Source organism: Micromys minutus, assembly GCF_963924665.1.
Source record: "Micromys minutus genome assembly, contig: SUPER_22_unloc_2, whole genome shotgun sequence".
Classification (NCBI taxonomy): Eukaryota; Metazoa; Chordata; class Mammalia; order Rodentia; family Muridae; genus Micromys; species Micromys minutus.
This window is the reverse complement of record NW_027667989.1, coordinates 244,307-381,000: the sequence shown is the minus strand read 5'-3', so window position 1 is coordinate 381,000 and position 136,694 is coordinate 244,307. Positions and strand designations below refer to the sequence as shown.

The window sequence follows — 136,694 nt, the reverse complement described above, 5'->3', positions numbered from 1 at the left end:
TAAAAGCTTTGACTTCTGAGATAGTTAATGCAACATCCAGAAGTGTCCAGGGAAGAGCATCCTCTGGGAAGCTGAGACCACAGCAGGTGCTGGTGCTCTGCACTGGATCCCAGCACCTGCTTCATGCAGGACCCTCCGGACCTGTTGTTGCCCTGGGTCTGGGGCTCAGATCTGTTGTGTAGTCTTCTATTTCCAGCTATCCAGTGGTGAAGGAAGAAACCTTGAGGGGTTTGTTTCCCGGACCAGACAAGGAACAGGGACTAACACTGATGGAGCGCCCTGGTTATTTATTCATCACTTCCTGGGCTGGATGCCAGACACTGCTCAGCTCTAGTGGCTTAAAGGGGATCTCAGGAGTTCCTGGGGCCCAACAGGGATGATAGGATAGGAGGGATGGCAGTGTGGTGTAGAGCAAACTGCAGAAGTGGGTGGGTCATGATGCAGCCTGGAAGCCTGAGAGGTCTCTATTCAATGCAGACAGCAGAAACTGGAGAGTTTGCCAGCCTGAAAACTGTCGAGGCAGAGTCTTCGGCGACAGAAGAATTTCCGGTAGATTTTCTTAAGTGCAGATGAAAGAAGTAAAGAAGCCAGAATCTCAGCTGATAATTAAACAGCATATTATGCAGTATGGCCAAGACTTTCAGTGGGACATAAACTGCAATGTGGAGGGGCTATCCAAAATGTGCACAGGTCTAGAGATCCATGCAGCCTCACGAGTTTATTCTAGAATGAAGAGGGCTGGGAAAGAATTCCGGTTGGTCCCATGGCCACCCTACTAGTTGGGAACTACAAGTTGGTAAGCTGTGAAAAGCTGGTTTTCAGGCAACATAGCTTCAATGACTCTGGCCACTTAAGGCAAACTATCCGGTCAGGGCCCTGTAACCCTGTCTTCTGGACATGAATTCATGCAGGGAGATGCTACCATGTGATGCTTGCTTCTGAACTTTGTGTCATTGTATTGGTAGCTGTGACCTCTATCTTATCAGGAATAGCCCAAGGGGAGTGGCATAGAGCACCTGTGCTTGCTTTCTGATGCCTGATTCCCGTGTGAGAACTTCTCCCTTACCTGGTCTTATCTTTCTATCTCCCAGGACCCAGTGGGTATGGTGGGGGTTGCCATATAGAGCCTGGTATAGCAGCAATAACAAAGACTCATGGGAAGTGAGACCAGAAAGTCATTTAATCTGTTTGCCTTAAAGACTTTATCAGCCTTGTGATCTCTCTCTCTCTCTCTTTCTCTTTCTCTCTCTCTCTCTTTCTCTCTCTCTCTCTCTCTCTCTCTCTCTCTCTCTCTCTCTGTGTGTGTGTGTGTGTGTGTGTGTGTGTGTGTGTGTGTATGTATGTATGTATTAGGAGATTATTCTGCCTTGTCACCGGCAAAATTCCTCAGTTAAAAATTCAGAGCGTAGTTACTTTAAAATTGTTAATTTTCATCAACCCAGAATTACCAAGGAGTAACATCTCAGTGAGGGATGGATTGGAAGTATATCTGTCAGACACTGCATTTATTTACAAGTAGATGCTCACGGTGAGCAGTGCTCTTCTCTGACATTGAGTCCTGGATGGTGTATATGTATAAAGAAGTGAGCTGAGCAGTAGGCATGGGATTATTCTTTCTCTGTCTTACTTGTGGCTGTGACTAGCTCCCACAAACACATGGCACCTGGATACACCCCAAAATAAGGGCTGTAGCCTGAACCTGTGAAGTAAAAGAAACCCTTTCTTACCTACATTGCTATGTGATAGTTTATTAGAGTGCTGGGATGAACACAGAACTGTTTCTGAGATTTCTGTTAGGAGTATCCTTGAGAAGTAGCTTTACTATTCAAGTGAGTAAACCTTCAATCAAACAGTTTTAAAATAAAAACACAAACATGAGCTACAAGCAGTCAATACTCCTGGCTTGGACTTCTCTCTTAGAAAGTATCTTTGGCATTTTAATTCTTTCACTCCCTCTGTTAGTAGAGGTTTGGCTTGAGTGTTTATTATTGTGAGACACCTTTACTGATACCCCAGATGACTGGAGACTCTAATTGACTGTTTGCTGGGCATGTGCACACTCTCCTATTTGTCCTACCACATGCAAAGTTATTCTCAATTTTCATTCAATAAAACCCTTTTATTCTCAATTTGTAGTGATGTCAGTGTTTCTCAAACATAACTGAGTTCCTACTAAAATTAGACTGACCTCATACGTTTCACCTTGTCCCTTGGTACACTTCAGGAGATGCTGTTATTGATGAGTCACTCATTAGTTCATCCAGTTATGAGAACAGTCAGTCTGTTTGGAAGGTTGTTCCAGGCAGGAAAATACAGGTCTGTCTGCCAAGGGAGGAAGTTGGGTGAGCTTTGAGTACTGTAAAACAAAACACTGAAGAATGGTCCGTGGCTTTGTATGGCACATAGAGACGAAAAGAGTTTTGCCCGAGTGATTCTTTCTGTCTTGCAGTTCAGTGCATCCTCCTTGGAAAGACTATGCTCTGGGAAGTGGACACATCCCTTCCCTTTGCTTCTCCATTTACAGCACTTTTAAATTTTATTCTCTTTCCTTTGTTTATCTTCCTCACTACACCACAAGCTCCAGACCATCAAAGGCTGCTTTGTCCTTGGAGCCTAGCAGTGTTAAGCACATCCTTCTTCATCTGATGTGTGTATGTGTGCAAGGTTGGTATGGAGACTGATCTCTGAGATCTATACATGCTACCACAGAACCTGCCGCAAGCTATGCCCCTGTCTCAGAGCATATAATCTGAAGAATGAAATGAATGGCACAGTGGTACCCTGGCTTTAGGCAAAAAAAAAAAAAAAAAAAAAAAAAAAAAACAGGATAAAAGGGTCTTCCTTTGATCTCTTTTTAAATTTACTGTGTCTATTTTATTTTTTAAATTTTTTATTAGATATTCTCTGTATTTATATTTCAAATGTTATCCCCTTTCCCCTCAGTCACATCCTGCCTCCCTTCTTATTGCCTCCATGAAGGTGCTCCCTCTCCCAACTACCCTCTCCACCTCAGCACCTTGGCATTCCCCTACATGGGGAAATCGCACCTTTACTGGACCAAAGTCCTCTCCTCCCATTGATGCTAAAGAATGCCATCCTCTGCTACATATGCATCTGGAGCCATGGGTCTCTCCATGTATACTCATTGGTTGGTGTTTTAATCCCTGGGAGCTGTGGTGGGTTTGGTTAGTTGATAATGTTGTTTTACTCATGGAGTCGCAGACCCTTTCAGCTGCTTAAGTCCTTTCTCCAGCTCCTTCATTGGGATCCTCGGGTTCAGACAATGGTTAGCTGAAAGCATCTTCCTCTGTATTAATTTGGATCTGGAAGAGCCTCTGAGGAGGCATCCAGATCAGATTTTTGCTAGTAAACACTACTTGGCATCAGCAATAGTGCATGGGTTTAGTGGCTGCATATGGGTTGGATCTCCAGGTGAGACAGTCTCTGGATGATCTTTTCTCTAATTCCTGCTCCTCTATTTGTTCCTTTATTTCCTTCCATGAGTGTTTTGTTTTCCCTTCTAGGAAGAACTGAGGCATCAACCTTCTGGCCTTTCTTCTCTTTGAGCTTTATAAGTTCTGTGAATTGTATCTTGGTTATTCCGAGCTTTTTGGTCTAGTATCTGCTTATCAGTGATTATGTAACATAAGTGTTCTTTTGTGACTGGGTTACATCACTCAGGATGATAGCTTCTAGTTCCATCCATTTGCCTAGGAATTTCATAAAGTCATTGTTTCTAATAGCTGAGTAGTAATCCATTGTGTAAATGTACCACAATTTCTGTATCCATTCCTCTGTTGAAGGACATCTGGGTTCTTTCCAGTTTCGGCTATTATAAATAAGGCTGCTATGAACATGGTGGAGCATGTGCCCTTGTTAGATGTTGGGGCTTCTTTTGGGTATATGCCCAGGAGTTGTACAACTGGGTCCTCAGGTATTACTATGTTCAATTTTCTGAGGAACTGCCAGACTGATTTCCAGAGTGGTTGTACCAGCTTACAACCCCACCAACAGTGGAGAAGTGTTCCTCTTTCTCCACATCCTCACCAGCATCTGCTGTCATATGAATTTTTGATTTTGTCCATTTTGACTGGTGTGAGGTGGAAACTCAGGGTTATCGTTTGATCTTTCTTAACTTCAGCTCAAAACAGTATTTGAGCCTAAGTTGCATATTCTATTCCCCTGCAACTGTTAGGACTGATGAGTTTGTTACACAAAAGAGACTTGGAACAGGACATCGCACTGTCTAAGCTGCTGCTGTTTACATTGTCAGTGCCATCGTCCTTCTCATGAGAATGAGGAGCTGTGGCACTAACAACCCCAGTTCTACTCCATCACATGCATGCACACACACACACATACACACACACACACACACACACACACACACACACACAAACACGTGTGTGTGTGCCTCTTTTTCAGTGCAGAAAGGCAGTCAGCCTGCAAGATGAGAGTATGTCCCTGAAGTTGCAACTGATTGGGTCATTCTTAATCCAGTTCCCAGACTTGGGTTTTCCAAGGTGAAGGACAAAGCAGAGCTGGGAGAATGCTGCATCTTAGACAGTTACCAAAGAGCAATCTGTTAAATCTTTGCAACAGCAGAGGAGATGGGTGGGCAGAGCAGCCCACCAGGGTGTCTCAGTGATTGAAAGTCTCCATGCTGAGATAGAGGAGAACAGCATAACAACAAATGTCCTGGCACATGGTATTTCACAACTTGCTAAGTCCCATGAGCCTCAGTTTATTCATTGGTAAATGAGGTCAGTGATTGCATTTGTCCAGAGGGGTTGGGTGAGGATTAGAGAGAGTCTTTGGATCATAATCAGCTTGGTGGGTGCTATTTGGTGATTCAGAGATGATGCTCCCTGTTGGGAGAACATCAAGTAACCATCAGGTATTCAGGATATCCTTGTGTATTAGCTGGGGTAGTCTCAGAGTCATATAAACACATTAGCTGAGGATTCAGAAGACCTGTGCCCAAGCTAACCTGTGCTTCTACTAAGCTAAATGATCTTGAACCAACCAGTCTGCCATGTTTTCTTGCTTCAGTCAGGTTTTCTGCTGTTGTAGCAGAAATCCTCAGATTGGATCTTCTGTAAAGAAGAGAAATTTATTTAGCTCACTGTACAGGAGATGGAAAAATTCAGGATCAGACTGTTACATGGGGTGAGAACCTCATGTTACATCACAACATGGTGGATGCCAACACATAACAGAAGGACTCAGGAGCATGGGGTTTAAGCACCTGAACACAAGGCGAGCACATGGGCTGACCTATATCTCCCTGCTCTTTCGATAGATAACTCAGTCCTGCATGAGTGAGAACCCACTCATTCCTCCACCATTAATCCATAAGGACTTTGTCCCAGTGACATAAACATGTTCTCTTAGGCTCTACTGACCAACACTGCCCAGTGAGGAATTACAAGTTTTGGTGGAAAGTGACCATACTTGAACCGTGGCACACCCCATCAGGAAAGTAGCAGGAGGAGGAGTGCCAGAATGTGGGGGTTCTGTACTGCACAGACATCTCCTCCTCTGCCCTCCCCCATTCGGACACAGATAGCTTACAAACACCCACAGACCTGGAGTCCTCCAGCAGACGTCTACCCTGTGTTCAGTATGTGTGGCTTGCTCTGCGTGCCAGATCCTGGGCCAGGCAGTGAGACGGAGATTTGGGGGGGGGGGTCTGGGATTGCAGAAGAAGAAAAGGCGCAGTTACATTGTTATTGGGGACAGTGGGTGCTGGGACAATAATACAAGAATGTTCAGAGTGGTTAGAGGTCTCTGAGAAAGTGGTAATAGAGGTGGGACATGTGTGGCAAGGAGGAAGCTAGGGAAGAGGTTCAGGTGAAATGTCTGGTAGGTGATAGTAAGGTTAAACTCCTACTCTCCTGAAAAGTGTTAATGGCACTGGTGCATTTGTGTCATTGTGATCAATTGCCTCACAGATACTAGAGAGGGAAGAATTGACCCATGGTTTCAGAGCTTTGATTCCATCGCCACAGAGAAGGCAGGGTGGAACCCAGTAGCTCACATCATTGTAGTCAGTAAACAGATCAAAAGAGTGAATTCTGGGACATGACACAGTCCCCAAGGATTTATCTATCCCCTTATGGTAGAAATCCATCAGATAGGCATGTCCTCCAAAACCTCTCAAAACATATCATCTGGAGATCAAACATGCAACATTTAATCTTATGAAGGGTCGTCATTTCAAACCTTATGGATAGGGTTTTATTTACTGGAAATACAAAAACAGGCGGATTGGGAGTGGACTGTGACTAGTCATGGACCTAGTCTTGTCATCTCCAGTGGTTCAGAGGATCTTGAATTCCAAAGTGCACTCAGTGGGGCGTGGAAAAGGTCAAGTGGGGTGAGTGATATGGGGAGACTTAACAGACTGTCAGTTGGGGAGTCACAGAAGCAAACGAAGAATTGCATCTGCTAGAAATGTTGACTGTGGGGTTTAATGAAGCAAATAAATCTGTGTCAGGGTAGTGGTGACTTCGTGTGGGAAAGGAGAGGAAAACATTCAGATCCCCAACCCATATGATTCAATAGGGTCATTACTGAGGTGGAGTTGGGCAGGAGGGGCGTGGCAGGACATGTCGAGCTGCATTTAGAACTGTTTATTGGGATGCTTTTTACCCATGCCATGTCTGCTTTCCCAAGTGTACTTGCCAACATCCTCATTAGGCTAGCACCTGGCTTCTAGGAGCGTTGCAATTGGTCATTTGCCCTGCCCTAGGCAGGGGGCTTTTGGCCAGCAATAGAAGGTATAGGAGGATTGAAGGCCAAGTAGGCACAGTCTGTCTCATCAGGTATGTTCTCTGTGAGTGTGCCTCCATCTGTCTTTCACTTGTCTTTGTTTTTCTCATTCTATGTGTGTCACTTGCTCCCTCTGTCTACATTCTTGTGTCTACCTGTCTCTGTCTCTCTCTCCATATCTACCTATTAGATAGATAGATAGACAGATAGACAGACAGACAGATAGATGGGCAGGCAGATATAAATACAGAAATATATCTTCTCTGTGAGTGTTGAGTGTGTCAGTGTTGACAGACAAACATAGAGACAAAGACATCTACATGGGCCCCATACTATATATGTGTGTTGTCCTTTGGCAGAAGAATCATGCATATTTTCCAGATGACTTGGAATTTCTCATCATTACATTTTTTTCATTCTCAGGATCATTAAAGGAAGCCAGATCCCTTGTTTTTAAGAAGAACGATGCTTGTTTTCTTATTCAGCAGGCTGGAAGGTTCTACCTGGTTTCCACATAGTGATGGTACAGGCATCTCATTGACTATTCTCTGCCTGCTCTCTCCAACTTCACATGTGCTACCAGTCTTGGTACCTTAGTGCTCAGAGCCAAGCCTAGGACCTTTTTCTCAAATCCAGAACCATGGGTGTATTCATAGGACACCATAACAATCAGTTTTAGACCTCATTGTTAACTGTTGAGTAGCACCAGAATCTTTCCAGAGGAGGGAATAATCCCAGAGAGCATAAACAAAATAAATTTCCAATCAGAGTGGGGGAAGCACAATGAAGGACAAGCTCGGGAGGGAAAACAGAGGTGAAAACACCATACAGAATAAAGGGATGGGGCCTCTGTGCCAATGGCCACACTCAATGTGAGCACCTGAGAAGCCAGATTCCAATGGGACAAGGCACCATGGTGTTTTGGAATGATCACGGACCATGGCCTCAGGTCTGCCAGGGCTCAGATACTAGAGCTATGAGGAAGTGGCACTGCTAAATGGTCAGGACTATCAGAGGCCACCAGAGCTCTACAATTGAGATATAGAACTAGAAGATTGGTGATTTAAGTTATGAGCCAGAGCCCATTAAGCTGAGGGACTGTGTTGTATGTGGTCTTTGACTTTTATATCAATAAAATGGAGGTGACAGCATTTCCTGCCCAAGGTTGCTGGGAAATCAAGTCGACTCTTTTGGTCTATCTCAGCAGAACCAGGATTTTAAGCCCAGTAAAGAGGCAACCCCTTTCCCAGCGTAGCCATAATCACTTTTATGATTATCACCACCAGCATCTGGATCACATTATACAGTCATCCCCTGCTCATTCTATTGTTGCTGACAAAAAGAAATTTAAGGAACAAAGTGTTTGCATTGGCACAGAGTGTGGGTGTGCAAACATCACGGCAAACATAGCAGCAGAATGTCAGATTCCATCCGCAGTCAGGAAGCAGCAAGAGATGGAGGCTGGTGCTCAGCTCTCTCCTTTTTACTCAGCCCAGAAGCCCAGCCCAGAGGAGAGTACCACCTACTCTTCCCACTTTAATTAACTCAATCTAGAAAGTCTCTTGAAGAGGCTTGTTTCCAGAACACTTTAAAGCCCATGAAGTTTACAAGGTTAACTGTCGTAGTTGTCAACCTGTGAAAGAGCCATCTATTTTGTTTTGTTTACAGTGATTCTTTAAATGCTGAGCCCTGAGTTTTAATTTCCAGATGGCAGTGCTCTTAACAGGCACCTGTCACATAATAGACCAGCACCTCTCTCTATCTCTCTCTCTCTCTCTCTCTCTCTCTCTCTCTCTCTCTCTCTCTCTCTCTCTCTCTCTCCCCTCCATCCCTACCTCCCTCCCTCCCTCTTTCCCTGTCTCTCTGCCTCTCCCTCTCCCTCCCTCCCTCTCCCCCCCCCCCGTCTCTTTCTCTCTCTTCTGTGGGGCTGACTACTCTGGCATCCCATTCACAGGAGAAAAGCCTCTAGGATTTGAACTCATCAAAAACAGAACACACTTTCATGATGATATGTCTAGGAAGTGGGCTTTACACTCCAAAGGCCCAGGACCTTTGTTAGAATCAGTGAAGCCATTCCTTTGACACATGACCTTTTCACTAGAAAGTTAAGTGTCTGTTAGCTTCAACCCAATATGAACTGTGGGTTGCCTACCTCCCATGAGAAACTTTCTGTACTCACAGTCATCAATATATTGGTGAAGCCCAAGCTATGCTATTTCTACCAATCATTTAACAAGCTAACCAAGGAAAATCAGGGAGAAAAATAATTCCTTTTACTCTTCACTCATGGAGCAGAGGACAGAGTGAGGGACACTATATGATTCTGAAAGTGTTGCTCAGAGGATTGGCCACTAAAAACTGAAGATTGCTATTCCCCCAAGTATGGTGTTTAGTTAACTGAGATGTGAGTCTGTCACCTAGAGAGCTTTCTTTAGTATAATGCATTTAGTCAGCACAGAAAACAGTGGAGGTAGTTAAACTTTGTCTCTGATGATTTTATGTAGATTTACTCGGTCAATGATTATTGCTACTCTACTATGTGGAGACACTGTCCTATGTGCTTAGGTGACACCAGGGGACAGGACACACAGTGGTATCTGATCTTGAGGCACTTGGATTTTTTCGGTACAAGCAGAGACTGCGTGGAGTAAATTGTAGGCAGAATATAGGTGAGACATGCTGTCGTGTTAGAGGAATCCCAAATGCCAGACAGTGGCCACCAGAAGGGAGTCAGTCCTCGAAGAGGGTGGCATTTATAATAACTAAAGGAGAGAAAGACTAAGCTGGGCAGGTGTCTAGAGGAACTCCCTGTTGAGGGAACAGCCAGTGTGCAACAAGCACAAGCAGGAAGATTCAATCTGTGATTCAGTCTTTCCTTATTGGTTAAGAAATGAGGTAGGCTTCACTTATTCCTCATCTAAATGACCCCTGCAGGAGGCCCAGGTGTCAGCTTGCAGAGCACTGTGCCAGTAACCTCAGAAGGGCGTTGTAAAGAGATCTTGTAGGGAATGATGGATCTATTCTGGGTTTTAGTGTTTATGAGAATGTATTAACACTCATAGAACTAGATAACCAGAAAGTCCATTTTCCTCCCTGTTAACTTAAAAGGCAAATATTCTCAAAATCGGTTTTATACCATTTACTTTTGATCTACTTTAGCTCCACAGGTCTGGGTGTTTCTAGATATTGCTAAAGATGAGCTCTTCTGATGCAAATACTGCAGCCCCCACCACAGTGCCTTCAGAACCACTGCTGGACCTTCTAGTGGTTGCTGTCAAAAAGGGAGTTATACTAGTGGTAAACAGATTGCTCATTAATGCCAGGCACTGTTTCCAACACCATAATTCGTCAGTTGTTACTCATAAGAACACCTTGAGGTAGATGCTAGTCTATCATCTGAATTCTGCAAAGAAACCCAAGCACTGTGATTGAGATCGTTTTGCCCAGACGTGAGCAGAATGTAGCAGAGCCCATCAAACCAACCTTCAGGCTAACTGGTTGTGTCAGGCTGTGTCAAAACCAGAGGGTTGGCACTGTGTGATGTTTATTCAGTGTGTTGAGAGAGGCCTGTTCTAAACAACAACCACCATTGGAGTCTGTTCACTGCACCCTGAAGACTAAGCAAGAGGATTGACAAGATAAAGTGAGCAGGAATTTGAATCCTCTTTGGTGGAAAAGAAGTCGAAATATGCGGTTTATTGATGGATCCCAGAATGGGAACCCAGTTCTGTGCTTCTACCTGATTTAATCAAGGAAATGAGACATCTGAGCAGATATTATCTCTCTTCTTCTCTGGGCTGATGCCACCATGAGATGGTTCTTTTCACTCCACAGAGCTCTTCCCAAGTTGATGCAAAATCTGTGACCCTATGATTGTCCCTCTTCGGGCTCTACTGCCAACTTGACCTGTTTTCATCCTCTCAGCACTCCTCCTTCCCACCTCAGAGTGGCAAGGCTGCCAGCCAAAAGGTTTATTTTCCAATCTGCTGTGGCCACTCCTCCCCTCTGGTGGCATGCATGTGGCAGTGTCACTGCTTTTTAACTTGGCAGCCATTAAAGAAAATACTCATCATTTAAACACAAGAACTGTTATATTATGATACTAGAATTCTTGTGACCAAGATGGGGTATAAGTGACTGATGGGCAGGTAGCATATACAATGTGCATACCCTGGACAAATGGGTGGTCATTGCCTTGTATGTGGTGGGTCAGTACAGTGTGAGATTTTACCACACCATGTTAAGCACTGAAAAAGTTAGAGCACATGAATAGTATCTGTCTTAATTAGGGTTTTACTGCTGTGAACAGACACCATGACCAAGGCAAGTCTTATAAGGATGACATCTGATTGGGGCTGGCTAACAGGTTCAAAGGTTCAGTCCTTCATCATAAAGGCAATAAGAAGCATGGCAATATCCAGGCATAGATGTTGTAGGATGATCTTAGAGTTCTACATCTTCATCTGAAGGCTAATAGCAGAAGACTGACATCCAGGCAGCTGGGATGAAGGTCTTATAGACCATGACCACAGTCACACACCTAGTCCAACAGGGCCGCCCTTTCAAATAGTGCCACTCCCTGGGCCAAGCATATGCAAACCATCACAGATTCTTTCTGGAACTTTGAAAGAAGAAGACTTTGGATTATGGTGAATAGTGGATGTCTAAGCACACAAAACAAAGCAAAACAAAAGCAAACAAATAAAACCTGAAACCCTGGGTAAGGGATACCTGGGTAAGGTAACAGTCATATAAAGTCTTTACAGTTGGTGTCTCAGATAAAGCCAGAAAGACTTGATCATGACTCTCTTTCCTATAGACCTTCTGTAGAGTACTGCCACTGTTGCATTACAGTCAAACTCACTTTCAATATGCCTGTTTTTTAACTGGTATTTAATCACTCTCCCTCTCATCTTTCTCTTCAGAAAGTGTATTTTTCCCCAGCAGAACGGACCTTTTCTCTCCCCTTCAGATGTGACAACATCTTTCCTATCATTTACATAAATACTTTCCATTCCTCATGCTTCATCTTAAAGACCCATGGCCTACAGTTAAGTACTCAAGAGATGGCTCAGAGGCTAAGAGAACCGACTTCTCTTCTAGAGTACCAGGATTCAGTTCCCATCACCCACATGCTGGCACACAAACATCCGGAACTATAGTTACTGGGATCTAATACCTTCTTCTGGCCTCTGTAGATACCAGGCCAGCCTATAATGCTCATGTGTACAAGCACAAAACACTCACATGCATAAAATGCAAATAGACAAGTGTTGGTACAGTACAGCAGTAAGGAGAAATGGATACATAGATCCAGAACAGAGCAGTGAGCTCAGGGATAAAGCTGAGCACATACAGGAAAATCACTGTGGAGATGGCTGACTATAGGCATAAAAATGACACTGGAGCCTTGTCTTACATAATATAAAAAACTGAATGAATCAGTATAAAACTGAAAATGAAAACAATTAGAAAGACAGAAAGTGATGGTAATCCATTTTGCATCGGTGATGAGATCTGGAATATGTCTCCTAAATCCAGGGGACATATAAGTCAAAACAAACAAAGTTTACACCAAATTGAAAGAAGCAGTAGCATGAGAGACAGCTTATAGGTTGGTAGAATAATTTACAAATATCTGTCTGATAAAAGGCTATCATCCACAAACATAAGAGAACTCAATTTAACAGAAAACAAATATCTATCCTAAAAATATATCAAGTGCCTGAATAGATACTTCTTGAAATAATGCACACCAAAGATATACAAAGGTAATGGTCATCACAAAGAGATGCAAATGGATGCAATAAAACTCCTCAAACAGGATGGAATAATTATTATACACAAAATGAAAACATGGCCCAGTGGGTAAAGGTGCTTGCTACTTAGTTTGATGACTTGAGTTTGATCCCTGGGAACCACATAGGAGAAGGAGAGAATTGATTTCTGCAAGCTGTTCTCTAACCTCCACAAGCACATTATGAAGTGCACAGAGGTAAATGTAATTTAAAATGATAAAGGTAGAGCCATCAAGAGCATGGAGAATAGAGTCAATGGGAGTATAAATAATATATATATATATATATGAATTAATATAGTTGTTACAGAGAACAGTATAGTATTCTTTGGAAAAAGGGAAATGGAATTACCATTTGGTCCAGCAGTCTCACTTCTGTGCACACATCCAAAGAAATTGAAATCATCAGGACAATGAGCTAGAGAGAGTGGCTCTCCCATGATCATTTCGGCATGATTCACAATACCCAAGGTGTTAAATCAATCTGCCTTCATTGTCAGATCCTGTGGGACTGGTGATGATGAAATTGTATTAGACAATTGAAAAGACGAAAATCCTGTTCCTTGTAATATGTATAAAACTGGAGAATGCTATGTTAGGGCAGATAAGCAGGGTACAGAAGGACACATGACCTCAGTTGGGGCATCTAAGATTAGAAAGCACGGAAGTGTAACATCCAATTCTGGCTACTAGAAGTACAGAGAAGGTGTGGAGAGAAAGCCGGTGACACTGATCAAAGTTGCAACTGAGAATGAGCTTCAGTCGTCCACTGTAGGGACCTCAGGTGTTAAATATTAAACAATAGCATATCTCCTATTATCAATTTGCCAAAGAGGATGTTAATTAAATGTTTGTACCATGTAGAAAATGCTAACTACAGAACACAGTTTTATTTACATAATTTAATCATCCCACAGTGTAAACATATGTTTAAAAAGTCTCACATCACCTTCCAGGTAAAAATCCAGTTATGAAAATGGTCACATCCTCAGGAAGAACTTCCCAGATGTCCTATTTAAAGACACATTACTCTGAGACAAGCCACCTAGACTTCTTTACCATCACATACCTCAAGTCATAGCTACCGGTTCATCTGTTACCAACTCTCACTTGCCAGACCTAAGTCTTACTGGGGCCCATAGTAGTAGGGATTGCATGAATACCCCTGATCATTGTTGGGGTTGACCAGAAGTTTATTAGGAGGCATGCCTCTAGAAACACAAGTTCAAGGTCACCCTGAGCTACTTAGTAAAGCTCTGTCTCAAAATAAAAAGTAAAAAGGGCTTTCCAATAGACAGAAACATTTTTAGGAGGCAAGTCTAATGATAACAGTTGAATTCTTACCAGTGTGATGTTGACCAGAGTTCCCAAAAATGGGGATTGTTATATAAACTGCATAATCTCTTCAGCTCAAATATCTCACAAACTTTTTCATCCAGAAATTGTACAAGAAGAGCACTTCAATTTCAGTAGTGACCAGTAGCTTGTTGGGATTAGGCCCCTTCGCAGATGCTGATCATGAACATTGGACAAACATTTAAATCCAAATACATGATGTTGCTAGAGAGAAACACAAAGCAGAGGAGAGCACACCATGAGGGAGGGGAGTCACTTCACATCTACCCTGGTGAAACAGAAAGCAAGAGACTCCAGCACTAAAGCAGAGGGCTTCTGTAGTAATGGTCTAATTTGTAACCAGTCAGATTATAAACTGGTGTGGGGGGGAGGGTCATCAAGAGATGTTTCAGTTTCTCTCAAGAGGATCAGCCAAGCCTTTGCTCAGACCAGTTCCTCTTTTTCCTCTTGCTGACTGTTGATCAGGGTGGCGCTTGTCATAAGTCACTATGGAGAGAAACAGCACAATGAAGAACCAAACAACAGAAAGTAATTTTAAGCATCTGAATTCTTGTCAAGTGTAATACACCATCATCAATTTGGATCATATTAAACCATGAAGTTGGCCTCAGGGCTACACAGGTGGCTTTGCCAATGAAGTTCTTGCTGTATGAACATGAAGACTTGAGTTGGTGTCTCTGGCACCCAGGTAAAATCCCAGGCACAGCAGTGTGCACTAGTATATCAGAAAGGTGTGGGTTGACCAGAAAACAGTATGGGAGAATTTTCAGAGGTGATAAGAACAACAAAACCCTACCTCACCTTGTCATTGAGCAAAATCAAAGAATTGTAAAGATTTTCTTAATTTTACTCTAGGTAAATTTACAAGGATAAAATATAAACATAGAGCAGAAACATATACTTCGGTTCCATGACTTAAGTAGTCATTGTTCTGGATCTCAAAAAGATAATAAGGTTTTAAAAATTATTCTTGGGTTGATAAGATAGCAAAGGCTCAGCCACTGAAGGCATCTGACACCATGCCTGGAAATGTGAGTTCAGTCTCCAGCCCCACAGACTGGAACTAGGGAATTAGTACATGTGTAGGTGTGTGTGTGTGTGTGTGTGTGTGTGTGTGTGTATCTGAGTGTGTGTGTGTGAGTGTGTGTTTATTAGAGTGTGTGTGTGTGTCAGAGAGAATGTGTGTGTGTGTGTGTGTGAGTGTGTGTGTGTGTGAGTGTGTGTGTATTATAATAACTGGAACACACTCTATCAATAAATAAATGCAATTTAAAAAGCACAAAATGTTTATTTTGCTTAGAAATAAATTGTGTGTGTGTGTGTTTTATTTATCATAACGAAATGACACAGCCTGTTTCGCTTAAACAGCAGGAATTTATTTTGACTCAGTCTAGAAGCTGGCAGCAGAGCATTGCATGTAGGTTTGGCTAAGCCCACCTCCTAGCTTGCAGAAGGTCACCTTTTGCTTGTGTCCTTACGAGGTACAGAGAATGTCTGTTTTAAGAAGAGCTGTACTCCATCCCAGGGTTCCATCAATACCCACCCATCTCCAGCTACCTCCCATAGGCCTTGTCTCTAAATTTCTTTTCACTGGGGTCACATTACACCTGAACTTAAGAGGGGTGCCGGATTTCACAAACTTCAGCATTATACATTCAAGGAAATTTGGAAATTACAAATAAACAAATAAATAAGTGTTGCCAGAATGCATTCACTGCTGTGATTTACTTATAATTCCTTTTGCTTTACTTGTATATGGCTGTACTTATGTCATACATATCATTTTATATTATGATTATTTTTCTTTATTCAGTGCTAGGGATCCAGATCAGAGCTTTCTGCATAATAGGCCCCTCTATTGCTAAGCTTTCTGCCCCAGTCATTTAAAGTCTAATTTAGATATTTGTTTATCCACCTAATTTGGAGAGCATCTCTAGCCTTCTGCTGAGTTACTCAAGCTGGCCTTGGGTACACTAGAGTCCATTAGACCTTCTGCATTCAGTGTAGCTGGGGTTGTTAGCATGTGCCAGCAAGCCCAGTCTTGATTTACCTAATATTACAGCATGAGGCTTCGCTACTCAACATGCTTCATCTGAACTCTGTTTGAATGGACAGCAACAATTCTCCGGGTGACTGCGTCATCCTCTGGCTGAATATTGAATTGTGTTAAATCTATTTAGACATGAAATATTTACCTGTTTCTTGGATTTTTTTTTTTTTAGTATAGAATTCCTGAAAATGGAAGTTGTATGCTGTTAAAGCATATTGCCAAATTACTCTCTAAAAGTGCTCCAGTTTGCACAGCCACGAGCAATGGGCTGGAAGTGTGCTTTATGTATTTGCTTTTAAATGGGAGGTAGTTGGTTCCACTAATGTGCTTGCTGGCTTCTTTTCGACGGGTAAACAGAGTGCTGTGAAGCCCGCTTCTGACCGTGCAGAAGCCCTGGGATTCTCTGACCCCAACTTTCCAGCTCCCTTTAGCTGGCGACCTGCACTTCAAACCTCATCTGCTTGATTTTGTGTGGATGGAGGCTTCCCCTCCATCGTAACCATGAACTTCCTCAGGAGGAGACTGTCTGACAGCAGCTTTGTGGCCAACCTGCCCAATGGCTACATGCCGGACCTGCAACACCAGAGAGCTCCAGGAGCTCCCCAGCATCCCAGGCCACAGAGAGGCAACACCCCCAGCCCCTCGCTGCCTCCTTCTCTTCTCCAGGATCCAGCCTGTTCAGCTCCTTCTCCAGTGCCATGATACAGACCCCACAGGCTCCTTCGGGGCTGATGGAACCACCGACTCCTGTCACACCCGTGGTTCAGAGACCCAGGATCTTGTTGGTCATTGATGAAGCGCACACAGACTGGTAAGCAGCTTCAGGGATAGAATCTGAGTGGGGTTGTCTTCCCTCAGAGAGGAAAGAATAAGAAGCAAATTTCCATTTCCCTTTTTCCAAAGAATTCCATATTGTTCTGTGTAACAACTATATTAATTTATATTTATATATTTTATTTATACTCCCATTGACTCTATTCTCCATGCGCTTGATGGCTCTACATTTCTCATTTTAAATTACATTTACCTCTGTGCACTTCATAATATGCTTGTTGAGGTCAGAGAACACCTTGCAGAAATCAATTCTCTCCTTCTGCTGTGTGGTTCCCAGGGATCAAACTCAACTCATCAAACTAAGTAGCAAGCACCTTTACCCACTGGGCCAAGTTTTCATTTTGCTTATATTCATTATTCCATCCTGTGTGAGGCATTTTATTGCATCCATTTGTGTCTCTTTGTGATGACCATTATCTTCATATATCTTTGGTATGCATTATTTTGAGAAATATCTATTCAGGCACTTTATATATTTTTAGGATATATATTTGTTTTCTGTTGAATTAAGTTCTCTTATGTTTGTGGATGATAGCCTTTTATCAGACAGATATTTGTAAATTATTCTAACAACCCATAAGCTGTCTCTCATGCTACTGCTTCTTTCAATCTGGTGTAAACTTTGTTTGATTTGACTTATATGTCGCCTGGATTTGGGAGACATATTCCAGATCTCATCACCGATGCAAAATGGATTACCTTCTCTTTCTGTCTTTCTACTTGTTTTCATTTTCAGTCTTATACTGATTTATCCAGTTTTTTATATTGTGTAAGACAAGGCTCCAGTGTCATTTTTATGCCTATAGTCAGCCATCTCCACAGTGATTTTCCTGTATGTGCTCAGCTTTATCCCTGAGCTCACTGCTCTGTTCTGGATCTATGTATCCATTTCTCCATTGCTGCTGTACTGTACCAACACTTGTCTATTTGCATTTTATGCATGTGAGTGTTTTGTGCTTGAACACATGAGCATTACAGGCTGGCCTGGTATCTACAGAGGCCAGAAGAAGGTTTTAGATCTCAGCAACTATAGTTCTAGATGATTGGGTGCCAGCATGTGGGTGATGGGAACTGAATCCAGGTCCTCTAGAAGAGAAGTCGGTTCTCTTAGCCTCTGAGCCATCTCTTGAGTACTTAACTGTAGGCCATGGGTCTTTAAGATGAAGCATGAGGAATGGAAAGTATTTATGTAAATGATAGGAAAGATGTTGGCACATCTGAAGGGGAGAGAAAAGGTCCGTTCTGCTGTGGAAAAATACCTTTCTGAAGAGAAAGATGAGAGGAAGAGTGATTAGATACCAGTTAAAAAACAGGCATATTGAACGTGAGTTTGACTGTAATACAACAGTGGCAGTACTCTACAGAAGGTCTATAGGAAAGAGAGTCATGATCAAGTCTTTCTGGCTTTATCTGAGACACGAACTCTAAAGACTTTATATGACTGTTACCTTACCCAGGTATCCCTTACCCAGGGTTTCAGGTTTTTATTTGTTTGATTTTATTTTGCTTTGTTTTGTGTGCTTAGACATACACTATTCACCATAATCCAAAGTCTTCTTCTTTCAAAGTTCCAGAAAGAATCTGTGATGGTTTGCATATACTTGTCCCAGGGAGTGACATTATTATAAGGTGCGGCCCTGTTGGACTAGGTGTTTGACTGTCGTTATGGTCTATAAGACCTTCATCCTAGCTGCCTGGAAGTCAGTCTTCTAGTAGACTTCAGATGAAGATGTAGAACTCTTAGATCCTCCTAATCCATGTCTGCTTGGATGTTGCCATGCTTCTTTCTGCCTTGATGATGAAGGACTGAACCTTTGAACCTGTTAGCCAGCCCCAATCAGATGTCATCCTTATAAGACTTGCCTTGGGCATGGTGTCTGTTCACAGCAGTAAAACCCTAATTAAGACAGATATTCATGTGCTTTAACTTTTTCAGTGCTTTACATGGTGTGGTAAAATCTCACACTGTACTTAAAAGACCTCCGAAGGGAGACCCTCACTCAAATCTCTGGAGAGGTGTGCACCCAGTGAGGCACCCGAGACCAGACTTGCTGCAATCGCATGAGGAAGTTTATTGAAAGTGAAAGAGTGAGATCTCAGGCCAGCATGCTGGGGTCAAGACTCATACACCACACAGGGGTAGAGGAGTTCGACCCCGGCCTGAACTTGTAACAGTCTTATAAAGGCAAAAATCACAAAGGAGGGGGAGGACAGGGGGAATGAGGAAATTCATAAGGGGAAGAATAATACATTTTTTATCAGTACACCCCCAGGCACACCTAGGGCGTTGGAACATTCCACAGAGGTCATCCGGACCTTCTGTGGTATTTTGGGAACTCAAATCTCAAGAAAGTGGGATTTCCTGGGTGGGATTTCCTGGGAGCGGCAGAGGAAATCCCTAGGGCAAGGAATCAGTGTCTTTTGACAACCTTTTACTCTTCATTCCCCTGTTTTTCTTTTTGTAAAAAAGCTCTAATCTTAGAGCGATCCCTCAGCTTCTTGTAATATCTGGTATTGTTGTCTTAGGACCATTACCTGTCCAGCAGTCACCCTTTCTTTTATAAAAGCCAACAGTCTATTGAGGATGCATGGTCCAAAGGTTAGGATTAGCATTAAAATGAGTAAAGGCAGGACCAAAGCAGAGACTAGCTTAGAGAACCAGGGTGACCGGTTAAACCAAATTTTCATACCATCCTTGGTATGTTTCTCTCTTTTTTTTTTTTTATGTTTTCTAGTCTTTCTCTAAGCTTTGCCATAGAATCTCTTATGACACCAGAATGATCTATGTAAAAGCAACATTCTTCTTTTAGGGCAGCACAGAGCCCTCCTTCCTTTAGAAAAAGCAGATCTAATCCCCTCCTGTTCTGTAGCACTACCTCTGATAATGAAGTCAATGACTCTTCTAGTTTGGTTATGGACTGTTCTAATGCTCCCAGGTCCGTGTCCATAGCTGCTCTGAGTTCATTATAATAGTAAGGTTGTTGGATGAGGGCAGCTGCCCCTGTTCCAATTCCTGCTGCCACTCCAAGTCCTAACAAGACAGCTAAGGTCAAAGTAGTGGCAGTTTAAAACAACAAATGCACTATCAAGCAGATTGAACAGGCGGTCCTCAGTTCTCATAGGGAGATAGGAGGGTGTGGTCAAAAGGGGATACGAGTCCTCCTTTGGTGACAGAGTGAGACAAGGAGGTCTCTCAGGCCTGGGTGCAGGGTTATCAAGCACCGAATTGGGGCCTACGGGTCGTGTGGGCGGACTCTCTATCTTTATCTTAATAACAAAAATGAATCTAGGGTCCCCTCTGCCAGTATAGACTCTCCATCCCCAACGGTTTCCTCTTACCCACTGACGATCTTGTTTTCCCTATGGGGTGAAGCTGATATTTAGAGGGTTACAATAACTGTCTTTGCACGGTCCCTGAGGGCTACCGGAGCTTTCAGAGGCACACCCAGTCCTATAAGCCAGGTATTTGGATGGATCTCTTTCCCCTTTCTCTGGCTCCCCTGGCCTACGACCCTATTAGATCCCAAGCGGAGGAAGGGTTCCAGTAGGCTTCTCCCGTGGTCTCACATCCCCATTTACTACAAAAATAGTCTGAGGCCCCTCTCTTCATTTCCCTGGTGTGTCCCTGTCCGGGGCAGACATAGAAGTCTGCTGCCTGAAGGTTGGCTCAGTAAAACTGTCCTGAACACCCCAATGTGATCCCTATGCCATGAGGGACACACTGTTCTTCTGGGGGTGGCTTTTCTAAATTGGTATAACTGGAAAGATCCCAGGCCATAGAGCCGGCTGCTAACTTACAGACATTGGGTGCAAGATCAGGCCACCAAGTCCAAGGGGGGTGCACTGCGGTTGTTGACCACACGACGTCGCCCACTTCATTAAGCACTTCCCAGGTTAATTTTTGAGGGGCATGGGGGTTATTACCCAAGGTTGGGGCTATGACGAAGGCGCAGCTTAAGAGAATTGTCACCAGCTGCCACCGTACCCAAACAGCAATCCCGTTGACCTTGACTGCCGAGGGTGTAGTCAACAGCACCAGGTAGTGTCCCATCCACCGGGGCTCAAGCATGCCAGCGCGATGTCGTCTGACTAGGACTGAGTCTCCGACCTAGAACCCGTGGGGCACCGCGGTGGTTCCTGGAGTGTAGGCTTCTTTGATTCGACTCCAGATCTGTGTTTTAATAACTTCTAAGGCCTTTAAGTGGGCAAATAGAGCAGAGGAGGAGGGGGAGTTAGTGCCAGGATCCAATATCCCGCACGACTCCATTAAGGGGGGCGGTCCCCCATGTAGGATTTCATAAGGGGTAAGGCCGAAACGCCCCGGCGAGTTTCGGACTCTAAGAAGCTCAAAGGGGAGGAGGGTCACCCAGTCTTTACCGCCGGTCTCAATAGCTAATTTAGTAAGGGTCTCTTTTAGAGTTCTATTCATTCTTTCTACCTGTCCTGAGCTCTGGGGTCTGTAAGCACAATGCAATTTCCAATTAGTCCACAATAAACAAGCTAATATTTAACTTACCTGGGCAACACAGATGGCCCATTGTCTGATCCAATTACCTTAGGGGTACCAAACCTAGGGAAGATCTCTTCAGGAATCTTCTTAGCTATGACCAAAGCTGCCATTTCTCTCTTTGTGGGGAGGCTTTTACCCGCCCAGAAAAGGTATCTATAAAGACTAATAGATACTTACATCTATATCTTCTTGGCTCAGTTCTGTAAAATCCACTTCTCAGTAAACCTCAGGTCTATCTTCTCTCCTCCCGGCCTTCTACATACATTTGCTTTCTAACATGGCACACAGTTATCTAGTCAAATCTGGCACAAAAGAATTTGACCTCAAGACAGTCTTTACAAGTTTGTCTACCTCTAGATGAGTCCATTGATGCATTTTCTTCAAGTCCAGTGCTGTACACCAGGTCCTGGATAGGGCAATGAGCTCAACAGGTTATAGGGGTTAAGTACTGTGAGGTGGAGTTCTGCCACCAATTTGTTTAAATCCCAGAGATCTTGAACTGTCCAGCAGTCGTTGGTTCCATGTTTCCGCACCAGTAGGAGAGGAACACCTCAGGATGATGGACACATACGAAGTTGTTGGAGTAACCGAATGATGAGTGTCTTGATCCCGTCTCATGCCTCCTTTTATATGGGGTACTAACGCACCACTAGCCTGGACTTTCAGCTCCATATGGGCAGGGACTGGTTCTTAGCCTCCCTCATTCCTGCAGTCTCCGCCTAGGCCTGTGGATATGCCTGCAGCCACCAGTCCTTTTGATCTGAGGCAGGCTGTTTAGAATTGGTACTTGTCCTACAACTGGATGGTTAGAACCTGCACAGGCTCCCCTTCTGGACCTCTAACCTGTGGTCCATCAGAGTGGAAGTGAATCTGTGCCCCATCTTGGTCAGGAGGTCTCTCCCCAACAGGGTGCAGGGACAGTCTGGCATTACAATGAATAAATGGGATACCCAGCCCACTCCGAGATCCACAGATCTTCGGGTAGTCCATAAATATTTAAAACTTTGGAGCCACATGTCCGGGCCTTCTGTTGCTGGTGTCCCCTTTTTTCTTGTTGGGGCAATTTTTTTGTCTCAGTGGCCTTCTTCTTTATAGTAAGCACATTGACCTTTGTCAAGAGGCTCCCTCCTAGTGCCAGACTTGATTCCTAACTCCCTGGCCCTTCACTACTGTGGCCAAAATCCTAAAAATTCCTTTTTTGTCTACTACCCTCTGGTCCTCTCTTTCCTCTGCCTTCTGCTTCTCTCTTTCTCGCTTCTCTTCCTCAGTCTCCTCCTTATGAAACACTTTCTCTGATTCCTTCACCAAATCCTGCAAGGGTTTTGGAACCCCTCTAGCCACTGTAACTTTCTCTTAATATCTGATGCTGACTGCTGTATGAAGGCCATAGCCACCTCTGCCTGCTGACCCTCAGAAGTTGGGTCAAAGTATAACCCCTGTAAGCTTCCATTAAACATTCAAGAAACACAGACGGCGGTTCAACAGGTCCCTGAAGAACCTCTCTTACCTTAGCCAAATTTGTGGGTCGCCTTGCGGCTCCCTTGAGACCTGCCACTAGAGCCCAGCGTTAGACCTTGAGACGCTCCTTACCTTCTGCAGAGTTGTAATCCTACACAGGGCGGATCAAGGGAAAAGCTGCATCTATAAGATTAGGGAGATTGGTGGGGGTCCCATCTGGTCCTGGAACATTTTTTCTAGCTTCCAGGAGGATCCTCTCCCTCTCTTCCATAGTAAAGAGGACCTGCAAAAGCTGCTGGCAGTTGTCCCAAGTGGGCTGATGAGAAAACATCAGGGACTCAAGGAGTCCTGTCAGGCCCGAGGGGTTCTCTGAAAAAGAGGGGTGGTTATTTTTCCAGTTATACATATCGGCTGAAGAAAACGGCCAATACTGTAGCGGGACTAGTTCTCCCGGAGCTGGGGTGGGTCCATAAGCCTGTAATGATAGGGCAATAGCAGAGCCAAGCCCCGCGCCATTTCCCCCTGGGCTTCGAACCCGGGGGCTTTGGGTCCCGGCCGCTGGTCCTGTTTCAGAGGTCCTCTGGTAGTCAGTGGGAGTCGGCGCCTGTGGGGGACTTGCATGAGAAGCCAGTTGAGGGTATGGGGGTGGAGGGTTGTCGAGGAGAAAAAAACCATTATCAATTTCAGGATAGATCTGCGTGGGGGCCAATGGAGCAGGTGCCAGCTTGTTCGAGGCCACGGGCACCGTTGCCATTTCTGCCCCCGCTGTCCAGGGTCTCACCCAGAATGTCAGGTTTTGGACGAGGTCCTCCCACACGATGATGTATGGGACCTGATCGGGGTGTCCCCCTGAAGCCTGAAAAACAATTCGCTTAACATCGGAGATAAGAGATAGATTAAAAGTTCCCTCCGAAGGCCATCCTACGCAAAAACTTGGCCATTCGGAGGAGCAGAAAGTTTGCCACGGTCCTTTCCTAACTTCAACAGAAAGATTATGGGCCCTTGTCCTAACGTCCGTCCAATGGTTCAAAGTCAGTGTTAGTGGGGTCGTCACAGTCTGGCCCATTTCTAGTTCTGACACACACACACAAAACACTCACAGATACTACAAAACAGAGAGACAAAGTCAGTCGCCGACCTCGAGTCGACCCGAAATCCCGAAAAGAGCCAGATGGCCCAGAATTGGCCCTCTGACACAGATCGTCAAGGAGAAAAACTGATCTCCCGACTTTTCCCGTGGGGGTCCACCAGGCATCCCTGGTCCTCCCCCTGTCCTCCTGGGATGTCTCCCAGGGTGAGCAAACGGTGGACCCTGGACACGTCTATCCCTGTCCACTCCACTCCTCCCTTGGAAGAGCAGACTTGGTTAGAGCGTTTGCTGCGATCGCACCAGACCTCTGAACAAATCACAAACACAGAATCACAATCTGGACAATCCACAAACACAGAATCACAATCTGGACAATCCACAAACAAAGAGTCACAACAGGACAACAAGGAAAGAAAGGAAAGAAAATCCTTACCTCCAAGTAGGTCTAGGGCCCCTAGGTGGTCGCGCAAATCCAGGACGAGCCCCCAAATAAAAGACCTCCGAAGGGAGACCCTCACTCAAATCTCAGGAGAGGCGCGCACCCAGTAAGGCACCGAGACCAGACTTGCTACAATCGCATGAGGAAGTTTATTGAAAGTGAAAGAGTGAAATCTCAGGCCAGCATGCTGGGGTCGAGACTCATACACCACGCAGGGGTAGAGGAGTTCGACCCCGGCCTGAACTTGTAACAGGCTTATAAAGGCAAAAATCACAAAGGAGGGTGAGGACAGGGGGAATGAGGAAATTCATAAGGGGAAGAATCATACATTTTTTATCAGTACACCCCCAGGCACACCTAGGGCGTTGGAACATTCCACAAAGGACATCCGGACCTTCTGTGGTATTTTGGGAACTCAAATCTCAAGAAAGTGGGATTTCCTGGGTGGGATTTCCTGGGAGCGGCAGAGGAAATCCCTAGGGCAATGAATCAGTGTCCTTTGACAACCTTTTACTCTTCATACTGACCCACCACATACAAGACAATGACCACCCATTTGTCCAGGGTATGCACATTGTATATGCTACCTGCCCATCAGTCACTTATACCCCATCTTGGTCACAAGAATTCTAGTATCATAATATAACAGTTCTTGTGTTAAAGTGATGAGTATTTTGTTTAATGGCTGCCAAGTTAAAAAGCAGTGGCACTGCCACATGCATGCCACCAGAGGGCAGGAGTGGCCACAGCAGATTGGAAAATAAACCTTTTGGCTGGCAGCCTTGCCACTCTGAGGTGGGAAGGAGGAATGCTGAGAGGATGAAAACAGGTCAAGTTGGCAGTAGAGCCCGAAGAGGGACAATCATAGGGTCACAGATTTTGCATCAACTTGGGAAGAGCTTGTCGAGTGGGAAGAGCCATCTCATGGTGGCATCAGCCCAGAGAAGAAGGCAGATAATATCTGCTCAGATGTCTTATTTCCTTGCTTAAGATCAGGTAGACGCACAGAACTGGGTTCCCATTCTGGGATCCATCTATAAACCGCATATTTCGACTTCTATTCCCTCAAAGAGGATTCAAATTCCTGCTCACTTTATCTTGTCAATCCTCTTGCTTAGTCTTCAGGGTGCAGTGAACAGACTCCAATGGTGGTTGTTGTTTAGAACAGGCCTCTCTCAACACACTGATTAAAGACAACACAGTGCCAACCCTCTGGTTTTGACACAGCCTGACACAACCAGTTAGCCTGAAGGTTGGGCTGATGGGCTCTGCTACTTTGTGCTCACGTCTGGGCAAAACGATCTCATCTCACAGTACTTGGGTTTATTTGCAGAATTCAGATGATAGTCAAGCATCTACCTCATGGGGTTCTTATGAGTAACAAGTGACAAATTAAGGAGTTGGAAACAGTGCCTGGCATTAACGAGCAATCTGTGTCCCACTAGTATAACTCACTTTTTGACAGCAACCACTAGAAGGTCCAGCAATGGTTCTGAAGGCACTGTGGTGGGGGCTGCTGTATTTGCATCAGAACAGCTCATCTTTAGCAATATCTAGAAACACCCAGACCTGTGGAGCTAAAGTAGATCAAAGTAATTGGTATAAAAGCAATTTTGAAAATATTTGTCTTTTAAGTTAACAGGGAGTAAAATGGACTTTCTGGCTATCTAGTTCTATGAGTGTTAATACATTCTCATAAACACTAAAACCCAGAATAGATCCATCATTCCCTACAAGATCACTTTACAACACCCTTCTGAGGTTACTGGCACAGTGCTCTGCAAGCTGACACCTGGGCCTCCTGCAGGGGTCATTTAGATGAGGAATAAGTGAAGCCTACCTCATTTCTTAACCAACAAGGAAAGACTGAATCACAGATTGAATCTTCCTGCTAGTGCTTGATGCACACTGGCTGTTCCCTTAACAGGGAGTTCCTCTAGACGCCTGCCCAGCTCAGTCTTTCTCTCCTTAAGTTATTATAAATGACACCCTCTCCGGGACTGACTCCCTTCTGGTGGTCACTGTCTGACATTTGGGATTCCTCTAACACGACAGCATGTCTCACCTATATTCTGCCTACAATTTACTCCATGAAGTCTCTGCTTGTACTGAAAAAATCCAAGTGCCTCAAGATCAGATACCACTGTGTGTCCTGTCCCCTGGTGTCCCCTAAACACATAGGACAGTGTCTTCACGTAGTAGAGTAGCAATAATCATTGACCGAGTAAATCTACATAAAATCATCAGAGACAAAGTTTAACTACCTCCACTGTTTTCTGAGCTGACTAAATGCATTATACTGAAGAAAGCTCTCTAGGTGCTGGACTCACATTTCAGTTAACTAAACACCATACTTGGAGGAATACCCATCTTCAGTTTTTAGTGGCCACTCCTCTGAGCAACACATTCAGATTCATATAGTGTCCCTAACTCTGTCCTCTGCTCCATGGGTGAAGACTAAAAGGAATTCTTTTTCTCCCTGATTTTCCTTGGTTAGCTTGTTAAATGATTGCTAGAATTGCATAGCTTGGACTTCACCAATATATTGATGACTGTGAGTACAGAAAGTTTCTCAGGGGAGGTAGGCAACCCACAGTTCGTATTGGATTGGAGCTAACAGACACTTAACTTTCAAGTGAAAAGGTCACGTGTGAAGGGAATGGCTTCCCTGATTCTAACAGATGTCCTGGGCCTTTGGAGTGTAAAGCCCACCTCCTAGACATATCATCATGAAAGTGTGTTCTGTTTTTTGATGAGTTCAAATCCTAGAGGATTTTTTCCTGTGAGTGGAATGCCAGAGTGGTCAGCCCCACAGAAGAGAGAGAGAGAAAGAGAGAGAGAGAGGAAGAGGGAGGAAGGGAGAGAGGAAGGGAGGGAGAGAGAGACAAAGAGACAGAGAGACAAAGAGAGAGAGAGGGAGGGAGGAGGGAGGGAGAGAGGGGGGTGCTGGTCTATTATGTGACAGGTGACTGTTAAGAGCACTGCCATCTGGAAATTAAAACTCAGGGCTCAGCATTTAAAGAATCACTGTAAACAAAAAAAAAAAAAAAAAAAAAAAAAAACAGAAGGCTCTTTCACAGGTTGACAACTACTACAGTTAACCTTGTAAACTTCATGGGCTTTAAAGTGTTCTGGAAACAAGCCTCTTCAAGAGATTATCTAGATTGAGTTAATTAAGGTGGGAAGAGTAGGTGGTACTCTCCACTGGGCTGGGCTTCTAGGCTGAGTAAAAAGGAGAGAGCTGAGCACCAGCCTACATCTCTTGCTGCTTCCTGACTGCGGATGGAATCTGACATTCTACTTCTGCTGCTATGTTTGTCGTGATGTTTGCAAACCCACACTCTGTGCCAATGCAAACAGTTTGTTCCTTAAATTTCTTTTTGTCAGCAACAATAGAAATGAGTAGGGGATGACTGTGTAATGTGATCCAAATGTTGGTGGTGATAATCATAAAAGTGATTATGGCCACACTGGGAATGGGGTTGCCTCTTTACTGGGCTTAAAATCCTGGTTCTGCTGAGATAGACCAAAAGAGTCGACTTGATTTCTCAGCAACCTTGGGTAGGAAATGCTATCACCTCCATTTTATTGATATAAAAGTCAAAGACCAGATACAACACAGTCCCTCAGCTTAATGGGCTCTGGCTCTTAAATTAAATCACCAATCTTCTAGTTCTATATCTCAATTGTAGAACTCTGGTGGCCTCTGATAGTCCTGACCATTTAGCAGTGCCACTTCCTCATACCTCTAGTATCTGAGACCTGGTCGACCTGAGGCCATGGTCCGTGATCATTCCAGAACACCATGGCGCCTTGTCCCATTGGAATCTGGCTTTTCAGGTGCTCACATTGAGTGTGGCCATTGGCACAGAGGCCCCATCCCTTTATTCTGTATGGTGGTTTCACCTCTGTTTGCCCTCCATGGCTTGTCCTTCTCTGTGCTTCCCCCACTCTGATTGGGAATTTATTTTGTTTATGCTCTCTGGGATTATTTCCTCCTCTGGAAAGATGCTGGTGCTACTCAACAGTTACCAATGAGGTCTAAAGCTGATTATTATGGTGTCCTATGAATACTCATTGCTGTGGATTTGAGAAAAAGATCCTGGGCTTGGCTCTGAGCTCTAAGGTACCAAGACTGGTAGCACATGTGGACTTTGAGAGAGCAGGCAGAGAATAGTCAATGAGATGCCTGTATCATCACTATCTGGAAACCAGGTATAAACTTCCAGCCTGCTGAATAAGAAAACAAGCATTCTTCTTAAAAACAAAGGGATCTGGCTTCCTTGAATGTTCCTGAGAATAAAAAGAATATAAGGGTGAGAAATTCCAAGTCATCTGGAAAATATGCATGATTCTTCTGCCAAAGGCAACACACATATATAGTGTGGGGCCCATGTAGATGTCTTTGTCTCTATGTTAGTCTGTCAACATTGACACACTCAACACTCACAGAGAAAATATATTTATGTATTTATATCTGCCTGTCCATCTATCTGTATATCTATCTGTCTGTCTGTCTATCTATCTATCTATCTATCTATCTATCTATCTATCTGTCTATCTAATAGGTAGATATGGAGAGAGAGACAGAGATAGGTAGACACAAAAATGTAGACAGAGGGAGCAGGTGACACACATAGAATGAGAAAAACAAAGACAAGAGAAAGACAGATGGAGGCACACTCACAGGGAACGTACCTGATGAGCCAGACTGTCCCTACTTGGCCTTCAATTCCTCCTATATCTTCTATTGCTGGCCAAAAGCCCCCTGCCTAGGGCAGGGCAAATGAACAATTGGCAATGCTCCTAGAAGCCAGTTGCTAGCCTAATGAGGAATTTGGAAAATACACTTGGGAAAGAAGTCATGGCATGGGTAAAAAGCATCCCAATAAACAGTTCTAAATGCAGCTCCCCATGTCCTGCCATGCCCCTCCTATCCAGCTCCACCTCAGTAATGACCCTATTGAATCACATGGGTCGGCTGTTTGGGGGTCTGAATGTTTTCCTCTCCTTTAGCACACGAAGTCACCACTACCCTAAAATAGATTGATTTATTTGCTTGATTAAACCCCACAGTCATCGTTTCTAGTAGATGCAATTCTTCATTTGCTTCTGTGACTCCCCAACTGACAGTCTGTTAAGTCTCCCCATATCACTAACCCCACTTGACCTTTTCCACGCCCCACTGAGTGCACTTTGGATTTCAAGATCCTCTTGAACCACTGGAGATGACAAGACTAGGTCCATGACTAGTCACAGTCCACTCCCAAACCGCCTATTTTTGTATTTCCAGTAAATAAAACCCCGTTCCATACAGTTTGAAATGAGGACCCTTCATAAGATTAAATGTTGCATGTTTGATCTCCAGATGATGACATGTTTTGAGGTTTTGGAGGACATGCCTATCTGATGGATTTCTACCATAAGGGGATAAATCCTTGGGGACTGTGTCATGTCCTAGAATTTACTCTTTTGATCTGTTTCCTGGCTACAATGATGTGAGCTACTGGGTTCCACCCTGCCTTCTCTATGGCGATGGAATCAAAGTTCTGAAACCATGGGTCAATTCTTCCCTCTCTAGTATCTGTGAGGCAATTGATCACAATGACACAAATGCCCCAGTGCCATTAACACTTATCAGGAGAGTAGGTGTTTAACCTTACTATCACCTACTAGACACTTCACCTAAACCTCTTCCCTAGCTTCCTCCTTGCCACACATGTCCCACCTCTATTACCACTTTCTCAGAGACCTCTAACCACTCTGAACATTCTTGTATTATTGTCCCAGCACCCACTGTCCCCAATAACAATGTAACTGCGCCTTTTCCCCTTCCGCAATCCCAGATCCCGCCCCACCCCCAAATTTCTGTCTCACTGCCTGGCCCAGGATCTGGCACGCAGAGCAAGCCACACATACTGAAAACAGGGTAGATGTCTGCTGGATGACTACAGGTCTGTGGGTGTTTGTAAGCTGTCTGTGTCTACTGGGGAAGGGCAGAGGAGGAGATGTCTGTGCAGTACAGAACCCCCACATTCTGGCCCTCCTCCTCCTGCTACTTTCCTGATGGGGTGTCCCACGGTTCAAGTATGATCACCTTCCACCAAAACTTGTAATTCCTCACTGGGCAGTGTTGGTCAGTAGAGCCTAAGAGAACATGTTTCTGTCACTGAGACAAAGTCCTTATGGATTAATGGTGGAGGAATGAGTGGGTTCTCACTCATGCAGGACTGAGTTATCTTTCAAAAGAGCAGGGTGATATAGGTCAGCCCATGCGCTCGCCTTGTGTTCATGTGCTTAAACACCATGCTCCTGAGTCCTTCTGGTATTTGTTGGCATCCACCATGTTGTGATGTAACATGAGGTTCTCACCCCATGTAACAGTCTGATCCTGAATTTTTTCGTCTCCTGTACAGTGAGCTAAATAAATTTCTCTTCTTTACAGAAGATCCAATCTGAGGATTTCTGCTACAACAGCAGAAAACCTGACTGAAGCAAGAAAACACAGCAGACTGGTTGGTTTAAGATCATTTAGCATAGTAGAAGCACAGGTTAGCTTGGGCACAGGTCTTTTGAATCCTCAGCTAATGTGTTTATATGCCTCTGAGACTACCCTAGCTAATACACAAGGATATCCTGAATACCTGCTGGTTACTTGATGTTCTCCCAACAGGATCATCTCTAAATCACCAAATAGCACCCACCACACTGATTATAATCCAAAGAGAAGCAGCCTCTCTCTAATCCTCACCCAACCCCTCTGGACAAATGCAATCACTGACCTCATTTACCGATGAATAAACTGAGGCTCATGGGACTTAGCAAGTTGTGAAATATCATGTGCCAGGACATTTGTTGTTATGCTGTTCTCCTCTATCTCAGAATGGAGACTTTCAGTCACTGAGACACCCTGGTGGGCTGCTCTGCCCACCCATCTCCTCTGCTGTTGCAAAGATTTAACAGATTGCTCTTTGGTAACTGTCTAAGATGCAGCATTCTCCCAGCTCTGCTTTGTCCTTCACCTTGGAAAGCCCAAGTCTGGGAACTGGATTAAGAATGACCCAATCAGCTGCAAAATTGGGGACACACTCTCATCTTGCAGGCTGACTGCCTTTCTGCACTGAAATAGGCACACACACACAGACACACACACACACACACACACACACACACACACACTGTGTGTATGTGTGCGTGCATGCATGCATGCATGTGATGGAGTAGAACTGGGCTGGTTAGTGCCACAGGCTCCTCATTCTCATGAGAAGGACGATGGCAATGACAATGTAAACAGCAGCAGCTTAGACAGTGCTATGTCCTGTTCCAAGTCTCTTTTGTGTAACAAACTCATCAGTCCTAATAGTTGCAGGGGAATAGAATATGCAACTTAGGCTCAAATACTTTTTTGAGATGAAGTTAAGAAAGATCAAACAATAACGCTGAGATTCCACCTCACACCAGTCAAAATGGATATAATCAAAAATTCACGTGACAGTAGATGCTGGTGAGGATGTGGAGAAGGAGGAATACTTCTCCACTGTTGGGGGGTTGTAAGCTGGTACAACCACTCTGGAAATCAGTCTGGCAGTTCCTCAGAAAATTGAACATAGTACTACTTGAGGACCCAGTTGTACAACTCCTGGGCATATACTCAAAAAAGCCCCAACATCTAACAAGGGCACATGCTCCACCATGTTCATAGCAGCCTTATTTATAATAGCCGAAACTGGAAAGAACCCAGATGTCCTTCAACAGAGGAATGGATACAGAAATTGTGGTACATTTACACAATGGATTACTACTCAGCTATAAGAAACAATGACTTTACGAAATCCCTAGGCAAATCGATGGAACTAGAAGCTATCATCCTGAGTGAGGTAACCTAGTCACAGAAGAACACTTATGGTATGTACTCACTGATAAGCAGATACTAGCCCAAATAGCTCGGAATAACCAAGATACAATTCACAGAACTTATAAAGCTCAAAGAGAAGAATGGTCAGAAGGTTGATGCCCCAGTTCTTCCTAGAAGGGAGAACAGAACACTCATGGAAGAAAATGAAGGAACAAATAAAGAGCAGAAATTGGAGAAAAGATCATCCAGAGACTGTCTCACCTGGAGATCCAACCCATATGCAGCCACTAAACCCATGCACTATTGCTGATGCCAAGTAGTGTTTACTAGCAGAAATCTGATATGGATGCCTCCTCAGAGGCTCTTCCAGAGCCATACTAATACAGAGGAAGATGCTTTCAGCTAACCATTGGACAGAACCCAAGGACCCCAATGAAGGAGTTGGAGAAAGAAATTAAGCAGCTGAAAGGGTCTGTGACTCCATGGGCAAAACAAAATTATCAACTAACCAAACCCACCACAGCTCCCAGGGACTAAAACACCAACCAATGAGTATACATGGAGAGACCCATGGCTCCAGAGGCATATGTAGCAGAGGATGGCATTCTTTGGCATCAATGGGAGGAGAGGACTTTGGTCCAGTAAAGGTGCGATTTCCCAGTGTAGGGGAATGCCAAGGTGCTGAGGTGGAAAGGGTAGTTGGGAGACATAGCACCTTCTTGGAGGCAATGGGAAGGGAGGGGGGATGTGACTGAGGGGAAAGGGGATAACATATGAAATGTAAATACAGAGAATATCCAATAAAAAATTAAAAAAAATAAAATAGACACAGTAAATTTAAAAAGAGATCAAAGGAAGACCTTACTATCTGTTGTTTGCCTAAAGCCAGGGCACCCCAGTGCCTGTGTCTCAATTTCTACCAGGAAGGACATGAGTTAATTGCTCCAGACAACATCGATCCTTTAGCACCCATCCCAGCACAGTAGGAATTTCTCCGATAAGATTTTTACTAAGTAGTTTTTTTTCTATTAGTTTCCCACTTATTTGCTGTCTGATAAACCCAGCCCCTTTCCTCTGTGTTGTCAGTTCTCTGGACATCTCTGTTCTTACGTTTCGATGTTCTAAGGTTCAGGGTCCATTTACCCTTCAGAGTTGATCAAGTTCGCAGTTGAGTGCTTGCGCTGCTGTGATCCACAGCTACAATGTGAGTTGAAAATATCTGAAGGGGAAAATGCAGAGAAGCCAGACCAAGTGCACACCATTCCTCAGCCATGCTGCACACTGCAACACCGCAGGGTATGGGACGCTGCCTCTGTGACCACACACTGCCTGGACCACTGGCTGCAGCAGCCCAGCATCATGGAAAAAGAACACAACACACCCTGCTAGCTTGGAAAAAAAAGAAAGAAAAACATGAAGAAAACCAAAGCACTCTTACAGGAGTGTCATAGTCCCACTTAGAATGAGACAGTCTCAGGTGAACCACAGGAAGATTGCATGAAGTGTCTGTGTGCACTGCATGCCTTAGACGCAGTTTTCCTCTGATAGTCTGTCCTTTGATAGTATACAGTCCCAGTAAATGGCCCAGAGATGACTGACGGCAGTGATCAACCTGCCCAAGGCACTGACTCATGTTGCCTTGACTCCATTGCTATCTCATAACTGTAATGTTGCTACCCTTATGGATAATAATGTAAATATCAGATATGTAGGATGTCTGATATTTGACCCCTGTGAAAGCTCACACCGCTGACAGGGGCAGTGCTGCCCTCCTCTCCAATGCTTCATCATTTTCCTTGCTTTGCAGATAGAAGAAAGGATAGAAGAGGGAGAACTACTTGCCCAGTGGCAATGCCCTAAAGCCAAGAGAGATAGTTTGGCTTCTGACTATAAGCTCCTCCCCTTCCCACTCCACCCTTTGAGCAAATTACCCCATTACCCTGCAAGCTTCTTTTGTATCAGCAAATGAAAGGCCCTCATGAAGACTTCATGCAAGTCTTTCTTAGTCCCAACTGCCAGAGCCAAGCACAGCAAAGACATTAATTTCTCTGCCTTTGTTTATTTTTATTTCTACTAAAACATATTAAATTACTAGTGACATTTACTGAAATTATTTTTAATTGTCCCATTTAGAAAAGGGGGGAGGGCTTAGCTAAGCATTCCCATGAATTCCTAACAAGCAGATGGAAACGGTTCTACCTGCGTGATTTTATGCAGAGGCAGCCACATCTCAGCAGGACTTGTAATTTAACCAATGAAACGTAAGCCACCTCATAGCTCAACCAGGCTGCTGGGATCCAATGTCTAGGTCCTTAGATTTTGTTCAGTTACCTCTTGCTCCTCTACCCTTCCTTGGAAACAGCGCCTCCTGGGGGCCAGAGGAGGAGCTGTCTGAATTTCTTGCCTTACCATGAAGCAGGGAACACTCCTTATAGTTGGAAATATCAATAAGAAAATGTGTAGGGGATTATAAAAGAATAATAATAATGAGTGGAGACATTAAATTAAATCAATATTAAAATATAGGAGTAATATATAGATTAAAATATAGGAGTAAAAATCGCGACTAAAATAAACCGCATTAAAAGCCTTTTCAGTAGGTAAGTTAAAGAACATAGGGGCAAATTTGTGCCCTCTTACTGGGAGCTCACTGTCTCCAGACACCTCCCTTCCTACAAGTGGCTTCCCAGCTCAGACGTGGCTGAGCCTCAGCCAGGTGGGATCTGTGACACCTAAGGGCAAAGGCGATTCCACAGGCAGAGTAGACGGAGCTTTGGAATCCTGGCGTCAGATCTTCCCAGCAGCCCCAGTAGTGTCCCTAATGGACTAGTGGGGGTTTTCCTCAGTGGACGGCCACCTGGCAGCTGTTCCCTGGGCTTCTGCAATAACAGCAGCTCTGAGGCCAGCCCTCGCCAAAACATCCTCCCACCAGCTCTCCTTTACACCCAGTTGGACTTATTTTCTTTTTAAAATGTAGCATTTTATTAATACTGAGAATTAGATGCATGTACAATGTGTTTGATCACATTCATCCTCCATTACTTCTCACAACTCCTGCTAAATCTACCGTTTCCTCTTTACCTCCTCACAACTTCACGTCTTTTTTAATCCACCAACTCCATTGTGTGCTGTTCATATGGGGTCAGAGAGTGTGGTCCACCTCCCAGGGCCTATATCTTTTCTAAAAATACTTGACTCTCCTCCCATAGAAGCCATTAGCTGCCAATAGCTCCTCCATTACGGGTGGAGGCTCCTGAGCTCCTTCCCCTCCATGATAGTTCACTAGCTTCATTTTGGACCAGTCCTTTCAGCTGCTATGAGTTTATGTGTCACTATTGACATGTACAGAAGACACTGTTTAGCTAAATCCATCTTGACCTCTGGCTCTTACAATTTTTCAGTTCCCTCTTCCACAATGGTGCTGAGCATTGTGTGTGTGTGTATGAGTGCAGGGGGTTGATGCTGATGTCCCATTAATAGTTGAGCACCTAATAGGCACTTGTTCCCTGTACTTTGAGCAGTTGTGAGTTTCTATGTCCTAGTTTGAGTTTTACTGCAGTGAACAGACACCATGACCAAGGCAACTCTTATGTGGATGACATTTAATTGGGGCTGGCTTACAGGGTCAGATGTTCAGTCCATTATCGAGGCAGGCATGGTGCAGGTAGCACTGAGAGTTCTACATCTTCATCTGAAGGCTGCTACTGGAAGACTGACTTCCAGGCAGCTAGGACAGGGTTCTTAAAGCCCACACTCACAGTGACACACCTACTCCAATAAGGTCACACCTACTTCAGCAAGTCTATAATTCCTAATAGTGCCACTCTCTGGGCCAAGCATATATAAACCATCACATGCCAGAATGGCTAAGATTATGAAAACACATTCTAGGGAGAATCATACTCTTCTGTCAGGCTCTGGTGGTGGGAGCAGCGTGTAAATCAGTGTAGCCACTGTGGAATCTGTGACAGTTCCTCAAGACCATTAAAAACAGAATCACTACATGACACAGCCATCTAATATCAGAGCATATAACCAAACACATTTATTTCCTGTTGCAGACACACATCCTTGTCTATGTTCATAGGTGATTTTATTCACAACAAATCAAACATGAAAATAGCTGGGATATCCATCAACTAATGAATGATTAAAGAAAATATGGTGCATACACATAACGAAATTTTATTCATCTAGAAAGGAAAATGAAATTTGAAGATAAATGAATGAAACTGGAAAGCTTTATACTAACTGATTTAACTCAGACCAGGAAAGACAAATGTTAAATATTCTTGCTTCACATGTGGATGTTCACACTGACTCCTTAGATTTGTAAGTTTAAACTGGAGTACCTGTACAATCCAGAAAATAAGAAAGGGTTCATTCATTGATGGGAAGAGGGAAAAAAGATCTTAAGGGAGAGGGAATAGTGAAACCTCGGTGATGTGAGAGGGTACTGCATAATTTTTTCCGGGATAAAAACATCCATCTTGGAGAGAAGTTTATTAAGGCACAAAATGCTTTAAATGAAGGTGAACCATTCTTTTCTATAAAAAAAACTTTTTCAGCTCATGAACCAAGCAACTCAAAATTTTCAGGAAGTCCCTAAAATTGACCAGATTACCTGGCCCTTCCTCCTCATACATATATAAGCAATGGGGATTGCTGAGACACTCAGATAAGCCAAGTAGCCTAGAGGAAATTAAACAGAGACCCACCAGGTTGGAAGAAGCAGAGACCAGCAGAGCATGTAAGAGCTGAACTGCTTGAAAGAGACTCTAACCTGCTGAGATTTCAATTAATTTTGTAGTGCACTTCTGCTTTCCAGCTTTCATGAACCATTACCCATGTTGGGTGATATGGTTGTCTTGGGAGTCAATCCTGCTAATGTATATAATGCCAAAACAATCCATTGGTTCACAAAGTTGGACACTGGGATTATCCATACTTTGGTCTGTCATTGCTTCCCTATCAGAGATGGGTATTTGTTCACAATTCCCCAGGGATAGTGACACACAAGGGGACAAAAGGGGTATAATGACAGTGAGGTTTAAGTTGTCTTATTTGCTTGATTTCCATATCCTTTCTCTTAGCATCAGAACTTGCTTAGAGATGAACCCAAAACTTATGATCCTCAAGCCTTGCTTTTATTATTGAAATAGTGTCTGCATTGTGGGGGGAATTACAAATAGCATAAAACAGTGAAGGTCCTCAGTAACTACTTCCTTACTCCCCGAGGTATGGCTCGTGGTCCTCCCTTCTTTCTTCTCATTCTCTGAGGTGTACCCCAGTTCACCCATCACACAACAGGGATAATAATTCTAGGTCATCTCCTGGATTTCAGCAAGAGTTAGATGATCCCATACAAACTACCATTTCCATACAGACAGTGAGTTAGAAACCAGAAGCTACTCTACAGCATGGCTCTGGCACCCTTAGTGAGTAGGAAGGATGATGTGTGAAAAGGAGGTGCTGAGTCTGTCAGGCACTTCATGGAAAGCTGCAAGTGGTACCAGGAAGAGTGTTCTGCCAAGCTCTGCACATGCCAGCCACATGCAGCTAGCTCCTTTGTCATAGCAGGAGGTCTTTCTCTGATGCCCTTATCAAGTTAGACTCTGAATGCACAAGTAACACTTCTGTGGACCTCCTGCTTGGAACATTTTACCTGGGCCAGTCCGTGCTAAAAACTGAGGCGTTGATGAATTGCTACCATTGCTTCAGATCCCTTGCTCATGTTTGAATCTGAAATGTCTCTGTGAGTTTTAAATTAATCTCAGTGGTCAACTTGACTGAATATGAAATCCATTAAAAGACAAGCTGCGGGCACACCTGTGAGGGGTGGTCTGGATCAGCTTGTCTAAAGCAGGAAGACCCACACTAAATATGGGCAGTACCTTCTAACGGCAGTTCAGATAAAAGGAAATCAGAAGGGGAAAGTTCTGCTCTTTGGCTTAATTCTTCACCAGCAAGTTCACTCACCGTGTTTCCAATAGTCGTTGATCTTGTTATTGAGGCTGTCACTATGTCCATCCCTAATTTCCATTTTCTTTGGGATTCCAATGTGGGCTAAAGACCAATGTCTCCTCAAGAATCTTCCAGACCTGAATTACCAGGGTGGGAGTGCTAAAGCATTTCTGAACTGAGGAGCTACATGGTTCTCAGGGTCTCCAGAGTGAGGACAGCCACCGTTGGACTCCCTAGCACATACCATGTAAGCTGCCCTCATAAATGCATCTCTTTCTAATACATATTCATTCCATCAGTTCTGTTCCTCTAGAGAATCCTGATACACTTTCCTGTAGGCTCAGGGTTTGAACGTTTATTTTCCAGCTGGTGTTGCTATTTCAAGTGGCTGGGTAGCCTTTAGGAAGTGGGGCCTGGTTAGCTAATGTAGGTCCCTAGGGGTGGGCTTTGAAAGGTGAGCCCAGTCCTGGTTCTGACCTAGTTCCTGCTGCCTGATCTGCTGCTATGTGCAGCCTCTTCCCATGTGCCCACTGCCATGACAGACTGTAACCCTAGAAAACAATGAGCTGAAAGAAACCTTTAAGCTTTTTCTGGCAGATACTGTGATTTAAAAAAAAAAATACTGTGAACCTGATAGTCACTGTTCAAGAAAACACTGAAACCCAAGTGCTGTTGAAATTGTTCATTTCTATCTAGGGCTTCTATCCTGCCTTTGCCTGAGACTTAATCTCAGGGTCATGGGTTTGAGCTTCCCATTGGATGCCAACATGTTGTCGAATATTTAATCTCAATCCAGGGATTGTAACCCCACCCCCTTTGGTTATACAATTGCCAGATAAAACATACACATGACCTTTAACCTATAAAAAGCCTTTATCACCACTAAAGATAGGTAGATATCTACCCTCTATGTTATTACACTTACCTTCCTCTTGATAACCCTGAGCTATTACTTACTATGCTCCACCTGGGTTGCTCTGAAATGCAATTGGTCAGCCCTCATGGCCATGATTTAAAGGGTCTTACCATGGCATCTTTTCTTTCTGCCTTCCTTTCCTCCCTTTCTTGGTTCTATTCCAACCCCAATGCCAGAAATTTCATGCTCTATTGATTTCAATTCTGCCCAGCTATAGGCTGTGGGTACCCTTATTCACCAATCAAGAATAACTTGGAGGGCAAGGACATGTAGCACCACTTGGATCTACATCTATGTATGGATTCTTTCCTCTCTGGAGTAACCAGGCTTTAGGGGACAGTATTTATCATTACAAAACAAGCAGCTTCAGACCAATCAACCACACCCAAGAGATCTATTGAATACTAAAACATGGGGCTCAGTCTGCAAAGTGCTTCTTGTACAAACAAAAAGACCCAAGTTCAGGTCCCAGGACCTATGTAAAAGTCAGACATAACAGTACACACTACAGTATGTTAGCTGAACCTAATCTGTTAGCTCTACTTTCAGTGAGAGATATTATCTCAAACAGAAAGGTAGGGCTGGAGAGATGGATCAGAGGCTGAACTGGTTGCTTTTCCAGAGGACCCATGTTTCATTTCCAGCACCCATGTCAGACAAGACACCTCTAAATTAGCCACAAAAGATAATGTCTTTCTTTAGCTTCTGTGGGTACAAACTCATACACACATAAATAAATAAACAAATAAATAAATAAATAAATACAAACAAGAAGAAAAATAAACAATTGAAAACAAATAGAACAAAAAACACAAAGAGTTACAGATCATAGCAGAAATTTTATCCAGGATAAAAGATATATAAGATATATAAGATTGGCAAACACACACATGAAAAGATATACAACTCATCTAGCAAAATGTAGGAATTCAAATCATGATGAGATAGCACTGAGCTAGTAGAATGGCCAAAATAATTAATAGTCGTTACCAATGCTGACAAGGATAGAGATTACTTGGAATACTCAGGCCTTGCTAATTGACTGAAAACCAGCACAGCTCCTTTGGGGAAACAGCTAACATTTTCTCACAAACTTACACATAGCCTTAGCACATGTCCTAATAATCCAGAATTCTGTGTTTGCACATAGATGCTCACAGATTTGTGCTATACATATATACAGGTGGTGGTGTCAGTGTGCACAGGTGATTGTATGGAAATGTGCAGGACAGAGGTCAGAGGTTGATGTCACATTACTTCCTATATCTGTCTTCACAGTTTTGTTTGTTTGTTAGAGACATGGTTTCTCACAGTACCCGGAGTTTACCAATTCAGCTAGACTGAAGGGTGAGTAAACTTCAGGGATCTGTATGACCCTCCCCAGCTCCTTTCTATTGCTGGAATTATAGATATATACTGCTTTTCTAAGCTTTTTTTTTTTTTTTTTTTTTTTTTTTTTTTTTTTTTTTTTTTTTGGTAGTCATGCTGATAGTGGTAGAGTTCTGCTAGGAATCCAAACTCAGGTTCTCCTGCTTGCCCAGAACACACTTTACTGAATGAGACATGTCTCTGCATATGACATAATTGTGGAGACAGAACATGGTGATAGAGATCAGTTCTATGGTTGAGAGGTTTCAAAGGTGAGATGTTTGTGAAAATTGCAGGAAGCATGTTGTCATAATAGATGGGACTGTTCAGTATATTTGACATAGACCCTACAGTTCACACACACACACACACACACACACACACACACACAGAGAGAGAGAGAGAGAAAGAGAGAGAGAGAGACAGAGAGAGAGAGAGAGAGAGAGAGAGAGAGAGAGAGAGAGAGATCACAAGGCTGATAAAGTCTTTATGGCAAACAGATTAAATGACTTTCTGGTCTCACTTCCCATGAGTCTTTGTTATTGCTGCTATACCAGGCTCTATATGGCAACCCCCACCATACCCACTGGGTCCTGGGAGATAGAAAGATAAGACCAGGTAAGGGAGAAGTTCTCACACAGGAATCAGGCATCAGAAAGCAAGCACAGGTGCTCTATGCCACTCCCCTCGGGCTATCCCTGATAAGATAGAGGTCACAGCTACCAATACAATGACACAAAGTTCAGAAGCAAGCATCACATGGTAGCATCTCCCTGCATGAATTCATGTCCAGAAGCCAGGGTTACAGGGCCCTGACCGGATAGTTTGCCTTAAGTGGCCAGAGTCATTGCAGCTATGTTGCCTGAAAAACAGCTTTTCACAGCTTACCAACTTGTAGTTCCCAACTAGTAGGGTGGCCATGGGACCAACCGGAATTCTTTCCCAGCCCTCTTCATTCTAGAATAAACTTGTGAGGCTGCATGGATCTCTAAACCTGTGCACATTTTGGCTAGCCCCTCCACCTTGCAGTTTATGTCCTACTGAAAGTCCTGGTCATACTTCGTAGTCTGCTGTTTAATTATCAACTGAGATTCTGGCTTCTTTACTTCTTTCATCTGCACTTAAAGAAATCTACCTGAAATTCTTCTGTCACCGATGGCCCTGCCTCCCCAGTTTTCAGGCTGGCAAACTCTCCAGTTTCTGCTGTCTGCATTGAATAGAGACCACCCAGGCGTCCAGGCTGCATCATGAACCACCCACTTCTGCAGTTTGCTCTACACCACACTGCAATCCCTCCTATCCTGTCATCCTTGTTGGGCCCCAGGAACTCCTGAGCTCCCCTTTAAGCCACTAGAGCTGAGCAGTGTCTGGCATCCAGCCCAGGAAGTCATGAATAAATAACCAGGGTGCTCCATCTGTGTTAGTCCCTGTTCCTTGTCTGGTCCGGGAAACAAACCCTTCAAGGTTTCTTTCTTCACCACTGGATAGCTGGAAATAGAAGACTACACAAGAGATCTGAGCCACAGACCCAGGGCAACAACAGGTCCGGAGGGTCCTGCATGAAGCAGGTGCTGGGATTCAGTGCAGAGCACCAGCACCTGCTGTGGTCTCAGCTTCCCAGAGGATGCTCTTCCCTGGACACTTCTGGATGTTGCATTAAATGACTCAGAAGTCAAAGCTATGAAAGCCTAGGCGCTCCGGAGTTCTGCAGGGACTAACAGCAGCCTGGGACCAGAGGGTGGCACTCCAGGCCCACAGAGCACCTGCATCCCACAGCCATGCAGCATCAACATTCTGCTAACAAAAGAGAAGGAGCTTATGAGGATGTATCACTGTGGGAGGACGAACCAGCAGCTCGGATTCGGGGTAAGTGCTACCTATGGCCAGAAAACCCACCTAGTTCACTTTGATGTGGCTTACCAACCATGCCAGCTAAGGTGGCCCATGTGTACCTCGGACTGGCACCGCCAATTATGGGATCTGCGGAAGTGCTGCAACCTCAGAGCCCTGTTGCTGCTCTGCACAGTGAGAGGGCACCTCCTCTGGGCAGCCTGGTTCCCCAAGCGGGAAAGCCCATTGACTGGGGCAAAAAGGGCCCCACACCTAGACCCGCCCCTCCAGCCCCTCCTACCTCACTGGGTAGGCTTTCCCTCTCCAGCAAGGGAAAGTTGCTATAGCAGGCATGCTTTGCTCTTGCTGCCCTCAAGTGGCCAAAAGAGTGATCTTTCTCCATTCCAGGAGGGTGAGATGTCCCTCAGGGAGTGTCAATAATCAAGCTCAGTATCCTGGAAAGAAATAATCCAAAGAAACTCACCTGACTTCCCTGGTCCTTAGTAGGAGATTCTGAGAGACCAGTGAGCCTGCTGTCAGCAAATGTCACAGGACTACAAGCACAAGAAGCAACAAGGAGCTAAGCTCCTGGCGTGGGGATGGTGCAGGACTTGATTACATACAAGTACACATACAAAGATAATGTCAGCCTGCTGTAAGCTGAGAGGGCTGTGGAGTAAGACGACAAAAGGGATGCCACGACTATGCCAGGACTCTCTACAGAAGAGATTTGTGAGATGTGAATTAAGACAGCAAGGTTAAAGGACATCCAGATTGGAGAACAAGGCAACCTAGAAGCTTAACCAGAACAGACAGGGGGGACACATGGCAGGTCCTTGTCTCTTGTTATATTCTATGCCTCAGGGACATTCAGAAGGTCAAAGCAGATCTCCATCAAAGCTCTTGTCTTCTACGGTTGTTTGTTTGTTTTTTATGAGAGAGGGTTTTTCTATGTAGCTCTGCCTGGCCTAAATTTCTTATGTAGACCAGGCTGGACTCAAATTCATAGAGATCCTCCTGCTTCTGTCTTTTGAATGCTGATTTAAAAGGCATGTGCCACCATTCCACCTCTAACTTCAACATCTAAACCTATAAATATAGTTACTTTAAAAAACACTACTGGTGTTCAAAATAAATAAAAATGCTCGGGATAAAAGGAAGCAGAATTCTTGCCAGGACAGACAATTCTAAAGAACCTTAAATTAAAAAAAATTATTAGATAGTCTCTGTATTTACTTTTGAAATGTTATCCCCTTTGCCCACCCTGCTCCCCTCCCTCCTCTACATGTCCTCACAAAGGCACACTAGCTCCCAAGCACCCTCTCCTCCTCAGTGCCTTGGCTTTCTTCTACATTTGGAAAATGTGCCCTTAATATGCAACTGGAGCCTTGGGCCTCTCAGCGCATGCTCAGTGGTTGGTGTTCTAGTCCATTTGGAGCTGTGAAGAATTTGGTTGGTCAACAATCTTGTTCTTCCCTTGAGGGCACAGCCCTCTCATTTATCTCCCCCCCCCCCGAAGAACCTCACTGGGGTCCCCGTGCTCAGTTTGATGGTTAGCTGTAAGCATACTCAGCTGCATGACTCTGGCAGAGACCCTGAGAATGCACCCCTATCTGGATTCTGTAAGCAAGCATCGCCCAACATGAGCTACAGTGCTTGGGCCTGGAGGCTGCACATGGGGTGCATCTTCAAGTAAGGCAGCCCCTGAAAGATCCTTTTAGCTCTTCCATTTGATCCTGTATCTCTTCCTGTGAGTGTTTTTTTCTCCTTTCTAAGAAGGACTGAGGCTTCCACATTTTGGCCTTCCTTCTTTTTGAGCTTCATAAGGTCTGTATATTGTTTCTTGGGTACTCAGAGCTTTCTGGGGCTAGTATCCAATTATCAGTCTGCATTATATGTGTGTACTTTTTTGACTGGGTTAGCTCACTCACATGATAAATCACATTTGCTTAGGAATTTCGTGAAGTAATACAAAATGGCTGAGAAGCATCCAAAGAAATGCTCAACATCCCTAGTTATCAGGGAAACGCAAATTAAAACAATCCTGAAATTCTACCTCACACCAGTAAGAATGGCTAAGATCAAAAATTCAGATGACAGCAGATGCTGGCGAGGATGTAGAGAAAGAGGAACACTCCTCCACTGTTGGGGGGTTGTAACCTGGTACAACCACTCTGGAAATCAGTTTGCTGGTTCCTCAGAAAACTGGACATAGTAATTTTTTCGACTCAGCTATACCACCCCTTGGCATATACCCAAAGTAGCTCTGATATTTAACAAGGACACATGCTCCCCCATGTTTATAGCAGTCATATTTATAAAAGCCAGAACCTGGAAAGAACCCAGATGTCCTTCAACAGAGGAATGGACACAGAAAGTGTGGTACATTTACACAAGGGATTACTACTCAGCTATTAAAGACAATGACTTTATGAACCTTACATTTATGACGAAAGAAGGAGTGGGACAGAGCTTTAGATGATAAGCCAAGCAAATTACGGCCCAAGTATTCATGTTTTATTGCACGATAAATAAGAAAAGGTAGAGGTTAGATGCAGGAGCTGTAGTGGTTTCCATGGAAACATCAGTGTATGGTGGCCAGTGTTCAGTATACATCATCAAAAAGTTTGCATTCATGATATTCATCTGCCATGCACGGAGTTCAGTGTCACCTAGCACTTTAATCTTCATCTACTAAATCTGAATAATAAAAGGGTCTGCAACAGTCATCACACCAAGAAAAAGCAATCCCTTTTCTCCTACTGTTCTCACCTCAAAGGGTGTTTAAATATGGAGAAAATGTGGAAGACTTCATAAATCACTGGCTTTGGTCTTGTAAGTTGTACAAGATCTTGTGAGGTGAACCATGCCAATTTATTGATTCTGAAACTTTGTCAGCAGTCAAATGAGGACCACGTAAAAGATAGCTTTCTAGAAATGTCAATTACTTTTCCTTCCACATATTTTTAAAAAGAGATTTCCTTATTTTTAGTTATGTGTGTGTAGGCTTGTGAACATGAGTTCCTGCAGAGACCAGAGGAAGAGAATTCCCTGGAGTTGGGTTATAGGCTGTTGTGAACCTGCATATTGGGTGCATGGAACTGAGCTCAGGCCTCTGTTATAGAAGGACAACACACTCAAGCCCTGGACCATATCTCCAGTCCCTGTACCTCAGCATCTTCATGGGGGTAAAATTTCAAGGAGTAACGTCTTGGCAACTCCCCAGGTCAGAACTCTCCATAGTTTCCCCATCTACCATTTACCTCTAGTCTCAGCACAAAATGCTAGTCTAAGTAGCACAAGAAGTATAATTTCGACAGGAGGTTGCTCTGTGTGACAGTGACAGCTGTGGCATTATAAAAGACTAAAAGGTGTACTTCTGACTCATGGGGGTCAGATCCATGGCTCCCATGGTTTTTGCCAATATGTCAAGGCTCATCCTTCTGGTTACCCCTGTACCACACCCTACCATTTTCTGTAGTGAATCTCCATCTCTGCTTGCATCCACTGTCTTGTATTAGTCACCCAACCATTTCTGTTGCTTTGTACCAAGACCTTGATGGATTCAGGAGAAAAGATTGCCTCATACAACAGCAAGTGAACAGTGCAGAACACGGATCTGTTACACATGATAACAGATGTGTGTACACTCCTTCATCATTCCAAAAATATGACGCCCAAAGATGGTGGTAGTATTAGCATTTGAAAATTATATTTGTATTTGAAAAGAACCTAGATATACTGTTCTTAGCAGGACTAAAAAGAAGTGAGCTAGCTCTTTGTATAACGAACTATTCTAGAGAAAAACCTCTTTACTGTAAAGTTTAGATATTGCAAGTATTTCACATTCGATATGTATAGTTTGCTACTGATCAAGATGCGGATAAAGCCTGGTTTCTAACTCGCTACAGGTCAGGAATTCCTTGGGTATATCTCAGCTTTCCTTGTCAGCAAGGGTAGAACTGTTATGTTTTCTATACATAGCAAGATTTTTTAGATGATTGGAAGGCTTAATTTTTCAAAATTTCTTTAATAGCTCTACATGATTGAAGATGCACTATAACATGGCAAAATGGATTAATGGTACCAGGATGAGGTATTATATCTGCATCCTCAGAATTAATGTAAAAGTTCAGGTTTGGTATCACACCTGTAACTCTCGGGCTTGAAAGGCAGGATAAAAGGTAAATTCTGAAGAATATCCAGAAACTAGCCTTTGTGCACCAGAAGAAAACAAAGACCTGGGTCAAACAATGTAGAAGGAGAAGATGAACCAGCATCCGAGTTATCCTGTGAACTCCACATGTCATCTATAACATGCTCATAGTAATATGTGCTCACACAGTTACACATAATTAAAAACAGTCAAATTTCTAAGCATGGAATACAATGCTGTTGAGAACAGGCATCATCCACATTCTGAGGGATTAGTGCTACTTTAGCAGTTGGAGAGATAAAGAACCAAAGAGCTTTGGAGACTATCAAAGATGGTCAGCGGGGAAATAATTTTCAGTTCCATCTACTCCCATGCCTGTTCCACTTGGACAGGTGGTTGCAATTTATTTCCCCTCTGAACCCTAGTAAGGTGAGTGATAGCAAAGAATCTCATAGTGTATGTTTTGTTTCTTGAATAACAGAGTAAAGGCTCTGCAATACTGTGCTTCAGTCTAGGGCTGAGGGGGATTCTGAGCTAGAGACTTGGGGGAGCTTTTTGCTAGCTTTGTGTATTGTGGAGCATTTCTGCTGACACTGCAAAAATTTCCCATGGCAACCAGTAAAATAAGTTTATGAGTTCTTGCATTCTTCCTCAGAGGAGGCAGATGACAGAGGGCGTTGCTCATCATTATGGTGCATGGAAGCTTCAGATGATCGTGTCACACTCACGGCCTAATAAATTTTTCTCCAGGTCTCAGCCAGAATCAGCTCCAGCAAGGTAAATAGGGGAGGGCCCCATCCTGTGGGTCAGGAGATGAAAACACTTTGACAGGAACACAATCCCATGGTTGGCTGTACATTCTAAGCACCTTCCCGATTAAAATTCAAGATGCATGGATTCCTCAATTCCGTTCAACCAACTAAATAAGCAGACAGGGGAGTAGCCAGGATGTCAGCAGCTAGATACTGCATCATAGTTAATCACTTTTCTGTTGCTGTGGAGACATCACAACCGATGAAACTTACAGAAGGAAGAGTTATCTGGGATCCAGTGCCATAGGATTATAGTCCAGGGCCCTCATGGTGGGAAGCATCAGATCAGGAAATCAGACAGTGATGGTGCTAGAGCAGGAGCTGAGGGCTTAAACTATTGGGAGGCAGCCAGTGGTCACTGGGAATGGCATGGTCTTTCTGAACCTAAAAAGACAATCCCCGGGAGTAATCCTGTCTCAGTCGAGGCCATACCTCCTAATCCTTCCTATATAGTACCACTGACAGTTAATTAAGAATTCAAACATGTGAGGTAACAGAAGCCATTCTCATTCCATCTACCACAACCAGTATTATAAAAACAATGTTGATAATCCCTGAGCAAGAGGGTTTATATTCATAGCATGAGGGCTCCCTGTGCAGTCTTGGCCTAAAACCCATTATTTCTCCAGGCTTTGTATCCTTCACCTACAAAATAATGTCATCATGGTGAGTAATTAGCCTTGTCAATTGGACACAACCCAGAATCACCAAAAAAGAGCATCATATCGGTAAGGGACTGACTACATTGGTTGTGCCTGTAAGCATGACTAAAGGGGATTATTTTAATTAAATTAATTCTGTAGGAAGATTCATCTCACTGACGGTAGCAACTTTCTATATACACAGGGTAATGAACTATGTAAGTGGAGAAGTTGAACTGAGCACAAACAATCAGAGAAGCCACTGAGCCTACACACATTCATTTATCTGTTCATGGTTGTGGATGCGGCCTCACCAAATGTCTCAAGGCCTTGCTACTGAGACTTTGCCACAATGATAGACTTCAAGCTAGAATTGTTAGTTAAAACAAACCCTTTGTCTCCCATGTGTCTTTTGCCAAGAGATCTTACCACAGCAATGGAGAAGTCAGTAGGACAGACATCCAACTTACTGTGAAGTGCCTGTCAGGTTCAGGTTCTTTGTATTAGGTGTGTTTTAATTAGAACTAACCTTGAGTCAGGTCCCTAGATGTAATATTTTCTGTTGAATCTATTTTAACTTTTCTCTTACACATTTTAGCTTCTCAGGTTCTTTGGCAGAAAGACACAGCAAACAGGTTATCTTGCTCATATGTCTGCCTTCCATCCTAAAACACACATATAATTGAGTCTGTGTAGGATGCTCTCCATAGGGTTATCTATCATTTCAACCTAGCTCAGTTGCCAGAGGAACATCTGTCATGAGTGAAAATGGGCATTTCTTCCTCATCTGCACTGAGCCCCAGAGGTGCAATGTCATTGCAGCACTGAAACCATCCCATCTTCATGGCATCTCTGTTCTGCTATTTGACATTTAGGCAACTTGAGCAGCTTAGGCAAACCATGGACAACAATAAAATCAAGAAGGGACCTTGTGTTTCCCTGATGATAAGTTTCCCTAGCAGCATCTCACACTAGCAACACGGAACCGTTGTTCAAATCACATCAAAATTTCTACACACAAGGCACATGTTAACCATCTCTATAGCCATGTGACCTTCACATTTTCTCAGCTGCCCTGAGTGGTGCTTATTCCCCTGCCTCATATTGTAGAACAAGAGGCCTGAAGAGACTTACACATTGTTTAAGGTGACACAACTTTTGAGTAAATGACCAGACCCATCAGCACATCATTCCACACCCTTAAGTATCATGCCCTCTGTCAGTTATGCTCTGGATCAACCCCTGTAATGTGTAGTCTCTCCCTGGCAAAGATCCACTGCCTATTTCTTGCCGTTTGGTGGTGAGTCTGTTTTTCATATCCTGTGATTCTTTCCTTCTCAGTGTAGACTAACATTTTCTCTCTGTGATCCTTTTCTTTCTGTGTTTCTCTTCTGAAGCTGAACATGTCCACCTCATAGACATTTTCTGTATAGTTCTGGAACTTTTTATCAAAGCAGTGTTATGCTCATGGGAGCTCACACATCCTGTTGTAGACTTAGGGGTTATGTTTTGGGTTAGGACTATGGGCAGCATGCAAATATTTTTTTTTGAACACAAGCTATGGCAGTTCTGTCATGATTTTCAATATCCATCTGTTTTGGGGCATGTGGCATCATTTAATAAAGAAAATATTTTCTTGGTATCCAATTTGGTAAAGACACATTTGGCATGAGAACCTACCAAGAAATTTTTAAGCACCAAGTAAAATTTGGGCCCATGGCCTCCTGCGAAATGCTTGTATCTCATGATCCATCTATTTGTCTTTAGGAATCTCATTATCTGGCATGTTCCATGATGTCATGAAGAATGGGTGACTGAGGTGAAGGCTTCTCTTGTAGCACTGTTTTAAACCATGTCTGTTCATGACTGGTAGAATGGATGAGTAAGCAATGGCATCTCCATGCATGGGAAATATTATAAAAACTGAAAAATATGTGGATGATTCACATGTACTAATAAGAATTGGTTCATCTTGAACTGTATATGCTAAATTAAAACATGTACAAGAAACTGCTACAAATTCCTATCTTCAAGTAAAGCAAGGAGGAACTTTCTATTTGTGTATTTGCATAGGTGGGTTCAAAAGTGATTAGCTTTATTCTTTAGACTTGTGTTGTTATGAAATTATGTCAATTTTATTGATATAATTAAAGTATTATTCAAATAATCAAGGCGCCATTCTCATGGATTTTCTTAATTAAACATGACAATGAAATATTTACTCTCAGGAACCTGAAAAAGTTTTAAATAGGTGCAATGCAGAAGAAACACTGGGTTAAGAAGCCTCTGTTACCTTGTTTAACTTCCTGGATTCTCCATGGCTTCTCAACAAAATGAGGGGTTTTCTGTCAGATATACAACTCCTAGGAGTTCCTTGAGGTTGATCACCAGGCACTGTAGTGTGTGTGTGTGTGTGTGTGTGTGTGTGTGTGTGCATGTGTGTGTGTCTGTGTATGTGTGAGTGTGCATGTGTGTGTGCATGTGTATGTGTGTGTGTTTGTGTGTGTGTATTGGTGGGAAGAAGAACCTGGGCAGGACAGGAATGGTTTGGGTTTTTGAACCTATGAAACCAACACAAGGTACATAGCTCTTCATCAAGATGCACTTCCTTATTATTCTTTTTTGTATTTTTATTATTTTAATTAAAAAAATTTATTTTAAATCAGAGATAAATGTACAGATTTTAAAAGCATTTTGACATAACTAATATGAATACTTTTTTGTCAGTACTTAATTCTTTTAGAAGTTTGATAGTATGCATTGAAATCTTACTAGTTACCATAAGCATTAAACACATGTAGAACAGAACATAACATGGGAGCAGCAGAGTTTTCTAGCTGTATATAGATTAAACATAATGATTCTTAAATCAAAAATTGTTACAAAGCTAAACTTTTAGCTCTTGAATTATTAATGTTTTAAGGTCCTGGTATACCTCATCTTAAAAGGTGCTTTACACCAATTTTTTTTTCCTAAGAAGGAATGAGGATTTCAATTATGGCCTATGGTTGTTGTTGTTTTTTTTTTTTTTTTTTTTTTTTTTTTTTTTTTTTTTTTTTTTTTTTTTTTCTTTTTTGTTTGTTTGTTGAGATTCATATGGTCTGTGACTTGTTTCTGGGGTATTCAGAACTTTCTGGGCTAGTATCTAATTATTAGTGACTGCATGTTATGTCTGTTCTTTTTTGAACTGGGTTACCTCAGGATAATATTCTCTAGATGAATCCATTTTCCTAGGAGTTTCGTGAAGACATTGTTTCTAATAGCTGAGTGGTATGCCATTGTGTAAATATACCACAACTTTTTATCCATTCATCTAGTGAAGGACATCTGGGTACTTTCTACCTTCTGGCTATTATAAACAGGCTGCTATGAACATGGTGGAGCATGTGTCCTGACTGTATGTTGGAGCGTCTCTGGGATATATGCCCAGTAGTGGAATAACTGGGTCTTCAGGTAGGACTATGACCAATTTTCTGAGGAACCAACAGACTGATTTCCAGACAGGTTGTTTCAGCTTACAACCCCACCAACAGTGGAAGAGTGTTACTCTTTCACCATCATCCTTTCCAGTATCTGCTGTCAGGGGTATGGCCCTACTGTGGGCTGCAGGGGCAAGTCCTTTGTGAGCTCTGCCCAGCCCTCTCAGCACCAAGGTCACTCACAGTGCAATATCGCCAGGCCTATATCCTCTCACTTCTGAATAGAGGCACAGAATATATAGTTGTCATACCAAATTCATAGGACATAGAAGGCCAATATGGTATGGCCTGTAGAAGTCTCACTTGAAATAGTCTGTGAATTTTTCTCATTCATATTTGGTGAATGATGGTGTTTCTGAATATCTTTTAGCAGGTGCCAACTCTGGGGCAGCTGTAAAATTCAGTACATGAGGGATTTTAGTTCATAAGAGATGGGACATTGAACTTTGTGGATCCCTGTGAGGATGTTGTCCTGCAGTTCACCTTGTGTTTTCCCTTGGATGTTTCAGTCCTGCATTGAGAGTAATAGGATTATCATAGGAGGTGAAGGGAGAGGAGGACCTTGGAAAGAGAGGAGGCAAAGGAAATGAGGGGTTAGAATGAGGTCCTGGAGGAGATGGGAGAAAGGTGTAGAACATCAGAACATCAAATAATATGTAGCTAGGGAGGGGGAGTGTTGAGGAATTGGAAATAGCCATTGGAGGGCCTCAGACAACAGGAAAATGAGAGGCTCCTAGGACTCAGTGGGAAGGATTTTAGCCGAAATGTGCAGAGATTATGGAGATAGGACCTTTAGAGAACTCCTGCAGTAGATAGACATGGCCCCCAATCAAGGGATGGGCCACCCATCTCAAATATTTTAACCCAGAAATATTCCTATCCAAAGAAAGCGTAAGGACAAAAAATGGAGCAGAAACTATAGGAAGGGCCATCCAGGGTCTTTCATACCTGTGAATCCATCCTGTCTGCAGACATTAACGTGATGCTGTTGCCTTTAACTAGAGGTGTTTTCTGACAGTGACTGGTTGGGCTGTTCCTTGGAAGGTCTGGAAAGCAATTTAGATGTAGATGCTTGAAGCTAACCTTCAGACTGAAATCAGGGACACCGGTGGGGGAGCTATCAGTAGGACTAGAGCAGGAAAGGGGATTGCAATGGAAGGAAGAACAACATCAGCTGACCAGATGACCCAGTGCTCCCAGAGACTAATTATACTTAAAAGTATCATGGGAAATGAAGTCCCAAGCTAGCAGAGAAAATGGCCGACATATATTCAACATCTCTAAGCATCTGGTGGCCTTTTTATTCTCCCTGTTCTGTCCTCCAAGATTAAAAAATTGATTTCCTGGACATAAGCTTCAAGTGTATCCCCTCTTATCTTTCCATAACTCAGTAAACTAGGAAATCTGCCAGTATAAATCTGGCCTGACTTGACTCTGCCTTATAGGGAAACTTTCACAAAAGCAGACAAAATGGCTCCAGAAAAGGCAGGTGGGTCTAATCTCAGAAAAGGCACAAAGCTGCCTTTTGGTACAGCCTTTTGAAGCCACACAGAAATTGGAACCCAAGCCCGGCATGATTGTGAGAATCATGGGTATGAGTCATCCTCTTACTTCTTGAAAATACATCCCTACCCACTAATCCGTGTTCCATCCATCTAGAGGTTTTTTGGCACTCTGGATATTGATATTGATGTACTACTTGGTAGAGTTGTTTGAGCTCCGAGATCCAACCATGCTCAAGATCAGGAGAGTAAGCAATAATTTCCTATTTCTCTCTATACAGAGACATATAAAGAGGGATTTCAAATAATCCACCCAAATCTTACAGGCCCAAAATATTCCATATGGTTATTGACCTTATACCACGCATTAGATGCCAAACCCAGTTTCCCCAGGCCCAGCAGACAAGAGGATAGAAAACCTATAGTCCAGTTCATCATCAGAGAATGTGATCCTTTCACTCATTTTCTGTTCAAACACAGATTAGAGCCAAGACCCCTCTCAGATGTTTTTCTGAACAAGTGAAGCATTATTTGGGATAAACCACATAAAGAGTCCTGAGCCAAAACTGTGAGTCATACAACTGTTCACAAACTGACAGACACAGGTAATCTCAGGTTCCAGCCTCACATCCATTTCATACTTGAAATATCTTATCAGTACCTACTCTACATGACTTCCTGTCTTGGGAGTTAGAATATCTGTGGTAAAAGTCTGGTATCCCAGTAAAAGAATTCTAATAACTAGGTTTTAAACCTCAGATGTTTTTGGCAAAGCCTTAATATTAAGCATTATTTGGGAAGCTATAGAGAATCCCCTGGTCAGTGAGCGACATTTGGTAGATAGAGGACCTGTGAGAATTCTTTCCATGCCAAGTCAACAAGGGGAGGAACCATAGCAAAAGCTACCAGGTGCACTGTCCCCGTCAATAGTCAGAGGCCCACAGACCTTCTCCTTGACAAACATGTCAGCAGGCAAGTCTTGTGCACATATACCTAGGAGAAGAAGCACTCCATCCTTCCAGGTCTCATGTTGCATGATGTTCAAATAATGGGGCTTGTCTTTTCCACCTGCAGCAGCTAAAGAGATATTCACTAAGAGGTACCATGGCTCCAATACAAGCTGAAAACAAACTGCTATTCCCATCTGGATGAGCTGAGCTACAAGGTCGAGCAGCTAGAACTTAAGTGACATGCCCTGGGGAAGAAGGTAGAATGTATCTTTCCCCCAGAATGCTTCATGGCTAGACAACTTGTCTGCACCCAGTGCAGCATCACAAAGACACTGCCTTATGTCTCCCGATCTAGGTTGAGGGAATTTGATGGCCACAGTTCCTCTGTCCTCTCAAAGAGGCTCTGTCAAGTTAATGTCTGGCAGCAGGCTGGCTAGGCCAAAGTTAACAATACTAGATATGCTGCTATTCCAAAAAAAGTGCCTGATTATTTGAGCATTGTAAATCCATCGCTGTTGCTACAGAGAAAGGCCCACTCAACAAGCAATTACACCCTCTGTAGTGTCAGTGTCATAGGACCAGTCATCCATCTGTCCTATTTCTTGCCTGGTATCTATGGCTTCTCAATCTGAGGTCTATTTTATTATTTCTTTGCTTTTCTCTTTCACACTCATGGTTGTTTTAAACCTTTTGAACAATCTCCAGTTTTCAGGACCTACTTAGATGCTCAAAATGTTTAAACCTTTGAAGATTCATTCCCAAGATCTGAGGCTAACCTCACAATAAAAGCAACATTTTGAGCCCCACAAAAATTCTATTTTGATCTGGACAAACATTTTCCGGGGCCTCATAATCATGGTAAGTATTGGGCATAAAGCCAGGTTAAAGACAAGCCTGGGGAATGGTAAAAATACACTCTTTTTTTGCGGCTTCACTCTCTGGTTTAAAACAAGACAAATACCAAAAAGTCATAGTTGGGAAGCAGAACTCACCATGCAGGAGGGAGGAATGTCAGTGTTACCAAGTGGGGCTAAAACCAGGTACAAGTTTTGTTTTTTCCTGAGCGATATGACTATCCAAAGTTAGTAAGACCCCTGAGAAAAAGGGCAAGTTTAAGTTAGGTGTGTTCTGGGCAAGTATGAGTGGTCTTGCACAAGAAAGCTACTCTTCAAAAGAGAAAAACTGGTCAGTATAGCTGGTTTAGCCTAGTCATAAGGTTCAAAATCATCAGTGGGGTATCTGACTGCAAAACAAGGACAATCTGTTTCAGACAAGTTCTGGAGATTTTCCTGCTAAAAAGAATCATCATATGCATGCTGCCCAGGAAAACTCCCCATGGGGTATGTCAGGTACTGCACAAGAGTGCCTTGTGGCATTCTTTATAGCCATCTGCAAGAGCTCCAATGATAAACCATATTCACAGTTGGAGAGAGTGTGTGCCCTCAGTCAGAGAAAGTGTGGGAGAGGTGGCGCTGCCACCTGTTGCCAATCTAGTGCTGTGGAAAAGAAATAGACACCCTGCTCAGTCCTTGTACCTCACCACCTATGGCAAGGACAAGACTTGATTCTGGTGTGACTAGAGGAAGAGAGCCGCCCCTGCCACTCACTTACTACAGCACTGGGGAGTTCAGGCCCGGGATCGTGCTCGGGAAGTTCATCAGAGCTAGCCCTGTACATAAAGATTGTGTATGAGCAGCCCCCAAGGGTCTTGCTTCTTGTATACTATGCAATAGTAAAGATGAGGGAGAGACCCCTCTCTGCTCATTCATCCACTGACATCTATGGCAGGCAGGAGAGATGGCCCTGTGGTCACTGTCAAGGAACATCCATGTCCTCCTTAACTGCAACACTTGGAACACTGGGACTGGCACCTCACCTAGGCAGTAGGGTAGAGCTCTCCCTCTTTGCAAGGAATACTGCATAGGCACTGCCATTGAAGGGGGCTAGAGCTCACAACACGACAAACTCAGATAATTCTCATGCACAGATCCAGGCATTTGAATTGTCCCACACCAATATCTAGATCATTGGTGAACTACTGTAGTACATGAAGTGGCCAGTTCTACACGTCCAGAACTCCAGGATTTATAAAATATAGATAATCTCCATGACAATAAGATACCAGAGAAGAGTCCCATTGAAATTCCAGTGTTGACAGTGTAGCTGAAATAGCATACAATGCCAAACAGGCATCATAATGAAAATGTGCAGGCAAAAATGTGTGGAGAAAATGGTGACATACTACAGCTTCCACAGAAAAATACTGAACCTGAGATTGGGGAACGTGGGCGAGGGAGAAGAATGGGCCAGGGAGGAATGGAAGATAGGAGGATTGTGGCATGTGGAGGGACATTCACTCACTCACTCACTCACACACTCACACACATGCAAACACACACACACACACACACACACACACACACACACACACACAAAGAGAGAGAGAGACATACACCAAAATATTATAATGTCAACCAGGATAAAGCTCAGAGATCTTTGGGATGAGAGCTAGAAAGACTGTAAATGCCACAGTTGTAGTTAACATCAAGGACACCACCAAGTTGTTAGAAGTAGAAACACACAGTGATGGTTACAGCATGCATGAGAGCTAAGCAAGCTCACCAGGAAGAATCTCATGAATAGGGAACTGAGGACTTGGACAAGAAATCCAATTACAAGGTGAGAAATGGCTGGCACTTGACAGGGGATAGGAAAGGGAAAGTCTTTTCTTTGATGCAATCCCTGAGAGGGCAATGATCCCCAACCCAGACTTCATGACTTAGGTTCATTGGGTAATAAAATATGGACCTGAGAGAAAGACAAGAAGAAACACGATGAGGAGGTAAGGAATGAGGAAAGGAGCATGAGGAGGAACTAACAGGAAGGTGAGGGAGAGGAAGAATATGAATATGAAGAGGAGAAGTATAGGAAAGGGTGCTGAAGAGGAAGACCAAACAACTTGTCAGAGTTGAGTGGTATCAGGTATGTGTCTTCTGTATCCTTTGCCTGAGAGATTGAAACATTCTTTTCTGCAGTGAATTAACCTGGAAGGGAAACAATGCCAAATAGCTCCAGGAAGTTCCTGAAACTGACCAGATTCTTTAGATCTCTTCTTTTCAGGATGTAATCAACCCAAAGCCCTCAGAGTCTCTCTCACACAAAACAAGGAACAAAGACAACTGAAACCAGACCACCTCTTGCCATGCTGCCTGGAAAAAGTTTAAACAAACTGCTACTTGTAACAGGTACTCATCTACCTATTAAGCTACTCTCAGACTGTGAAGTGTGCTCCAAGTTCCCAGCTTTAGTAAGCTTGTAACCCATTCAGGGACTAGCTTTGATGATGATTCTGTCTTTGATTCTCTCTTCCATTGAGTCACCTTCCACTCCATATTCCTTGGAATAATTGTCATTGTATCACAAAGCTAGGCTTTGTGGTATCTATACTATGTTCTTTGTTTCCTATATGCAGTGGGTAGATTTATGTTTTGCTTATTCACAGGGAATGTTTTGAAGGGAACAACACACAGGAGGAATAGAGAATGCTCACTACAGGAAGAGGATTAAACTGAGACCACAAATGCACACTTAAACACACATGTTTTTCACTGTTGATTTAAAGTGGCTAATTTCTGACTCACTCAGGCACAACAGCAAATAATCAATATCTCAGATTTTCAACAGGAAAAGCTTACAATGGGTAGAATACACTGGATTGTTGTTACTGGGCATGGCAAATAGGTGAGTTAAAAGCGGATTCTGATTGCTGAAGTTCAATTCTATGATAACTGGACCTGGGTAGGAGCCTCAGAAAGAAGACAGAGTGAAATAAGCTAATGGAATTGGTTGCTAAACTAAAGAATGGAATGTAAGGATTTAACAAGAGAGGAGAAATTAGTAAAGGCACAGCCCACCAGAAACATATTTGTCATGCTGGGACTGGAATTCAATAACCCCCTCTGGTTATGTCACAAAACAGAGGATGTTGGGTAGGAATGCCAATGCATTTTTGGTAACACTTGGAAGAAGGGGAGATGAATATGTTTGAGACATGCCCTTTGAACTTTTAAATATTAACCAAATTATTGTTTACTAAGAAAACAGAACAATGAATGCTGGTAATGTGGTAGACAACAGGGCCTTAGACACTGGTAATGCTAATGTGAGCTGGTCAAGTGACTGTGTGAATCAGGATGCAGGTTTCTCAGAACACACAGATTGTCAATATGACCTAGCTGTACTACTCTATGGTATATAATGGATGCCAACATAGCACAGAGGTAGGTATTGCATATCATTGCTCACTACACTAGGAAGTATGACACCAAACAATTGAAACCAGACACCCATCTCCAGAGCTGTGGACAAATGAAATATAGTACACATACAAGATGGGATTAGTAGAAGTCATTATCTGGACAATGGAAGCAGTCATGGAAAATCACATTAAGTATATCAAACTAGCCACAGTCCTGAATTCTATATGAACATATTAAGTCATCATACATACATAAAGGTGACGTAATCTTGTGTAATATGTAGACAATGGAACCAATGTGATGGGAAGTGGGTGACAAAGGGAGGTGAGTGAGGTAAAAAAGAAATATACTCCACAATATTCATGTGCAAAACCTTTTCTGAACATTTGTGCGCAAAAGAAATGGTTAAGTTTTTAAGAGCTATCATTGTTCTAATAAAATACCTGAGTTCAGCTCCTAACCAAATGTTGACTAAAGATCCAAGTCATGCATCAGGCCATCCATGAACCCTACATTGTAAGAATTTGAGAGACACCTCAAGAGTGAAAAATACTGTCTGCTCATGCCAACGACCTGGGTTGCAGTATCAGCACACAAGTAGTGACTCACAATCATCAGTGACTCCCGTGTAAAAGAGGAAACTTCATCAGAATAAGTAAAATGGGACTGCTGTTTGATCCATCAATATGAAGCAGGGATACTCAGTCATACAGGCTCATTGCTGCACTGTTTACTATAGCTCAGAAAAGAAATAAGCTAGGAAGATCTCCAACACATGAGTGGGAAGAGGAAATCAGAAACTTGCCCTGTACATTTGTCCCTATTAGTATAAAGTACTTTGTTGTGGCTCTAACCAAGCAAGGAAAGATCTGTATGACAAGAACTTCAAGTGTCTGAAGAAAGAAATTGACGAAGATCTCAGAAGATGAAAAGATCTTCCATGCTCATGGACTGAAAGGATCCACATAATAAAAAGTGCATGATCTTGATACACAAAGAGGCAGGAAGATCCGTGGAATAGTGTTGAAGGTCCAGAAATGAATCCACATACATATAGTCAGTGGATTTTAGAAAAAGGAGTTAAAATCATCCAAAGGAAAGCATTTTCAGTAAATGGTGCTGTTTAACTGAAGGTCAGCATGTAGAAGAATGCAACTATCCTCATCCAAATTTCAAGTTCAAGTGGGTAGAAGACTTACACATAAAGAAGATACACTAAAACTGATAAAAAGAAATTGGGCAAGACCCTGAAACACATGAACATGGGGGAGGATTCCATTAACTGAATACCAATGGCTTATCCTATAAAGTCAAGAATTAAGAAATTGGACCTCATAAAATTGCATCACTTCTGTAAGGCAAAGAATGTCAATAAAACAAAACAGCAATCAACAGATTGGGAAAGGGTCTTCACCAATCCTTCACCCAATCGAGGCTAATATCTAATATATACAAAGAACTCAAGAAATTAGATTTCAGGGAACAAAATAATCCTAGTAGAAATGGGATGCAGAGGTAAACAAAAAATTTTCAACTGAGGAATATAAAATGGCTGAGAAGCACCTAAGGATGATTCAACATTCCTAGTCATCAGGGAAATGCAAATGAAAACAACACTGAGATTCTACTTCACTCCAGTCAGAATAATTAAGATGAAAAAAAAATCAGGTGACAGCAGATGCTAGCAATGATATGGAGAAAGATGAATACTCCATAATTGCTGGTGAAATTTGAAGCTACTACAAGCACTCTGGAAATCCCTCTGGTGGTTCCTCAGAAAATTGGCCATAGTACTACATGAGGATCCAACTATACCACTCCTAGAAATATACCCAAAAGATGCAGAAACGTTTAACAAGATTATGATCTCCACTACAATCACAGAAGCCTTATTTATAATAACCAGAAGGTGGAAAGAACCCAGATGTTATTCAACAGGAATAAAGACAGAAAATATGGTACATTTGCACAATGGAATACTACTCAGCTCTTAAAAACTATGACTACATGAAATTCTTAGGAAAATGGATGGAACTAGAAAACATCATCCTGAGTGAGGTACCCCATTCACAAATGAACATCCATGGTATGTACTCACCAATTAATAAATATTAGTTCAAAAGCTTGGGATACCCAAGAAACAATTCCCATACCATATGAAGCTCAAGAAGAAGAAAGACCAAAATGTGGATCCATCAGTCCCTTTCAGAAGAGAGAAGAAATACTCACAGGAGGAATGACATTGACCAAAAGGGGAGCAGGGCCTGAAGGAAAGGTCACACTGAGACTGCCCCATCTCGAGATCTATCCCATATGCAGCCACCAAAATCAGTCACTATTGTTGAAGTCAAGACATGCTTGATGATAGAAGCCTGATAGGTATGTCTCCAGGGATAAGGATGATTGCAGTTAATCATTGAATTGTACAAGGAGACCCAATGGAGGAATTAGAGAAAGGTTAGAGAAAGGACTGAAGTAGCTGAAGCGATTTACAGCCCCATTAAAAAAAAAAAAAAAAAAAAAAAAAAAAAAAAAAAAAAAAAAAAAACAGTATCAACTAACTAGACCCACCCCCAGAGCTCCCATGTACCAAACAACTAACGAATGAGTACACATGGAGGGATCCATGGATCAAGTGACATATTTAGCATAAGATGGCATTGACTGGCACCAATAGAAGAAGAAGCCCATGGTCCTGTCTGTGAAGGCACCTTTTCGCCAGTGTGGTTGAGGTGGGATTGTGTGATTGGGAGTGGGAGCACTTTTACAGAAGCATGTGAGGGGGTTACAATGAGCCTCCAGGGGACAGGATAAGAGAACAGGGAAAGGGGATAACATTTGTACTGTAAAGACATAAAATATCCAATAAAATTGTCTATGAAGAAAATCGGGATCAATGGTTTGAAAATGTGAAATTCTTATGAAAATGGATGCATCTAGAGAACATCATCCTGAATGAGGTAACCCAGTCACAAAAGAAGTAACATAATATGCAGTCATTGATAATTAGATACTAACCCCAGAAAGCTCTGAACACCCCAGAAAAAACCCACAGAATATATGAAATTCAAGGAAAAAAAAAAGAAGAGGAAAAACTTTTATGCTTAATCTTTACACACCGGGAAAACTTTGACTATTTCCAGGTTACATCTGGTTTTACAGGTACTTTATGCTCATTGTAATTACTAAGATTGTAATGCATCCTATCAAATCTTTAAAAAAAATCAAGTACAGACAAAAATGTATTCTCATACTTTTATGCATAAATGCTTAAAATCTGTACATTTGTCTTTGATTTGTAAAATAAAGTTGTAAAAGAACAGAAAATATGTTCATAATAAAGAAGAGAGTCAGTTACAGAAGGAAAAAACTCACCATATATACATGTGCATATATTTTCAAAGAAAAAAAGAAAGAAAACAGGGTTGGGGAAATGACTATGTGGTTAAGAGCTCTCATTGCTCTTGTGGAAGACCTATGATTGGCTCCTTTGAACATATTGTCTTAGTCAGGGTTTATCACCTGCACAAACATCATGACCAAGAAGCAAGTTGGGGAGGAAGGAGGTTTATTCAGCTTACACTTCCATATCACTGTTCATCACCAAAGGAAGTCAGGACTGGCACTAAAGCAGGTCTTGAGGTCAAGAGTTCTACAAGCACTAATTGATCTTTGTTAGATTTTTCTGTAGGTGAGAGGTAATGTGGACAAGAAGGGGAGTACCCAGGAAAAAGCCATAGGACTGACATGTCCTCCTCTTAACCTGTTTGCTTTCTAGTAGTCAATGTTTCTTTTATTCCTGCCCATTAAGGCAGGAACTTATGTTTTTTCTTTACTTTTTAATTTTTTTTTTAAATTTTCACTTGGCATCAATGAGTGTTTTTCTTGCCTAAATGACGGCAGGCCATTCCAGCCCTTGGTATGTGAGGACAATAGAGGAATGTGTTCATCCACTGGACCTGGAGATTAAAGATGTTGTTAGCCACAATGTAGGGCCTGGAACCACCATGTGAGTCCTGTGAAAGAGCGTCCTGTCTTTCAACTGCATTGTCTTGCTAGCACACCCATATCATCTTATAGGAATAAATTGAAATTCAAGATTAACTTATCGGTTATCTTTGTCCATTTTGATTAAATATATTCTTCCTGCATGGACAAATGCTTGTTCAGTGGATGAAATGTAGCCCCTATGAAAGACCCCCGCTTAGCAACAATAACGCCATTTCTTCAAGGCTGTGCACACAGGGCGGGCCAGGTCATGGACCCAGGTGGCCAAACAAGATACTGATGGGCAGCCAGCTTGCAACAGACAGAGAACAGAAAGCCCCCAAATAAGCCCTATAAGGCAACTGCTCTCAGAGAAGCACAAAGCAGCTATTCTCAGAAAAACTGCAGCCCCAGCTGACACCAGGAGCAGTGTCTTTGGAACCGTGTCCTTAGACTCACTCCTTGACCACACTTAAACTAAAAAATTAGAACGCTGTAACTATGCTTCTGCTTCTGTACCTCACATCTGCCTCACAAGCCCTATGAAAAGAAAACTGTCCCTTTGTCCGGCGCACCAGTCCTCCGATAGGCTGTCGCACACGGACACCCATGTGAGAGCAATAAACCCTCTTGTGACTTGCATCCAGTGGTCTCAGCTGGTTCTTGGGTCCTGGGGTCTCCTCAGGTAAAGGTCCTCTAGATGAGGGTCTTTTACCTAGTTTGCTCCATAGAATCTCATGGGACAGTGTGATTTGTCACCATGCCACACAGATTGGCATAAAATTAAAAATATATAAAGTGCTTATTTACAGAACTTTACACTAAATGTCTATTCCTTTGTTTCCAAAACATTATATTTAGTTCTCCCTCTCGTTCTCTTTCTGTCTCTCTCTGGCTGTGTCTATGACTCTTTTTTAAGCTATTCATGAAAGTGCAGGCAAGAATGACAACCAGTGGAGGGCAGTAGGTCATCCTAAAGCTGGAATGACCAGTGATGATTAATCCTGGGACAGGAGATCTGGAAACCAAAATAAGATCATCTCCACTAACAGAAATGATCTTTCCAGGAGCCCTTTCTCTAGATGGTCCTACCCTGCTTCAAGAGAATCTATTGATGAACAGCACTATACTGTGGAGAGAGTTGTGTCAGGAACTTCTTCACAAAAATAACTATTTAGGCTCTGACTACATACTTCGTACATCTTTAGCATGGGAGGCTGGAGAGAGACATTAAAAAAAAAAAGAGAAAAAAAGAAAGAAAAAAACACTCCCTGAACATTGATGCCCCAAAACAAAGTATTCCACACTCATAAAAGAAACTTTACTGAAGGTCAAAACACACATTGAATCTCACACAATAATACTGGGAGACTTAAATACCTCACTCTCATTAATGTCCAGGACTTTGATACAGAAATTAAACAGAGATACCATGAAACTAAGAGAGGTCATGAACCGAATAGATTTAACAAGTGTCTACAGAACATTTCAACCTAAAACCAAAAGAAATATCTCCCTCTTATCTGGCCATGGTTTCTGTTTAAAAATTGACCATATGATTGGTCACAAAACAAGCCTCAAACAATACAAGTTTATTGAAACAGTCCAGTGCATCCTATGAGATCACCACAGACAAATACTAGATATCAACAATAATGAAAATACCAGAAAAACCCACATATCTATGGAAACGGAACAACTCTCTACTCTGTGGTAAATTGGCCAGAGAAAAAATAATGAAAGAAATTATAGACTTACTGAAATTTAATGAAACTGATGACCCGGCATACCTACACTTATGGGACATAATGAAAACAGGGCTAAGAGGAAAATTAATAGAACTATGTACCTTGGTAAAGAAATCAGAGAGATCTTAAGCTAGCAATTTAACAGCACATCTGAAAACTCTTGAACAAAAGGAAGCTAACACACACAAGAGTAGTAGATGCCAGGAAATAGTCAAACACAGGGCCAGAACCAACCAAATAGCAACAAAGAGAATGAAACAAAGAATCAACAAAACCAAAATCTGTTTCTTTGAGAACAACAAGAGAGATAAATCCCTAGCCTAACTTAAGGACCCAAAGAAGGTATCCAAATTAACAAAATCAGAAATGAAAAGAGTAACACAAGAAACCCAGAAAATTCAAATACATCATCAGATCCTACAACAAAAGTCTGTACTAAACAAAATTGGAAAATCTAGATGAAATATATTATTTTTACGACTGCAAGTTCCAAAGTTAAATCAAGAGCAGATAAGCTATATAAACAGTCCCATATCCCCTAAGGAATAGAAGAAGGTATTAAAAACATCCCAACTCAAAAAGCCCAACAGAGATGGCTTTAGAGCAGAATTCTACCAGTCCTACAAGAAAGACCTAACATCAACACTCCATGTGTTCCATAAAATAGAATTCCAGAAAATAGAATCATTCCTTAAAGTAGAATTAGAAGGAACAATACCTAATTCATTCTATGAAAGCATGATTACTCTGATACCTAAACCACACAAAGACCCAACAAAGGAAGAAAACTTCAGACCAATTCTGATTATGAATGTTGTTCCAATAATACACATTACTATTCTTACAAACTCAATCCAAGAAAACATCTCAAGCACCATTTACCATAATCGATCAATTAGCCCTAATCCTAGGGATGTAAGAGTCATTCAATATATGAAAATATATTAAATTATCCCACTACATACATGAACCAAAGGAAAAAAATTACATGGTTCTCTCCCTAGATGCTGAAAATGCATTTGACAAAATACTGCAGGCATTCATGTTAAAAGTACTAGAAAGACCGAGAATTGAAAGCACAAACTGAAACATAATAAAAGCAACATAGAGCAAAGCAACAGGCAAGATCAAATAACATGGAGAGATACATGAAGCAATCCCAATAAGATGAATGAGAAGTCAACAAGACCCACTCTCCTGTATCTATCCAAAAAGGCCTCAATCTTCTACCTAGAGCAATAAGACAACAAAATGGAATCAAGGGGATACAACTTGTCAAATAAGTAGTCAGGGTATCACTATTTGCCAATGATATGATAGTATAGAAAAACAACTTACAAAAAAAAAAAAAAAACTTCTATTCCTGGACCTAGAAGAGAACTAGCAAATCAAATGACCAGTGACTACAGTGACATCAGCAAAAAGCTATCAGTAATTTGTTCTTCGGTTGGAACTACCTAAGGTGGTCATTTTGAAGGAGTGCATAGTGGGGGTGATTTCTGTTCGGAACCCCAGGTTGTGGTAATACTATTTGGATATGGGTTTTGCTAATCAAGTGGACGAAATTTTATGTGTGGCAAATAAGAAAGCTTTTGAAGACAACCCCCAAACACTGCCTTTTCTCTGAAACTTGACCTCATGGGATTTTAATGTTTTGAAGAAATACACAAAATGTGCACACAAACAGCTGGACCTGATAGGGATGAAGACTCAGGAAGCAGCCATAACTGTGGACACCTGGAGATTAAGTGTCACAGGACAGAGAGGGCAGTGGGGATTGGGGATGTGATCTGAGTGCACAGTGGTCATCTATGGCACACACCCATCTTCTCTGATAAAAAGGAGGAGGTCAAGGAGCTGTTGCCTAACACATTCATAAAGCACGATGTCCAGTCTGTACATGGCTACATTACAAAGAAGCCAAAGGAAATCACACTGAAGGGTGTTTTAATGGCAATTTTCGAGTCTTGGTGGCAACCACTGGTACTGCCTAAGGTAGACATGGTGGTTCAGAGCTGTTCATCAAAGAATGTGGAGTCTTGACGAGGACCAGTGGAGACCCAGAGATACAAGCCTGAGGAGAAGGGGTTCTGACTAGCCAGGGGGCAGAGAAATCTCTGCAGAGAGCACACAGAAAGTGCGCCCCTGCCCTGCCTGATCCAGGGACCAGGAACCCATCATTGGGAAGGAACTCTGGAAGAATATCTAGATGGCAGAGGTAAGCAGGATGGCAGCCATGGTGCTTTCAGGGGACAGCATTGTGGATGCAGGAACTATCAGAAACACAGGCAGGAACAGTGAAGAGGAGGAGGAACTTCAGACAAAGTTCAGAGGAAGAATGGGAGGTTGCAACAAAAGAAACAGATCCCAGAACAAAGGCAAGAAGAAGAGTTTTAGTAAAGTAGTAGAGGCAAGAAGAAACGGTTCCCACTGGGGAGCCCAGGGCCCTTCCTGCTCTGAGTCCCAGTGCTTCCTTCCTGTTTGATCATTGCACTTTGATTGGGCCTCCTTATTTGCAGAGGGAGGCTTCTGAACTGTCCAAGCACTCATCATAAACTGTCTTTATTTTGGAAAGTGATAGGAATAAATAAATTAATCAATAAATATCCTGAAGAGGACTAAACAAGGGCTCTCTTATTGGACCTTCAGTGCACCTCCCAGGTGCTGCTCCTCTAACTGGAGGCTCAAGAGCCTAAAAAGCTGGAGGGTGCAGAGCTGACCAAAGCTCTCTCTCTGGCTGCAGCTTTAAAACACTTCCCTGGTGCAGCAGATGCCCTCTGCAGCCTGTAACTTCTAAACAAGTAAATATCTGTCTTTTGATCTGCTGAAGAAGATGATAGAGGATAGTCTCATTTTCATGAAAGTGGAAATAACCCTGTGGCTCAGAGTGGAAACAGCCACACTGCAGGATAACCCTATCTCCATGGTGAAGTTCATGCTCTGACCTCACAAAGAACCACTGTGATAGAAGAATGAATGTCCTCAGTATAAGACTGTGGACTAGCCTGTGAGTTTTGTCCAGATAGAGCAGGAAGCTGATTTGGGTGACCTGTGGGACTCGTTCAGAGTTGACTAGATTGTTCATTTTCAGGTTGTATTATCTCACAACCTCTGTGCACCAGAGCACAGGGAACAGCCTCATGGACAGCAATTTAAAAACAGAGACTTTGAGAAGTCAGTATAATGTGGGTTTCTTACTTGGCCAGGGTTCATTTGGCACTGTGAAATTGGCCTGGCACCTGAAAACCAAGGCTCTGGTTGCCATCAAAACGGTACAGATTAGCGAGAAGAACATCAGGTGGATCCAGACAGAAAGAGCAATATTGGAGACACTACAACATCCTTACATCATTCGCCTTTTCCAAGTCTTAGAAACAGCAAGTAACATACATTTTATATTGGAATATGTCCCAGGAGGAAACTTATTTGAAATAGTAAGAGACCAAGGCCAACTGTCGGAGGAGGAGGCAAAAAAAACATTTGGACAGATAGTTTCGGGAATAAAATTCTGCCACCAACGAGATATTGTACACGGAGATATCAAGCCGGATAACATAGTAAGAGATGCCAAAGGTAATATCAAAATAATAGACTTTGGCCTAGCCAGGAGATGCAGACCTGGGAGATTAATGAAAGTGCCACGTGGAGCCAGAATATATTTTGCCCCAGAGCTTATATTAAGGGAGCCCTACGAGGGAAAGAAGGCGGATGTGTGGAGTTTGGGCGTGCTGCTCTTTTTTATTACAGCAGGGTTCTTCCCGTTTAGAGGAGAGACCATCAAAGAGATCAGTAAAAATATTTTAACAGGGACCTATGCTGTTCCACGTTTACTCTCTAGACAACTGGAGAACCTGATCCACCAAGTCCTCACGGTTCCCCCAGAGATGAGGCCTTCCATCGAAGAAATTGAAAACCATCCATGGGTGAGGAAGTGCGAAATAACCATCTCGACCAAGATAGACCCAGACTTCAAAATCATTGATATGCTGTGTGACATGGGATACAATGCCATCCAGATTTTGAATTCCCTGCACAAAAAGAAATACGATGCACCAATGGGTGCATATCTAACATTAAAAGCACATGTAGACCTAGGGCATAAGCATGGATCTCCCTCTTCAGCCAAGGCTGTGGATCCCTGTCCTACACCATCCGCATCCCCAACACATACTCTTCCCCTAAAGAGAAGGGCCAGTGAGCCAAACTTTGGCCTCCTCCACATCAGGCCCTCAGGAGAGCAGGGGCCTGTTCCACTGAAACCATCGGGACACAAGTTGGCCAGGAGTGTGTCCCTGCCTCCCATTGCTCTGCATTACCCCTGTAAGCAGAGCAGAGCTTCTAGCAGTGTCCCACATTCAAGAGCAGTGGCTGGCCCATGTGTGTGTAACAACGTATTAGAAATCGAAACACTCCCGACTACTTCACAAGACTCTGAAATTAAAATAACATCTCCCTGTCAGAAGATTGGGCGACTGAAGAAATTTCGTAGGTGGATATGGAATCGCTTCTCCAACATCTGCTGCTTTCCCTGTGCACGAAGGAAAAAATGACAACATCCATTCTCCAAAAAAATGGCTCCCCTGGAAGAGGTAGTGAGAAAAACCCGATGAGAAGGTAAGCATGTTTGCCAGGTGGGGATGCATCTCAGCTCTGAATTTTATTGTCTCTGTTTTATTCATGTCTTCTTATTGGAAAAAAATCAAAAAGATGTATTTTTTGGAGTCTGTCGGGATGACAAGATTTCTTTCTTTCTCTTTTTTATTTGCAATTGATTTTCAGGTCTTTTAAAAAATAAACAAACTTATTTTTTTTAAAAAAAAGATAAATATACAGATTTTCAAAGCATTTGTGCATAAAACTATATGAAAATATTTTTTCAGTACTTAATTGATTTTTATAGGTTTGATAGTACTCTAAATTTACTAGTTATGATGAGCATAAAATACATATAAAATAAATGTAATATGGAAATGTCGAAGTTTTCTTGATATGTAAAGATTAAACATAATGATTTTTAAATACCAAGGATTGCCACAAGGCTGCATTCTTAGCTCTTGAATTATTAATGCTTTAGTGTCTAGAGGTTTACCACACTCTTAGAGGGTGTTATAAGCTTATTTTCAGAAATTATTTCTATCCCAGCTGGATTAAACCCTGATCCTTAACATCTGAGGAAAAAACCTTTTTGGAGAATGCCTAGGTGGGATCTAAGGCAACTGAACTAGCAGTAACCATCAAGTGTCTGTGGGTACAGCCAGGGTGAAAGGGGGCATGTATACCTGTTGTCTGTGGGGAAAATATACAGGAAGAGATAATGCTCGGAGTCCTAGTGCTTGAAATAGTGACAATGGTTGAGGTACAAGGTGGCCATATCAATGTCTTTCTATAATTCAATTGGACAAGCACAGTGTACTAAGCCCTGTGAATTCTCACATTGCTGCTATGTTTCTTACATTGGGTATCAGATGTGGATTCCAAGTTCTTATGTGTATTACATTCCTCAGAGATGAAATGGTTACAATGTCACCTTATTCTCCGCTGTGGCATTCATAGCCTAGGCATACAGCAGCATTCTAGTCTTTCAAACCATCTTGAAACCAGGGCTGACGAGCTTCCAGAGGATCTTCACAGCCAACAGGCTGAAGGCAACAGAACTTCAAACTGACTCTCCCAGCACACTCACCTCTCACATTCTACACTGTCCTTTCCTCCCATCACTTGCCCTGATACCAACAAGAAGAAATGTGCTCCCCATGAGCACAACAAATGCCTGCTCCAGAACACAGAAATGTGAAGCCTCCCGACACAGCAGCATTGTTGCTGGCTTACCTAAGCATTCAGTAAATGTGCTGTCTCAGGCAGCTACTCTGCAGGCCACACCACACTCAAAGTGGCATCTATTCAGATTCCTACACATGTGCACACCTAGGATGCACCTTCATGGTTTCTCACAATAACCAGGTGCCTTAGGTATCACTCTAAAGGTGCAGCAACATTTGAACTAGCCATCCTCCTGAGAGTCAACCCCAGAAGGATTGGGACATTGTATGTAGCTGACAGCAGTGCCATTGGCAGACATAGAAAGTGGGCTTCAGGTGTGAAAAAAAGAAAGTCCAGGCTTCTGTCTGCCTGACAGTGTTAAGAGTCTCGTTGCTGGGCTCAAGAACCACACACTGAGGTTTAGAAAACACAGAAAGACAGAGTGTTCCATGAGGGAGATCACTCAGCCTCTGTGACCTGCTTTCCTGTGGGTTTGATGGGAGTAGTTACACAGCACATCTTTTGCACTTTGCCCAGAGAAGCTGTAAATCTTTTGAATGATCCAAAAAGGCTTCTATTCCTAAGAATCTTGAAGATTTGCATCCTAACCACTGCTATCTTTCTAACACTAAGTCTTCTTCCAGCAGCAGCTGTGCTCCAGGTTCCTCCATCTCTGGCACCCCTGACTGCTCTAGCTGAGGCTTTCTGGGGACATAGGCTCCTTGAGATTGAGATACCTCTGGAGGCCAGTCATACCTACAAAGGGGCATGATTATACTGATCTGGCTATTTTTTTCTCCTTCACCTGCTATCCCATATCTCTGTAGAACAATTCATCTGGGACTTTGTTTTGTTTTGTTTTGTTTTGTTTTTTGAAGACCATACTTCATTGTCTGCTTTTATTTTTCTGTATAAAAACTATACCAGTATGATTCAGAAAGAGAAGAAAACAAATACACTTGACATTTAGTGTAGAAAAAAGTGAGGTACCGGGGGGTAAACCTATAAGGAGAAGTGAGGGATTGTCATTTAAGGCTGAAAATGATCTCTGTAAAAAGCTGGAGGACTCTGCACGGCCTCAGGAGTAGGCAGAGCCTGCCACTTCATCCAGGTCCTCCCACGGAAGTGTCTGGAAACTGAGGCAGGCAGCCCCTCTTCTCACTCCAGTCGCTTTCCTCCTTGTGCAGGTCTTGGTGCTGCAGGGATGCCTCGGAAGGCACAGACTTGCTTCTGTGGGTTAAAGGTCAACTTTTCCAGCAGCAGCTGTCCTCCAGATTCCTCCATGTCTGGCACCCCTGACTGTTCTGGACAAGGCTCTCTCAGGGCAAAGGATCCTTGAGGAAGAGATACCTCTGGAGGCCAGTCTTCTTCTTGAGGATATCAAATAAGTTCAAAGACTTTGCCCAACTGGTCAGCTTCAATTTCCACAGAAGAGAGGCTTCTTTTGAAACATCTCTCTGATGATACAGCCAATGATCCACATGCCTACAGGTGTTGCATAAGTAGACGGCAGAACTTCATGAGCCCAGCACCAGAGGATAACATCCACAGACACGAGGGCCATCTGGAAGCTGAACATTCTGGCTAGGCCAAAGTCAGCCATCTTGACTGTCCCATTACTTATCACTAGAATGTTCTCTGGCTTCGGGTCCAAGTGAACAATGCAGTTTGCATGAATATAATGGAGGCTACTTAGAAACTGGTGCATCAGATCTAAAGGTCTCAAATGGCAAGCATAGTGGCGTTGCTTTGTGCAGGTATGTCCTCATGTCCTGGTATATATGTTCAAATGCTAGGATGAACTTGATGTCCCCATCAGTTCAGGAAGTAGCACAGATATCAGTCAGCCATGCAACACTGGGATGTTCAAAGATCTTCATCATCTTTAACAAGGCTGCCTCATGAACGGTGCTGAGAGAAAGGACTTTCCCAGCTGCTGTTCCATTAGGAACTCTCAAATACTTGAAGGCCACACAGTGGCCACTGTGGGGATCTCAGGCTTAGTGTACCATCCCATAAGCACCAACACCAGACATGGGTACATATCAAATGGTCGCCATTCATGTAGAAGGGGATCTTAAGCTTGGCCAAGGGCAATGAAGGTGTGCTTTTATCTGGGCCTGGGAGCCAGTACCTGAGGCTTTGTACCCAGCTGAGATTTTTTTTTTAATAATGTAGGAAGCTCCCATGAGACTTCTGTGATAAGACTGCCCTCATCTGGAGCTACAATTCAAAAGGTGTTTATCAAAGCCTTTCCCTCTACATTGCTGAAAGAAACAGAGAGAACAGTGGGGTGTGTTTGGCTGTGGGGAAAGGTTTTTAACTTAAAACTCATGCATACAACCATCCTGAGGGAAGTCAAGTATAGTAACTGAAGGTAGAAATTTAGTAACAGAAACAACAATAGAGGCCGTGAAGGGTGCTCTCTATTGGCTTCTTTATGATTTCTGTGTCCTGTTTCCTACTCCCAGCTAAGCTCCAATCCATACTTTCCTAAACACTTACATTCAGTAAATAATGAGGAAAATGTACATCAGGTGGAGTCGAGAAAATAAATAGGGCATAATTTAAAATAAACAATGTATGACTTAAATTTGACCAAATTGTCAGAAAAGTATCCAACCCAGAGGGACAGAGGCAGTCCCTTACTGGCATGCATGCCAGGCACTTCAGGGTGTGAGCTCCTCCTCACTCTTGGAACAATGAAGAACTTGAACTTGTCTCCTTTCACCTTTTAACTCATGCATCTATTAGGAGGCTCAGCCACTTTCCCTCCCCCAATCAATTCTATTCTCCATTTGTTTCAGTTCTAGGACTTGTTGCTGCTGTCTTTATCTGAACATGGTGGTCATTAGAGTCATCCTGAACCAAATTCAGACAGGGAATAGAGGGTCTGGACTCTCTATATCCCAGAGTCAGCATGAGACAAAGACCATTGGCACAACTAAACTCTCCTCTCTCCATCCTAAAGTCCCGGGTGTTCCTTTAGGTTTCAGACACACAACATGCTGACATCCAGTAGTCAATGGACTTGACAATTTTTAGTAGTCACTGGCTGTCTCATGTGCAGTTTTTAGTCATTCTGAAAAAGGTAAAGGGTCCATTGCTTCTCTCATCTCTGAACTTGTCCCAGTTCCCTGTTCTCCTGAGCCCTTTGGCAGTTATCCTAGTTGTAATCTTCCAAGGAAAGTCACATTCAGTAGTATATTCTCAATAGGGATTATCCTGCCACTGTCCAATGTGTCCTGTGTTTAAGTCACCTCACATCCAATGCCTCTCTCTCCTTCAGTGTCTCCTCTGCAGATGATGGTGCTGTGCTACAGAAGCTTGTTCATGTGAGTCCAGGATGGTCATGGATTCCTGACTATGAGGGCTGTGGTTCATTGTTGCTAAGGATCACATCTCAAAATAACAACACTGAACTGGAAATACAAACTGAAATTCTGCTACGTGAGCAAGTTATGCAGAAAATAAGGAAGGATGTTTTACACAGGGACAAGTGTCCAAATGGAATCTATAGTGTTGATCTGGTGCCTGGAAGAGGAACAATGATCAAGTCTCTAATGGGCCACCTCAAAGTCTCCCTGCAGTTCAGAGGAACACCAAGGGCCCAATCTCTGTGGTTGTGATACCAGTGAGGAACATCTCCCAAGCCTTGACACCAGCATCTATAGATAAACAAAGGACTGGATTTCTACACTTTTGTTCTGCATGCTAAAACAGTAAAACAACAGGTATATAAGAAATGACATACAAGAACAGGGCCTCTTTGATAGCTGCCCAAACCATCTGATACACAGTCCTTCAATTCCTGTACCCCAAGAACAAGCAACTCTCATTCTCATAGAACACATAAGCTGGCCCTTGTTTCTCTTCCTTCCCCCATTTGTTCTTTCCATCAAGAGGAAGACATTTCCTTCCTGTGCTGACATGGTATTAGGATATGGTTCCCACAGACAACAGAAGCTCCTGAGAAATCTAATGCTTGTATGAGTGAACCTAGAGATGAAAGTGTGGATGGACATGTTCCCCTTCACTTCAAGCTGCAGTGATGTCACCATCTCACGCAGAAGTCCATGTCTTAGTGGAGTACCCGCTGACAAGGTTTTTCTGCCATTGAAACTCAGGTAATGATTGCTTTGTATCCATAGAGGAGACTTGGCCGTACAATTAGCTCCTGGCACTGAGGAGGCAGAAAGGATGATATACCTGTGACAGTGGAAGGCTGTATGCAAAAATTAATGTGAGGCCAATCTGGAAGCTACATGGTGCATCCCCTGATCTTTTCTTCAGTTTTTCATTGCAAGCTGGTGTTTTCCTAGTGACAGGACTGTTATCTCCCTGACACTCACCCAGCCCTCCTTCTCAGTCTTTAAAATTTGGACAATAGAGAAGGACCTCTACAGATGAGTCAGTGGGTGAAACCCTGACATCTGTCCCTGCATTTCCTAGCACTTCTTTCCTAAGTGTGGGATGTCTGCCAGAGCTAGGCTCTCAGTTCTTGCCTTGCAACCTGTTGAGTCACTTCCTGGACTGTGCCTACTCCAATCTTCCTCTAGCACCATGGAAGCCATTTTCATTTCACAGGTCTGACTTCATTCTTACCCACAAGGAGCAAGGGTGAAGACTGGCTCTGAGATGTGTTCCCAGCTTCTAGACTATTTGAAGTGGTGTGATCTCTTCTTTTGTCAGTTGCCATTCAATAACCAGAGTGAGGTGCAAGGATTTCACTACGTGCTAGATCCCAGGATCATCAGTGTGATACACATGCCTTGTCCGAGGGGCTGACAGATTAACAGAGCCCATTGCATCCAGGAAGATGAAGGTGGTGAGGTAAGTCCATATCAAAAGAGGTAAGAACAGTAATGAAAATGGAGTTAGCATCCTAGTCCTGGTGGTTGGGAAACAGTGTCCCTGAGAAGACAGCTCTGATTGGCTGAGCCTGCAGAGAAAGAAGGCATGAAACTGAGGACATTGAGAGCAACCATGTGGCACTCAGCCATCATGAACACGTGGAACTGAGGAGTGTTTGTGATACTGTGCACACCCTAAAGGGATTTACTCTATTTCATCTCTTGGTGAAATTGTGTTCTCTACACAGATCACAGGCCCTGGGAGAGTTTACTGTCACAACAAGCCAAAAGCATGAACTGTGCACTCCTCTTGTGCTGGTGATGGGAAAGTCAGAAGACGAGGAGGCCATCCTGACAGAGGGAAAATGTAAGGATGCTGTGTTCCTGCATGTGGTTCCGCCTTTTTCACATATTCATGTTGAGCTTCTAAGCAGGTAAGGGTGTAGATAAAAACTGTCACCAGAGGTAAACCTAGACCTTGGCTGTTCATCAGCCTTTGGTTTATTTATTTCCCATGCAGACTCTCAGTCCCCTTGAGCACAACAACTTACTCTCCCTGACTTTATTAACTATGGAAATAAGCGACTGTGTGGTACAGGTAGGTTGAGCTGCCTAAATCACGTATGCTTAGACCTTCTATCAATGCTATCTTTTCAGACATCTCCAGATAAGATCCTGACATTCAGTACAGCATTCAAGGGTCAAGGGGATCCCTGACCAAAGCAACACAGGCTGGAGCCAAATTGCTGATACTCTGCACTAATGTCCTTCCCTGTTTGTTACTGCCAAGGACAGTCTGAACTGAAAGTATGTACCTACTCTCTCAGTGAAGTCACAACCACTTGAAATCTGAATTTGAACTGGCTTTATAGCTAATACTGTTGACCCCAAAATCTAGTTCAATGTCTGAAAATATGAGTTTCCCATTTTCCAACCTGGAACATTCTGTCTCAGGGAAGACAGTGTTTACACGTGAAAGGAGAGACCTGGTGAGGAAGGACAGGTGCCATGTGGCTTTCTCACCATGGCTTCATCTTAACCTACGTCCCAACATTTCTTCATTCCCGGCCCAAGTAAGTAGTATTTCTAGGATGACTAGACCTCTGAAGTGCTGATAGGTCCTGAGGGATCACTGGGTGTCATGCCCCATGAGGAGACTCTTCAGGATCTTCTGTGAAGGCCTACTTCTCTTCATTCTTCAAACAGCATGTGGGATGAATGCTTCTCTTGAACACTTGATGCTCACTTGTCAGTTTGCAGATCACTTACAAAAAGTTTTCTCACTATGATTGTCTTCTAGATTCCAGCTTACTTTTCCATAGATGGTGTTTAGTGTGGTCACACTTGAAACTGACTAATGCAGTGCATTGACCAGCTAGACTTCTCTAATGCCTAGAGGCAGTGCATGATGGAGCCACAGGATAGAGTCATTTCTATTTCTCTCAGATTTTATTATCACTCATCTGCACAGAAAGAATATTCTGGGCTTCCATCCACAGTTTTCTAAATCTTTTCTGAATGGCATTAACCTAGAATTGACCTACATGTCTAGAAACATGGGAACATCCTATAATGTTCTTCCATATTCACAAACTCACTGCTGTCCTCTCCTTCTGAGCACTGAACCTCTGTGGTTATTGCTAGAGAACTTCCTTTGCTCTGCATATACTTTTTCTCTCCAGAGACTCAGTACAGTGTCAGGATGTCAGGAAGCAATGGGCAGAATCATGACTAAGGTACTGGGAACTCTGTCCTTCTCATCCCATTGTATTCCATTCTCTCGCTTCTCTTTTGCAGATCATGGGGCTTTCCCACAAGAAGTTGCCGAATGTGGCTACCTGGCAGGCCAACAAATACCCCTATCTGCCAGACCGGAAGCCACCATCAATGAGTCAAGCAACCTCATCTGCAACATCCCAAACATCTGTAGCATGAAAGTCTGGTAAATGCAGTATGGCCCTCTCCCTTATCTGGTTGCCACCATCAAGTATCAAGTAGCCATTTATTTCAATGTGTAAACCTTGAACTCCTCTACAGATTGGGGTTTGGAAAAGGGTTATGTGCAGATGTTATGGTGGTTCATGTCATTGGTTATTTCTTAAATGTGAGAAATCTGGGTATCCACCAGTTACTGAGTGCTTTCTTTCCTTGTTCTTCACCCGTGTTTCACCAATTATGTTGCTCACTAATTTTATGTCAGTGAAATGGTGGCACAATGTTTGCCTCTCAATATGATTGGTATTTCCTGGCAGGTCATTAGTGGATGGGTTTTAAGTGTCTCTGAAATCTACTCTTTGCTGTAATTCGACATACAGCACACACAGAAAGACGTTTTTCTGATGCTTGACAGAACTCTTTGAGGGAGAGTCTTAGATTATGAGTGGGAATCAGAAAATTGGAGTGAGGCAATATGCACCTGGTCCCACTCCTCATGACTAGGGAGCCACATTTTAATAACTTTGACTGAAAAGTGAACCACCAGATGCCTTCCACTGTTGTCTGTGGATTGCTTTAGAATCATGGAGACTATCTGAAACAAAACCTTTTAGTGCAATTTCCAGGTGACTTGACATGTCCAGATTTTACTGCATTAACTCAGTGAAACCGAGGCATACATACAAAGGGGCTACCTATGTCATATCCACAGTAAACCTCGGAGAGAGATAAATGCATGCATGTAAAATTGCAGGCTTGTGCTCATCTAAAGCTCTTTGCATTTATGTGTTCTGTACCCAAGCCTATGGAAGGCAATGGCAAAGTTGTTGTTTTCTTCCCATATCAAATAAGATAATCAAACAGATCCTCTATAGATATGCTCACAAGAGAACTTCATCTACAGGATTTCTCTGTGAAGATCCCCCCTCCAGGTCACTTCTCCTGCTCTATTGAGAGTTATATGAGCAAAATGTGATCCCAGTGGCAAGTACAGCTCCCAACACTGAGAACTATCAGACTCAACACTAAAGGCATCAGATTCTGATTTTATCTAGACACAAAGACAACATCTTAAACTGTGAACTCCTTGGCCTGCTCAGTTTCTCCCCACATTACACATATCTCTGTTTTCATTCAGCCAAAAGCTCATCACTGGGATGTCTCTACAATGACCTCGACTAATTCTTTCTATACATAGATTAAGATTTCATATCAAGCTTCTTTGCCTCAAGGTTGATCCTTTTGCTATTTTTTTCTGCTAGGTCCTTTTCCAATTATGGAGTCCCTCCTTCCACAAAAGGTAACAAAGTGGTCAGCCTTTCATGCCATTTCTTATTAGTCTGTGCCTCTTTGAGTAGAACCAGTTCAGTATTGCTAGGTATGTATGATGCTTACAGAACTTACCCTAATCTGAACATATTATATGGGCACTGAGAACATCTAACCTTGCTAAGAATTTTAATTGTTTACTTATTTTTCTCACTTAGTTTTCATTGTCTATTCTTTATACTGTGTCTATCTGTCTGTCTGTTTCTCTGTTTCTACATCTATCTGTTATTTCAGTTTGGTTTCTATCTCTACATTTGTTTCTAACTCTCTCTTTTTCTCTTCTGTCTCTTAGCTTTTTTTATTCCTTTTGTCTGTGTGTGTCTTTCTTTCTGTATCACTAAAAATCTCCATTTCTATCTGTTTCTATTTCTTTCTGAATCTTTTCCTCTCTGTGTGTTTGTGTTTGGTGTGTGACTCTGTGTTTCTCTATGTCTGTGTGAATTGGGGGATAGCTTATTTATTTCCAGGGTGGCCTGTGAAGACAGACAATAACTCTACTGCGGTATTTCTCAAACCCTTTATAGGTCACAGGGATTGAACCTTATTGTGAATTCTTGGAAAAGTTTTTCTAAGGGAAGAAAATGAAGAATCTGTGACTGTGCCATTACATGCTGGGGAAATAATTGTGGGAGTCTCGGCCTTCACCCACACCTGTGCTGTTCTTCCTTGGAATCCAGTCAGGACAATGGGGTCTATTATTTCCCACATAATTGTCTTGGTTGTTTATTTCGGAATCCCCACACTCTCAGCTTAGTTCTCTAACATTAAGTCTTACTGGATCTTAGCATTCTACTTTATTTTCCCTGTCCTTTCTGCCTATATTTATTTTATCAGAATTTTCTATGGGTAAAACAGTTCATCTGTAACACTTAAAAATGGGAAATCCAACATCAGGGACACAGAGCCCATACACAAGGTGCTCATATTTAACTACTAGAAATCCAAGCCAGTAAACTTAATCTTGACTCAGTGGTGAAAATGAACTTAAAACTTGAACAGCCCTACAATATTGTAGTTCCTGATGTCAGAGTTCCTAGCTTCACAGTTGAAACTTTTCTATTCCTTTCTAGTTAGTGTCAACAAAACTTCTGCAGAAGCTGGGGATCCAGAAAGCTAGGGGAGGGCGTTTGTGCAGGATGTTGACCCATCATGGGTCATGGTTATGCCTTCCACCTCCACCTTCAACATTAAATATACCTTATCTCCCCAAAGGCCACGCCTGCCTAAGTATCCTGAACTAAGTGAGGAAGATGGAGTGAACGTCAAATGAGTGAAGGTCAAGGTCTGGCTGTTATCACAGAATCTACATTATACTGTGGAAGCTCTGAAAAACGGCCCTGTACTCCATGGGATCTTCATTGGCTGTTGATAAAGAACAACCTCTTAATGGAATAATGTGCCTCTGCCATGATGAAAACCATGTAGACAGTGAGTCTACAGAAGAAAATAGGACTGAAGTCTACCAATAAATAGTTCCAAATCTATCTTCTATGGATCACTAAAACATAAGCACCATGCTACCTCCCTGAAGATGAGTCAAGATGTTGCAGTTAGCGTGGCTTATGACATGAGGTACTCAGAAGCTCACCACAGATCTCAAATACAAATTTAGATTACCCTTCATATGTGATACCCATAAATACAGAAGGGAAACTTATTACAGCCTTCATCTGGTAGATGCAGGTAAGAGGATTACCATAGATAACCTAGATTTCCATGCTCAGACATTGAGACTGCAAACAACTATGAGAGGTAAGGGCACAAAGTAGAGCAGAGTCCTGCATCTCATACCACACATAGCTGATGTTCCGGGGTTCTGTTCTCAGAGGGCATCTTTGGAAAATGTCTATTTCTTGTAAAACTCTCAGGTCTCTGAACCTAGAGCAGAAGCTTTGTTCATACCATATCCTAAAGCAAGTGAGGTTGGAAACATAGATGCACATGACAAGTCCTACCACTCTCACCAAAGCTGCTGTAAGGGATGTTTCTCATACATCTCTATCAAATGCCATCCAGGTATGATTTCTTGCTAGAATAACATCCCAATGATACAAAATTGGCAATATATGGAAGGACAGGATATTTATTGTGTCTTTGTATATGTACCCATCTCTGTACATGACTGAGATCATAAAACTATGTCATTTGAGAAAAAAGAAAGCCGGGTAGAGTAAGGTCTCTCCTGAGGACAACTGCCTTGACAACACAGAATCTCATCAAGGCTCACAGGAAAGACACACATATGAAGACCTGTTTGTCATGAGACAGACTCAAGATCTATCCCCCCCCCCCTTGCTTTCTTTGTTAAACAACTCTCACACTCCAACAAACCTGGCTCAGTATTTCTCACAGACATCACCTTGGCACACCATCTGAATGTCATTCAATTGAAATCTCTCCCTTTGTGTGACATGGAAAGGTCTTAGTCATGTCCAGTGTCATAACAATTCTTGAGTAATCCTGTTTTAATGCACATTTAGACCTGTCAGAGCAGGCTTTGCTCTTGTGTAACCTGGGCAGATGTTGGCCATGTCCACTGTTTCTGCAGCTCTATAATGAGGCAACATCACAATGAGGCCTGTCACAGCAGGCTTTAATGTGAGCCATGTGGGCATCTTTATCACCTCATGTCTCACCCCCAAACTACACAGAGAACTTAAACCATCACTCAATTCTCTATGGTCTATGTGAAGAGCTGACATTTTCAAGAATTTCAGAGGTGAAGATCTTGCCTTGTTCATCTTTATAGAATTTTAGCTATTCAGACCCACATACAGGGAAACCACGACTGGAAGACTTGTGAGCACCATATCCTCTAGAAACATGAAGCAATGGCATTGGGATTCCTCTAAAGTTTCAGTGACCCATACTCTCATAGCAGAGTGTTGTGTTTTTTAAATCTTAGGGAAGAGATGGTCTCTTTTTCCCACAGATATGAGCTGGTTCACTACTGCTCATACTGGGAGATGAGCATGATCAATCATAAGATATTCTACTTCTTCTTTCCCAACATGGAGCCGTAGATCACCTCTCTGATTCTTTCTGCTCTCTTGAAATCCTAGAATACTCTGAATTTAAGATAGAGAGATCATTGGTTTAGAGGCAGATGCTGTTTATGATGCAGAACTGCATCCACTTACTGCATATTCTTGCCAGACACCAAAAATGCTCTCTAGATTCACAAAATGCTATAGTGTTTCTAAGATTTCATAGTCTCTAGGGGGAAGTAAATCTGGCTTGTTATTAACAGTTCTTGTGGAGGATGTCACCTGAAGAGCCATGTGCTTTTATTATTGTCATTGTATGCTTTTACTATTTGTTTGATTCATGTGAACAGCCATGAAGATCAACTTAAAACCCTACCGAAAACATGAATTTAGGAAAGTGTCATTTTTGTTTCCCCAAGGTATTATGACCCCAAGCCCTGCTCTGCTGAGAAATTACCTTATCCCTAAAACTTGCTCTGATTTTTTTGTACTTGCTCACTTGCATCTTGTTCATCTTTCCTAGAGATGTTTCCTTTTGGTTTCTAACAATTTAACTGGTGCATTTATGTGACAGGCTTTCTAATTTTTCTCAGTTGCTTGTTGTGTAGACCGTTTCCCTTGTCTTGTCTGATATACAGTTAACATCATGAGACAGCTTCAAATGTGTGATGCTGAAGATTTTTCTTGAAGTTTGAAGAACTCACTTGGTACTGGGAAGCCTAGACTTTTCTTAGCAAAAGACTATACTTGTGGCTAGACTTCCAGTGTCCAAAGAATTTCACTTCAGGATTTCAGTTTACAAATGACTAAAAGAAAATTCTAATAGCATCTACAATTTCCACAAATATGATAAAGCAGATGCTACTACAATATGTTATGAATAACAATTTTCTTCTAGCTAACTTATCATCTTTTAGGCATTTAGCTTCCTTTTCTGTCATGCATGTTTGCTGCCTCTTACTCTATACCTTGCTCTGTTCTTTGCAGAACCAGCCTTCCCCAACAATCTGGGACATTTCGATTGTATGATGTTGCGATGAGTGGTCTGCTGGCATATCCCCAAAATAGAAGCTGAGTAAGTTGTGGGGTTTTCCTTAGTTTAAGGTACCTGAGAAGAGTAAGGCAGAACATGTATACACGATCTGTAAAAAGTGGTCATGCTTTATCCATACACTGCTCTACTATGGAAGACAGCAAAGAATAAGAACTTGACACTTAGCTTGCTTGCTCCTCATTGAACACTCACATCTTTTCAACTAGCACCATATTGTTTTTTGCTGGTCAAAGGCACAATCTAGTGAATAAGTTTCTCTCTACTTCTTGGTAGATAAGTTAGGAAGCTCAATATATACTGTTTTATCAACCCTGCTGTGTCTCCATTTTAAGCCCTGCTTTTGGTATAACCAGGTCATGTGATCTCTCCAGAGTTCATGCCAATATTTATCATCATAAATGAACATTCCATCAAGCCCTGACCATTCTGGGATTGCAGTGACAACTGTAGGCCCATGTAAGCCAGTTATGGTGGAGGGTAGAGGTCTGTAAGTCTCTGGAGCAATGAGTATCTGCATGTCCATGATGAGTAGATTCCAGAAAACTTTCATCAAGTTGTAGTGAAATGTTCTCCACACTTGCACTATTAAGTAAGTGTTCTTAATGGTTCTTAGACATCCCATTTGCATAAAGGAGGTAAGAAATCTACTTGAAATCTTTTGGGGCATTTAGACCCTCCTTGTGTCTTTAACAACATAGCTGTCTGCAGGACATGTCTGGAGGATGGCATATCTGCAATGTCTCACCATTTCTACATGATGCTTCCCTGACACTAGGAAATGAAAAAAAACACATTCACATTAAAAGTAAGTATCTGTTGTATTAAGTTTTGTCTGTGCTCAGTACAATGGGAACTCATCAGAAGTAAAATTTGTATGTTTTTGCAGCAATGCAGGAAGAATCTTTGGACATCAACTACACCCCAGGATGTGTTATATTTGGGTTCCAGCCTGTTACCTTTTGATTCTCCAAAAAAAAAAAAAAAAAAAAAAAAACAGTCTTTTTCTGGGTTTTCTGAAGTATCTACATGTGAGTCTCTTTGCTTGTGTTCGGTACACAGGTGATGTTTTATGTAACTCGGCATATTATCCCTGAAGCTATGCTTGTGTTTGTCTCTCTCCCTTGAAATAGTCAGGATGTTCACATTCTCTATGGTTCCTTACCCCATTCTTGAAGCTCTCCCACACCTGCTTCCCAGTCATTGTCTGACCACATTAGACTTTTGGTGTGTCCATGAGAACACACCCCTGTCTGGATGTTTCCAATCTTAGACCCATGGTATGGAGGAAAACAAAGGCCTGGAGATTTCATGCTCTTTCCCATTACAGGCTGTGAAGAACAAGAGCATGTAGACAACACCAGAACTTCTGTCACTTTCCGCAGGTCATCTGGGTTGCCTCCTGAGTAGCTTTATGGAAGAAGTCAACTTTTCCCAAAAAAATCCTGACTGACATAGGGCAGACATGACCCACAAGCTCCCATCTCAGTCTCCTTCAGTACTTGTGCATCTCCTTGTCTAACACTTCAGAGATATTCTAATTATTCTGAAATTACAACTAGCTCAGACATTAGCTTAGAGGGAGAAGTATAGATGTGAGTGAGGATTTTCTTATGCACTGGTACAGTTCTAGAAAGTCTAGTGGTGCACAAACTTGTGGGAAAGAGCTGGAACATATCTTCTGCAAGAAAATCATTTTTTCCTCAATTTACAGGAGCTTCTTCATTTTGTTCAGCATATTCAGCCTCTTCATACTGAACCCAAAGTAATAGCTGATGTGGCCAAGCTTAGAAGATGAACTACAGCCAAGAAACCTGGTGACCATAAGAACAAAGCATATCTTTGGGAAATATTTTAAAAGCATTTATGCACAGGATAAAATTGCAGGGACAAAAATCTCATCAGGCATGTAGTATAAAAAGGCTGACAGTCTCAGGTCTGAGGACACCTTCAATTCCTATAAGAGGGAGAATTCTCTTCTCCACAGAAGAAGCCTCTTGAGGATTCTGTAGAAACCAGGCCTCCAACTGTGAAACTTGTGTTTTTTGGATACTACTTTCAGGACTCTTGTGTGCAGGTATCCACACTCCTGCTCTTATACCTCATTTGATAGTACTTTTCCTGTTCTGACATTGGAAGTGTCTTGTGCTGATGGTATCAAACCTGACACATGAGACAGAAATTCTTTTACCCCTTTAAGGGGCTGGAAATGGGCTGTACACACAGTTGATATTAAAAATGCATTTTGTTCTTTGAGCTTGTTGACACTTTTCACACTTGCTTGACTGGGAACAAGGCTCAGAGTGTGATATTTTCAAGATTCACCACAATGAATTTCATAATCTCACACCTAAAATAGGGTAGATACCACACTGGAGTGAATCCAAGGACAAGTTGTCTGACAAGGGAATTTTACAGAATTAATTATAGGCCCTGGATTTAGAAATACTAAACTTACAGAGAATTGTTGGGAGATTCCAAATTTATAAATTAGAGGATACCATTAAAAATGAACCATGTCAGACTTATATAGGCACATTAATGCCTCTTTAACCCATAGTGCTGTGATTGTCATGCTCTCTGTCAACCAAATAAAGTCTCCATCTAGAGAATGACAGTGCATGACAGCAGAGCAGTACATTGAGGGTACTGCAGTGGGTCCAGGAGATACTGCATCACTCCATCCACCACATCTAGGATGAAATCAATAGGAAAATGGGAGGGATTGTGTGAGGGTGAGATCTGTGTGCCAAATGCAGCCTAGGTGTCATATCCCAAGTTTGGAAGAGCACTTCTGCCCCTGTATAGAGGTTCAGTTCCACAGTGTTACCAAGGACAGTACAGTCAATGGCTGCCCCATGAAGGACCTTTACCTGTCTTCTTAAATTATAACAGAACAAAGAATAGATAGCTTGCCAGCACAGGAAGTGGCACAGGGCTGGCACAGGGGGATCTCTGGAAGGGGCAGGACTGGTTAAGTGTACAGGAGAGCTGACAGGACAGGAGAAGTGTAGGGCACACATTGAGATCATGTGCCAGGGAGCATGAGCTATGTAGCCACACAGCTGAATAGATGGGCTTTTGCTCAGACTAAACAGAAATGTGGCATGGCAGACTGAGCCTCCATTGGTACCTATGGTTCCAGCTGCATCTCTCACTTGCAATTCACAAGCATTAGGCAGCTCTGTGATTGGCTGCCAGCATCACGTTCTTCCCTTTGAAGCCAGGGCATGCAAGAATCTATTCTCCTACCTATGAGCTGGACATAGTGTGTCAGGGGAATATCTTAACCTTGGAGTTTCTGCTCTTGGAAGACAAACCTGTCAGTGCAGCAGTCCTATTAAGGATGATACTCTGGGAGTCAACAGTGCCATGCCTCTTACTCAACCATTCTTCCTGGCTATTACATGATTAGTCACTTTTCCTCTGGTGTTGGAGAGCAGCAGGTAGCTAAGCAAGGACCTCAAAGTCATACTAAGTCTACATCCTGATTTCATACCCTGAGAGGTACTAAGATTGACCTGAGACCACCTTGAGAACACACACTTTGGAGTGAGCATGGAGACACACATATAGGAATAAGAGAAAAGACTGAAGCAGCCAAAGGGTTTTGCAACCACATAGAAGAACAAAATCAACCACAGAGGCCCTCATAATCTTTTAGAAACTCAAACACCAAACAATGAGCACATATGCAGGGACTTAAGACTTCAGCCACTTATGCAGCAGACGATGCCCTGTCTGGCAGCCATAGTAGTAGAAGCCTTTGGTCCTGTGTATGCTGATACCCCAGTGTAGGGGAATACTAGGGTGATGAGGTGTGAGTTTGTGGATGGGAATGGGAACATCTTATAGTGGCAGGAGGACTGGAGAAAAAGAAAGGAGGAATGAGGATAACATATGAAATGTAAATATATAAAATATCCAATAAAAAAAATGTGGGCCCTAATGAGAAGAATTGGACAGACAGCAAATTTCTCCTGTGAAGGCCTGCTGTGGGCTTATGGTTGATGTGGGAATGTGGCATCCTAGAGACTCATCTCTGGGGACTTGGCAGCCCTATTGCAGTTCAGGAAAGCTGCAGTAACATCTGCTTTTATCTCATAAAGTAGAGGAAGACTTAGCACAAGTGGAGCAGAAAGCTAGAATTAAATTTGGACACATAGGTGTTCCTTCCACAACAGAAATCATAAATGTCTCTAAGCAAAGATGCCATCAAGCTTTTGGATTCTGTGCCTATCATGGCCACTAGCCATTTCATGCAGTCAGATGAGAAGCTCATTGATGAGAAGGGAGCTGTGAGGCCCGGGAGCTGCTCAGGCCTACATATCAGGGACCACATCTATCAACCATGCTTCCTAATCAACTCATAAGGGTGCTATGTAACCCTGTTCCTGCAGTGCTCCATTGAGATGCCCCCTGTTAGTGATGCTTGGAAAGAAATTAAGGAGAAGCTAGGGAGAGCATTGATGATAAGGGTGACGCGCCTGAAAATAAACTGAGTCCCATTGGATGTCTGCACTGAAGCAGGTGCAGAAATACTGGAGACCTGGCATGATTCTAGATATTGTCAGCTCACTGTTGTGACTCAGCAGTCAGAGCTGGAAGGACACTCTGAAGGAGATCAAGGTGGCAGTGGTCAGGATGGCACCCATGGTGCTTTCATGGGAGAGCAGGCTAGAAGCAGGAACTTCCAGGAACAGGGTCAGGGACAGTGAGGTGGCTGTAAGAACTTTAGGAAACAGCCACCAGGTGGTTGCACGAAAAGAACAAATCCCCAAACAATGGCCAGAAGCTGAGTTTTAGTAAACCCTTTGGTCAGTGGGTAGAGGAAAAAGGGAAATCTTCCCACAGTGGACTCCATGGCACTTCCTGATGTCAATTCCCACAGGACTTCCCTTCTTTTTGATAGTTTCTCTTCCCTGCTTCCTCAGAGAGAGGCTTCTGAACTGTCCAACACACAATCATAAACCGTCTTCATTTTGGAAAGGAATAAGAAATCATTGTACCATTTTCCGACATACTTCTATATTTACGAGGAAAACCAACCATAAATCTGCCAAAACAAACAAACAAACAAACAAGCAAACACCAAGTAGAAGGCTATTGTTGCCCATCCACTGTTTTAAAGAACAAGGGCTCTTCTCAGTCTGCTTAGTGAAAAAGAAAATGACTCACATTGAGAGAAATCAAGACTAGTAGATGGTTTTTGTAAACTTGTCACAAAAGAAGAAAGGACAGAAAAAAAACTCAACAAATAAATTACCTCTACTCTTTGTCCTTTGGTCATATCTATGGGCTCTTTTCCTGACCGTTGATGAGGTAGGTCCTTATAGAACATTGTGGGTAGCAGCAACGTTAAGCAGTGGTTCTTGGTCATATAAGAAGTCAAGCTAAATGAAACCAGAGAGAAAATGCAGATGAGAAAATTTCTTACATGTTTCTTGCCTTCCTTTCTGCTTGACTTTTTACTCAGTGTAGGGTTTTGTGATGCTTTTAAAACTCAACCAACCATTTCTCCCCTAACATGGTTTTGGCCATGTCATTGATCACAGGCATAGTGTACAAACAAGGAAAACAAACAGCTGAATGGCACTCCCTCTGTCCATGAATTCTTGCAGGATATTTGATTAGACACTGAAATCAGAGGTTGTAATATTTCCTGGTAAAACATTTTCCTAGTACTGATATGATTAACCTCTAATACATATCTTTAATCCCAAAAGACAAAGGTAATGTTGTAGAAGGTAGCACTAAGCTTGAAAGTTATATATAGCTGAGTAGCAGAAAAAGTGATGATTCAGAGAAGCATTTGACAGAATAGGATATGACACATTCTCATAAGAATAAAGGGAGGACTACTTAATAGAGAGCAGTGAATAGCTAGAAAAGAAAAGGAATCAGGTTTACTGAGAGATTTAGAGAGATCAGAGAGAACGATGAAGGGGTGAGTTTATGACAAAGTAAGTCTCAGAGGTGAAAAATATTCTAGGCCTTGATAAGATCATATGAAGGGTACAACCTTCTCATACAAGGTTTATGTTACCACAAGGAGGCAGTAAGCCTGAGAGACTACATTTACACTAAGAGAATAAGCAAGAGATTTGCAAGAGAGAAACAACTAAACACCCTAGTCCATTGCTTGATAGGTCCTGTCTCTGAAGAAGAATATGACCAGAACCAGGGTTGGGGAACAAGATAGAGTGTTTGTTCTATTTTGGTCCCTCAGTCTCCACCAGGGCTTATGAGCTGGTTTATGTTTGTCTCAAAGACAGAATGATATCTGGTTCAGAATGAGATCTGTCCCACAAATGGAGGAGTGTCTCAGAAAGTAAGAGACAGAAATAACTGGAGAACCCCCAATGCAGGACAGAGGCTCAAGCAGTTCTCTAGGTGGTATCCTCATATTCCCTGAAAAACTGACTTAATGGCAATCATCTCACAAGTTTACACGGGAGTTCTAAAACTCCATTCTCCTATCTGAAAGGGGTCAACTCAGTGGTTTTGCAAAACGCCCTGTGGTGAAGATGCAGCACAGGAGACTGGAGGGGAGTCCAAGGACACCTCAGTGTTTCTCCGAAGATGAGTATGTTCATTCCAAAGATAATCTAGAAGACTCATTTCATTTCTAGCTTTCAAATCCAATGAGGTCCTTTAATGCACATTAGAAGCAAGACTCTGGACCAGAACAAATAGTTACTGGTTCAGGTTAGAGAGGGCCAAGGTCTCCACATTCCATGGATTTTCTTACTCCAGATCACAGATTCAGAAGCCTGTGAATATAGCTTTGACAAAGCTTATTTGTAGACAGACCCTCCGCATACTCTGTACACACATCACCTGACAATATACAGCTTATGTTCTATTGGCTGAGGCAGGAAATTGAAGGGAGAAACACTAGCAAGTGAGATGAATGAATGAATCCTGGAAAAGAGGCAAGAACACTATTTTGACTCTGAAATCTAGGCAAGTCAGACTCATCAGACTGAGGACAGGTAACCAAAACTGTGTCAGATATTGACTAGAATAAAGAAGTTATATGAGTTATTAACTAATCTGTGAATAAGCAAGTGCTTATAGGATGAACATTTAAGTTATTAAGTCTAAGAGTTGTTATTCTGGAACAATGAGACTGGGTAAAAGCAGTAATCACCAATAGCACTGAATGTGAAGCAAGAATCCAGCCTTAGGGCTTGAGAACTCTTGGATAGAAGTCAGTTTCCTAGAAAAGACGCAGGGAACCAGAAACAGGCATTGGAAAAGGCTGCTCTAAAACAAACAAACAAACATAGTAATAAACTGAAGAGGACAAAATAAGGGTTCTTCTACTGGACCCTCAGTGTACCTCCCAAGAGCTGCTCCTCTAACTGGAGGCTCATGAGCCAAAAGAGCTGGAGGGTGCAGAGCTGACCAAAGCTCTCTCTCTGGCTACAGCTTTAATGCACTTCCCTGGTGCAGCAGAGGAGCTGAGATGCCCGGGCCTGACAGAAACCAGCACTTGCCTGTGACAAGAGCCTGCTTTGGCCCCTAGAAAAAACAACGCAGTGGCATTCTGAGAGCCTGGTCTACCTTCCCAGACTGAGCAGCAGATGCAGGGCAAAGAGAAGCTCTAGCCCAGAAACCTGCAAGGACAGCCTGCTAGACGAAGCACAAAGTTGGAAGATAAATGCCATAGACATGTGCTGGCCCTGGAAGCCTGCAAAGACAGAAAAAAAAATTGAAAACTGTCACTGAGATGTGGTGGCACTGATAAGCCCCAACCTGAAAACAATAAAAAAGACGAACCTGCGTATAAAAAAAATCTTAGAAATAAATAATATAATCATGTCTCCAAGGGAAAGAGAGTATAATGAAATTATTTTTGCATTAAGAAATGGAGAGATCGAGAAGTGCACAGATTACTATCACTGATGGAAGCAGCCTCACTACAGAAGTGGCCCAGCCACCTTTCTTAGCCTAGAGGCATCAGGGACACCCCTGCCCCAGGAGTCACCTCCTTCTGCTCCATTTAGCCTCCCTGCCCTTACCACTGCCTTGTCAGGTTTTCCTGCCTCCTCTTCCCCAGTGACCCTGCCCCTTCCCGAAGGCAACCGCCCCCTTCTTCTACAGCCCAGCGCCCCAAAAAATCCTCCTGACGCAAAGGTGGTTGTAGTGCCTTCTACCTGGTGCCACCCACAGCCTCCGCCTCAGTGCTGGCCCTTCCCAGTGTCCGATGCCATCCAGTATCCATGGCCACAGCCTCCAGACCCTGTGCTGCCAGGAGCCTGTGCAGGGCCCAGGCGCCTGCGCCGCCCTATGAACGCTGGGATTGGGCCCTGCTGCGCCTGCGCTGTAGGCAGTGGCTGTAGGCAGTGTTCTGGAACCCTGTGGCCAGGCCACCCCAAGACCCTGCACACACTCACGGGGCCCAGCCTGCGAGAAGTGCATTTGTGGTTGTGTGCTACTGTGCACCTGGTGTGGAGGCTACACATCCTGGGGCAGTCCATGTGCCAGGCTGAGGACAAAGGAGATACCTGGGCCTCCCTGCACGCTCAGGTATCACCACTTTGAGTGGAGGAGCTACAGGAGCAGCTGCAGTCACTGGCCCAGGCTGACCATGTGCCTGAGGTCAGATGGAGGCTGGGGAGGGTCGGTCACCACATTCTGCGACTTCATGAGAGGCCCAGGAACAAGCAACTGATCCAGTGTTACTGCTTATAAATGCTTGACCCTACTGAACATTCTTTCTTTCCTTCACACCACTCAGCGCTCTGCGTGCTCACCCTGCTGGCTTTCCATATACTCAACCACAGCTGGAGAAGGAACTAAAGGCACACTACCCTGGCCACATTTCCAGAGGGCCCAGTGGTAGGAAGTGGTCATGTTTCACTTGGGATTGCAGGGCTGTCCTCTGTGCAGGTCAGATGCATTGGAGGGTAGATGAGGCACGGGTTGACAGTGGCTCTGAGCAGAGTCCAGTCTGTCTTCGATTTTAAGGGGAACAAAGTAAAGGGTGGCTTTATTTCCTTCTCAAAAGCTTGGCAATGCTGGTGGACCTTGAAAATGAAAAAATAAAAAGAACGGTCATTTTTCTTCTCAAGCATATATGAATGAGATGTTTCTATCATCCTTTCTGATACATCTCTTCTTGTCTTCAGCCAGCTCCTTACACAGTGCCTTCACCCCAGAATCTCTTGACACTTGACTCCAGAATCACACCCCAGCTATGGCTTTTGCTGTCTCTCTCTCTAACTTCCCGGGGTCCCTAGTGTCCATCCTTGCCTTTTTCAGTTAATAATAATAATATATTTAATATAATATTTAATATTTTTATAGTTCATTCGTTATCCCCCTTGTTCTGCGCTCTGTCAGTTCCTCATCCTAATTTTCCTCTCCCATCTCCAAAGTGATATTCTCACCCCTTCCCACACATACAACTCACCAAGCCTCTCCACTCCCTGGGGCCTAAAGTCTCTCACTGAGATCAGACAAGACAGTCCTCTGCTGTGTATATGTTACAGGCCTAGATTATGCTGCCTGGTTGGTGGCTCAGTGTCTGAGAGATCTCAGTGATTAGGTTTTGTTGAGAATCCTGGTATTCCTGTGAAGTCGCTCCCTCCTCAACTTCTTCCATCCTTTCCCTAATTCAACCACAGAGGTCCCAACTTCAGGCTACTGGTTGTGTGTAAGTATCAGCTTCTGTACTAGTCAGCTGTTAGTTGTGCCTCTCAGAGGGCAGCCATGCTAAGCTCCCGTCTGTAAGCACACCATAGCGTCAGCATAGTGTCAGGCCTTGAAACCTCCCCTTGAGATGGATCTTAATTTGGGTCAGTGTTGGGCCACCTTTCCCTCAGTCTCTTCTCCATTTTTGTCACTGCAGTTTTTTTGTTTGTTTGTTTCTTACCTGTGAGCTACTGTGTATTAATAGTGAGTAATGGAATATACTTTCCTGTCCTAGTCTGTAAACATTCAGAACATTGCTCAGCAGGAGAGCATCATGGAGACAAGTGGAGCCCTGCTTGGCCCTGGAAAATGTATGTCAAGGAGTCATTAACAGGCAATGAGGTGGGGTAGCTGGTAGGGAATGGGAGAATCTTCATGGAAGCAAGGAGAGTGGGGAGGGGAATAGGAGAGAGGAAGGGGATAACATTTGAAATGTAAATACATAGAATATCTAAGTAATTGATTTTGAAAAGAAAGAAAAAGAATAATCTCTACCTGATCAAACCCTGATTATGTCTTCTATCCAGAAATTTCTTTTTTTCTTTAAGCAGCAAGACAACCTTGGGGTCTGAACCTCTTTCACTTTATAACTTTCCTTTACATATCTAGTGACCAGCTCTGTTATTTTGCAACTTCCTTTGATCGTCTTTCTCCACTACACATGCACTAGCTTTTTAAAATTCTTTGTGATGTTGTCAGTTAAGTATTCTGACCAATATGGAGCTGAATTTGGAAGACATCAGTCATAATAACTATATTTTTACCACAATTTACCAGTGTGACCTCATTAGCAACAACCTTTTCTTTTCAACTTGTCTCAACATAATGAGGTTATTAATTAAAAAAAGAGGTATAAGTGTTCTTGCTTTCCCTTATTACCATCTGGAGAGAGGGTCGGTCCCTTTGTCACAGTTCCTGATAAATTGCTCTAGGGTGATACATTTAGATCTTTACAAAATGATATTTTCCTTCACTAAAAACTTGTTCTCTTTTAAATATTTTTAGGACCCAATATTGATAACTTTTATGCTGCTGTGCAAAAACACCACAACCAAAAGTGGCTCATAGAAGAAACAGTTCATTCTGACTCATCGTTACAGAGGAATAAAAGTCTGTTATGCAAGAAGTCCATGCAAGGGAGACTTGGCAGTAGGCAGGCCTGATGGTCAGAGAAAGAAGCTAAAAGCTCAATGTTCCATTGAAAGCACGAATTAGAGAGAGAAAACTGGAGATCATGTGAGGCCTTGAACTCACAAAGACCACATGTGTTGACAGACTATGGTTAGCAAGGCCACACCTCCTAAGCCTCCCCAAACATTGCTAACAACTGGGAAACAACTGTTTAAGTATTGAGCCGGTGAGCCTCAATCTCATGAAAAGCACTTCAGTTCCCACAATATTCAAGCATTAATGTGGCCTCACACAGCCTCAGAAGAAGCAGTAGAGGGTAAATGGTCAGATGCATAGTCCCTTAGAGCACACTTTCGAGGGTTTAATCCTGAGCTTTTGCTTGTCGGTACAAGCAGAGACTGCATGGAGTAAATTGTAGGCAGAATATAGGTGAGACATGCTGTTGTGTTAGAGGAATCCCAAATGCCACACAGTGGCCACCAAAAGGGAGCCATTCCCCGAAGAGGGTGGCATTTATAATAACTAAAGGAGAGAAAGACTGAGCTGGGAAGGCATCTAGAGGAAATCCCTGTTCAGGGAACAGCAAGTGTGCATCAAGCACTAGCAGGAAGATTCAATCTGTGATTCAGTCTTTCCTTATTGGTTAAGAAATGAGGTAGGCTTCACTTATTCCTCATCTAAATGACCCCTGCAGGAGGCCCAGGTCTCAGCTTGCAGAGCACTGTGCCAGTAACCTCAGAAGGGTGTGGTAAAGAGATCTTGTAGGGAATGATGGATCTATTCTGGGTTTTAGTGTTTATGAGAATGTATTAACACTCATAGAACTAGATAGCCAGAAAGTCCATTTTATTCCCTGTTAACTTAAAAGACAAATATTTTCAAAATCGCTTTTATACCATTTACTTTTGATCTACTTTAGCTCCACAGGTCTGGGTGTTTCTAGATATTGCTAAAGATGAGCTGTTCTGATGCAAATACTGCAGCCCCCACCACAGTGCCTTCAGAACCACTGCTGGACCTTCTAGTGGTTGCTGTCAAAAAGGGAGTTATACTTGTGGGACACAGATTGCTCGTTAATGCCAGGCACTGTTTCCAACACAATAATTCGTCACTTGTTACTCATAAGAATGCCATGAGGTAGATGCTAGTCTATCATCTGAATTCTGCAAAGAAACCCAAGCACTGTGAGATGAGATTGTTTTGCCCAGACGTGAGCAGAATGTAGCAGAGCCCATCAGACCAACCTTCAGGCTAACTGGTTGTGTCAGGCTGTGTCAAAACCAGAGGGTTGGCACTGTGTGGTCTTTAATCAGTGTGTTGAGAGAGGCCTGTTCTAAACAACAACCACCATTGGAGTCTGTTTGCTGCACCCTGAAGAGTAAGCAAGACGATTGACAAGATAAAGTGAGCAGGAATTTGAATCCTCTTTGGTGGAAAAGAAATCGAACTATGCGGTTTATAGATGGATCCCAGAATGGGAACCCAGTTCTGTGAGTCTACCTGATCTTAAGCAAGGAAATGAGACATCTGAGCAGATATTATCTCTCTTCTTCTCTGGGCTGATGCCACCATGAGATGGTTCTTTTCACTCCACAGAGCTCTTCCCAAGTTGATGCAAAATCTGTGACCCTATGATTGTCCCTCTTCGGGCTCTACTGCCAACTTGACATGTTTTCATCCTCTCAGCACTCCTCCTTCCCACCTCAGAGTGGCAAGGCTGCCAGCCAAAAGGTTTATTTTCCAATCTGCTGTGGCCATTCCTGCCCTCTGGTGGCATGCATGTGGCAGTGTCACTGCTTTTTAACTTGGCAGCCATTAAAGAAAATACTCATCACTTAAACACAAGAACTGTTATTTTATGATACTAGAATTCTTGTGACCAAGATGGGGTATAAGTGACTGATGGGCAGGTAGCATATACAATGTGCATACCCTGGACAAATGGGTGGTCATTGCCTAGTATGTGGTGGGTCAGTACAGTGTGAGATTTTACCACACCATGTAAAGCACTGAAAAAGTTAAAGCACATGAATATCTGTCTTAATTAGGGTTTTACTGCTGTGAACAGACACCATGACCAAGGCAAGTCTTATCGAGATGACATCTGATTGGGGCTCGCTAACAGGTTCAAAGGCTCAGTCCTTCATCATCAAGGCAGAAAGAAGCATGGCAACATCCAGGCAGACATGGTGTAGGAGGATCTAAGAATTCTACATCTTCATCTGAAGGCTGCTCGATGGGAGTATAAATAAAATATATAAATATAAATTAATATAATTGTTACAGAAAACAGTATGGGATTCTTTGGAAAAGGGGAAATGGAATTACCATTTGGTCCAGCAGTCTCACTTCTGTGCACACATCCAAAGAAATTGAAATCATCAGGACAATGAGCTAGAGAGAGTGGCTCTCCCATGATCATTTTGGCATGATTCACAATACCCAAGGTGTTAAATCAATCTGCCTTCATTGTCAGATCCTGTGGGACTGGTGATGATGAAATTATATTAGACAGTTAAAAAGACGAAAATCCTGTTGCTTGTAATAGGAATAAACCTGGAGAATGCTATGTTAAGGCAGATAAGCAGGGTACAGAAGGACACATGACCTCAGTTGGGGCATCTAAGAGTAGAAAGCACAGAAGTGTAACATCCAATTCTGGCTACTAGAAGTACAGAGAAGGTGTGGAGCGAAGGCCGGTGACACGGATCAAAGTTGCAACTGAGAAGAATGAGCTTCAGTCGTCCACTGTAAGGACCTCAGGTGTTAAATATTAAACAATAACATATCTCCTATTATCAAATTGCTGAAGAAGATCTTAAATGTTTGTACCACGTAGAAAATGCTAACTACAGAACACAGTTTTATTTACATAATTGAATCATCCCACAGTGTAAACATATGTTTAAAAAGTCTCAGATCACCTTCCAGGTAAAAATCCAGTTATGAAAAAGGTCTCATCCTCAGGAAGAACTTCCCAGATGTCCTATTTAAAGACACATTACTCTGAGACAAGCCACCTAGACATTTTTACCAGCACATACCTCAAGTCATAGCTACCAGTTCATCTGTTACCAACTCTGACTTGCCAGACCTATGTCTTACTGGGGCCCATAGTAGTAGGGATTGCATGAACACCCCTGATCATTGTTGGGGATGACCAGAAGTTTATTAGGAGGCATGCCTCTAGAAACACAAGTTCAAGGTCACCCTGAGCTACTTAGTAAAGCTCTGTCTCAAAATAAAAAGTAAAAAGGGCTTTGCAACAGACAGAAACATTTTTAGGAGACAAGTCTAATGATAACAGTTGAATTCTTACCAGTGTGATGTTGACCAGAGTTCTCAAAAAAGGAGATTCTTGTATAAACTGCATAATCTCTTCAGCTCAAATATCTCACAAACTTTATCATCCAGAAATTGTACAAGAAGAGCACTTCAATTTCAGTAGTGACCAGTAGCTTGTTGGGATTAGGCCCCTTCGCAGATGCTGATCATGAATATTGGACAAACATTTAAATCCAAATACATGATGTTGCTAGAGAGAAACACAAAGCAGAGGAGAGCACACCATTAGGGAGGGGAGTCACTTCACATCTACCCTGGTGAAACAGAAAGCAAGAGACTCCAGCACTAATGCAGAGGGCTTTGGTTGTAATGGTCTAATTTGTAACCAGTCAGCTTATAAACTGGTGTGGGGGGGAGGGTCATCAAGACATGTTTAAGTTTCTCTCAAGAGGATTAGCCAAGGCTTTGCTCAGACCAGTTCCTCTTTTTCCTTCTTGCTGACAGTTGTTGATCAGGGTGGCGCTTGTCATAAGACACTATGGGGAGAAACAGCACAGTGAGGAACCAGACTCCAAACAACAGAAAGTAATTTTAAGCATCTGTATTCTTGTCAAGTGTAATACACCATCATCAATTTGGATCATATTAAACCATGAAGTTGGCCTCAGGGCTACACAGGTGGCTTTGCCAATGAAGTTCTTGCTGTATGAACATGAAGACCTTAGTTGGTGTCTCTGGCACCAAGGTAAAATCCCAGGCACCGCAGTGTGCACTAGTATATCAGGAAGGTGTGGGTTGACCAGAAAACGGTATGGGAGAATTTTCAGAGGTGATAAGAACAACAAAAACCTACCTCACCTTGTCATTGAGCAAAATCGAAGAATTGTAAAGGTTTTCTTAATTTTACTCTAGGTAAATTTACAAGGATAAAATATAAACATAGAGTGGAACATATACTTCAGTTCCATGACTTAAGTAGACATTGTTCTGGATCTCAAATAGATAATAAGGTTTTAAAAATTATTCTTGGGTTGATAAGATGGCTTAGGCTCAGCCACTAAAGGCATCTGACACCATGCCTGGAAACGTGAGTTCAGTCTCCACCCCACAGAGTGGAATGAGGGAACTGGTACGTGTGTGTGTGTGTGTGTGTGTGTGTGTGTGTGTGTGTGTGTGTGTGTGAATGTGTGTGTGTGAGTGTATGTGAGTGTGTTTGTGAGTGTGTGTGTTTGTGTGTGTGTGAGTGTAGGTGACTGTGTGTAAGTGTGTGTGTATGGGAGTGTGTGTGTGTGTGAGTGTTTGTGTACGTGAGTGTGTGTGAGAGTGTGTGTGTATTGTGATAACTGGAACACAGTCTATCAATAAATAAATGCAATTTAAAAAGCACAAAATGTTTATTTTACTTAGAAAATAAATTGTGTGTGTGTGTGTGTTTTAGTTATCATAACAAAATGACACAGCATGTTTGGCTTAAACAGCAGGAATTTAATTTGATGCAGTCTAGAAGCTGGCAGCAGAGTATTGCATGGGGGTCTGGCTAAGCCCACCTCCTAGCTTGCAGATGGTCACCTTTTGCTTGTGTCCTTACGAGGTAAAGAGAGTGTCTGTCCTAAGAAGAGCTGTACTCCATCCCAGGGTTCCATCAATACTGACCCATCTCCAGCTACCTCCCATAGGCCTTGTCTCTAAATTTCTTCTCACTGGGGTCACATTACACCTGAACTTAAGAGGGGTGTCGGATTTCACAAACTTCAGCATTATACATTCAAGAAAATTTGGAAATTACAAATAAACAAATAAATAAGTGTTGCCAGAATGCATTCACTACTGTGATTTACTTATAATTCCTTTTGTGTAACTTGTATATGGCTGTACTTATGTCATACATATCATTTTATATTATGATTATTTTTCTTTATTCAGTGCTAGGGATCCAGATCAGAGCTTTCTGCATAATAGGCCCCTCTATGCTGAGCTTTCTGCCCCAGTCATTTAAATTTAAATTTAGGCATTTATCCACCTAATTTGGAGAGCATCTCTAGCCTTCTGCTAAGTTATTCAAGGTGGCCTTGGGTTCACTAGAGTCCTGTTAGACCTTCAACTGTTACAGGTTTCTGCCTTCAGTGGAGCTGGGGTTGTTAGCATGTGCCAGCAAGCCCAGTCTTGATTTACCTAATATTACAGCATGAGGCTTCGCTACTCAACATGCTTCATCTGAACTCTGTTTGAATGGACAGAAACAATTCTCCAGGTGACTGCGTCATCCTGTGGCTGAATATTGGATTGTGTTAAATCTATTTAGACATGAAGTATTTACCTGTTGCTTGGATTTTTTTTTTTTTAGTATAGAATTCCTGAAAATGGAAGTTGTATGCTGTTAAAGCATATTGCCAAATTACTCTCTAAAAGTGCTCCAGTTTGCACAGCCACGAGCAATGGGCTGGAAGTGTGCTTTATGTATTTGCTTTTAAATGGGAGGTAGTTGGTTCCACTAATGTGCTTGCTGGCTTCTTTTCGACAGGTAAACAGAGTGCTGTGAAGCCCACTTCTGACAGTGCAGAAGCCCTGGGATTCTCTGACCCCAACTTTCCAGCTCCCTTTAGCTGGAGACCTGCACTTCAAACCTCATCTGCTTGATTTTGTGTGGAAGGAGGCTTCCCCTCCATCTCAACCATGAACTTCCTCAGGAGGCGACTGTCTGACAGCAGCTTTGTGGCCAACTTGCCCAATGGCTACATGCCGGACCTGCAACACCCAGAGAGCTCCAGTAGCTCCCCAGCATCCCCAGCCACAGAGAGGCGACACCCCCAGCCCCTCGCTGCCTCCTTCTCTTCTCCAGGATCCAGCCTGTTCAGCTCCTTCTCCAGTGCCATGATACAGACCCCACAGGCTCCTTCGGAGCTGATGGAACCACCAACTCCTGTCACACCCATGGTTCAGAGACCCAGGATCTTGTTGGTCATAGATGATGCGCACACAGACTGGTAAGCAGCTTCAGGGATAGAATCTGGGTGGGGTTGTCTTCCCTCAGAGAGGAAAGAATAAGAAGCAAATGTTAAAAGGGGCTTATGTATTTTCTGAGGCTAGCTGGGAGCAGGAGGAGTTCATCAAAGACAAGCTGTGTCTCTTGTATTCTAGGGGCCTTATATTGGCAGAGACATCTGCAAATTCCAAGTCTGGCAGTTCTTGAAATAAACAGAGGTCCCAAGTCTGGAAAGTTCCATGAATATGTTATAAATGTCTTAAAGTTTTTGATACAGAAAGCACTTGCTCTCTGTGAGTGTTCTGGAGACAGCAGAGAAATCATACAACCTTTCTGAACAAGCAAAGTTCTTCAGCATGAAATACATTTCACAGTGTTTCCCAAGTTACCCTCTGTGTGTGTGTGTGTGTGTGTGTGTGTGTGTGTGTGTGTGTGTGTGTGTGTACCCTTATGTATCCCAAGATACACCAGTCATCGGATACTGCCCATTCTTACCCTAACTCATGAGAACAGATTACCCACAATTACCTCACACTTCTCCATTGAGCTTGACCTCTGATAGTCCATTGGGAGGGGTTGAGCTGTTTTCTGGCCTCCTCCAGACAGTAAGTTCTGAAACCAGAGGCCTGCAACAGTAGTTATTCAGCAAGTGAATAATCACAGGGGACCAGGTCAAGGACAAGCTGCTAGGCCAGAGCAGGTGAGATGCTCAAGTGTGTCTGCCTCTGGGGAATAAGTCTATACCCCAAGGTTGTGATCCTGAGAGGTGACAAATACTATAAGTCTCAAAAGAAATAACTGAGTTAAGGACATTGGATGCAAATATGGAGACACTGAATCGCTATGACCAGAGAGGAGCTGAACCTGTGCAAAACAGAGTTGTTTTATGTTGGTAGGCAGACTCGTGTGTAAGTATCTCCAGAACTCCAATAACTGGCACATGTCAGCACCCACTTTATCCCTGGAAAATTAGACAGGTTGGCGGGGGGGGGGGGGGCAAGCCTTTGCTTTGAAGTCAAAGCTGCTCATTTATTCAAACTGCATTCCTAATGGTCTCAATGCTTGTTGGGATTCTGTAAACCCCACCCCTCAGTTACCTAGCAACAGCCAGGTAAACCCTAACCCTCAATTACCTGCCAGTAGCCAGGTATGCTCTGCCCCAGTGACCTGACACTATAAAAGGGGCTGCTTGACCCCTCCTCTCTCTCTTGCTCTTGGCTCTCTTGCCCCTCTTGCTCTCCCACCCCTACCCCTCCTCTTCCCCTTTCCTTCCCCCTCCTCTCTCCAGGTGCTCATGGCCGCCTCTACTCTTCTACTTCTCTACTCCTCTTCTCCCTCTCTCTCTGCCTCTACTACCCTCTTAACTCTTCTATGACTTGAATAAACTCTATTCTGTACCATACCCTCACGTGGCTGGTCCCTCAGGGAGAAGAGATTCCTAACATGGGCCCCTCAGAGGCATCCCCTTTTTCCCCAGGCCTTGCCGCACCTCCATGGGCCATATGCCTTCCACTCTCTTCATCCTTCCCCTAACAATGTTAACATGTGTTCAGCTGATTTTGGTGGCAGGCCTTATGAGAAGTGATCTCTTTATTGTCCATTGCTTTATGCCATGAGTTTGAATTCAATCTCAGTTACATAGTCACTATGAAAGTCATGGAGAAGCTACAAAGGGGCATTGACGCCTGCACGCATACTGTGGCAGAGAACTGTGGACGTTTCTCTGTGTCACTGATGACACAACACAATCATAATGACAGCAGAACCTTCCAGGCATTCTTGACTTGAGTCTTCATCCCCAGGACTGTGCAGAAAGGGCGGGGTTCGTCCCATTGTTTCCGGATTCCTGTTGCCATTCCTTCTGCTTAGCCCCTGCTAAGCTGATCTTACAGCTCTGTGTCTGCCCACAGTGCCTGTGGTACCATGACAAGGCACAGTGAACAGGGCTGAGATCCAGCTAGTGGCCCCAGTGAAGTAGCATCTACATTTTTTACTTTGGCCATCAAGCTTCATAGTCCATACAAGTACTTTAATTAAATCCCTATAAATCTTATATAAGTATTTAAATTAAATCTGTATAAATCTTAGGTGCTGCTCCCTTGTGAGGGTTTGGGAGGGGAGATAATTTTGACTTGAGCAGTCAGGCTCTCAGTGTGTTGAAACATCTATCACTTGCTCACACTTTAATTGGGTTTTAAGAACAAGTGTTTGGTTTCTGGTATTCTTTCTGCCCTTTGGTGTGGAAAAAGAAACTGAGGCTCATGTTCTTACCTGAGAGTTGGCTCCATATTCACTGAATGTTTGTGACTGAGAGACTTCCTTCCACAGGTTCATTGACTTCTCCTTTGAACTCTGTTCTTAAATCTTTATGACCTCTCTAACCTCTCAGCTCAGTGACATTTCCAGCTGTCTCCAAATTAATGTTCCCTGGGTGCCTTAGAATTGATCTTGCTGGTTGTGGTGGGGTACAGCTATAATCCTTGCATTTAGGAGGCTGAGTTTGAGAGGACTGTAAGTTCAAAGCCAGCCTTTGCTACATAGGAAGACTGTTTCCAGAACAAACAGCTTGCAGACACCAGAAGATTCTCAGTCCTACCTCTCCAAGCCTCCAAATATGCCTGGCCACAACTACTGAACTTAGCCAGCAGATGGCAGGCGAGCCCCGTGGTCCAGTGCATCCTGGCAGAGCCAGCTGTCCCCAGGTCCTGCTTCTTCCCAGCTCCTCCTCCCTTGTGAGAAGTTCTTGAGAGGAAGATGTGAAAAGAGAAGAAGGCTGCTCCCACAGCCTTTTCCTTCCCCCTTTGAGATGATAATGAATGGGTTTATAGTGTCTGGGCTAAGAGTGACCCTACCTCCCAGCCCCAGGGGCACAATGCTCTCTGCTTCCTGACCCATCTCAGACTCAGCCCTGAGAACTACTGTCTTTGTTTATTGGTCGAGGACCAATCTATCCCACAAGGTTTTCTTGCAAACAGTGTGTTGGTAACACACATCTCTTCTCAGAGTCCAGCTGGTGGGCATTCAAACCTGTGGGTCCAACCAAGTCTACCTGAGTACTGGCCAGACCTCTAGGAAAGGGACCTTATTTTTTCCCTTAATTTTCATCTCAACTAGTCCCAAGTGGCTCCACCCTTGGAGAAAATGACACACCCCCTCACAGCAACCAGTCTCCTTAGGAAAGGGTGGGATCTTGTGGGCAACACCTCTTCTCTCTCTGACACAGTGTGGACAGGTCTATGTGCTCATGGTTACAGTGACAATGCCATATCACTTCATGACAACCTTCCCTGCCCTGACACTCTTAAAACCTGTGTGCCTTGACATGAGGAATAATAAGATGTCCCATTTCCTGATTTATGTTTCTCAATCATTTATTCTCAGCTCTTGGACCAGACATTAATCTTTCTGTTAACCAACATCCTCTGAGGAGAGGGGATAAAAACTGTGCCAGGCTGAGAACAGCCCATGAGTGCAAACATAAATATTTAGGAGGCAGTTTGACAGCCGGTCTTTTGGGAGAAACAATACTGGGGTGTTCTCCTCTTGTGCCTTTTTCAGCCACATGCTTTTGATTTTGATCAGGTTTGCGGTGTTTGCATTTTCTGAGAGTGAACTGAGATCCCAGGCCACCTTTGCTGCAGGCGTTCATGGCTGAACACTTTGAGACATGGCTTGTGCGGGTAAACTTAGCCATGCCACCAGTCTCTAGAGAGCCTCTTGCCACCCTACTGGAGGTCTGGCGAGGTAGCAGGTCTGTCCTCTGGGATGGGATGAAGCAGTCAGTCTTGGGAACCACCAGAGAAAGGGGTAAACAGGTGAGTAGGTTTCCAAGCTCAGTTTTCTTCAGCTTGCTGCCCCGGCAGGAAATGGTTCCCTTGCCTATAGCAGTTTCCCTGGCTTCCAGCTTCCAGTGGGTTTGTTGCCTTGTGTCTGGCTACCTTCCACCCTAGCATCATCTTATCCTCTCTGGAAACAAATCAGCTTCCACCCTTTGATGATGTATCACCAGCCCAAAAGTCATGAGCCTAGAGTCCCCCGGCTCTGTCTGTGTTGTGAGCACTACATCCTGCTTTGCAAACAAGTGGTTCCAAATTGTAACCTCATCTTAGCAACTTCTGTTCCCTGTTCCCCCGAAGACCCTTCCCTACTCTGTTTATCTGGCCAATCTCTGTGCATTCTTACAAACTTGACTAGTTAAAGATGTTGCCACTTCTGGGGAACCACTTCTGAGGACATCTTGTTTCTGGTGCTGGTTGCTACCTCCCTGGTACAGTCGCACGTTGTTCACCACAGCCTTGCGGCTCATCTCAGAGCAGATGGTAACTCACTTTTCCTCAAGTTGCTCACTCATGTCTTGTATTGTGTAGAGTTCAGGACACACTCAGTGCACAGTCTGTGTATGTCATTGTCCATATCCCTGTGTAATCAGAATAGCATTATGAACTTACACGTTGCCTGACCTTAGTAGTCGGTTTGCTATACACACAGTCGAAGGGGTCACAGTCCTGATCCCCATACTGTGAGATCTTAGCTCCTTATCAATATGCTAGAGTTCCTGAAAAGTGAATGGTTAGGATTGTTTTTAAAAGAGAAAGGAAAGGCTGAGAAGGTCCTAAGATCAATCCACAGAAACCACATAAAAATCTGTATGTGGTGGCACACACTTGTAGTCTAGCAGTGTGGAGTTGTAGACCATGAGATCCCGGGACTTAATGACTATCCCCATTCTAGCTGACTTGGCAAGTTCCAGGCTCGGTGAGAGATCTTGTCTCAACAATAATATGAGCAGGAACTGAGGAATGTCACAGAGGTTTACCTCTGCATCCAGAGATGCACACATCCCATACATACACATGAATAACCCCTTGCACATGTACACATGCAAAAGTAAGCAGGGAGATGTGTGGACACACCAACTGGAGCTCCAGTTTTGAATTTCAAAATAATAATAATAAACATTCTGTTCATTAGCAATTGCAAAGACCATAACCAGGTGGAGTAGGGGACCCACCCTGCTTGCAGGTTCTCTGGCATGAGAGGGTCACTGGGGCATGAGGGTTCACACAAGCCTTTGTCCTGGTGGTCCTCTCTCCTCTCAGCTAACTTGTTCTCAAATTGAATGCAGTTCCATCTAACAATGGCCTATCTTATGTCTGCTTACCCCCACCTTGTTTATTTGACAAGCAGCAAGTGTGTGCTTCATCTGAAGTGTCCCCTAGCCACCATGCATGAAGCCTAGAGGCATTCATACCTCATTTGCCTGGCAAGGCACAGTTAATAGTAACCCTGGCTGAGTGCCTGTTGCACATCTAGACTGACAAAGACTGAGATGGGAACCTGTGCCTCCCCCACACACCTGTGGTCCTCCCACTCCTAAATAGTTCCATTGAGCCTCTGGGAATAGAGCAGCACAGACAACAGAGACAGTGTGATGATCTGGAAAATTATGGGCAATGGCAAAGGCGTGAGTGTGACAATGAGGGGGCATGCTTAAATCCCACTTCCTCTCACCCTCACATTCACCCTAACAGAAAAATCACATCGGCTCTGGTGACAGTCACACAGAAGTCACAGGAGACATCAGTGCTCAGCATTGCTCACTTCCCAGCAGACTGAGCAGGGGCTGTTTTCCAGGTAAGGAAGCAGCAGAAGATCCTCGTACCTGCTCAAGGAAGCCACAGTGGCTGAGCTGGGGCAGGGGAACAAGAGCCACCTTCCTACCCAAGCCTCCCATGCTGGGCATGAAGGAGATGCTGGGCAGTTTGGATGGAGCAGTAAAGCAGAGACATACAAGAGTCAGCAAACTCCAAGGACTGACCATGTCCGCATTATTACATGAATAGATTTATAAATGGGCTTCATGTCTTTTCCTGTTGCTGGGATGAAGAACTCTGACAAGAGCAACCTAAGGAGAGATGATTTTTCATGGCCAACAGCTCCACTTTGTCACCTGTTACTCTGGGGGACTGATGGGGGCTGGAACTTAGGGTATGTGGTTACATACATGGAACCCATAGAAAGAGCATGTGTATTGCCACCCAGCTTATTCTCCATTTAAAACAGACCAGGGTTCCTACCCAGGGACCAGTCTCTCCCACAGTGAAGACTGGTCTTCTCATATCAATTCATATAATTAAGGTAACCCCCACAGGCATGACTAGAGGCACACATCCCAGGTGACAATGAACTCTAACAATCTCAAGCAGTTCCCATTGCCAGGCAGTGTGCCAAGTGGTTCCAACACATTCTATAATTTAGGGCTCTTAATTACTGTGTGGGTACCAATATTATTCTTACTTTATAAAGAAGAAAGCTTTGTGACCTAAACCAAAGCAGATGTTCCTGGCATCCTGGGATTCAACAAGGGCATTCGAGGACAAGCCTGGGTGGCACTATGTTCTTGCTACTCCCTCCTCTGCAACTGAAGCTCAGGACCTCCTGTGATGCATGTGAGTAGGCTCTGGCATAGCCACCACACACACACATACACACATACACACATATCCAGCATCTGACACCTGAGAGAATGGTTGCAAAACTCCATTTACACCCTATTGGCCAAGCACAGAAGACCAGTGACCTCACCCTGGAGGGAAATGCCCTACCCCACCCAGGCATCCTCACCCCACCAGACTGTAAAGAAAGGGAGTCCTCGAAGGCATCCAGACACTCGTGACCTCAGACTGGCAAAGTGAGCGTTTGGTAAGAGTTGTTCTTGGACACACAGAGAATATTTTTCCTCTTTTTAAAGCACCAAGGAAGCTGAGACAGAGACTTTTCCATTCTTTCTAGCTGATTTGATATTACAGTTGTCACTTCCACGAACATATGTCAGATGTGGACTTCTATGAGAATGAAATAGAGAAGATTAAGTTCTAGAGAATTCCAGTGTGGTAGGTGGCAGCCCAGAATTAAGGCCCACATTTTACTTTCACCATCTCTGTGTCTTGGTCAGCTTGCTTGTGAGCTTGTAAAGCGGGTGAATGTACTATCTCTGTCCCTCCTCATTAAACTTGGGTTTAATTATGAGAAGTTCCTTTCTCGTCTCTTTCACATGAATTCTTTAGCACATCTGAGTCTTGTGTGCCCAACATTAGCTCCACCTTGTGGCTGTTTCTCCAGTTTAACAACTAGTGTTTTGAGGACGGTGCCTAGCACACCCTAAGACCAATGAACGAGATGGCTATTTCATTAGTGAAGAGTCAGACACCAAAGAGTCTCTGTTTCTTCTGTAGGAAGGGTCAGACTTGAAGGTGCCTTTGGGAGGCTCTCTCAGAAGACACTTGGGTGCTCTGGAGTTTAGGAATATTCCCTGAGACTTTCTTGGTATTCCCAAGGCTCCTTGCTGCCTCCTAGGTGGTAACAGAAAGTAGAAGACTTCCCTAAGTCTTCTACTGAGGGGTCAGACTGCTTCTGACTGTTTGAACGGGAAGACACTTCAGAGTGTCTCCCTGAGGACTTGCAGTGGGCCTAATTGGTCCCATGGTAACCAGTATATTCTGCTTCCATCACCAGCAGGTAGGGGTGGGGAAAGGGTGTGATCTCAGAGTTGGCATCACCGGCAGTGACCCATTGGAAGGCATGCTAGTGACTCGTCTCATTTGTATGACAAGATACCTGATCAGAAGCAAGTTACAGACTCAGACTTTAAAGTTCCTTTCTTGGTGGAGAAAGTATGGCAGGAGTTGTGGAAGGCAGGTGCATTGTGTCAGCATATAGAAGCAGGATGAGATGGGTGCTGGTGCACACTGGCTTTCTCCATTGTAGACCATCTGAGAATCCAGCCCATGGGATGGTGCCACCCAGAGGTTTGTTCCTATGGTGATTCTATAGGCCATCAAACTGATCATAAAGATTACCATCAAAGTGGGTTTGTCGCAGTGACCAAATAAAAACATGGGTTATCAAGTGAGTACCTAGTGAAGGAGCCTAAGGATATACAGTGAGGCATGAGATGGACATATACTACACATTCGTTTACTATTCACTTGAGATCTGAATTTCATTGAGTGTCTAGTATTCCTTCCCCCATCCCCATCCTCAGGGAAGAAGGTAATATGTGAAACAGCAAGAGACCAGCCTCTGAGATGCCTTGCTTTATGTTGGGGGAGTCAGATCAGGTCTCCTGATTGGTCCCATCCTCAGAGCCCAGCTTTCTCTGATTTCACCAGCAGGGAGGGATATAATAAGCCCAGAGCACAGTCCTCAGCCAGACAGTAGATCCCTACTTCCCTTTCAATTATGAGACCTTAGTCAAGCCTAACCTTCCAGCCTCACAGCCTTCCTCTGTAAGGCATGACTACAGACTAACTTTGCAGAAGGACAATGACAGTGGCCTCGGCAAGCTTGGTACATGGCTCAGCCTGACATAATAGACCCTGGGATGGTAATTGTGATTATCAATTAATTGCAGTTACTAATTGATTATGAATATACTAGCCCTGGAAGCCAGGGGGAAGGATGCTGCTTGGCATGCTTCTCAGTTCAGCTGGCTGTGCTGGAGGGCGAGCTTCCAGGAGCCCTGGAGGAGGGGTGTCTAGGTCCTGGCAGTCTGGCAGTCACTCTGAGTTACAGAGAGAGCTCCAAGTCAATCAGCTGGCCTGAGTGTAAATGGAGAAGCTTAAAGCTTAGATGCATAACTCTGCTGTCGACCCCCAGCTCTGGGGAACAACTCATGACCACTGCCACCGTAAGGCCCTCCATTGCATAAAGCAACTCTTGTATGTGGAGAGCTGTAAGGTGCTTCTGGTGAAATGAACAGAGGGGGAGTCTCATAAAAGAAGTATCACCTCCTATTTGCTTTATTTATTAACTCAATCATCCCACCTGACCCCACCTGGGGGAGGGCTTCAGTGCTGGACATTAGCCCTGTACCTCTGCCCTCCTTCCCTGCATTTCTCTCTGCCCTGGTGTCCAGGGAGAGGGGAGGGGCCTAGACATTCCCCATCAACCAGTTCTGTTGCCTGGAGACAGCTCAGTTTTCCCAGGCCCGGCCCCTTTTAACAGGGAGAAAACGTGCACACACAGTGAAGGCCTTGTGTAACACCCAAGCCCCTAGCCCTTTGACTTGAAGAATTTTTCAAATGCTGACCCTTCTTCGTGATGTCTTCGAGGGCTGGTGTCTTTGCAACTTCCTACCCAGCCTCTGTGAGTAGAGAAGGAGGAAGGTGGAGGGAGAGGAAACAGAAAGATTGTTACCACCACCCTGCTCTTGTAGAATCTTTGGGAGAGCTTCACCCTTGGAACCTAGCTAGAAGATACAAGGCAGATAGATGTCTTTGAACAGAAGGGAATATGGATAAATTTTCCCCTGAATCTCTTTCTTTCTGTCTGTCTCTCACTTGCCTGGGCTATGAGATCTCAAAAGTAAAGGACACATTTCATCCCAGAGCACCTGCTTGCTTAGCTATACCACCATGTGGATGCATGGAGATTATGCCTATTGTTGAGTGAACTTGCATGGCACACACACTCACACACATGCACACACACTGTATGGACAGTATCTCTCTCCTGCTTATGTCACACACACTTACCCTAAGTGTTGAATTTTAAACTCTAGATATTCATTCACTGAGGGAACACTGAATACTGGGCAAGTATGGCACAAAACCTAATCCCTGTAAAGGCACCTGTACGTGTGCGGGAAAGAATTCTTAGTGACTCCTCTACATATATCTACAGCCCATAAGCTCCTCTGTCTCCCATCCATTCGCTACTAGAAACATAGGATATAGCCGTGAAGCAAACAGCCCTCATGCTGATGTATAAGTTGTGGATGTGTATCGATGTGTATCCTAACAGCAGGTTCTAGGAGACCATCTGGAGTCTGAGGCCGACAGGCACAGAGGCTTCTCCTGAGAGCTGAATGAAGCAAAACAGAGAGACCAGAGTGATCCCCGTGGCTCCAGAAGAAGAGCCTCAGCCTCTCTTATGACTTTGTGTAGATTCCAAATGCCCCCACCCTTTTTTTTTCCAATATGTAGACAGAGTCCAGGGCACCATGCATTCAACACCTGCACTCTATCAACCGAAGTATAACCAACTGTCTAGGGCACAGTCCCTCCGCATGCTAGCATGCTTCTCTAAACACTTCTTAACCTGAGTCCCCTCACACCCTTGTTCTCCTCCCTGTCTCCCATTCCCTTCTTTGTGAAAACTGGCCAACTGTTCTCTAGGCTCAATGACACTTTGATTTCTTCAGGGCTGCATCTCTGTGCCTGAGATGACTAATGGATAGACATTCCTGGGTTAAGATAACACAAAATATGCAGACATAAGCTGATTATAAGATGTGCTGTAGATACGCATAAGAAATACTGGAGTGGAATTTAGTTTCTTGCACCATTTTCTAGAGCATGAGATCAGGTAGACAGATCACGTCCTCATTTTTCCCCATCTATCACCTGACTAATGTACCAGCACCCCCCCCCCACAGCCAGGTGTTCTGCCTACTGCTTGTCTTGTCTGTGACAGACTCCTGGGCACAGTTGCCACCTGCTTTCTACATCTCCATGGGGTTGAGTTGTTCCTGACTACCCAGTTAGAGACACTTTCTCTGAACTGTAGACCCAATACCAGGCACAGTTGCCTACCTTAGCTGATGTCAACCTACAACCAGCTGGAAATTCCCATCAATGACAGTCTCAAAATTCTGTAAAGCAAATGGGTCACTACTGAGAAAACATGAGTGAAGTTGGCACCAGGTGTATGTGTGTGAGGGGGGCATGATAAGACACCACACTTGACCTCTGACCTTGGGAGGACTTATGGTTCAGAGGGTGGCAAACCTACTCCTTATAAGGTTCAGTGTATAAGTCTCAGGGGGAAGAAGGCCCCTTCACTCACAGCCTTGACAGTTCTGGGGGAAGTGGTGCAAGGAAAAGACAATGTGAAATTAGAAAGAAATGGCAGGCAGGCCTGCACCCCACGTTTCCAGATAGCAGCTACAAAGTCTACCAGCCCTCCTGACAGAGGAAAACAGCAGCCAGCCCCACGAGGCAGTACAGTGTGGCTTCTGATTCCAACATCACAGAACTGAAGGGAAAGAACAGGAGATCTTCTGCCCAGAGCCTGTCACACCCACTCACTTTCCTAGTGATTCTGCCCAGAGCCTGCCACACCCACACTTTCCTAGTGATTCTGCCCAGAGCCTGCCACAGCCACTCACTTTCCTAGTGATTCTGCCCAGAGCCTGCCACACCCACACTTTCCTAGTGATTCTTCCCAGAGCCTGCCACATCCACACACTTTTCTAGTGATTCTGCCTAGAGCATGCCACACCCACACTTTCCTAGTGATACTTCCGAGAGCCTGCCACACCCACACACTTTCCTAGTGATTCTGCCCAGAGCCTGCCACACCCAATCACTTTCCTAGTGATTCTGCCCAGAGCTTGCCACACCCACACTTTCCTAGTGATTCTTCCCAGAGCCTGCCACATCCACACACTTTCCTAGTGATTCTGCCCAGAGCCTGCCACACCCACACACTCTCCTAGTGAATCTGCCCAGAGCCTGACACACCCACACACTCTCCTAGTGATTCTGCCAAGAGACTGCCACATCCACACACATTCTTAGTGTTGTAGTCTGTTAATTTTTCCATGACTATTTCAAAATACCTGGCCAGAACAATGGAAAGGAGGGAGATTCAGTCCATCACAGTGAATAAACTGTGGATTTGAGAGCATACGATAACCAGCCACATTGCATCTAAAACCAGAGAGCAAATGGAGCCGGGTTAATTTTATCAATGGTAATGTATTAATAGGGTGATGGTTTGTACATGCTTGGGCCATGGAGTGGCACGATTTGGAGCAGCTGTGTCACTATGGGTGTGGGAACTTGATGTTGTGTCAAATTGACAATAAAAAACTAACCAGTACAATATCAGAGGACAGCCTCAGCTCTGGTTCCATGTGTGCTGGTCAACTTGTTGAGACAAGATCTCTCAGAGACCAGCTAGACTTGCTGACCCCAGAGATCTCCCTGTCTACACCTCCTAGCACTGGGGTTACAGGCATGCACATCATCGCTGTTTTGTTGATGTTTAATGTGGGTTGTTGGGATTAAACTCAGATCCTCATGCTTATTAGACAGCTCTTGCTAACTGAAGTATCACACCTAAGTCCTAAGTTTACTCTTAAAAAATCCCTAATAGCCTTCTTTATCCCAATATAGAGGTCTGTTCATTTCTTTATTTGTTTTTGATATAGGGTCCTATGTAATTCAGAATGATTTCAAGCTTGCTATGTAGCTAAGGCCAACCTTGAACTCCTGATTCTCCTGCCAAAGACACGTGACTGTTGGAATTACAGCTGTGTGCCACCATGCTGTTTTATAAGGTATTAGGGTATTGATCTCAGGACTCTGCATGCTAAGCTTTGCTCTCTGCCAACTGAGTCTTATTCCAGTCTTAAAGTTGAGTTCTTACTGTTTGCTCTGTAACCCAGTGTGCCAGAGATCTACATTCATCTTCCCACTGAATCTGCAAACCCCTTTTGGGGATTTCAGATGATAAATGTCTCTCCTGTCACTCTTCTCAGACTACAGAGGTTCCAGAAAGAGCATGTGAGCCAGGACTTGTACCAGGTCTGCCTTGTCCCACATCTATTTGCTTAATCCAGTCTTACATGGTTCATTCACACATGCTCAGTTCAGTTCCTCAGTTAACTCATGGTCTCCACTTCCTGATTCTCATCTGAGCTATGTTCGCACTGACACTGGGCAAACTGGTGAATCATTCCAAGCCTCAGCTTCCCAATATACAAATTCAAAATTACATCAGGATCTAGTCTGAGGAATGGATGAAAGAATGACATGGATTCCACAGATTAAACCCTCAGCATGCTGCCTGGTAACTAATGAGCTCTCTAGAAAGAAGCATTAGCTGCTCTCATGACTAAATTTCCCCCAAAGCATTCAGACACTGAACTTAGGGACTCCCACTCTAGTAAATGCTTTCTCTGTTCTCTCACCAACAAAAGCCTTTTTTTTTCCTTTATTGCTTTTTTAATTTGGTTTTTAATTTTTAAGAGAAGATTTTAATGTATAGCTTTGGCTGCCCTGTGACTCCCTATGTAGGCCAGGCTGGGTTTGAACTTGATCCTCCTGCCTCTACCTCCTGATGGCTGTGGCCCTACAGGTAGATGAGCTGTTTGTTGACTGCCCTGTCCTTGGGTCAGGAGGTCAGTAAGAGCTTGTCAGTATTGTAGCACTGTACGGTGATTTCAGTGCAGTTTGAGAATCATACTGTTTGTTCCCCATAGGCTCTGCTCCAGCTTGCTAAAGCAAGAAAGCCACAAGGCTAGCTTTCATTGCTACTGGCAGAGAGCTAGCAAGATAAAGTCACTGTCTTTCTGAAGTCATTATGGGTTACATAGGACGATGTGTGTGTTTGTGTGTGTGTGATACAAAAACAAAGCCAGCAAACAAACAGTAGGATCACATTTACCTCCTGTCTGCACAGCTCCCTCTGCCTTCCTTACCCAGATCCCAGAATGTACCTGTTTGAAACCAGACTGTCTTTTTTTTTTCTCCCCGAGTCAAATCTATCCTCTCCTCATACGTCCCAGCAGATATCATAGATGGCAGAAGAACCAGATGGTTGTGAAAGGTTGTTTATTGTGTGTGCAAAGACATTTACCGCCATCCAGATGGGGAGGAATATAAACCATCTGACTTGGCCCTTCGTTCCCTTGATTCACAGAGAGGCACCTTATAGGTCAGAAGTAGCAGCTTGGAGAAATCTTTGTCAGATGGATCTGGTGTGTCAGCTAGATAGTTCTTGTGATCTGCATTTGCTAAGATATCTAACCCTCTCTCCTCAGGGGAAAAAAAACCTACAAATTTCCATCAGCATTAATGACTCCTTTTTTGCCAAAAGTAATCGTTTGGATCAGACAGCTGACCGCTAGGGTCAAGAGTCATCAGTCACTGGCAATGGCCCCTGCCAGCTGTGAGATGGGACACTGGAAGGATTTTTATGTGTAGTTGAGATGTCCTGAAAGGATGAGGCTCCCTTCTCGGGTCACTGGAAGGCTGCCCATTGTAAGGCACATTCTTTGCAGCCTAGAGGCCGATCGTAACTAGGAGCAGACTGAGGGCTACATCAGGCAGTCACGCAGACTGCACTGCTGCACGGGCCTGCGGCTTGTTCCTGCAGGTTTCCAGTCTTCTCGAAGCCATCCATAGCCCAAGATGCAGTATCACTCTCAAGGAGAAGGAAGAGCCTCAGAAACATTGCCGGAAGTTGATTGCTAACCTGAGCCCTGGAAACCCAGCTTCTCAGGAAGCTGCAACAAGACCACTCAATGTTCAAGGCCAGCTGGGGAAAATTAGAAAGCCCATATTTCAAAATAAAAGGTAGAAATAACCCTGGCAGCATAGTTTAATGGTGGAATACCGTTGAGTGCACCCAAGACCCTAGATGCACTTCCTAACATCTAAAATCGAAACAAACAAAAAGCCACCCTTGGTTCTTGGTATGCTCAGTTCTTAATATAGATAGGTAGGTGTTTTGGAAGATTGGGATGCGGGTCACCCTTTACTGGTAGCAGGTTCTATTTACATGCCTACTATCTTAACAACCCTGTGAGAGAAATAAAATGATCACTCCAGTTTTACAGAGATGAAATTGGAGCACAAAACCTTCACTAGCCTAGCCCAATGTGTGACACAGGAATGTTTCTTCATCCTGGGAAAGCTTCTACAGCTCACCATAGTTCCCAACACTTCTGAATATTTCCCAGACAACAGACACAGGGACAGAGGGTCCGTCATTGTGTCTCTGAAATGAGAACAATTACAGCATTGGGGGGGGGGGGGTTCTTGCTTAAACTTTTAGGCTGACTGTGATAATTAAAACCAGGACCTGTCCTGTTTCTGCTCTTGGAAGCAAGACCATCACTAGCTGTTCTACACATCAAATTCCCTTTTTTAATTTCCTCCTCACTTCTTTAATCCAGGCCACTACTCTGAGGTCTCTGTCATGATGCCCGCATGCTGTTGACTAACAGAACTGATTACTCTCCCACAGCAGATGCCAACAACTGGAAAATGGGCTCTGAGATGGTTCCAGAAACTATTGGCACTCAGAAAGGGAAAAAATTCATTTTCCCAATACATGATTGTACGGTTGAAGCCATGTAGTGTGCTTGTGGGGGTTTTCATTTCACCTTCCTGCACATGTGTGCTCCCATAACAGAGTTTTCTCAGTCTTAGCATAGTCCCTTGTAAATTTGGCTTTTGGTCTTGATCCTGCTTCTGCTCATAAAGGACTTCAGACCCCTATAGCCTCACACAGTGTGGAGCCTGGGACACAGAAGGCTTCAGTCAGTGTCAAGTGTCTATTTGCTCTGTCCTTAGAGATCACAAGAGCAAGGATGGGGGGAAGGGTCCTGCTGTGAGCCAGGCATTAGCACCAGATGCTGGCCAAGAGTGATCTGGCCTTCCTGAGGGGAGAAGTCACTCTTTATTTCACAGGAGAGGAACTCAGAGAATGTGGCTGTCTATGTGCTCACACAGAAGGTGAGGATGAAGTCTGAGCAGTGTCCCAGGTTCCCATCCCCTCTCTCCCCCTACATCTTGTTTTTTCCTTTTTGAGTACTGAGAATCAAACTCAAGCAAGCTACATACCTGGCTCCTGTAGATTCTTTTCTTATACAAAAATGCCTTTGTTCTACACATACACATACATACATACACACACACACACACACACACACACACACAGACAGACAGACACACACATACACACACATACACACATATAAACAAACATACACACATACATACCCCCCCACACATTGCATCATTCTGACTATCAATAGAGTCTACCATATTAGTTACTTTTAAGAAAGTAGCTACTGTAGCAAACTACCTGACAAAAGCAAGCTGAAGAAGAAAAGGTTTATTTGGTACAAAGTTTGTGGGGACAGGGGAGGCAGGAACTTGAGCAGGCTGGTGGCATTGTGTACACAGTCAGCAAGCAGACAGGGATGAATGTCAGTGCTCAGCTTTTTTTCTCTTTTCTGTCCAAACCCTGGACCTCAGTTCATAGGATGGCTATAGTTAACCACCTGTAGTTCTAATCTGGAAACTCACACAGCCATGGACAGAGGCTTGTCTCGTGGATAATTCTAGAACCTGTCAAACTGACAACCAATGTTATCCACCACATCTACTTATCCCACTTTGGTTCGGTCTTGACAAAATAAAAAATGCTGTTCTTTTGTTCACTGAATATTTTCTGAGCACCTACTATACTGTATTGCGGATACTTTCTTAAGCCTTGAGCATCTTCATAAATAGAGACTGGGCTCCTGCCACAGGCATCTGCTGCACTGACAGATACACAGGTAGCAGGGATAAATACCAGTATGAGGGAGTTCAGCTCAAAGGAAGGAAACAGTAAGCCTGGGACTGTGCCATTCTCCCCATTAAATATATGAGAAAACTGAGGCTCAGGCAAAGTTGAAGACTTGCTCAAACCCCAAGGACAAATAATGACTAGGGTTAGAGTTCATTGTGTGCTGATGACATGGTCTGTGTCTTTTGTGCATTGCTTCAGCCCTCTTACCCACTGCCTGACTTGTCTTGCTGTTACCTTTGTTTATTGAAGGAAACCTGAGTCACTGAACTTGAATGTCCCCAGCCTGAGATCAAGATCTGGAAAGTGTCTAAGTCAGGCCTAGGCTTTGGCTGCATGGCTCCAGAGCCTGAGTCTTTCCCCCCTCTGAACTCCAGACTCATTGACCTGCTAGAGTCTATGACTGTCGTTTCTGTAGGAGAGGCTGAGAAAATGCATCATGACAGTATTTGCCCTTCAGAGAGCCCTCATGCTGAAGTGCTGATAATGGAGACTCTGCTGTAGGGATGTGGGAATCCCCGGCAGAAGCCTCTCTCCACAGGAGAGTACTGTGACTCAAGTGCATGTCATCGTGGGCTCCCCAGAGTTGGAGAGGGATGCCCCAGGAATCTAAGGCCTCCAAGTGACAGCAGCATACCAACTGACATTCTTGTGTCTCAAAGGGCCCCTGGGTCCAGGAACCCTGGGAACTTAATGAACAGGCCGGTGGGTTGGCCCATGATGAGTCCAGAATGAGCCCCATGCAACCTCCTCAACACAAGAAGCCAAGCCAAGAGAAAGGGACATGTTATCTTGAAGGCAGGGCCCAGATTATCAACTCAGAGAATGGGTTAGTCTAAACAATCTCCCTCTGAGAAGTTGGAGGGGCAGTGGGGTACAGGTTCCTCCATGTATTTAGAGAAGTCATGACTTGAAATATCTCAATATATCAATACTTCCTGCATCTTTCAAAACTGTAGGAAAGAAGTTAAAGCCTGTATCCTCTAATTTTGTTTTGAGTGGACTTTGAGACAACCCCAGTGAGTTTAACAGTGACATGGGACCCAGCCCTACCAGTAAGTGTTGGAGGGCCAAGCTGTATGTAACTTGGAAAAAGTCTATGCCTTTGTTCTTCTTTTGCAGAGTTACAGAGAACACTCTAAAACATTATCTTTTACTATTTTGTATTATAATTAATTTCTAATTCTGAGTTCAAAACCCTCAAATGCCTAGTATCTTTAACAAGCATATGATAATGGTCTTTCTACCTATATGTATAACTCTTCCTTAAGGCAAATGAGATATGAGTTTCTTGTCTCTTGTAATGAGCTGCTAAGTGGATCTTAATTTAAAAAATTGAAGAGATGCCCCAATTCCTTCTTTGGTTTCATCATAAATGTAAACCTTTAAAGCAACATGTTATTATGTGTGAGGATTCTTGTTCCCAGGTAGGGATGAACTCCCAAATCTCCAAAGACATTTGCCTGTCTCCCAAACACCTGTGTCACAAAACAGGGCTCCCAGGGCTGGTTGTGCCTCTGGTCTCACCTAGACTTCTAAGCTAGCCCTTTTCTCCCAAAGGGTCTGGTCCATATCCAATTCTGCTGATGTTTTGGCTTGCATCAATCCCTGGGGGTAGTGGCTAAGCACAAAAGGTCACAAGATGACATGAATATGTAATTTTACTTTATTTAGATATATATACACTGGTGTACTGGGGGGTTTAGGGTGTGCATACACATATGGGTATACAAGTTAAGAATAGAGGAAAACATAAATGGATGTGGAATATGTTTGGTCTTTGATGTGTGTGTTTGTGATTTTTTTTTTGACAGACCAAATACCTGTTTTTCTATATACACACACTTTGATGTTCTATTGGGTATATTCTTCTAAGTTGAGATCCAATGCATTTTTATTCACTTAGGGGAACATGACCCTAAGAAACTAATTGGACACAGCCCATGCCTTACTCTCCTGTGGAGGCTGTAGATGTTTTACGGGTGTGATTAGAAGCCAAACCTGGAGCCGGAGACACAAAGAAGTAATTTGAGTTGGGTCAAGAGGAATGACAAGAAGTTGGGTATACTAATTTTAGCATCTATGATGGGCAGCAGTTACAAGATTCCTATACCCTCCCCTGGCACATGCTTGGCTGTGTCCTCAACCTTCCACGCTGAGACAGCTGGACAGACACAGACACTCACAGATCTTAGATTGCAGTGAAATCCTGGAGGGCTCTGTTGTCTTAAATAGAGGTGTGGGGTGTGTTTTGGGATGCGAAGTCCAGCAGAGCTGAGGACCGCAGCACTTGTCCTTGGAGGATGCTCAGGGCTAGTACCACGTAAGAGAGCCAGGTTTCGTTCACCCTCAGTGTTGGTGGGAAGAAGTTGTCATCAGCCTCCAAACTAAGCTGTGCTTCCAGTCCAGATACCTTCTGACTCCAGTCCTGAGGACTCATTTCTGCTCCAGCACCTTTGTCATTTAGTTTCTCACGTGCTTCATTCTACTCTTCAAGCCTGTGACTTAGAACTGACTCCTTTTTTTAATGACTTACATAGCAGCAGTATGCAGCACTGAGTGCTAGGCACATTACCATTAAAGCTTATCGGACATGAGTCAGGCACTGATCACACCCACTGGAAAGAGGGGAGGCTGAGCCACACTGAAGATTCAGTGATTCAGTGAGGTGCAAACAGCCATGCCTGGATTTACATGGGTGTTAGAGATTTGAACTCAGGTCCCTGTGCTTCCATGGCAGGCACTTTATCAGCCGCTAATGATATAATTTCGAGGTCAGTTAGAAATGAAAAGCCGCATGATTCTGTATGTTTCCTCAAATCAGGGATGGAGACTGGCAGATGCCTAGAGCTCATTGGTCACTCAGTCTAGCACAATCACTCTGTTGTAGGTGGTTCAGAGAAAAAGAGTGGCTTAGAAAAAAAAAAGATGGAAACCAGGCTGTGGTGGTTCACACCTTTAGCCCCAGCACTTGGATGGCAGAGGCAGTTGGATGTCTGTGAGTTTGAGGTCTAAAGAACATATTCAAGCACTGCCACGACTACACAGAGGGACCCTGGCTCAAAAAACAACACCACAGGTATTAATCCTGGAAGACACAGGATAGTGACCCCTAGCTTCCACAAGCATCACTGCCAGCACACAAATGAGCATATAAGAATATCTTCATGCATATCGCACACACACACAGACACAGTATGTACACATATGTATACAAGAAATAAATGATTTCTTTTATTTAGTGTCTGTCGAATGCCATTCATATCTTTTACAATACTGTCTTAAAACACCACTGTGGGTAGCAAGAAATAAATAAATAAAACCTTAAAATGTTAATAATTAATAGGCAAATACATGACAAAGCATAGCCAATCAGCACTTAAAATGATAACACTTGTGCCTGAGAGAGCAACAGTAAAGCTACACTGAGATTTCAGATTTCAGAGATGGATGATTCAAACTATGTATTATGGGGCACAATACTGCACTCGTCTCTACCATGACAGTCTGGGAAATGTTGCACGTTTGCTATGAGAAACAACTTAATGGGTTTTCAAAGGTACTTTCATGTGTGTGTTTGCCTTCATGTATGTATGTGCCACATGTGCACTAGTACCTGTGTATGTGACTGCTTTCTCTGAAGGCCAGGAAAGGGTGTTAGATTCCCTGGTTCTGGAGCCTAGAAAGTCTGGGTCTTCTGCAAAAGTTGCCAGAGCTCATAACTGCAGAGCCATCTCTCCAGCCTCCAGCGTGGATGATTTTATACGCAGTTATTTATGAAAGTAGCATAGGACACATTCTCTTGCAAGATTTTTCCTCGAGAAAAAAACATCCCCACTAAGTGATATATATAAGAATTTTGAAAAACACCTCTATTCAAAATTAACAAACAAAAAACCAAAGCTGGCAGCAAAGCAGATATCCAGCAGCTGGAAACTTGATGGGCAGAAGGAGGCACATCCACATGACAGAGACCGTTCAGAGGCAGGTCAGAGCAGAAGCACTGGAGGGGGCTCTTTGCCTCCTATGCCCAGTTAAGCTTCCTCAAACGGTTTAAAACCATTCTTTTTGGTCAGTATTGCTGTTATTATGGGGTTGCAATCCCCTTCAGCTACTTCAATTCTTTCTCTAAATCCTCTATGGGGAACAATGTTCTCAGTTCAATGGTTGGCTCTGAGAAGCCTCATCTGTATTTGTCATGATCTGGCAGAGCCTCTCAGGTGACAGCTATATCAGGTTTCTGTCAGCATACAGTTATTGGAATCAGCAATTTTGTCTTTGTTTGGTGACTCTGCTTCAAAATTTGTGTCCATATATCCTCCTGTCAATATTTTGCTTCCTCCTTCTAAGAAGGACTGAAGCATCTGAACCATGTTCTTCCTTCTTCTTGATCTTCATGTGTTCTGTGAATTGTATCTTAGGTAAACCCAGCTTTTGGGCCTAATATGCACTTATCAGAGAGTGTACAACATGTATCTTTTTTTAATTGGTCATTTTGGTTTGGTTAGTTATGTAAGTGGCTTACCTCACTCAGGATATTCTCTAGTTCTATGCAATTGCCTAAGAATTCCTTGAAGTCATTATTTTTAATAGCTAAGTAATACTCCATTGTGGAAATCTACCACATTTTATGTATCCATTTCTGTGTTGAAGGACATCTGGGTTTTTTCAGACTTCTGACTATTACACATAAGGCTTCTATGAACATGGTAGATGGATAAAGATTCATTGTTATGTGTTGGAGAATCTTTTTGGTGTATGCCAGGAGAGGTATACCTGGGTCCTCAGGTAGTATTATGTCCAATTTTCTGAGGAAATGTCAGACTGATTTCCAGAGTGTTTACACCAGCTAGAAATTCTGCCAACAATGGAGGAGTGTTCCTCTTTCTTCACATCCTCTCTAGAATCTGCTGTCAGCTAAGTTGTTGGTCTTAGCCATTTTGACTGCTGTGAGGTGGACTCTCAGGGTTGTTTTGACTTGCATTTCTATGTTGACTACAGATATTGAACATTTCTTTGCATGCTTCTCAGCCATTTCATACTCCTCAGCTGAGAATTTTTTGTTTTGCTCTCTTCTTCATTTTCAAAAGTTATCTGTTTCTATGGAGGCTAACTTATTCAGTTCATTGTATATATTAGAAAATATCCCTCCATTAAATATTGAATTGGAAAAGATATTTCCCCATTATGTTGGTTTTTGATTTGTCTTAATGACTGTGTTCTTGGACTTAACAGAGCTTTGCAATTTTAGGAAGTCCACTTTATCAATTTTTGATCTTAGAAGATAAGGGATTGGTGTTCTGATCAGAAAATTCTCTGCAGTGCCCATGTGTTTGAAGCTCTTCCCAAATTTCTCTTCTCTTCCTTTGAGTGTACCTTGTTTAATGTGGAAGTCCTTGTTATACTTGGACTTGAGCTTTTTACAGGGCAATAAGAGTGGATCAATTTGCATTCTTGTACATGCTGACCACCAGTTGGACCAGCACCATTTAATGAAAATGCTATCGTTTACTAGTGAATAATTTTAGTTGTTTGAGTTCATTTCTGGGTCTTCAATTCTATTCCATTGTTCTGCCTTCCTGTCTCTGGACCAATATGATACAATTTTTATCATTTTTACTATGTGACACAGATTGAGATCTGGGATGGTGATTCCTTTAGAAGTTTTGTTATTACTGAAAATTTTTTACATGATCCTGGTTTTGTTTTATTTCAATTTAATTGGCAAATTACTCTTTCTAAGTCTATGAAGAATGGAGTTGGAACTCTGATGGGGATTGCATTGAATCTGTAGATTACTTTGGGCAAGATGGCCGTTTTTACTATATTAATCCTGCACATGGGAGGTCTTTCCAACTTCTGAAGCCTTCTTCAATTTCTTTCTTCAGAGTCCTGACACTTTTGTCATACAAATCTATCATGTGTTTGGTTAGAGTCACACCAAGGTACTTCATATAACTGGTGACTGTTTTGAAGGGTGTCATTTCAATAATTACTTCTCAGCTTGTATATCCTTTGAGTAGAGGAAGGCTACTGATTTGTTTGAGTTAATTTTACATCCAGTCACTTTCCTGAAGTATTTTAATCAGCTTTAGAAGGTTCTGTGGTGGAATTTTGGAGTCACTTAACTATACTAACATATCATCTACAAATAGTGACATTTTCACTTCTTCCTTTCCAATCTGTATCCATTTGATCTTGATTTGTTGTCTAATTACTCTGGCTAGGACATCCAGTACTATATTGAATAGGTACTGAAAGAGTGGAAATCCATTTCTAGTCCCTGATTTATGGCATTGCTTCAGGTTTTCTCCATTTACTTTGATGTTGGCTACTTATTTGTACTATATAGCTTTTATTATATTTAAACATAGTCCTTGAATTTTGGATCTTTTCAAGGCTTAAATGTGAGGGTGTTTTTAATTTTGTCAAATATTTTCTCAGCATCTACTGATATGATCATGTGGGTTATTTATTTACTTTTTTTGAGTTTGCTTATATAGTGGATTACACTGATGTATTTTCATAAATTGAACCATCTTACATCTGTGTGATGAAGCCAACTTGATCATGATGGTTGGTCATTTTGACGCAAGTACTTGCATTCAGTTTAAAAGAATTTTATTGAGTATTTTTGCATTGATGTTCTTAAGGGAAATTGCCTGAAGTTTTCTTTCTATGTTGGCTCTTGCTGTGATTTATGTATCAGCATAATTTGGGCTTCATAGAAGAAATTTAGTAGTGTTTTTTCTGTTTCTATTTTGTGGAATACTTTGGAGAGTATTATTATTAGTATTTCTATGAAGGTATTATAGAATTCTGCACTAAAGCCATCTAGTCCCGGGCTTTTAATTTTTTTGGCCTGGGAAGTTTTTGAGGATTGCTTCTAATTATTTAGGGGTTATGGAAAGTGATTAAGAGATTTTTCTGATTCTGATTTAACTTTGGTACCTGGTAACTGTCTCAAATCTTGTCCAATTCATCCAGATTTCCATTTTTTTGAATATAACCTTTTGTAGTAGGATATCATGTTTATTGAATTTCCATAAGTTTCTCTTATGTTTCCCTTTGCATTTCTGATTTTGTTAATTTGAATACTCTCTCTGTGCTCTCTGGTTAATCTGGTAATGGTTTATCTATCTGGTTGACTTTCTCAAATGGCTACCTCATGGTTATCATGAAGATTTGCATAGTTCTTTTATTTTTACTTGGATGATTTGAGCCCTGATTCTGATTCTTTCCTTCTTTATACTCCTCTTGGGTGTATTTGATTCTTTCTGTTGTAGAGCTTTTGGGTGCACTGTCAAGCTGCTGGTTTACGTTTTCCTCAGTTTCTTTTTGGAGTCACTTAGAGCTATGAGTTGTCTTCTTAGTACAGCTTTCATTTTATCTCACAAGTTTGGGTATGTTGTGCCTTCCTATTTGTTAAATTAAAAAAAAAAATCTTAATTTCCTTATTTCTTCTTTGACCATGTGATTATTGAGTAGAGTATTGTTCAGCTTCCCTGTATATGTTTGATTTTTGTTTATTTTGTTGTTATTAAAGTCCAGTCTTAGTCCATGGTGATCTGATAGGATTCATGGGATTATTTCAATCTTCTTTCTGTTGAGGCCTGTTTTGAGACTGATTAAATGATCAGTTTTGAACAAGGAATGGTGAGGTGCTTAGAAGAAGGCATATGCTTTCGTTTTGGGATGAAAAATTATATATATATATATATATATATATATATATATATATATATATATATATATATATATATATAATTCAAGTGGTTCATTACTTCTGTTAGTTTGTCTCTCTTTAGTTTCTGTTTCCCCATCGGTCCATTTATGAAATTACTATATTGAACTCTTCCACTATTATTGTGTGATATGCAATATGTTCTTTGAGCTTTAGAAAGATTTATGAATGCAGTTTCCCTTTGCATTTGAAGAATCGATAGTCAGAATTGAGATTTCATCTTGGTGAATTTTTTCTTTGATGAAAATCAAATTTTCTCATCTTAATTGATAACTTTTGGTTGAAAATCAATTTTATTCCATATTATAATGTTTCCTCCAGCCTGTATCTTGCCACCATTTGCTTGAAAATGTATTTTTCAGCCTTAAAGTCTGAAGTAGTGTCTTTCTTTTTCACTGAGATGTGTTAGCCATAGACAACAAATCACTGGGTCCTCTTTCTATATCCATTTTGTTAGTCTGTATCTTTTTTATTAGGGAACTGTTTCCATTCATGTTGAGAAATACTAGGGCCAAATGATTGTTTTTTCTGTTGTTGTTGTTGTTAGAGGTGGAATTTGTTTCTGTGGCTGAGAGAGGAGAATTGTGAGGTTGATGCTATCATGGACTATACACTGAGATCCTAACGAAAATTAATAAAAAGCAGTCGATTTATCCATCTTGCCTCCACAATTAAAATTTCTTTTTGGGATGGAATCCAGTCTCCCTTCCTCAGTACTCAAATATCTAATAAATCTATCTCCAGGGAGTCTTTAATGGCATCTTCTCTAACACCCTCACACAGGATCCTCCACCTGCTCTGAGACTCCTTTACTGGTTCCAGTTTTCCCCAGATATTTTCACCTACTACTGAGCTTTAAATGAACCAGTCTACAGACAGAATGCTGTGGCACACAGTTAAGAACACCTGAAATATTTCTTGAATGGATCAATGAATAAAGCCAAGAGACGAACATTCGGCCATGAAATTTACAGTGATTTGAACCTTGTGATATGTTTTTTATTTGTCTTCAAAACAGAGCAACCATCATCTAAAAAATAATTAGTTCTGCCCTTGGTACTTTAAAACTCTTTTCAGTACTTTATAACATATTTCCATAGCTTGATTGAACAGGAACAGGATTTATGAGACACCATGGCTAGACACTCATTTTTTTTTTTTTTTTTTTTTTTTTTGGTAGATGTATGTGAACCTTAACCAAGACAAAGCTACCAAGAAATACTACAACCATGAGAAAATGAGTTGTTCCTGGAGTATCACTCAAAGAAGGATTAGCAGCTGTTCCTGGGCATCCTACAGGTTCAGTGCATCCACTCAAAGTCAGCTCAGTGAGCCCTACAACTGAAAAAAAAACCTAAACACACAGAGAGAGTATCAGTAGCAAACTCAATGTCACACACAGGTAGGTCTCACCTGATATATTTTCCATTCAGGTGTTTGTAGACTTCAGTGCAATTCTTTATCCACTTTGGATGATATTTTCTAAAAATAACTTGTACCGGACAGAGTCATGTGTCAGCATTTTAAAAAATTGACATCATGTGCTTTATGTCTGGCTATAAATCTCAGATTTTATACAAGGCATTGCCATTTTTCCTCCTTATACTGTACTGGAAACTAATTCTGTTCTAGATATACTCACAACATAATCAGCTTAGTTGGAAAGACAAAGAATAGAAGGCATATGTAACAGGAGGTGGTGTAGTTGCATGGATATATACCAGCCACATGTGCAGGGAGAGGATCTGAATTCACTCCTGAGGACAGATTGCTCACTTCGAAGGCAAAACACATGAGGAATAGGTCTAGTGTCCTAAACCCACTACAGGACAATGACACCGCATGGCTTCACATTATAGCTGCTCACTACACACTGTGAATCAGACACCTGTTACTAGGACAATTACAGAAAATGTGAGTCTCTTGTAGTCTTCAAACTACAAAGAGGACTGGGAGCATGAAAAAAATTAAATTAAGTGCATCTCAAACATCTCAGCTGAAAGAAACACCTCATTTAATAATAAAAATACAACTGACAGCACCTAACCCAGGAAGACATGGTCCCCATTTCTTCCCATCTCTGGAAATCTAGCAGACATGGGACAATCCAATTACTCTGTACTGCATTTTTTTCTAAGTTGTGAGGCCTTGTCTGTTGAATATGAGGTTTCTTTCAGATTCAGGATACCCCGATCTCCTGAAGGTATCTCTGGTGGTAAAAGAAACAAACCACAATAATCTGGCTGAGCTGACTTATATAAAAATTGGGGCATGGTTTCTAGAACAAAAATCAAGGAAGGAAACAAAGACAGAAAAGCCTGTTTACCAGCCTGTTCACTACTACCACCCCTGCTTCTGCTGCTACCCCAGTGTGTCTACCAGGATGAGTTTACTTGTCAGCCTTAACATTCACTAAACCGATGACCTTTGCAAGACACTCCAGTGTGACAACCTTGACTTTACATAATTGTGCACTGGATATGTAGTCTACCTATCACAGGAAATATGAAAAAATAAAGTGACTAACCACTTCGAAGAACCTGCCACCCAGAAAACACAGGTGGCATGCTGCTTTATTTAAAAATTGTGTACTGATCAACTTGAACCCACCCAATCATTCTGAAACTCATTCCTCTCGAAGGCAGAAGCAGCTGTAGCTAGAAAGGCTGTAAAAATCCACTCTTTCTGCCCATGTCAACCTCTAGGATTGGTAAACAAAAGGACTGAGCCTGAGGAGAAAAATGGAGAATTAGTTCAAGGACATGCCAGTTCTTCATCAACAAAGCCCAGCTTGGAAGACTGGTGTCAGACACAAAGGGATACACAAGACACAGAGAGGACCCTTTGTAGACCCCACTCTACACAAAGAAATTTGGGACTTTTATCCTATGTGACAAATTCTGAGCAGTAGCTGAAGTTTTTACGTCGGCTTGTGGTTATGTGTGTTCCAGGGACATCACATCATAGAGTGTGTATGAGATGTGAGTATGAGATATAAGAGTGTGAAGATCTGATGAGGTGAAATTCAGACTTTTCAGCGACTAGCAGTTCCTAGATGCCCCTGACATGTGTGGCTAACTTTGATATTCTTAGTTTATCCAGTGAAGCTGACAAAGATGCACTGGAAGCCTTAGGGACAGGTAGAGAGGGGTTTTTGCTTTAAGCAACAAACAAATAAACTATACCTCATTAAACAAAGACAAGAATAGCATCACAACTGTGCCATCTACCTTATAAAAGGAATTGAGGTATCCTTCATCCCCTGACAGCCCTGTCTGAACAGTTAGAGAATGCTCTAGAGTCCTTCAGGCACATCAATAACTCAGGTGTCAGTGACCTGAGGGCTCATGGCAAACAAGGTAAACTCTCTCAGAGCATTCAATGATTTCTGGAGAAATTTTACTGCTGGGGTGGAGCACTAAATAGGGAGCACAGACAATACAGGGAAGGGCCAGCTTTATTACTGTATTCTTGGACACCAGCATCCCCCCCCCCTCCCCTGCTTGATTTCCAAAGGAAAGCTTTTACCTTCAGGGAACATTTCACAGAAAGATACACCAAGGACAAGTCTCTTCCCAGGTCCTCCTGAATACAGTGCCTGCCAGAACCTGCAAGAACCATGTGCACTTTAAAAATGGACCCAGAATGGGAGACGTGCCTTCCTGAGAACACACTGCAGGACAGTGGCAGCACTGGCTGGAGCTGGTCCCTGATCTCCAGTCTAGAGCTGTTGCTTCCCTGTCTTAGGAGCATCACCTTCACCTCCCAGACCCACTCCCTCTTCCAGATTCTAGGGCTCACCTCCTAGTTCTGAGGATCCCTCCAGGTTGAATAAACTCAGAAGCAGGTGGCTGTTAAACAATTCATCAGTGGCATGTGGAGCGGTGCCATTCCATGTAACATGGATAGGATAAATACAGCACTGCAAAAGGCCTCTGTTTCATTTAAAGAACAACTCCTCCTCTTCCTCCTCCTCCCACCCTTCCCAGCCCCCTCCTAGGTCCTCCTCTGTAGTACTACTGGAACATGTGCTCTACTTGGGAGGGAGGCAGGAGGCGAGTATGGTTCTTATTGGAAAGCAAATGCCAAGAGTGTGATGAGCTCTAATGTTTCTTCACACTAAGGAGAGGAGAGGAGAGTGAGAGTAATAATAAAGAAGGAAGGAGAGAGAGAGGTAAAGGAGAGAGAGAGAGAGAGAGAGAGAGAGAGAGAGAGAGAGAGAGAGAGAGAGAGAGAGAGAGAGAAAGAGAGAGAGAGAGAGAGAGAGAGAGAGAGAAGACAGAATGATAATGATTAACTCTCTTCTGTTTCCAATCTGCTTCTCAGTGAATCCTGGGAAACCACACATTTTACCAATGGAGTGCCTGCCCCACGCATTACATCACCAGTGAACTCCCTCATTGGCTAATAATTCCTAAAAGACAAAATTCTATTTCTAGATGCTTAACACTTTCATATGTATCAAATTAAACAGGATTTGGTTTATACCAGTGTTTCTTCAACGTTTTATTTATTTTTATCCAATTCCTCCAAAGAGCATCCAAAACATGTACTTTATAGTGATACACTTAATATTTTCCATCCTACAATTTTTGGAGGGTATGTAGATATCTATTTTAATAGTATAAAAAACAGACACCCAAGTTCATTCAAAATCTTTCCTTACCAACGACAGTGACTTTTCTTTTGTGAGCTTATATAATACACTCAGAACTTCGTGTCTCTTCTGATTCATGTCCTACTCTGAACAGTGGACATTATGGCTCCTCTTTCACAAATAAAGTTTAGCCAGGTCTTCTGCATAGTTCTGTCTTTGCAGCTACTCAGAAGGAAGAGGCAGAGGATGGAATGTTCAAGGCTGCCTTAAACTGCAGCTTAATTTCAAGACTGACCTTAAGAACAGAGTGAGATCATGTCTCAAAAAAAGAAGTAAACAGAGTGCTACAGATGGGCTTCATGGTAGAGTACCAGCCTACCCTGAGCGAGGTTCTGGGATTAGTCAATTTCATTGGAAAGAAAGGGAACATATGGAATTTGCTCAAGAACTAGGACTCACTCTGAGGTCCAGGCTCTTGTACCCTATCTTAATACCCTGTGCAGATCCCACTTTTTAAAATACTAAGGGATCACTCTACAGCCTTGGATGTCCTAGAACCTGCCATGAAGATCAGGCTGGCTGGGAATTCACATCCACCTGCCTGTGACTGCACAGACTAAAGGCCCTAAATTCTATGTTCAGCATGAAGGTAAAGTTAAGGCAGGCCATTTGATTTGCATTTTGCATTTGTCTTGCATGATGTGAAATATTCCAGAAAATATCAATGAGGTAGAAATGCCAGAGCCTGAGGAGAACAGAGGACAGGAAAGTGAATCCCCATACAGTTATATTCAGTGGCATTCAGCCAATTTAGAAATCTTTGTCTCTTGCAATCCATTCCATCTACATCTTCTGCAGTAGAGTTTTTAACGTAACTATATTCATAGGTTTAGATAATAACATTAGAGGTGAATATGGTGACACATGCTTTTTAATCAGCCCTCAAGAGACATAAGCATGTGGATCTCTATGAATTTGTGATCATAAATAGAATCCTGTGAAATAAGTCCAACATTTATTTCATTCCTTAAAATATATGTGCTAAGACAGGGGCATAGCTTGCGGCAGGCTCTGTGGTAGCATGAATGGATCTCTGAGATCAGTCTCCATACCAACCATCTACACATATATGCATGAGATGAGGAGGATGTGCTTAACACTGCTAAGCTCCAAGGACAAAGCTGCCTTTGATGGTCTGGCATATGTGGTACAGTGAGGAGGTTAAACAAAGAGCAGAGAATGAAATTTAAAAATGTTGTAAATGGAGTAGCAAAGGGAAGGAAGGTGTCCACTTCCTGCAGGATAGTCTTTCCAAGGAGGCTGCACTGAATTGCAAGACACAAAGAATCACTCAGGAATAACCCTTTTCCTCTCTATGTGCCATAGAAAGCAGCAGTCTATCCTTCTGTATATTCTTTTACAGAACTCAATGCTCACTCATTTCCCACCCTTAGCAGACAGACCTGTATCTTCCTCCCTGGAACAGCCTTCCAAACAACTGACTGTTCTCATAATTGGTTGAACTAATAAGTGACTCATCAATAAAAGCATTTCCTGAAGTGTACCAAGGGTCATGGTGTGACATACGAGGTCAATCTTATTTTAATAGAGTCTCAGTTATGTTTGAGAAACACTGAGTTCAGTACAAATTGAGAATAAAATGGTTTTATTTAATTAAAATTGAGAATAACTTTGTACATTGTAGGGCATCTAGGAGACGTACACATACCCTGCAAGCAGTTAGTAAGAATCTCCTGTCGTCTGGGTTATTAGTTAAGGTGTCTCACATTAATAAATACTCAAGCCCAACCTTTACTTACAGACGCAGTGAAGGAATTGAAATGCCAGAGATACTTTCTAAGAGAGAGGTCCAACCATCCTCATTTTCTTCCCAAAGCCATCCAGTGATACAGAGAATCAAAGCTCTCTGGAAACACATCTATCTATGTCCAACCCACAAGACCCAGAAACATATTATATTCTAATGTCCAGCAGCCAGGATTATTGGCTGCCTATAGTTCACATTTTAAAACTCGTTGAAGGGTCACCTTTCATTGCACCTCTTGTTGGGAACATTCTGTACTTATTGGCTTGTCAGCCTGGCCTTCAAAAGCCTAAGTGGATGCTTGAATCCTTTTTACCATCCACCATGGACCAGTGTCAACCTACACCTGGTCCTACCAAGCCACTGTGTACTAACTTCAACAGTAAAGCAACATCTCAAGGATACTTCTACACAGAAATGAGAGCAAGACTTCTGTGTTCATCCCAGCGCCCTGATAAACGATCACAAAGCAACTTAGGTAAGGAAGTGTTTCTTTCAGTTCACAGGTTCAGGCTACAGCCCTTAGTTTGGGGTGCATCCAGATGTCATGTACTTGTGGGAACTAGTCACAGCCACAAGTAAGACAGAGAAAGAAAAATTCCTACTTTTCAGCTCACTTCTTCATACATATACACCATCCAGGACTCAATGTCACTGTGAGCTAGGTCTTCCCACTCATCTACTTGTAAATAAATGCAGTGTCTGTCAGATATACTTCCAATCGATTCCTCACTGAGATGTTACTCCTAGGTAAATCTAGGTAGATGAAAATTAACAATTTTAAAGTAACTGCATATCTGACCTTTTAACTGAGGAATCTTGCTTGTGACAAGGCAGAATAATCTCATAATACACACACAAACACACACACACACACACACATACACACACACAGAGAGAGAGAGAGAGAGAGAGAGAGAGAGAGAGAGAGAGAGAGAGAGAGAGAGAGAGAGAATCACAAGGCTGATAAATTCTATAAGGCAAACAGATGAAATGACTTTCTGGTCTCACTTCCCACGAGACTTTGTTTTTGCTGCTATACCAGGCTCTATATGGCAAACCCCACCATACCCACTGGTACAGAATGATAAGACCAGATAAGGAGGAAGGTCTCACATGGGAATCAGGCATCAGAAAGCAAGAACAGGTGCTCTATGCCACTCCCCTCAGGCTATTCCTGATGACAAGATAGAGGTCACAGCTACCAATACAATGACACAATGTTTAGAAGCAAGCATCACATGGTAGCATCTCCCTGCATGAATCCATGTCCAGAAGCCAGGGTTACAGGGCCCTCACCAGAAAGTTAGCCTTAAGTGGCCAGAGTCATTGCAGCCATGTTGTCTGAAAACCAGCTTTTCACAGCTTACCAACATATAGTTCCCATCTAGTAGGGTGGCCATGGGACCAACTAGAATTCTTTCCCAGCCTCCTTCATCCTAGGATAAACCTGTAAGGCTGCATGGATCTCTAGACGTGTGCATATTTTCGCTAGCCTCTCCACGTTGCAGTTTATGTCCCACTGAAAACCCTGGTCCTACTGCATAATCTGCTATTTATTTATCAGCTGAGATTCTGGCTTCTTTACTTCTTTTATCTGCACTTAAGAAAATGTACCTGAAATTCATCTGTTGCTGATGCCCCTGCCTCCAGTTTTCAGGCTGGCAAACTCTCCAGTTTCTGCTGTCTGCATTGAATAGAGACCTCCCAAGCCTCCAGGCTGCATCATGACCCACCCACTTCTTCAGTTTGCTCTACACCACACTGCAATCCCTCCTATCCTATCATCCCTGTTAGGCCCCAGGTACTCTGGAGCTTCAATTTAAGCCACTAAGATCATCCCTTAAGTCATGAATAAATAACCAGGATGCTTCATCAGTGTTAGGCTCTGTTTCTAGTTTGGCCAGGAATACAAACCCTTCAAGGTTTCTTCCTTCACCACTGGATAGCTGGAAGCAGAAGGCAACACAATAGATCTGAGCCCCAGAGCCAAGGCAACAATAGGTCCCAAGGGTCCTGCATGAAGCAGGTGCTGTGATCCAGTGCAGAGCACCAGCACCTGCTGTGGTCTCAGCTTCCCAGAGGAAGCACTTCCCTGGATAGGTCTGGATGTTGAATTAAACAACTTAGAAGTCAAAGCTTTGAAAGCCTCGACACTCCGGAGCTCTGCAGGGACAAGGAACAGCCTGGGAACAGGCCCACAGAGCACCAGCATCCGACAACCATGCAGCATTAACATTCTGCTAATAAAAGAGAGGAAGCTTATGAAGAATTGGCACCTTGGGAGTACTCACCAACTGATCAGATTCATGGTGATTGCTGCGTATAGACAGAAAACCCACCTAGTCGTCTTTGCTGTTGCTTACTGACCATGCCATCTCTGGTGGCCTGAATGAACCTCAGACTGGCTCCACCAATTACAGGATCTGCTGAAGCTCTGCAGCCTCAGAGCACTGTTGCTGCTCTGCCCAATGAGAGAGCGCCTCCTCTGGACAACCTGGTTCCCTAAGCTGGGACAAAAAGAGCCCACACCTAGACTGGCTCCTCCAGCCCCTCCTTCCTCACTGGGTAGGCTTTCCATTTCTAGCCTGGGAAAGTCGCTATAACAAGCATGCTCTGCTCTTGCTGGCCTCAAGTTGCCAAAAGGGTGATCTTTTTCCATCCAGGAGGTGTGAGATGTACCTCTGGGTGTGTCAATAATCCAGTTCAGTATCCTACAAAGCCAGCTTAGAGAAAGTCACCTGACTTTCCTGGTCCTTAGTAGGAGCTTCTGAGAAACCAGTGAGCCTGCTGTCAGCAAATGTCACAGGACTACAAGCACAAGAAGAAACAAGGAGCTAAGCTCTTACCCTGGCATGGGGATGGTGCAGGACTTCATTACATTCAAGTACACATACAAAAGATAATATCAGCCTGCTGCAAGCTGAGAGGGGTTGTAGTAAGACCACAAAAGGGATGCCACAACTATGCCAGGACTCTCTACAGAGGAGATTTTTGAGATGTAAATTAAGACAGCAAGGTTAAAGGACAACCAGATTAAAGAACAAGGCAATGGAGAAGCTTAACCAGCACAGACAGGGAGGACACTTGGCAGGTCCCTGTCTCTTGTTAGTTTCTATGCCTTAGGCCATAGAATTCTCAGAAGTTCAAGGCAGATCTCCCCCAAAGCTCCTCTTTCTTCTAGTGTTGTTTGTTTGTTTTTTAAGAGAGAGGGTTTCTATATGTAGATCTGCCTGGCCTAAATTATTTATGTAGACCAGACTGTAGTAAATTTCATAAGGATCCAATTGCTTGTGTCTGTTTAGTGCTGATGTAAAAGGCATGTGCCACCATATCCACAACTAATTTCATTATCTAGACCTATAAATATAGTTATTTAAAACACTACTGGTATTCAAAATAAATAAAAAAATGTTTGGGATAAAAGGAAGCAGAATTCTTGCCAGTACACGTAATTCTAAATAAACTTATATTAACTTTTTCTTAGATACTCTCTGTATTTACTTCTGATATGTTATCCCCAATTGCCCAGCCTGTTCCTATTCCCCCCTACCTGTCTTCACAAAGGTGCACTAGCTACTAATCATCCTCTCCACGCAGTGCCTTGGCTTTCTTCTACATTTGGAAAATGTGCTCTTCATGGACCAAAGGCCTCCTCTCACATTGATGCCTGATACTGATATTTTCCACTAAATATGCAACTGGAGGTGTGGGCCTCTTAATGCATGCTCAGTGTTTAGTGCTCTAGTTCATGGGAGCTGTGAAGAATTTGGTTGGCACATGGGGTGAATCCCCAAGTGAGGCAGCCCCTGAAAAATCATTTTTTTGTCGTCCATTTGATCCTCTACCTCCTTCTGTGAGTGTTTTGTTCTCCCTTCTATGAAGGAATGAAGTTTCCACATTTTGGCCTTTCTTCTTTTTGAGCTTCATAAGGTCTGTGAATAGTTTCTTGGGTACTCAGCGCTTTCTGGGTCTAGTATTCAATTATCAGTGACTGCATGTCATGTGTGTTCTTTTGTGACTGTGTTACCTCACTCAAATAGTATTCTCTAGTTCCATTAATTTGCCAAAAAATTTTGTGAGGGAATACCAAGTGTCCTAGAAGCATCCAAAGAAATGCTCAACATCCTTAGACATCAAGGAGATGCAAATCAAAACAACCCTGAGATTATCCCTCACACCTGTCAGAATGGCTAGCATCAAAAACTCAGATGGCTGGTGGCAGAGGATGGCAACAATGTGGAGGATGAGGAAGAAGAATGAAGATGGGAAAGCCACTCTGGAAATTAGTTTGGTGGTTCCTCAGAAAATTGGACATATTACTATCTGAGTACCCAGTTATGCCACTCTTTGGAACATACCAAAAATAGCTCTGATATTTAAAAAGGACACCTGCGCCACCATGTTTATTGCAGTTATACTTATAAAAGCCTGAGGCTGGAAAGAACCCAGATGTCCTTCAACAGAGGAATGGATTCAGAAATTGTGGTACCTTTACACAATGGATTACTACTCAGCTATTAAGGCAATGACTTTATGAACCTTACATTTCTAAGGAACGAAGGAGTGGGACAGAGCTTTAGATGATAAGCCAAGAAAATTACTGCCCAAGTATTCATGTTTAATTGCACGATAAATAAGAAAAGGAAGAGGTTAGATGCAGGAGATGTGGTGGTTTTCACTGAAACATCAGTGTATGGTGGTCAGTGTTCAGTATATATCATCAAGGAGTTGGTATTTATGATATTCTTTTGCAATGCACTGAGCTCAGTGCCACCTAGCATTTTAATCTTCATCTACCATATCTGCATAATGAAAGGGTCTGCAAGAGTCGTCACCCCAAGAACAAGCAATCCCTTTTCTCCTCCTGTTCTCATCTGACAGGGTGTTTAAATGTGGAGAAAATGTGGTAGACTTCATAAATCACTGGCTTTGGTCCTGTAAGTTGTACAAGATCTTGTGAGGTGAAAGATGCCAATGTATTGATTCTGTACCTTTGATGGCAGCCAAGTTAGGACCAGCTAAAAGATAGCTTTCTTGAAATATCAATTATTTTTACTTACACATATATTTAAAAAGAGATTTTTCTTTTAGTTATGTGTGTGTAGGCTTATGAACTTGAGTTCCTGCAAAGACCAGAGGAATGGACTTCCCTAAATTTGGGTTACAAGCTGTTGTGAGGCCGCACACTTGGGTGTTGGAACTGAGCTCAGGCCTCTGCAAGAGCAGGACACACTCTTAACCACTGGACCATATCTCCAGTCCCTGTACCTTAGCATCTTCATGGTAAAATATCAATGAGTAAAGTCTTGGCAGTTCCCCAGGTCAGAACTCTCCATAGTTTCCCCATCTACCATTTACATCTAGTCCTCAGGACAAAATGCTAGCAAAAGTAACACAAGAAAGATAATGAGACCAGGAGGTTGCTCTGTGTGACAGTGACAGCTGTTGCATTATAGAGACTGGACTGTGTAGTTCTGACTCATGGTGGTCAGACCCATGGCTCCCATGGTTTTTGCCAATATGTCAAGGCTCATCCTTCTGGCGACCCCTGTACCTCACCCTACCATTTTCTGTTGTGAATCCCCATCTCTGCTGCATCCACTGTCTTGTATTAGTCACCCAACCATTTCTGTTGCTTTGTACCAAGACCTTGATGGATTCAGGAGGAAAGATTGCTTCATTCAACAGCAAGTGAACAGTGCAGAACACGGATCTTTTAAGCATGGTACATTCCTTCATCACTCCAAAAATATCACACCCAAAGTTGGTGGTAGTATTAGAATTTGAAAATTATATTTATATTGAGAAGAGCCCAGATATACTGTTCTTAGCAGGAGTAAAAAAAGTGAGCTATCTCTTTGTATAACAAATTATTCTAGAAAAAAAGCTTTTTACTGTAAGTTTTAGAGCTTACAAGTATTTCACATTTAATATGTATAGCTTGCAACTTACCAAGCTGTGGATGGAGCCAGGTTTCTTTCTCCCAACAGCTCAGAATTTTCTTGGCTTTGCTCGTCACCAAGGGTAGAACTGTTCTGCTTTCTATATATAGCAAGATTTTTAGATGATTGGAAGATTTTATTTTTCGATATTTCTTTAAAAGAACTAAATGATTAAAGATGAATTATAATATAGGGAGATAGATTAATGGTACCAGGGTGAGATCTTAGATCTGCATTCTCAGAATTAATGTAAAAAATCAAGTTTGGCATCACACTAATAACTCTTTCTCTTGAAAGGCAAGATGAGAGGTAGAGATAGGAAAAGGTCAAGAAACTAGCCTTTGAACACCTGAAGAAAACAAAGAGACCTGGGTCAAACAAGGTAGAAGGAGAAGATGAACCAGCATTTGAGTTATCCTGTGAACTCCATGTGTCGTCGATAACATGCACATAGTAATGTGTGCTCACACAGTTTCACATAATTAAAAAGAGTCAAATTGCTAAGCATGGAAAACAATGTCATTGAGAACACACATGGTCCGAATTCTGAGGAATTTGTGCTTCTTTAGCAGTTGTAAAGATAAAGAAACACGGAGCTTTGAAGACTATTAAATATGGACAGTGAGGAAATACTTTTCAATTCCATCTACCCCCATGCCTGTTTCACTTGGACAGGTGGTTACAATCTGTTTTCCCTCTGAGCCCTCGTAAGATGAATGATAGCAAAGAATCTCAGAGCATATGTTTCATTTGTTAAATAACAGAGTCAAGGCACGGCAATAACTTGCTTCAGTCTAGGGTTTGAGGGAGATTCTTGGGGGAGCTTTTTGAGAGAGAGAGAGAGAGAAGAGAGAGAGAGAGAGAGAGAGAGAGAGAGAGAGAGAGAGAGAGAGAGAGAGAGAGAGGTTAAACCTATGCAGGCTGATACACAGGTAGCAAAGCTCAGGATTAAACCCTCGAAAGTGTGCTCTAAGGGACTATGCATCTGACCATTTACCCTCTACTGCTTCTCCTGAGGCTGTGTGTGGCCACATTAATGCTTTAATATTGTGGGAACTGAAGTGCTTTTTATGAGATTGAGGCTCACCGGCTCAATACTTAAACAGTTGTTTCCCAGTTGTTAGCAATGTTTGGGGAGGCTTAGGAGGTGTGGCCTTGCTAACCATAGTCTGTCACCACATGTGGTCTTTGTGAGTTCAAGGCCTCACATGATCTCCAGTTTTCTCTCTCTAATTCGTGCTTTCAATGGAACATTGAGCTTTTAGCTTCTTTCTCTGACCATCAGGACTGCCTACTGCCTTGCATGGACTTCTTGCATAACAGACATTTATTCCTCTGTAACGATGAGTCAGAATGAACTGTTTCTTCTATGAGCCACTTTTGGTTGTGGTGTTTTTGCACAGCAGCATAAAAGTTATCAA

At 43.0% G+C, this 136,694-nt stretch overlaps 1 protein-coding gene and 1 pseudogene across 2 annotated transcripts; one reads left to right on the top strand and one right to left on the bottom strand.

Annotated features, from left to right (window-relative positions):
- Positions 1 to 16,478: 16,478 nt before the first annotated feature.
- Positions 16,479 to 68,325, top strand: LOC308435413 (putative sperm motility kinase W; the record flags this gene model as incomplete). The annotated part of the gene is made up of 3 exons (XM_080942651.1): positions 16,479 to 16,602; positions 33,290 to 33,459; positions 66,982 to 68,325. 3 exons carry the CDS (start codon positions 16,479 to 16,481, stop codon positions 68,323 to 68,325), a joined length of 1,638 nt encoding a protein of 545 aa, XP_080798777.1.
- A 2,313-nt stretch (positions 68,326 to 70,638) lies between these two features.
- Positions 70,639 to 74,234, bottom strand: LOC308435412 (cyclin-dependent kinase 4-like; annotated as a pseudogene). Its single transcript has 2 exons — positions 74,141 to 74,234; positions 70,639 to 71,528 (listed from the first exon to the last, which is right to left on the bottom strand). The product of its transcript is annotated as a cyclin-dependent kinase 4-like (transcript).
- Between the last annotated feature and the right edge of the window lie 62,460 nt (positions 74,235 to 136,694).